Source organism: Pezoporus occidentalis, unplaced genomic scaffold (genome assembly GCF_034315485.1).
Source record: "Pezoporus occidentalis ecotype Australia unplaced genomic scaffold, CSIRO_AGI_Poc_V1 ctg54, whole genome shotgun sequence".
Taxonomy (NCBI): Eukaryota; Metazoa; Chordata; class Aves; order Psittaciformes; family Psittacidae; genus Pezoporus; species Pezoporus occidentalis.
In genome coordinates, this window is record NW_026915877.1 from 6,165,062 (window position 1) to 6,309,240 (window position 144,179).

Genomic DNA, 144,179 nt, shown 5'->3' on the forward strand with positions numbered 1-144,179 from the left:
CCAAAGGGGGAAAAAAAGGTTGATGGGCAGCAAAACTCTGTGACCTTCACCTGAGACCTGCAGACAAGCTCCTCCCTTTCAGTCCTCCCACCTCTGGTTGCAAGATCAAGTTGCGGGATCACTGTCTGTGTCGCTGAAGCACATTCAGATGGCTGAAAGATCTGTGCAGCATGACTGTGGTAACAGAGAATCCCCAGTAAAGTCAACATGCATTTCTTTTGGTGATTTCAGCCAGATTGGGATGTCTCCCAAAACCTTTCCTCCAAGCATGCTAATTTAAGGGGCATTGGTGACAGGTCTTTTGCTCAGGTTAGGAAGAAAATTCTGTGAAGGGGTACTGGGTCTGTTTTGCAAAAGAAGAATGGGAAAAAAGCCACAAATGTACCTGAAACAGTGATAGGAGATGTCATTGCAGAAAAGAAAAACAAGGTAGGGGGCAGTGGAGCAGGGGGCAAGAAGAAAGAACCTGGCTCTGGCTTCCAAAGAGAAAAGGATTCCCCAGAGAGAGGGTGATGCTCCAGGATGGCTGCTTGTGCATTTTGCACTCTGCCATCTTTGTTGGAAAAACACAAGAAGTTGTAGGTTTAACTTACAGGACCATAAAAGAATAGGCAATGAAGCCAGCTTGAGGATGTCTACAGACACAGGGGCCAGGCAATTCTCTACTGAGCTAGTAGAACAGGAGGAAAAAATCACATTCACATCCACCAAGTTAGAGTTTGACTTCCAAGGAGATCCAGGGGGAGAGACCTTTAAGGAAGTTCTTCAGAGCAGCTCTTCTCCCAGCCCTGCAAGGTAAGCATGGGGCAAAAATCCTCTGTCCTGTTTTTCCTGCACACTATCTCAGGCTCCCCCTCCAACAGCTCCTCTGAGTTTTCTCCAAACCTGGGCACATTTCTACCTGTCTACCACCCTTCTCACTAAAGAAGGGCTTCCAAGGATGATGGAGAAGAACAACACAATCTCTGCAGCTCAAACATGTACCCTGATCATGTCTTGAGCAGCGGTCACTAACAAGTACTTATTACTGAAGACCGGCATAAGCACGTGGCTATACATCCCCAGAAAGCTCTACCAGGTTCCAGCAGTTTGGAGCTCAGGTACTTCACCTAATTAGAGGTGATATCAACATAATTAGTGGTTTTCCATGCATGTCTTTTCTTTGATGAGTGTATTCCCAGCAGATATGTCTTCTGTGGTTGCATCCTCTCTCTTTTTTGAGTCTTTTTGTGGCAGCTCCTTCAACATCTGGCAGAGTTCTGTAGATTTACTCCAAGCACCACCTTTGTGGGTAATGTCCAACACTGGACAAAGTATCCAGATATGACCTCCCTGGCACTGAATAGAGGGGATAACAACAGCCTTTGATCTCCTGTCCCTGCTGTGCCTAAGGTAGCCAAGGATGTGATTTGCCTTGTTTGCAGTGACAGCACACCTTGGGTCATATTCAACACAGCATCTGATGCAACTCCTAGGTCCTTTCCAGGAGAGCTGCTCAGCCAGTTGTTTTCCAGCCTGGATCTATTCAATGGGGTTTTCCCACCCCCAATGCAGGACTTTGCAAATCTCACTGCTGAGCTTCAGGAAGTTTCTGTTGGCTGAATCCCCAAGCTTCTCGAGATCCCTCTGGACCTCTGCTCTTCAGCACGTCAGCCACTCCCCCTAGCTCTGCATTGTCTGCAAAGCTGCTGAGGGTGCGCTCTGTCCAAGGGCATGCGTGGGAGATGGGAGGAAAAGGCACAGGAGATGAGGAATGGCCAGGGAATAGTCAACAGCAAAGTTCTACAATATCAAAATGAGAAGTCTGAGTAATGTTCCCCACTGTGGCTGAAAGGGAAGGAAGCAGCAATAGGCATTATGAACTGAACAGATGAAAGCAGTGTGGTGCACAAGACAGGTCCGAAGCACCAAGAGGGCTTGGGCGTCCTGCTGGGCACCCCCATCAGGGGTATATATGTATATATATATATATATATATACACAGCTACCAGCTCTGCACAAATGGCAGCAGGCAAGATACATGCATGGACCCACCCACCCCAGAGCAGGAGGCTTTACATCTTCCAGCTGTTTCTTAAGGGTTTCAAGGGGAGAAATTCTCACAACCAGTCTTTGTACCTGCGTAGCTTACACCCATGGTTCTGCCAGGTGGCATTCAGTGGTGTTTTACTGGAGTGGTGTCTGCTGTACACGATGTACAAGGCTGTCAGCAGCCATAATGAGACACAATGTACTCAAGAAAAGCTTCTGAACATCAGCCAAGCAGGATTTATTCCAAGCTCCTCATGCACAGTTTGTAACCCTTCAATATACGCTACTGATAGGAAAAGTAGCTCGCTCTCTCAGAACCAAAAATTGAAAGGTTTAACACTTTTTTATCCCCAAAGGAAACACACGACCATTTTATCTCTGGAAAATAGGCTGAAGTCACTGGCTGCTCCCTGAGAGATTATACAGCATGCCTTTCCCAGTTTCAGGAAGTCCCTCACAAGTTTGCGTTGTTTGTTATTTTTGTGGGGATCCCCATGTTAGTATCATAAGTTTTAATGGGAATCAAGAGTTCCATACCAAGGTTTCACAGCACATTTTGTACCTATTTTGTTTTAACATGGCCATAAACAAACTGCTCAGGAAGATTTCTCAGAAAATATTGGGCCAAATTAACCATGCGTTGAGACACCTAAGGCTTGTGAGTGTGGGCACCAAAACTCAGGCTTGCCAAATCTCTCTGGAAAGAACTGTGGCCTCACACAAGTATCTGCACCAGCATTTTACACCTCATGTCCACAGTCATAGTGACAGGATCAGATAGGACTTGCAATTCCCATAAGGAGAAAACCCTCAAGAAAGAAGCTGTAACCAACAGTTCTCAAAGATCCCAACAGCTCGGGTATGCTATGAAAAGGAGAGGGCCTGGGGTCTTTTCTGCTTTGAGCTAGGGGTAGGTTGTTTTTTTTTTTTTGTTTTTATGCTTGCTTGTGGATCTTGTGTAATCAAAAATAGAACTGTAAATTCATCAGCTCCTTTGTTCTGTGCGAGTAATTCACTCGGCTCTATTCACAGCTCAACCTCATCCTGCAGTGAAACTCACATGCTTTGATTTGTTACACCAGCATAGTTGAATTCCAGAGATCACAAAAATAAGATTCCAAATTTAATCCCAAAGAAAAGATTACTAAGGATCAAATCCATTATTTCACAATAAATCCCTTTTATGTCTCTTTATTACCCCCCATCAGTGATCAAAGCAAATGGATTTCAGCTCTAAAATGCTGGTGATTTACAGCAGAAGAGATCCTTGCTCAAGACACGGGGCTTAACATTTACTTTCATTTTTTGCACAGTATCAAAGGAGATTTATTTTTTACCACTTGCCAAAAATAAAGTCTGGTCTAGATTCTCAGCTGCAGCTGAGAGCACTGGGAGAGAAAGGAGCTGCAGCTCGTTTTTGTAGCTTCCTAATCTTGTAGGACAATTTCTAATGTTCTCTGTTGTCCGCAGCCTAACACAACTGTTTCTTTATTTGAGAATCTGAACTGAAGAACCAAGCTCTGGCTTCAGCAATGGGAGACTCAGAGATCACCAAAGAGGTTTTTCTCTCTAATTACATGGCCAGACTCAGCTCACCTCCTATTTTCTTCATTGGTATTCCTGTAGTTTGCTGTATGAAGCTAAGCAAACGATATGAGAGTCTTTAACATCCCACTGTCCAGGGGAAGAACACTGCAGCTCTAATCCCTTACAGCATAGGCAGAGTCACCAACCACAGACTCTTAGACCTGCTGGCCTTGCTGGGGGGAACAATGATGCTAATGTGGACAGAGGCAGCCACCTGCTCCCCCATTTTATAGAAGACACAAATGGAAACAAAACTGGTATCAGACTTGACCATGTGCTACATATAAATAGTACAAAATGGACTGGGTAAAACAGATTGTTCATCGTCATTACTGTGAAGTCAGGCTCTTTATGGTTCCTCTGATAAACAGACCGTATTTTTGGTCCTAATCTCAATCTGTTTGAATTAGCTCTGCTAAAGTGAACAGAATGATACAGGTCAGATCAATTATTATGAAAAATTCAATTATGATAGTGCCATATGCAGCACTATAAAAAGAATGCAGCTGTATATACGGCTGACAAAAGCAACAGCAGTTAATGGCACAAATGTCCGCGACACCCTGATGTCCTTTAGTCCTTCAACGCTTTCTATATGGACCATATCGAGAGGAGGAAAATTGCCTACTTGTCCTTTCCAAAAAACTGCACCAGCTTTCAAATGCTCCTCTCCATCATCCTCTAAAAAACCAAGAATCATCTCCTCATGGAGGCTGCATGCATTGATAGAATCTGTTGGGAGGTGGAATTGATATTGTTTGTGTCATGAGTATTTCCACAAAAAATAAAAGAAACCAAAAAAATCAGATTTGCCCAACATTTCTTAAAAACAAAAGAGTTGCCATGCTTTCCTATGGATGTTTGTGACTTTGAGGCTCTAAATCCTCATGTCTGAGAAGTCCTTTAATCATAAGTGACACAGCACCTTCCATGGAGTAAGTCAAATGTGCAGGTTAAGTCAAATATTCATCATCATGTGCAGGGCTGGGTCTTGAACATTCAGGCATACAACCTAAGAAGAATGCTGCATGCACTAAAAATTCATCCTTTTTCCCAGGAACGGTGGCAAATTTCTGCTCATCTCAGAAGCAGCATCAAGGCAAAGCGTGCTGAGCAATTTCATGTGCTTTCCAATTCATGCTTTGGAGTTGGAGGAGTCAGGCCTCTCAAAAAAACTGGGAAGAGGAGGAAGACCTTACTGTGCCCTGGTAAAAAGGAGATCTGGCTAAACTTGTGCCACCAGCCTCCTGGTGCTTTCATCACCTTCAGCAGTGGTCTCCAAAGCTTATTTTTGAGCAGATGTTCAAAAGCTCTGCAGCTAGGGGTGCATGATCAAAGAAGTTGGGAGATCACTGACCCAGAGGAATCCCTACTCCCAGCAGCAGTTGCAGCCAAAAATCTCATGAGAAGCAGCTGCTACAGCAGTGCCCACCGCAACCCCTGCAGGCCTGAGGAAAGAAAAGGCGAGGGTGAGACCATCCATCACTCCATGCATGGGAGAGGAAGTGCAACTGCCACTCATCACAACAGTGAAACCAGCTATGCAAAGCACTGTCCTCATTATGGGAGAAATCAGCCAGGGAAACAACACCAAAATAAAACCCTAGACCCAAGAGAAAATGCATTTTCATCACCCTCCATTCTCTGTGGCGGTGGTTTTGGTGCTAGTCATAGCAGGAAGAGGGAAGCTGCTTCTAGGCAGAAATACTGTGTCCTAGTGTTCCCTTTCAGCCTGTAACAAAATAGGAAGGAAGTGATGAGGACTAGAACATGAAGCAAAAGCCTCTCAGAAGTTGTCATCAACTCAACACACACACACACACACATACAACACACACACACAAAAGCCCTCAGTGGGTTGACCAGTGTTCAAAAATACGTCCAAAAGATGCTCTTCCACGTCAGACTACACTTGCATGCTCCTTCTGCACAGGCTTCCAGATGGCCAGTCTTTTTAGCCCTTCCTTGATTTTAAGCAGACAGCCTGAGGCACAGCAGGACCATATCATTGCTTTATTTTAGAGCAGAGAAAAAAACAAAAAAGTTCTCCTTCCTAGCAAAAAGAAAGTCTCCTGATGGTTGATAGCCCCTTGTATTGCAGTCACTGATTCACAGATTTTAAACCTAAATCATTCACTCCACGATGGACAACTTCAGGCACAACAGAACAGAGCCTATGCCTTATGAATCTTTCTCAAACGGTTTCCACAGTTTTCAAAAAGGAACCTGTAAAAATTATTTCGAACTGTTTTTCAGTAAAAAAATATTAGTTTGTCAGGGTTTGCTATGGAACCAACTGACTTCAGGAGGCAAACCTTGAATTATGTTGGGGCTGGAACTAGGTGATCTTAAGGTCCTTTCCAACCCTAACTATTCTATGATTCTATGCACTGCTGAAGTGTGATGCCAGAGTAGGTCTTAATACCAAAGGAAAAACCTGGCCTTGCAGTTCCAGGGTTTTCAGGACTGTGAGTTGAACAAGTTGCTTTTCCAGACACCATGCTCTCAAAAAGGAGGTGAAAATAATCAAGAAGAGCATGCACATGCAGTAGGAATCAAACACTTCTACTATTTCACTTTTCCTCTTTCAGAAAGTTGCCTGAGGACCTCTGCAGGAAGGGGGGGAAGATCTCCTGATGATGCCATGCTCCAGACCCTGGCTGTGACCATGTTGTGGCTCTCTCATGTGCTAGGGCTCCAAGGTGCATCTCCCACAAAAAATATACAGCTTAAACAGACACACAGGAAGTCTTATGCACACACGATTAAAGAAGCTGTCAGTTTAGGAATGCAGCAGCGGGCCTGTTCACATCTGATCTTTCCTTATGCTTGGCCCTTTGCTGAGAGCTTACCCCTGGAAGATGCTAAAGGGAACAATCTGAGTCAATAAGTAACACAAAGCCACTCAGTTTCAAAAAACCACTTGGATTCAAGTCAAACAATACAAGTTTTGAAAATTACTTTAGACTAAATTCTTCATCAGGACATGATCTCCAAGAGTGAAAGCTTGGCCCCACTGAGGCCAAAAGCAAAACTCCTGCAGACCTCAGCAGGTCCTGGCTTCCATCCAAAGCAAACTTTTCAAGTCTCAGTCAAGCTCTTCAGCTGCAGACGTTCATTTCTCTTATTTTTGTAGCCTTTTTGTCTCACCAAAGGGATCCTTCTGCAGTGGCCGTTCAAAACCGCTGACAAGACGGATAAATTTAATTTGCAATTGAAAAAAGAAGTCTATAAATTTATCTTTTTTATTTTTTCCAATTAAACCCAGTATGTCTGTGACATGGTTTCCAAGTGTGTCACTGTCAATCTGGCCAGTGGAGGAGTCCCACATATCTCAAACACTTCAGGGCCTGGAAGCCTGCTCTGTTCTGTTTCGGCATAGCACTTAACCCTACAGGACTCTGCACTGCAACAGAAGCCTTCAAAGACCCTGGTACAAGCAATTGTAAATAAAGGCATTTTGATTTTAGCCTTGTTGACTTTCCTTTTGCCAGCATTGTTTGTCGTTCCCAGTAGACCAAAGGCATTTTTTCCTCATGGAGAAGAGCATAGTGACAATGATGTTGCAGCACTCTCCAGTTTTACATTTGGAACATGAGTAACAAGTAAAACATGAACCCTCAGTACAACATGTTTTGTACTTCTGATGATTTGTTTTAAAGCTTCTGTTCCTGAAAACCAGTAGTTACACCAGTCTCAATTCTTGCTGTCAGAGGGAAACATCTAGTCCATATGGCCACAGGGTACAGCTGACCACCACGACCCTGAACATGTTGAAAGCTTGGAAGACAAAGAAAGAACAGCCCATGATGGACTAGTTTTGTTCTTTGAGATCACCATGGGCCAGCCAGGTCATCACATGGCTGGCGGTGCTGAACACCCATAGCATACAAGCTCCATGGCACCCAAACACAAGAGCAGAAGTGACCACAGCATCTGACACAAAAGACACTTTCTTCACCCAAGAAATCAGCAACCCAAATAACCACCATCTATTCCTTTTACTCCTACATTAAAAATGTCAAGAAATTTTTCACATGATTTCCCCCCCTTGAATGCCACAGGTTCAGACCTCAACTGCCTACTGATACTCAGAAATTTTCACTATATGTTTGCAATTATGAAATTATTCTTAGTAACAAGAAACACAATACACTTTGAAGGAAAGAAAATAAACTAGGTCTTCCTTCTACCTTCATCTACTCTCCACACACTCTGACATTTTTATGCAACTGGAACAAGGACGCGCCCTTCTTGTTTCTATATGCCAAGTTGGATAGCTGCCACATTATTAGAGCCCACAAATCTCTGGCTTCATCCAAGGAAGGAAGTCAGGCTCCAGCTAAGGCAAGCTGTATTGAACTTGCACAAACATGCATATTTCAAGTGCTGTCTTCTCCCACAGCCCAAAGGATGTTGCAACACCATCCGCATAGAGCCTTAGTGTAACATGCCAAAGCAGTTGCTTACGTTAAGGTTAGGTCCAAGTCACTAAAGGCAGATGTGAACTTCAGACCTTAAGAAATGCATGGCTACTTGAATCTCTGGCATCTCCAAAACTTTTGCCCCAGGACACAGGGGAAACTTGAACCTTTGTGTTATTTTCTTTGCTCACGTTTTTCAAATGGACACACAGATTGGCCAGCAACAGCTTAGTATTGCTGACATTAGGTTAGAGCAATCCCACCAATGTTGTCTTAAGCCTTTGTCTTGACTGCTGCTGCACCCAGGTGATTACAACCACTCTTTTAAGTGTCTGAGCTGGTGCCAAACAGTAAGGGCTGAAAATAGTATTTTATGCATTTACAATATGCAAAAGTGCATAATTTTGTCATTTCTTGAATGCATCTACCCTTTCCAATTGCACCAGGTTAGGAGAACAGGCAAGGTGCACTTCTCAAACAAGATGGAATACTAACAATTACAGGAACTATAGCCAGCTCTTCTGAAGCTGTTCTGGTCCTCCAAAAGAGATACGGGCAACAGAGGACATGGCAAGCTTGAAGGTAGGGCTCCCATAGACCTGAATAAGTTTCTGTAGAAGCAGCTGTAAGATGGCCTGGATGCACAAGCTTAATTCTAGGTTTTGAGGAGTTTTCACAGCAGTTTGTGACATTTAATAAAGTCTTTAGTTGCATTCAAACACACATCAGGAAATTCCCAGATTGCTGGATGTGTCAGTCATCCCAGCTTTCACAAGTTCAGAACTCCTGAGAATATTTAGCTGTAAGGCTAAGCTTTGCCAGAGGGAGAACCTCACAGGCAAATGACTTCTACATCACCCTCAAAGAACTGGTCCAGAGAATCATGTAAGATTTCTCCTTCCTCTTTCTCTTCACCTCTGATCAACCCCTTGTAAGAAGTCTTCAGTACTGCAGTCATCTCATTAAGTCATTCATGGCACCTACGCCACACATGTAGCCACCTGAAAGAGCACCACCAGAGACAAGCTTCATGCCACAGGAAGGACACAGCGTTCCCTCAGCAGCTGCCATAAGGGCTGCTCTTTCTGCTACAGACACCAAGGGAAGTTGAAAAAACCTTCTATCAAACAAAAAAAAAAGGATAGGAAAAATAAAGGAAATAATACATGTACCATATAAATGTGGAGGTTTTACAGAGCTGATTAGCTCAAAGCTGATTTTCCCTAGAATCACAGCCCAGCTTCTAACACCACCCAACCACATCCAGAGAAAAGTCTAAAAATCCCTGTTTTGGACCCAAAAGAAAAAGGGGCAGCCACCCCTGATTTCTAAGTAACACGCTTTCCTTCCTAGTTATATGAAGCCTTTGTATTTTAAACACCTTCCCCAAGTTAGCGGCAGCTCAGAAGCAGGTGATGTCTGTGGTGTACCAAAACCCAGATGCCCTGATGCATGCTTGTGCAGGACCACAAAATGAGCTTGACAAATTATGACAATGTGAAAATGCTAGATAGCATCAGCAAGAGTTGGGATTTCTTTGGAGGGAGCAGTCATTTTCTCCCCCTGCAAAAAAAGTTGTAAGTATGAGAACTGGGAGAACACATGGATTATTTATGAAACCCCCATGGTGAGGAGGACAAGAGGAGTTCATAAAGTTCTGCACTAGCCAGGACACCAGCCTATCTGCAGGAATAAGAGCCCAGAAGACCAGTGTAGTATGAGCATAGCCACAGGTTAACAAACTCGTGCACCAAAACAACTAACTGAATTCTTGTAAGAAGTGCCAACATGCTGGAAATAATACATGCCTTTTCTTAGCAAGCCTACAATTTCAGGTTCTTTTGAGGATTTTTCACAACAAAATGTTGTTCCTGGACAAAAAATTACATTTATTAAACCCAAAGCTTTTCATAGAAGCCTGTAGGAATAAGCAGCAGCCTGGTGCTTAGAAGCCTTCCAGGAGGACATACGGACTTAAATTCCCACTATAATTCAGCTCATGGACTCAAACCGACATTTTCTACTTTTGGCTTACTAACTGATTTGAGTTATAACTCTCTTTTCCCCAGCCTGAGATCCTGCTTCTTGAGGCTTTTGGTAATGTCTAAGTTACTGAGCTTGGCAAGATAATGTAACCTGGTGGTAGACACATTCCCTCTGAGGGATTTATATGTAGTGAGGGCTCTCACCACTGCTACCAACCACAGAGCAGAAGTTCCCAAACCCTTTTCTCTGGTGATCCTACTTTCAGTTTCACTTCCAAGCTTGTGACCCTGCTTCTGCAATCCCTGCTATCATGTGCAAAGTGCCATTGATCTCACCAGGCTCTGAATCTTCAGCTTGGGAAACCACTGGTCATCTTGCTATTCTGGGATGTGTGTTTCCATGGTGATGGAGAAGCTTTACCCACCACCAGTAATTCATCCTCATCTAATGCAGGTTATAAATTTCTGGTTCCACTGCTGAACCTTTGCATTGTTCCTCAATATGGCATAGATTCATGATGCAGCAAACACAGCACTGCGCCATGGACATCCAAAGTGGAGGTCTGAAGAGCTCGTATTTCCACATTCTCAGCCAAGGCACAAATTATTTTCAGAGCTGTTCTGGTTTGTGGTTTCAGGTAAGGTCTTCAGCCTGCTACATATGCAGGCCACACTCAAGCTGTTCTCTAAGCAAACTACCGACACTGAACCATCCATGATTCATTATTGCCAATTTAGGACCACAACTTATCACAGTTCAGTGTTCAGGTCTCATTCCAGAACATCACACAGTTTTCTAAATATGAGGCAATGGCAGTGTGTGTGACTGTGTGGTAGATACAAGCCTGCTTGTAGCATTGCAGGATTTTGTTATAGCAGCTTTGCTTATTGAAAAGGAGGACTCTTGCAAGTCAGCGCTTCTCTCTGAAGAAAGCTGTATCTGTACAACTATTAAATACAGAAGCCAGTTAAGTCCCTGTAACTCTCTCATCACTGCACACATTTCAACACCTCGCTAGATCGCAATCTTAACCCATCTCACCTCATGTCTTTATATGCATCTATTCTTTTGAGATTGCAATTAGCCAGAAAACAGTGAATTGCATGCTCTAAATAACACTTCATATATGTATGTTTAATCTGGAAGTAATTTACTCTTACAGTAAGCAAGAACTGCAACTGTCTCAAAATGAGTTAGCTCCACAGTGGAGCATCTGCTCTACTCCCTGGATTAGAGAGGATTCAGTAGGAAACCACACTGTAAGCCTTGCAGCAGGTGGTGACAGCACCATTAAAACAGCCACTCTCTCCATACACTGCTCAAGACAATGCAACATCAGGTCTCCATAAGAAGAGCAATTGATGTTCCTCATGCTAATTCTGGAGCAGAGATTGTCCTGCCTGGTGGCTCCCTGTAGCTACCCCAGTGTGTTCATACTGGCCTAGACAACAGGGCGTTTTTTCTGTCCTTAAATCCACAGGCAAACAACACCTTCCCCTCAATTTGCCAATCCCTCTTGGACAGGCAACAATGAATTTCAGCCTGGGAACCCTGAGATGGGCCTAAACAACTTCTCCATCAGTGGGAGTCTATTCCTTCCACAGGACTATGGAAGCTGTGGCATTTTCTAGCCAAGCAATGAAGAGGGACATAGATTCCCCTTGGTCTCTGGACGACCTGTACCAGGAGTCTGAGGTCTGAGCCCACCTTTTTCCCTTCTTTGTGGACAACTCTATGTCTCTAGGTGAGCATCGGCAAGTGTGGGTTCTGTGGCTCTGTGGCCGTTCTCCTGCTTCACCAAGAGGTGGAAGCAGAGCCTCCTTACTCTCCAGCATGCAGGAATTGCAATAATTTATTAGCACAAAATTCATTAGCTCAAAATTAGGGTCTCTCCACTTATATGCAATTACAAGTAATATTTGCCTCAAGTCAAAATGCTCAGACAAGACTCTTCATGCCCAGATGTCTGCACAGGCAATGCTGAGGGTTTTCCCTTAAGTGCTGGGGTATGCGATACCTCAACAAGTTAAAAAAAGAAGCAGTTCGGCACATCAGTGTAGTCATCATCTCCCAAGACCCAATAGGTTGGCTGGTTGCACTGGGAAGATGACTTGTGGAAATGCATAACTTGGCCATCCTGCAGAGCCCAGGCTTGAGATCTTGCAGTGTGCAGAGCTGGGAGAGCACAGAGCAATACTGGAAGCAGGGGAACTAGATCCCTGTGTAGGGAGTAGATCCCTGGGGGATTAGGTCTCTGCTCCTGCACAGAGAAGCAAGGGCAGTCATGCCCTGCAAAACGCTAGCTGCAAATTAAGAATCAAAACCAGCAATGCTTTTACATTCATGCGATATACATTCATTCTTTACTTGCACCCTCCAAACAGTGAAACCCTCATACTGAAGTTATGGGTACATGCCAAGATTATTCCCTGAGAATTATTAAAAATATAAAGCTAATAATTATTCTCGAAAATGGCACGCAGAAGTGATCTTGAAATGAGCACTTGGCTACCACAGATATTTATGCATGGTATTTAGACAATGCCGCTAGCCCAAATGAAACAAGTGAATTCAAGAACCAAAACCAGAACAGATCTGGCTCTAATCTGTGCAGCCTGGCTTCTTGTCATTGCTTCATGTTTTCGTTTGAAGCACTTTCTTTGCCCACCTCCCCCTGAACCCCAGCCAATTCCCACGCTGTGCAGGGCTGTTTGTCAGAGCTTTTATAACCTGCTGAAGGAAGAGAGTGGGTCCGTTTTTCTCAGCCTAGGAACTAACAGCGCACTATTACTATAAAGCTGCATGCACAAGGGAGGCTGCAAAGCACGATTTAAGAAAACCCCAAACCCTCGAAGCCGAAGTTACCGCTAAACATTCAAGTTGCAAAGTTTCAGTTATGCAAGCACACATTTCCTGGGTGTGAACATCTGACACACAGTAAATGAGGTGGAGAAGGAAGTTAATAAATGAGCACAACCAGCACAGTTGGAAAGTAAGTGGATTTGAAACTTTCTAAATAAAATCAGTCATTCAAACCTCCATGCTTTGAGTCAGCCTGCACGCAACATCTCGACTTCGCAGCTGTGCGCAAATGCTCGTAATCACCTCTGGAAGACATAACAGAAAAAAACAAAAAGCAAAAAAGCATGTACAGGTTCCCTGGATTCTGTGAAGGGAAATACTTATTGCAGGGAGGATTATCCTTACACCCATTTCAAAATACTGTCCATGTTACCTTAAAAGAAATAAAACCCCCACATTTACTCTTCCCTTTGGAAGAAAACTCTGGGCTACTTTCCCCTCCCCAGCCTCCATGTGGCCCCACAACAGACATGCTTCACTTTGAAGATGCATCTCCTGGGGGCTCCAAACTGTTCCCAGTATCCACAAGCAGATCTCTAGTGCCAAGCAGAGAATTACACTTTCCCCAAGCCTGCTGTATGCACTTCGGCCAGCACAACTTTGGACAGAACTGACCTTCACTGCTGCCTCTGAACCCCCTTGGGATCCCAGGTCCCCTCCAGCATTGCTTTCCTTCCACCAGCTCCCATCCCTTTTTACCATTCAATACCTCCCATGTCGATCATGTGCATCAGATTTGTCATATGAGAATATTCCATCTTTGCTGTCTCTCCTCTGGGCTAGCCAGATCATCATAATGTCTTTATGAAGTGGCATCAGCTTTTCCTCTGAACACAAACTGGGAAGCACCTCAGTCAGGTTTAGACCTGCTAGCCTCCTGGAGAGCAAGTCCACTCTGCACCCTTTGCGCCTAAAACAAGCAAGAGGGCTGAGTCGGTCTAGATTTTAGCAAGCAAGGAAATAATTCTGCAGGCAGCCCATGGTTCAGTACAAATTTTCTGCATATTTGTTTTTTTTTCTGTATGCTTGCTGCTCTTCATTGCCTTTCATCTGTTACCATAACCACATTTGAAAGGCAAACCCTTACCTTGCCCCCCCCCCCCCCAATTTCTTCTGTGAGAAAATTTTTCAGAAGTCTGTTGAATGAAGTAGCCAAAGACACTGATGTTTCGTGTGCCTCAATTTGGTCCCTGTTACCAAATCCAGAAAAAAACCCACAGATCTCCATGGCCACACTTGCTCAAGAAAAACTGAAATTAAACCAAGTAATAGGAACTCCACGTCCAAAAATAACCACATGTCCATCATTAGTGGTTTGGTTGCTCTTAGGGAATCATGGTTCAACAAGGTCATACTCTGTCACTCTATGAGCAGGGTCTGATTTTTCAAAGGGAGACCAGGCTCAAGCAAGACTTTTAAACTCTTCATGGAATATGAACGACAAATTTAAGCATTGACTGTTGTGCTTCTTATTTTATTACCTAGGTGCACAAGCACTGCATAGGAAACACTGATCTTCACTGTGTGAGTGGGACAGGTCCCCAAGTGCTAGTGGGTGCTAGGTCTCCAGGTGCCATCCCTCAGGGATGTCCAAACGCATCTGGACATGGCCTCCAGCAACCTGCTGTAACTGCAGTGTTGGCCTTTGGGGCCTCAAAAGGTGCCTCCCTACACAAGATTTTCCATTACTGAACTTTATCCAGGCTCACATCTTGGCAGACCCTGCTTTTTTTTTCTCAGAACACTCATCAAAGTCTTGGTCCACCCAAAAATGCCTGTTCAGCATACATTTCAAGTGGGACTTTGGTTTAAACAGCCATCATTCTGCAGTTCAGCTGAGGCCATCCATCACACCATATAGGCTTTTTTCTTTTAATTCCCTGTCATCAGTCCTGATTCACAGTCCCAGAAGCAATGCCCAAGCACACTCCTGCTGTCTAGGGCATCCCTCCCTCCATAGGTGGCAGGAGGCCGATGGACACCAGGTTTTGCCATGGACACGAGGGTTTGCCATGCAAGAGGCTTCTCACAGGGTTTTTGTCAACTGAGGTGGCACCTGCAGACGGTGGAGAGCTGCAGCCCCTGCTTTAGCCCCCACCATGCTGCAATCTTGGCCTGCAATGATGAGGCCACTAGCAGATGTTGGATCCTGGCATGCCTGCTTTTTTCTTTGTCTTTTTACTTTAAGAATAGCATCTGGTTGGCTTGCTCCCAGGGCTGTTATTCAGCTCTGCAGCCAGCCTCAGCAGTGGCAGAAGACAAACCAGGCAGCTTCAGCAGGATTTACCCAAATTCTGTGTTGCTTTGTTTTTCCGAGCGCTATCTTAATTTTATTCATGCACAACCTCTTTTTTACATGACCGCTTTCAAAAAGCTTCCTTTTTATTTCTTATTCCTATTTTTTTAGTCCTTCCAAAATAACCGTTTTCTAGAGCGAGGTAAAAAGGAGCAATAACAACCACTAGTGTGAGGACGTGGGAACAAGTTGTGCACTGGGACAAGGAGCCCGAGCAACAGCTGAGGACCCGTGGCTGTTGTGTAACACGGGGCTGGGTGCAACCCGGCCAACCCCAGTGCTGAGACCAAACGGCACTTCTGCTGTGGGAGCGGGGCCAGCACTGGAAAAAGCTCATCAGCACAAAAGTTCATAAAAACATGAAAATGACACCGGCAAGGCTTTCCCCCGCAGCGAAGCACAGAAGTGTAATGCAAATACCAGGCCGGAGCCTCACTGTGGGAATCACATCCTCCGATTATTTTCAATTACAGAGATGTCCAGACTCACCAGCCGGTTTTAAACCTGTAAATAGGTTCCATGTACACGTTTAGATGTCTCCTGCTTAGTGCGCCTTGCAGGACAGTTATAATGCCTTAGGGCCAAATGTATCTCATACACATGAGATTCAATATTTAAACCTTGACAGTCGTGAGCAGAAAAGGCTGGACTAGCTGTTTTCCCATGACTGCCTACCAAGCTGTTTTAATTATGCTATCTCTCCCTTCACTGCAGCCAGTCTTTGCAGTGGCTTGAGTTGTCTTCCTGCAGTCTCCCTGGGAGGTTCCAACCATCTCAATAGTAGGTTTTGGTAGCTTCAGCAGCTCTCAAAGCTCCTCAGACTTCTTCAAAGCTCTCAGGAGCTACTTACTGAAAAAAAAAACCAAAGGCATTATTGTGGCTGGTTTTCATTCAAATAGTGACTGGGAGGGCATTAGCGTTTTCCTGCCATGCCTCTACCTCACTAGCGTGGGGTCCCAAGGGGTATTTTTCTGACTTTAAAAAGCTCTAACACCTTCCTTGTCAATTTATCCCAGTGTAATTTATCTTCTAATGTCTAACCCCACCTATTTAACCTCATCCACTATGAGCCAACTCTACCTACCTGGATTCTTGGTTTTCATGATGGTGACATTGGCAGCAGAAAGGGCAGATGGTGTTGTTTGTCTTCTCCTTTTAAGTCAAGCTGTCTTGACTTCCCCTTTATGCTGACCTGGCTTTTTCACCAGTGCTTTGGAGCATCTGGTAAGACATCTTTGAGCAATCCACCATAAACTGGCATCAAAGAGCAGCTAATTCCTACATCTATGCCCAGTTTCATTTTGTGTCAAGCAGATGTTTAACAGATCTAATTTGCACCAGGAGACTTTCCGAGGTGGAATTACTGTCTATAACATTTAGCAATTCCAAGAATATTTTATAATTCTGACCCTCAAGCCTGCCATAGTAAACACACTCTTCCCTTTCCCTCCATTGCAGATGGCGATTTAGGCAGTCAGGGAGGTTTTGTGTTTGCTCTTTAGAATGAGCCAAATACTATTATTCCTTTTTTTTTTTTTTTTCCCTGGAAGGACATTGACATGCAGGGACTCAAGATGATATCTCCCCTCCCTCTCCACATTTTCAGTGGCTCGGTGGCAGACATTATTTGCAAGAGGAAGGATCCTGGGGGCCAAGTGTTCTTCTAAGCAAGTCTTCAAACTCAGTGGTCTGATATCTCAGGAAAGCCATCCCACCTGATTTCAGTAATGTCATTTGCAAGCAGAAACTGGCAGGACTAGTATGAAGTAACTTCATGGCTGACATAGCATTGGGTAAAGGTTGGACTAGAGAACCCCAAGTGACTCTTCTGACCTAAATTATTCTCTGATACAAAGCCCCATTCTTTCCCCTCCGCCAAACACCTCACCAGATTATTCTTTCATGTTCCCAGGCGCTTTGGTTTGCCTCCACATCATGGTGCTATGCTATAAGAAGGCACGGCTGCTTCTTAGTCTCCTTTTTTGGAGATGGCGTAATGCAGCCATATCCTGCATTAAACCATCTGAATGTGTCCTCTCAACAGGAGAGCAGCTGCTGTCCCACAAGCAGGCTCTCCCAGGTACATCAGTTCTACAGGAGTGGTTCACTTCTTTGAGGGGCTCCATCTTCCCCCATGAGACAGCATATCCTCACCTACTCATTCACCTTATAGCAAATGGACAATATGCCAACTAGGACCAACAGCATCTCTGCTTTAAGGAGAGATGGGAGCTGACAGCCCTGTGCAGGAGAAAGGGGTAATCTTAGCTAAGGCTGCCTGTGGGCAATGTCCATGGACCCCTACTGCTCCTAGCCCTTGCAGGGAGGGTACCAGGTCTCCTTGCTCATTTAAAACGCCCCTCTGGATGGCCTCACACAAAGAGTTGTGGTCAATGGCTCAATGTCCAGCTGGAGACCAGTAACGAGTGGTGCCTGTCAGGGATCGGTGTTGGGACCGGTCTTGTTTAACATCTTTGTCGCTGACACAGACAGTGGGATTGAGTGTGCCCTCAGCCTCTCCCCTGCGGAGAAGGACTTGGGGGTGTTGGTTGATGAGAAAATGAACATGAGCCGGCTTCAGTGTGAGCTTGCAGCCCAGAAAGCCAACCGTATCCTGGGCTGCATCAAAAGCAGCGTGACCAGCAGGTCGAAGGAGGTGATCCTGCCCCTCTACTCTGCTCTTTGTGATACCTCACTTGGAGTATTGTGTGCAGTTCTGGTGTCCTAAACATAAAAAGGACATGGAACTGTTGGAACAAGTCCAGAGAAGGGCCACAAGGATGATCAGGGGACTGGAGCACCTCCCATATGAAGACAGGCTGAGGAAGTTGGGGCTGTTCAGCCTGGAGAAGAGAAGGCTGCGTGGAGACCTCAGAGCAGCCTTCCAGTATCTGAAGGGGGCCTACAAGGATGCTGGGGAGGGACTCTTCATTAGGGACTGTAGTGACAGGACAAGGGGTAATGGGTTAAAACTTAAACAGAGGAATTTTGGATTGGATATAAGGAAAAAGTTCTTTACCGTGAGGGTGGTGAGGCACTGGAAAGGGTTGCCCAGGGAGGCTGTGAATGCTCCATCCCTGGTGGTGTTCAAGGCCAGGTTGGACAGAGCCTTGGGTGAGATGGTTTAGTGTGAGGTGTCCCTGCCCATGGCAGTGAGGTTGGAACTAAATGATCTTGGGGTCCTTTCCAACCCTAACTATTCTATGATTCTATGACTCTATTTGAACACAACTGGTTTTCTGGAGATTCAAAGGGTCACAGACCTGGGATACTGGGTGAAAAAAAAAAATAATTAAAGGTGTAAGAGATCATTTATGTAAAAAGTGAGAGTTATGCTTTATCAACTTCCCTTTCTTTCCAGAAAGACAAGGAAGTGTTTCACGAGCCGTAACAGACATTAGTTTCACATGGGAGGAGAAACCAGTGAAGATCCCTGCAAAATACAAATAGAATTTAAAATTAATGGTAATAAATAACAAGTTCAAAGGTAGCAGAAGCAGCAGTGGTGAATTCTACCAGGTGATTCTTACAAGGTATTTAATCTTCTTGCTCTTTTCCCCTTATACCCTGAAGTCCATTGACTGGAGCTCATCTAGCTGGAGCCATCCACAGCTTGGCTCCATTAACTCTGGCAAGAAAAGCATCAATTTTCAGCCCCAAAAGAAGCATCTCTTCCAAGAGTAGCCCTCTATCAAGACAGCATAGGAAGATGATTTCGAAGATCCTTCTAAATTTGGAAGATCCTTCCAAAAACCTTGCCTAATTATCCACTTGGTCACTGCATCTAACCAAATCGATGGCTTGCAAGCATTTCACTTCCAAAACGTAATTAACACCACCCCATACCCTGTCTTCAGCATGCTTTAAATTAGGTGCAAGTATTTATGGATTCAGGGAAAACTGTGGTCTGCATCCAGCAATCATACGAGGAGATGTTCCAGAGGCTTTGCACAGCAGTGAGAGGGTGACAAGGAAGTTAAAGTCACTGCTAGGTGATTTGTAGTGCTATGGCTGCTGAAGCAAAATAGGAAAGTAGGAGAGAACTGGATTTAAGAGTCGGAGATGGAAAGGCATTAAATTATATCCAAAGGGAAAGCAGCTGAAAGGTAATCACAACTTCTGAGTGAGCAGAAGAGTTCCCAAGGTACCTAAAAGGGCAATGAGCCCCTGCTATTTACATGACTGTGCATGCACACCTACACACCCCCAGATGCTTTGAGATGACAATCCCATTCAGTGTGTGCTTTCAGGTTGGGAAAGGAAATTGCTGTTAATCAATGGCAGCAAAGGTGTGGGCTGGGGGCCAGGAGAGGAGAGTCACTAATGGGCAAAGCAGATGTTCCTTGAGTCATTGCAGAAGGCAGGTGGGCCTGGGGCCAAGGGTTAGCAGAAGCAATGCTGATCCAAGCAGAGAAGGCAGAGATGTGCAATGGGGCTTTGATGGGACTCATCCTCCAGCTTCACCTTGGGACACACCTCCAGGAAAATTGCACCAAGGCTGCTTGTCCTCCCCAGGGAGGGAGGACAAGCTTTGGTCCTGTGCATCACTAATTCTGCAAAGCCAGATGCTCCTCCTGCCATTAACTGGACTAACTTCAGCAGAGCCCCACGGGTTCAAAGCCTCCACTGACTGCCCTTATGTTTACAGCTCAGCCAGGGCCAGACATTTTCCTAAAAGCTCACACAGAGCCAAAGGAGGAGGAGCAAAAAGTAATGAAATGGCCTGCCTACGTCGTCCTTGTGTGCTCCTCCCCTCCCCCTGATTAAGCTAGTCATTACTTTCAGTCCTATTGTGTGGCCAGTATATATGCGTCCCCCCCACTTCAGGTATGCAGGCATTAAGGTATAAGAGGTAGGTTCCATGTATGCAAGCTGGATACCCGCCTCCTTTTCCTTAGTGTTATTTAACTCTCCACGGTCACCAAAACGATTTTAATTTTTAACTCTATACCCAGATGTTGACCGTGCTTAAAATCAACTCAGAGTGGGCAGAATACGACCAAGGAAACCACAGGTAAAAGTGGTGCTGGAGCCGCCACGCGAGTCTGGGCTCCCACAGCAGGGTAAAACACTACCTCCGAGCAATCGCTTTTCTAGGAAAAGGTGCAGCCCTTTCCATTATGTTTATGACAAAGACTGTCACGCTGCCCAGAAGGACGCAGTCATAGTGAGAAGCAGCCTTGTAGGGCAGAAGGGCTGACCTGGGATTTTTTGCCTCAGGCTGGTTCTCCAGCCTTAAGACTGCATTTCTGTATCATCTTAAAACCATGGGAGGGGAAGAAGCGCAACGGATAGGTGAGCTAGGGATTTGGACATGCACATGAAATGATTTACGCGGTTTCTCCACTTCTTTCTGCTTGTGTAATGTGGAGATAGGTTTCAAGAAATAAGACCCAAGGGTAGGATTTCACTCCAAAGCATCACTCATTCAACCCAAATGGTAACAAACATAATGAAAATCAAGTCATAAGTTAAAGATCAGTCAAAAGATTAAAAAAAAAATAAATTAAAAAATTAAGGATAAAAGTTACAGCTGCAGTGAGGGAAAACTTCAGAAGACTTCATTATTTTCCATGACAGTGCATGTTGCCCAAATCCAACCATTAATCATCACAGTGAAAGATTTCAGATTATGCTTGCCAGCAAGCAAACTCCAAGAGAGTGGACCAACAGGGTCAAAACCTTTGCTTTTTCGCTGTATAGAGGTTCTTCACCAAAAGGAGATAGATCAAACTTCTTCACTGCAATGATTTTGTTTTAAAACATTCAGTGAAGTCATTGAAATGCAAACAAGGAAAATGTTCGCGTGCCGGAGAACTTGGGAGGAAGACAACTGAAAACAGAAGTGAGAAACAGGGAAATTTTAGACTGCAGCTGCAACACCACAGCATTGAGGAGGGATTTTTTTATTATTATTACTAAAGCAAAAAAATAAAGTACAAAAGGCGGCAATCCAGTGACGTTTGGCCATTTCATTTTCCCAAGTCCCTGTGCAAGCAAGTTTGAGCTCTTAGAAAAGAAAACAACTAGCTGTGGCCATGACATGGAGAGGCATTTTGGTAGGGACACAGCCTCTCAGCAGCATGCACTAAACCATGCTTGCTCTTACTGGTCGAGCTGCCTCCAAAGCAGCTGTTAAAACACACTGTAAGATATCAAAGCAGCTCTAATTAACTTCCTGCTTTAGTACTACTTCAAAGTATTTCGGAGAGATCTCAAACCAGAGTTTTTGCAGGACATTTTCTAAAGGAAATCAGTTTGGGGCTCATTTATTGCTGACTCCATAGACATTTGAGATTCTCCAGTTGCTGTTCTTGCTTCAAAAGCAGGTAAAAAGGGCTACATCCATAAAACAGTTCTAACACATGGCATTACCTATCACAGGAGAAGGAACCAGCAAAGAGTCAAGTTAGTCAAGGCCTTTTCTAAGTGAAGCGGAAGGGATTCAGTCTGGTCCTGCAAAGGTTAAAGCTGTATAAGTGCATGCTCAATTTGTGGTTTGCAACGTAAATGGGCTTGTTGGGTTTGGGGACACTGAGAGCATCTGCAAGCAGTTCCCAACTGTGGCATACGCAGAGATAGAGGAGATGAATGGGGCCAAATCCTTCCTAGAAGCAACAAGTGATACAATGGGCCACAGCCCCAGATCCCCATCCACAGGTTCAGCCTGAACATGAGGAAACACTTCACCCAGAGAACATCACACACAGGACTGCACACAACTGACCTTTTCATTGACAACCCACAATAAGAACAAGCTGTTAACATTTTAGAAGTGTGCAACACTCATCTTGCCACCTTGGAGCTGGTTGTGTCTCCCAGTGAAACCCCACAGGCTGGGTGGGAGGGCAGAAGGAACCCCACCACCAGCCAACACCACCACCAGCAACCACAATGATGGTTGGAGCCACCTAGAGCCTTGAGCTACCACCCCAAAATAGGCACCATTGCTGGCCCTTTGCTCATTGAGGGCTTCTTCAAGCTCTTGAATGACGCTGGGTTTTGATTCACCAAGTATCTAATTATTTTCAGCCTTGAAACATATGTTTCTATGTTTCTTTACCCCTTTGTTTTGATCTTTTTCTGGTCAAAGAGGCATTTTCCCACATATCCGAGTCTGCCTCCACTCCAACACACCAGGGTCTCCACGATCATGCACTTAATGATGCATTTTCTTAGCCTTAAATCGCAAGTAGAGCATTAATAGCTTCCTGATGTATCTGCCTGACACTTATTTGCGATGCCTTGCTCCATCTCCATTACACACTATTAAGACCTACACACATATGAACTCTTGCCATGCTTTGTTTAAAACTTTTCTTTTTTCCCAGAAAAAAAAAAAAAGTTTTCATGGCCAAAAATAGAACATTTTTCCGCTCTGAAGAACAAGCAGCATTCCTGGGAATTCAGACAAATAGTGTTGGTCAGAAGACGTCTAACAGACACCAGCACAGTCTGCACCATCCCCAAGCTTCTCTGATGTCCTCTCATGCAGGAAAGCATTTGGTATCCCTCTTCCACCCACTCTGCAGAATAGAATCAGAAGCAACAAGCCTGTTTCCGCATCTTGCTCCATGAGAAAGTGTTGCTGCTCTCCAGAGGGACTTTAAACAAAAACAAAAAAAAAACAAATTAAAAGAGGAAACGTCTCCTGAACAAAATCTGATGCCATTTAGAGCACAAGCCTTATCCTGCCATCACTGTGTACAATAATCAACATCGGTATTTTTAGCAAGGTCTACAGTTTTTATTTCCTATTAGAAAATACACAGCATTTCACATGACTGTACGCACGAGAGTTACATATAATAGTGATTTTATCTATAATAGTGAATAAGACTGTATATAATTGTGAAACCATGTTCAATTAAAGAAAAGTTTGTACAGAAGGGAAATTCAGGGAAATATTCATTGAGGTTCATGTCTACTTTGATTATTGTAGGTCCCTTCCAACTGAAAATATTCTATTCTGTACTAATTAGTTACAAATCACTAAATTGGAATTTCACCAGGAGGTGGTGTCTGTTTGATTGAGTCTGTTAGTGACATGGGTTTTGGTTACATCAAGGCAAAGAGGGAGCTCCATTTTCAGAGACATCTGGAGTATTTTCTCATTGCTGAGAGCAAAAGAAGGGCAAAACCCAAGTTTCATTGACCTTCAGCTATGCTTAAATCCCTGAAAGCCTTGAAGCAGACTTGGGTCCTCAGAAATCTTACTGGCTACTTCATTAATCAAATATGGGTCAGAAAACCTGGGCCAGCAGCATGTAGCTCGATGGCAACAAAATGATTTGCATCTGAAGCTAAAACACGTGGATCTTTCGACAGAGCACCGTGGACAAATAGTACAAATAACGTCTTAGAAAGCAAAAGCTTTCTTTACAGCTGGGTAGGTAAATGAACATAACCCTCTAACCCAGGCCACGCAGGGCATACATGAGATGTCCCTGATGCCTACAGCTTTGGTTGCTGTCACATCGGAAAGCAAGCAGGTACGGCAAACCAGCACGCTTTAACATGAGACCTCAATGCTGGTTAAGCAGATATGCAAGGATAAGCCCCTGTGATTTCAAGCAGCATCAGCTCCCTTCTGGCTGCTCTGTTCAATTTAATTCCTGGATAATCTCCTACCGCATCAGCTTTCAGCACTTTGGCCATGGAGACATCTCTCTGCTGGCCTGCACACCCTGGTCCCTCCTCATGTGAACAGAATTTGGAATAAAAAGAGTATAAGTAGCCCCCTACCAATGTCTTACAGAGGTGAAAAACCCTCTTGATCTATTTACAGGAGGAAAAAAAATCCTATTTTATTGAAGAGACTTGTGGGCAGATTTTACAGCACAGCCTGGAAGCTTATTGCCATGAAACTGAGCAGGTGAGAAATTCTTTCAGCCCATGATGGGGTTTTGGTTGAAAAAAAACCATGGACTTGGCAACACTTTTTCACAGGCAAACACCCATTCAAACAGGTGATTCGCTGTGCAACCAGAGAGGCCTGTGACAGCGTGTCATGGGAAGAGGAGGGCAGAAGGAATTGCTGTGCAGCATTCAGAGCACTGCACCAAGCTATGGAGGAAAAAAAATCAGCTTTCAGTCTCAAATAAGCCCAACCAAGAGTTGAACCCAAGGCACCCAGCATCCCCACATCATTGTGCACAGGATGATCCATCCATAGGATCCACAAGAAGATGGCAAAACCTGAAAACATCTCAAGTTTTCTTTGATTGTCCCAACATAGAAAAAGGCTAGGAATTTTTAATACACTAATTTTTTATGGGAGTGGAAAACCATTAGCATCTCAGCACTGCAAGCAACACTGACAAGGTGGAGAAGGAATATACCACCTAGAGGTGGTAACCATCTCCTGCTGTTTTGACCCATACCCAACCCCTGACAGAGCTGCAAGAAAGATATTTCCTTCTGTGGGCTTACAATGGTTAGGTTATTTCCCATTTAATTAAACAGTCAAAAGACTCCTGTGCAACAATGGGCAAAGCCCAAACATGCACAAATCCAGTGCAAAGCTGATAGGTTTTAGACTTTGCCATTCCCTGCACTTCCAGTATGTGTCAAGGGATGCACTGGAAAACACACTTGTCTCTCAGATGAAAAATAAATCAGGTCAGACCCCTTATTTAGGGGGGCCTAGCAGTAAGACAATAATAATTATGTATTACTAGGAATCCATCTATGCCAGAAAAGGAGGAAAAGACACAAAGAGGAAGACAAGAAATTCAAGAGGAAACCACTGCTTAGGAGCATGCACCCTGCAACAGGAGATCGGCACCTTGCAGTAGCAGGAGCTGGAAGTGGTTTCATTATTTGGCCTCTGCTGCCACACCAAGAAGGACAAACTGTACTGAACAGCCATGTCCACGAAGGAGAGACCACAATGTTGGCATTTACTACGTATTTACAATTCACTATGGATCAGCACACGATTTACACTGGTTGAGGTCCCCAGGTACTGGATACAGCTTCAGGCTTTGGTAGAGGCTCCTGCAGTAAGAGCCCTTAGGTGAAAGTCAGATGTCTGCCACCTCCAGGCTCAAACAGTCCCATATCAGCATGTTTTGCACTGGGAAAAAAATCTTTAGTAAGATGCTATAGCTCAGCCTGAGGATATGGCTCTAACTGAGGGGGCCTGGGGAGGCCGGATCACGGGATTATGGTTTTTTCCAGCCCTGCAGAGGTAAGTGCCAACATAAGGAAAGCAGGAGCAGCAGCTAGTGCAAACATCGCACAGAGCGGCTCTACTTTTATTCATTTCTGCAGTGAAGGAGGGAGAAAGGCTAAAGGAAAACAGACTGAGATCACAGCTGTTCTGCAGCAGCCCTGCAATGCGCACTGAGCATGGCGAGTCTGACACCACACAGCACAGAAGAAGTCATGGCACGGACCACATCAGCTTGCAGTAAAAGACCACAGATAAGACAAAAAAGTCAACTTTTGGCAGCAAATGGCACAAAAATTTCAAGGTGCAGCCTTGGCAAGACCGAAGCACCAGGAGGCTGTAGCCCCATGATGCTCATGCACACCATGTCTGCAAAAGCACTGGGTACCTGTATGGACACAGAGCAGCCAAGAAGCTGTAAAATCCCTGCTGGAGCTTTGATTTAGCCCTGACAAGTGAGAGCAGAACACAACCACCACCCGTATTTAAGCATGCATTGAGGAGACACCCCTCCAGAGGACATTAATGCTTTACCAGCTGCTTGCACAGTGCCAAAGTGGCACACTGGTAGGAGGGCAGCAGCATCTGACTGGCCCAAGCAAGCCAGGGCTTACTGGGAATAAAAGCTGGGGTCATCTCACAAATGCATGAAAGTGGGAGAAAAGAGGTGAGAAGATGTGAGTGGCATTCCTCAGGGGACAGTACTGGGACTGGTGCTGTTCAACATCTGTGTCAGTGACATGGACGGTGGGATCAAGCACAGCCTCAGCAAGTTTGCCGATGACACCAAGCTGTGTGGTGTGGCTGACACACTGGAGGAAAGGGATGCCATCCAGGGGGACCCTGATGGGCTCGAGAGGTGGGCCCATGACAAACCTTGTAAAGTTCAACAAGGCCAAGTGCACCTGGGTCAGGCTGGGCAGAGACTGGATTAAAAGCAGCCCTGAGGAGAACTTGGGGGTGCTGGTTGATGAGAAGCTCAACATGAGCTGGCAGTGTGTGTGCTTGCCGCTCAGAAAGCCAACCATGTCCTGGGCTGCATCACCAGCAGCATGGCCAGCAGGTTGAGGGAGGTGATCCTGCCCCTCTACTCTGCTCTCGTGAGACTCCACCTGCAGCGCTGTGTCCAGCTGTGGGGCACCTAACATAAGAAGGACATGGACCTGATGGAGTGAGTCCAGAGGAGGCCACAAGGACGCTTTGAGGGCTGGAGCACCTCTGCTATGGAGACCGGTTGAGACAGCTGGGTTTGTTCAGCCTGGAGAAGGCTCCAGGGAGACCTTACAGCAGCTTCCAGTGCCTAAAGAGGCTAACAAGAAAGCTGGAGAGGGGCTTTTTAAAAGGACTTATACAGAAAGGACAAGGGGGAATGGCTTTAAACTGACAGAGGGGAGATTTAGATTAGATATTAGGAAGAAGCTACTCCCTGTGAGGGTGGTGAGGCCCAGGCACAGGCTGCCCAGAGAAGCTGTGGCTGCCCCATCCCTGGCAGTGTTCAAGGCCAGGTTGAACGGGGCTTTGAGCAACCTGGTCTAGTGGAAGGTGTCCCTGCCCATGGCAGGGGGTTGGAACTGGGTGAACCCTAAGATTCATTCCAACCCAAACCATTCTAGGATTCTATGATATAAAAGCTATTAGGCATAAGCAGTGCTAAACTACCTCATTAATGCAAAACGCTTAATCAAAAGCAACCATCTCCCAATTAAACTATTTAATGGCCTTCATTAAAAAAAAAAAAAAAACAAACAGAAAAGCCAAACCACGTGCTTATGATAGAAACATCTCACTTTAATCTTGGAATTTTGAATTCAACGCAAACACCAGATAGAAAAAGGATTTTAGCAATAACATCACGTTGCCTGTGTTGATAGGCAGCGGAGGCATATGCAACAGCCCATGGACCTACGACAACTGCACACTTGGACTTCTGCCATATAAACCCCCCAGGGAAAACCATTCTCACCTGTCACCCCACCAAACTGTCACTATTTCACCTCTGTCTACACTACCACCCTCCAAATCACAGAGGATGACGCAAAACTGCACGATCTCTTGGGAAATGCAAAGTCTGCACAGGCCCAGTAGTCACAGCTGCATGTGAAGTGACAAGGTAAAACACAGTTGCCATGCAAACTGCTCCTAAAAGGGTGCTTTTGCCACAGCATAAAACTTTGGAGATGTCTTTCTTCTGGAAGTATTGTGTGAAGTCCAGACTAGAAGTCTTCAGCCTGGAGAAGAGCTGTCTTTGCCAGAGAGCTACAAAATGCAAGTGGCACAGAAAGGAGGAGGAAGGACTGGACTTCCACTGTCCCTTCCAACACCAACACAAGGACTAGGAGAGATCAACTGAAGATAAAGAGATGTTTTCCCACTTCACCCAAAAGGTCATAGGACCTGTGAAACTCCTGTCCTGAGATGCAGTGGGTACAAAGAGTTTACACATCAATTTGAGAGAAACTGGACCTGCGCTTTGAAGATGAATGTATCAAAGGTTTCTAAACAGACAAAGCGCTTCAGGCTCAGCAAGTCCCTGGCCACCAATTGTTTTTTGTTACAGGCTGGTCTCATATGTGTATACCCTGTTTTTACTCATCCCAGAACAGTCACTTCCAGCCATATAGGCAGGACAACAATTTCAATAAGCCAAAAACCCAAACAGTTGTATGGTTACACAGATGTACATTCAAAACTGTTATTCCTGTATTTTAAGGCTTTACAGCAAGATGCTCAGCTAAAGAAAAAACAAAACAACAACAAAAAACCTCAACCATCCAAAGCAAATAGTCAGAAATGGGCTACTCACTTCTTGTATTTCAGACTTTTCTTCTGATACTCAGTTATGTGGACATTAGCATCCCTATTTCCCCTCCACCTCCTTGTCCAGACATGCCACCTTGCCTCTCACTCTCCTCTGGTCTTCTCATTCTCCCTCCAGTTAAGCCAAGCTTGCTTTGTCTGAAGGACTTCAGCATTTTTTATAAGTCAGAAGGCATTAATTAAACACACTATTGTGCAACTATTTCCATCACTGAGTTACATCTGGTCCCTAAGGACTCTTAATTCTTCATTAAGAAAGTGCTCCATGTGGAAAGAGGCAAGAGGGGAATTGGACAGCACTTCACAAGCTTTGCTGTACGTGAATATGCACGATTCAAAATAAATCACTCCAGCCCCACAAACAGATGTGCAAACGAGCTAAACACCAATAGTTCTGTTAAAAGGAAGAGACAAGTAGCAGCAGGCCTACTTCTGCCATGAGTCATCTTACTAGCAGCATTATGGAGAGAAATCACCCAAAGCTGCAGGTATCAAGTGATGACGGAGCGTCAAACTGAAAGCGCCAGAGAAATAGCCTACCCGTTGACCCCGTTCTGGGTCTGAAACCATGCAAGACCAAACCAGTTCCTACGCAATTGCTACAGGAAGTGGGCTGATTTATAAAAAGTTAGCTATAGATGTGCACCAGATGAACTGGGCACAGTGTTTCATCCCCCAGAAGTCACAAACCTCGTTAGAAAAATGCGCTCGTCAAAAAGTAGATAAATATCAATGCCAGAACACCAGGTTACAGCCACAAAGACATCAAACCCACACCCTGAACACATCAACACTAACAGGTAACTTGATTTTTGTAAAGTATTTCTTGGACAGCTCATGCGACAGCATCTAAATGAAGGTGCAGTTACTGATACAGGGTCTAGCAACTGCTCTCAGAGGACTATCTTATGCTTAATATATCCCAAACCAATTTCCCTTCCCAGCAATGTTGCTTTACACAGCCCCTATTTGGTCAAATGAAAGTGGCTCTAGGGCACATCCACCTCCTTGTGCTGCATCTTCCCACCTCCTTGGCAAGAATCAGCTGTGAGCACCACACAAAGCAAGCACCACCGGGAGTATGCATGCCTAAGACTGCATCCACCTCCTGGTGTTGTGAGACATGTCAAATCCTTAACAAGTCCTGCCTCCCCAGAAGAGCCTGAAGTCCTGCTCTTCTTGCACTGCTCTGAACCAAAGACCAAAGTCTGAAATTTCCTACTCCAAAGGTGGTTTTTTTTTAGTATAAGGAAAGGGAAGAAGAGGGACGAGGGTGAGTGGGGAGGGAAAAACCTGAGCAAGTGACCCCAGATAACCTCATGGTCACAGGTTGAGAACTTCACCAGACACACACGCACAGGTCCTAACTTCTTACTGTGCTGCAGTCCTGCTGTCATTCACAGGAATAGCAGAGGAGCCAGGCAAATTAACTGCAGAGAAGTTGGTCTTGCTGACAGTGGCTGGCATCCCCCATTTCAGTCCTCTGCAGAAAAGCAGCGAGGATCTGTTTCTTCCTGTGTGGTTAGCGTAGCAATTAGGTTCCATGGGGCACCATTAACAACAGGCTGGCATAAGGTAATTCATACTTTCACCACCAGCATCAGAGTGCTTCACACACTGGTCAAGAGATGATGTGCCAAAGGTAACATTTTTATCAAACAGGTAGGGTTTTATCCTATGTGAACATAAAGGTTTGGCAAGCCTTAACTTATCCCCTACAATAACATCTCCCAACCTCACTCTCCTGGAATGCAAGTTTGACAGACAGACCTGCAGAGATGAAGAAGGCAAAGCCTGTTCCTTGCACCATCTTCTTTGCTTCAGCCTTCAGGGCAAGCAAGGGCATTCCCTGGAGTGATGTAGCACAGACCTAACCAAAAAAGGACGTGTGGACTTCACCCTTGGGTGCCATCCTTTCACCAGCTTCAATGGACAATGAGTCAAAAAGCTGATTGGCAGAGAGACTTCTGGTGGACTCAAAGTGGGAGACTATTCACCAAACTTGGGAAGAAAGCATGAATCAGAGGAACGGTTCACAGCATGTTTTCTCCTAGTCTCAAAGCTTGGTGCCTCCAGCACAAAGAGCAGAAGTGAAGGAGAAGCAGGAGAGTTGCAGGCAAAATCCCCATGACAAAACCAATACAGTGTGTGCCATGCTCAGGACCAAGCCTTCATTATGGAACTTGAGAGTGACCTCAGGGGCCCCAAAACCTGCATTGCTCTGGACGTGTGCCAACTCTAAGAACAGCATATACCCCCCAGGGGACATGTGCACAAAAGGGCATACGGGACACTCAGGGTTGACCTGGCAGCACCAGTCACAGGGTATCTTTTCAGCGCACGCAGGCAGCAAGAGTCAGAGCTTAAGCTCTCATTGAAAGCTTGCGAAATGACCATCATCCTGGGGTGCAGAGGAGCCTCCAGGGCATGAAGGGGTGTTGGAGTGCCACCGGTGAGAGGATGAAACTCTCAGAAGGATCACATGATTCAAAAGGACGCCTTTGAAGAAGACATCAGAAGACAAATGGTGAGAGAAAGCTAGCAGCACATCAAGGGAAGCTACCAGTATGGCACCAGGTGCCATCCCTCTGTGCTCAACAGAAAGAGATGAGGACATCATCCTCAAGACACATTGCAAGAAGTGCCTTTCCAGGCTCTTAAAGCAGGGCGCAAATACACAAGCAATGAGCTTGCGTTCCTGTATAGAGCTTTTCCTTCCTTTCTGCACAAAAGGGGTAACTTAAGAACCAAGACATTTGACCCTCTGTGGTCAGTCAAAATAATACCAACCTGGCAGAAGCACCTCCTTCCTCTCTGCTTTTTATTACTACTACTTCTCAGTTCAGCAGTTTCCCTCTACTTCCAGCCCTCTCCTCTTCCAATGTGGCTGCAGTTTATCCAGGGCGCCATCAGACCCTCAGCCCTCTCCAACTGAGCTGCAAGTTAGTTTACCCCAGTAGCCCATCTGCAAGTCACATCTGAGCAATACTAAACCTTCAGACAGACAAAAATCACAGACCAGAACTACTTTACTGTATATCTACAGTAGATTTTAAGAAGCCTTGTGAAAAAGCCCTTCCCAAGTGCTTATATTCAAAGGGAAGTAACTCTTCTCTGATTCCGAGTGGATGTTATCGGTCTACTTTCACTGCTGAATGATCTTTACACAAGCTCTTCACCGTCCTCCCACATGATGCCAACCTTTTCCTAAGCTGGTTGCAGTCCTATCTACAGTCTGTAGCTGTCAACTATCCTGTTTCCATAGTTTCAAACAACTTTAAAGCAAATGATCCCCAAGCCAACCTCTCAAATTCATCTCCTGCCTAAACTCAGCCCTCAAGATGCCCCTCAGATACCGCTCATCAGCTGTTTTATGCCATCTTTCCAAAACCTCAGCAAATCTCTCCAAACATGAGCCATCACCCCTTTTCTCACAAGTTCCATGCCTCCACCCACAAGGTTTCTCTCCCATTACTAAATCCTGCTTTACATCAAAGAGTTTCCCTTCTTATCCCTGAAACTCATTAATTTCCATTTAAAAAGTTCATTCATGCATATTTCCATTACAGAGCCCTTCCCATTTTCTTCTGCCATTTACCTTCCACTGCAAAAGCATTACGGAAGATGAGGCACCCCGATACCTGTCCAACCCATTCAAATTTCTTAATCCAGCATTTCCCACCTGCTTGCAGCCCCTTCATCTTCCAAACCCCACATAATCCCAATACTATCACTAGCTTGTTAGAGAACTAAAAGTAGAGCCTTAAGCAGCCTGAATTATTTAAAAGTACAAATTTCAGCCTCTAAAATATCATCTTTTATTGAATTAAAACTCCCCCATGAACAAGCTCTGAAGCAGGAAAAGGATGTCTCATGAAGGCAAAGTGCCACCTGTTTTCACCATCTGGAGTTAGCTGTGGGACACAGGGTAAGTTATCAGGCAAGAGTCCTCAAAAAATAAAACCCATTAAAACCCTCTTCTTCTTTGCCATAGTCAGTACAACCCATACAGAAACATCTGCGGCTGGAAAACAGAGCCCAGCCATCAATTAACAGGGTTTGTTTTCTGCACAGGTTGCCCATCACAAATCAAGTACATGCGCTTATCCTTCCCATTAGGTTGAATAAACACATGCAGATTCATACAGCAATCAGCAGTTCACCGAGGCAGACACATTTGCTGAACTTGCACAACCCTGACATTTTTTCAGAGCTATTCTTTCATGAAAAGCAACTTAAAAGCATTTTTCCTTGCTACATACCTTCAAACTCTATATACAAAATCAACAGGAAACAGGCACAAAGGAATTACCTGCCCTACACTGCAACAAAGACCACTGGCTAAAAAGTTTAAAGGCACAGAAGAAAAGCAGAAAGCGAGAAGAAACACACACAAAAAATAATGAAACACCATACAAAACCCAAACAGAAAAAGTCTCAAACCACAGGGAAGGTGAGATACCAAAAAGGGAAAAACCAGGTATGGATTTTTACTCTAGTAGACGTATCAGTTCAAAATAAATGTCTTTTCTCATATGCTTAGCACAAGAGATTTTGAATTGTATGAACAAAAGGACGAAACTTAACAAGAAGGGCAGACGTGGAAAGAGGGGAGGTTAAGAAGATACCAAAGAATAGGATTAAGAAGAAACCAAAGAAGCAGAAATAACAAGCAACTCATATCGTGTTTCTGAGAAGACATCTTCCAAAAATCAAGCCAGCTTGTTATTTGACCTGCCCTCCCTTTGTATCTGTAATCTCAATTTATAGGGCTCGTCTCACCCTGTAGGGCTGGTTTGTTGGGCATTTTTTTGTCCAAAAAGTGGTTTAAGAGTCTGCTACCAACATAATTCCTTCCTGAAAGACTGCGAGTTATAACCCTGGTTGCAGTTTTTTAAGGAAAGATGCAATTAATTACTATCACTCCATGGATGCCTAAAAAGAAACCAAGTTGCTGTTTGTTGCCAACACCAAACGTAGCAAAAGCTCACCAGGGCACCCATGCTGAAGCTTTCAGCAGGAGGTAGGCAGAGAGTACATGGAAACTGCAGGTGCAGGGGTGGAACATAAGGGAGCAACCTCTATACAGCCACCCAGCACCATCCTTGGAAGTGCAATCACCACATTAGTCACTAGAGCACTAATTCATATAGCTATACATGGATAAAATGTTTTTATAGAAGCAGCTTTGAGCTGCTAAGGACTAGAGCATGGGACTTTTAGACAAGACAGCTGTAAGTCAAATACTTTATCCACACTGCAATAGCGCTTTTCACCTGTCTCGAGACTAGAATCCCTTTAGTACAGATCTGTATCTTTATAGTAACTACTCAACATAGTGAACACTGTCTAGACTACTTTCCTTAAAGCTTCCCATCCTTCCCTTCTATACCTTTCCACTCTGCTTTCATTTTCTGGATGAAAGAGCAGCTTAACAAAAGGAACATGTGTTAACAGACTGAGTAGCACTGCTTGCTGTTTTATTAAAAGGGTGTAAATCCCACAACTGTCATACACTTGAAGGAGGCAGACACAGCTGGCAAACTCCACTGCCATAAGGCACCAGAACTACTTTCCATTTCTACACTGAAGAGAAGAACTGGTCACAGCACCAAGCCTCTACTTTATCAGCACATTTTTTGCAAATGCTCAGCCAGATGTGATACAGAGTTGGTGCTATCACCAGCAGGAAGGAAGGAGGAGTAACAAGAGTTACATAAAGTAACCTCATTCATGGGGTGCAGACCACCACCACCCTGGTTCCTCACCATCACTAGAAGCACAAAGGCTATCCACTGAACTATTAGTCTCTCTTTCCTAGAGGCTCAAAGGGTAACGCTAACACAAAAAGGGAACATCACATACATTTTAAGTGCTGTTTGAAAACAGACAGGGAACAAAAATAGAAGAACCCCACACTTCATACTTGATATATATGTTGAGCATCCTTTTCCCACTGGGGAAAAATGCATCTCATTGCCAATTTAAAGCTATTTTAGGGAAAGACTTCTCAGGTTGTATGCACATCTCATTTTTCTGGAGATGCACTGGTCGACATTAAAATTAAGGTAAAGGGCATTTTCAAAAGTTCTTTTACTTGGAGACTAAATATGGTTTAGTTCCACGGGAAAGCAGTCCTGCATCTCACTGTGGCAGCATCACAGTAAAGGGCTTGATCTCCCTGCACACAATCTGCACGTCAAATGCCTACACTTGTTTAAAGCTTCTGAACATAGTTTTAAGCTGTAGCTCCTTTAAAATCCCTTGACACACAAAAGAGCATCCTTTGTTCTAATGATCATGCTCAAAATTTCACTGCTTACAAGCAAAATATTTTAGCTGTTTCCATACTCAAAATACTTGAATAAAACCACCACACAGTGACAAGAATGAGACTTTAATCAGTTTTAAGTGGAGTTTTAACACTAAGAGATAAAGGGTTGTTAAACACAATAACAAACGGACATCTGATTTGTATGAGGCATTATCCTGTACATGTCATACTTGGGTTTTGTGTATTCTCAGTTACACACAGAGCCACTGTTGCACAGCACAATAGTATTTGAAGAGGCTGAATCAGAGTAAGGCTGCTTAACAGACTGATTTTTTTTTTTTTAGTATCTATATATATATATGCTATATGAAAACAGACTGAAAATTTGAACCGGCAGAGAAAGGCAGCTCTGCCAAACACTGCAGTTGGAGCCCCTTTTAGTGCACAGTTCCACCCCATCCATCTGCATGCATGACACTTTCTAACAGTATTTAAAAGGTAAACGAGGCACTTCGTGGCAACCGCAGGCATCGTTAACATATTGCACACATTTGCTATGACTAAACATGGAACTTGCACACTAACATCCTATTTTTTTTTAGTATTTTTCTTTTTTTTTATTTTGAAAGCTGAAACATTTGATGCTGCATGTAAACTCCACTTCAGTTTACGATGTATGCCACAGGAACAAACCCAGAAGCTATTTATACAACTGCCCTTTAATAGCTGTGGCAAATAGTTTGAGTGGGGCTACCAATGACTAGGGGATGCTTCAGGGCCTCACAGCAAGCTCTTACCAAAGTGATGCCTTCAAGTAGTTTCAGAAGTGTAAGCCGTTGCACATCCAAAAAGGTTTAAGCATACAGTCCAGAAACTCAAGGAAAGATTACCTACAGAATGCAGTTCAAGCTAATTATGGATATTGTCATAAATAAAGTTTTAATAAGGACTCAAAAACCTTTCAGTCATAGTAATTCTTGTCAACTTCTATGGGGGTGGTAACTGAAATAAAGTATAGGATAGTATGTATAATATATATATTTATATATATAATATATATATATAATGCCATTTTTCCATTTCCAATGACTACACCATAAAATGTAAGCAAGGCTGCTCAAAGACATCGAAACATTCAAAAAAAAAAATCAAAACCCTCATTCCAACCTTCACATTCCAAAGGAAAAATAACAGTGCAAAAGCCCATTGCGTCATGATTTCCAATCTGGCCCTCAGTGTTACATAGCAGAACCGCACCAACCCAATTTTTACTATCCAAAGTGGGACACGCAGCAGTGTCAATATCTGAATACTTTTAAAGCAAAAACATTTTTGTTTATTAGCCAACACAATTTTCAACTGTTAAAAAACAGACAATGTGAAACATGATTTGAAGGGTAAGAGTTAAATGTCACGTCCCAAAGTAACCACCTCCTGCTGGTTGATAACAGTGGGAATAATGAGCACTGGAACCAGCAATCTTGAACCATTAAGCTACTGAAGTGTAATTAAACCTATAAGAAAAAAATTATCGGCTTTGTTAGAAGTTAGAATCATAAATCTGAGGAGCAAAACTGGCCAATAGATACCAAAAAAAAAAAAAAAAGAGGCATTTCATACCTTTATCAATAATAATTACTGGAAATCCTGCCTTGTCTCATTCAAATTCTTACCATTAATGCTGTTGTACAGGGCCCTTACAGATTCCACACACAGTTATCTAGGTGAGAACACAGCTAATGAACTTCAATGTCAGCACCAATAAGTTAGGGGGGGGTTGTATTATGTCCTAAAAAAAAGTGTTAATTTGGGGACAGCTATTCATGGCATACTTTATGGAGAACAGTTTTGTCAGCTACTTCACATTTGTATGCAACAGTAGTTGTACTCTTAAATCATCTGCAGTCTGGGCATGTCAATTAAACACTGAAAGTGAATCTCAAGCCCTATTCCTGGCTATATCCCTATGAAAAAATAATACAATACTCCCAGTTTAGGAATCTAATTTGCTGGGTGGTTTGTTGTTTTGGTGTTGGGTTGATGGCTTTTTTTAATAGCAAACCATATATTTGGGACAAGGTCTGCTTTTCAAAAGTATGCATCTTCATGTATGCACAGTGTTGAGAATTTATTGCAGCACTGGTTTCCTCTATATTGTGTGTAATGTCTGTTTTTACAACAGGTACTGAGCATTCAAGTAAAATTCCGTAACAGTTAATGACAGGGTTTTTTTAAAAGTGTGCAAAACTGCAAAACTCATTGTAATAGAATGTGTAAGGTCAAAGGGGCAGAACAGCTGACAGAGGTTTGATTGAATAAATGCATCATAAACCTTCAAAACAAACATTAACCTGGAGCATCTCCAATTGAAATTTCCTGTGCACCATTACAAAACATTTTTATATTAATGAGAAAGAAAAGCCTGCAAGGCAGCACATGAAGTATTCACAGCAGGAATATGATTGAAAAACTAATAATATAAATGTACAATGTTGACTGATGTATGCACTAATAGCATCAGACTTTTAGCACTGGCCTTGATTACACAGGAGATGGAGCAGCCATTACAATCCATAAAAAAAAATTAATAAATCATTGTCAAATTTTGTAACAATTTGTTTCAAGCCCATATTTTAGTTGATAGCCTCCACATTTGTATGGTTAAGTCATTGTTGCTGTGTTTCCTTTCTGTGACCCCAATAATTTTTCTCCCTTCATTTGCGGGTCTTTAGGATGTTGCGAAGGTTCATTCCTGTACCCCTATACAGAATCACTCCCTCTAGCTGCCTTTTCTAGCACCATTACACTTAAAAAAATAAAATGCACAAACAACAAGCAGTGACAGCGGCGACTCTTCAATTGTCCAGGATGAATTATGGTAGCATGCTAAAGAAAGATGCATGTAAATAGCCAGATATGGTACACGGGCCAAGCTCCAGCGGACTATATTCCTTTCTGAGCATTACTTTCCAACCCCCATCCAAAATACATACATTAGAAAGCAATAAAACCTTCTAGAAACATTTCTTAGCCAACTGTAGACTTTTCTGTTGCCACACAAGTGCAAAAAAAGGGGCAGGATGTGAACCTGTATATTTTTGAAACTTCGTTTGGTGACAGAACACAAAAGGAAAAATTCCTACGTATACACATTAGGTCTGTCTCCACTTTTATAAAACTGGAATAAAATGGGAAAGTGCCATGTTTATAGTTCCTAATTGAAGTTTTAATGTCCTTTTGACACAAAAAGGTATATACATATAAGAGCTACGTAACCTTTTTTTTCCCCCCAACTGGACAAGTGTCAAACCCTGTAGATTTATAGGGCAAAACAAGATTGGTCAGGAAAGAATTGTTCCTATAATTGGTAATCTGACACTATGTCCTTTTGCCATTTAAAAAGGTCCTTTTTCAGTTTATTCAAGTTTGTCACTCTTCGTGGTTGGGTTTTTTTGTGTTTTTTTATCTCTGATAAAAAAAATATTCAGACTTTTGTAATCTGCGTATGCTGATCTTCATCAAAAGGTTCATTCTCTGGATCAGAGTCAGTGGTGTCAGAGTATCTATAATGATCAGGTTCATTGTCACTAACATCTGGTGTTACAGAAGTTGAACTGCTAGCCTCTGGATTTGATGGCTCTTCTACTGTTTTTGTGAAAAATAGCTTTACCTGGGAAAGAAAAAAACAACATTTAAAAAGGGAATCTGGACTTCAAACAAGCACAGGTAACAATGCAATTTTTAACAGTGTGGCTCCTCTCACTACACTGAATTACACACATGCTCCTCTCTCTACACTGGAACAAAAGAAAGAATGAGCTCTTCTGAGGGTAGCCAGCCTCTTAAACTACCACCCATGACAAAATTAGGAACTAGCAAAGCAGCAGGTTTTTCAAGCCCAGCTGAAGGAGTTCTGCAGATCTGCACCAAACACAGGTACCCTTGAGTTTACAGCTGCAGAACATACCACTGCAGTAGTCCATGCCATACTGACCTTTCTGACCACCCCCGCCTTCTAGACCTCTGCAATCAGAGATTCCAGGAAGTGTACACAGGAATGATCAAAACATTCTTTAACTGGTGACTTGTGTGTGCTTTAGAAGTCTGATCCAAGCAACATTCCAAAAAGAAACTATGACCATCACTGTCAAATGAGCACTGCTGAGCTCAAACTGGTATTTCATGAGCAAGTTAGAAAATGCTAAAATTCTTAAAAATGCCTCTTCAATTTTTAAAAACAGTGCTCGCAATGGCTCATATGCCTCAAAGCTCAACTCATATGTTAAGACATTCCCATGAAGCAAGTACCCCTGCAAATCAACTTGAGAATTACTGTGTAAAGCACAGAGCTCCAATGCAGCTGGTATAGGAAGATACTACCTGGGTCTCCTACTGCTAGTCTCTAATGGCTTGGATAAAAATCTGAAACAACTGGAAAACTTTACTTCCAGTCTCTCAATATCTACTGACTTCCCAAAAACCAGATAAACTTATAAAGTTAGAAGCTTTGCTAAGTGGTGGCCATACTAACATATGAATTCTTGCCTACATAAGGCAAGACAGACATATAACATCATGCAGCGTTTCAGCTTTGTTTACACATACGATATACTGACCTTGAAATTTGGAGAGAAATATCTGTTGGCTTTGTCTTTATTTGCTTTGTCTAGATCATTTTTTGTTAATGTAAGGATTAAATATTCCTTATCATTATCTGAGCGCTCCGTACTGAAAATACCATCAAGTTCCTGATCTGCAACTAGACTTCCATTTTCTACTTTGTCTGAATTTTCATCCAGTCCTATGAAGAATGTATTTACCCAAAAGTGAAACATTTTGTCCTGGGGGAGGAAGAAGACAAAGAACAAGCTTGCTTCAGTATACACTACTGGCACATTAATTAGACTAGCATCATCAACCGGTCAAAACCAAATCTGTAACATCAGACAAAACTTGTTCTGACAACAGTACATCGCTGTTACATTGCATGCAAAGGCATTTTCAACAATTTCCCAAGACAGTACACAAAACTCTGCATTAATCAAATTCAATTTTAACCAATTAAGCTTTCAGAAGTCACTCCTTATAGAAAGTTGGTTTTAAAACAATCTATCGTACCTATAAAAAAACACAGATGACAAATTAAATAAATTTTTAACCATAAGGCATGAAGAGATTTTTTTGCTCATTCCTTGCCAAGCAGTAGCCAAACCCAAGAGAAAACCTGTGCAAACCAGCTCAGGTGAGTAATATTTATCAATAGAGAATATCCTCTCCCATAACTTCCCATGTAACAAAGCACTTTTTCTTTTCATACAGAAATAGCTGTAATTAAGCAAAACCACCCTACAAATACAGGACTCCTACCATAGTGGATTCATTACTGCTTTATAGAGACGGTTTCTACCAGTCATTTGTTTGCTGGCCAGTAGCAAGAGAAAGTCAGACTCAAAGTTCTTTGCTATACTGCTACTCAACAGGAAGTTTTTAATGGGAATATGAGGCATCAGCAGTTTAAATATAGTCAACCTAAGCAGAACATTACAGATGATCATCCACAGCTCGAAAGGTACAAGTTACACTACCCATCATAACACTGAAACAGGCATTCCTTTACAAAGAGGCAAAATACAAATATATCTATGATTTTAAAGAGCCACTGGACTGATAACATCCACTATATTACATATTTATCATCATGACTAGCAGGTTTATTGCGAGTGTCTATCTCTAGATATGCTACTGAACAAGCAGTTATGTTTTACACTTGGCTAGACAATCTCTGAAGATAATATGCCCAGCAACTTTAAGATTTCAGCTAAATAGCTCCATAGGATGCACCGAATACTTTTAGTTCTCCATCACTTGCCGTACTTCCGCAAGTCAAGAGCTGAAGTTTCTAAGATCAACTACCATTAGCAGGTTGGTCCTGACTAGCACATTAATAAGTAATTCTCCATCTGAAACTGAGCTACATTCACTTGCTCTTTACAAATTAACCTATTTTACTCCAATTTGAGTTTTCAGGCAGAAGATCCATAATGTCAATGGCCAGTCTTCCCATAAGAGCTGTATTTCTGCATTTCTGTTAAAGTTGCAGGGGTGAGAAATCTAGCACATAATAGAATTCAACATTCCTTCATATTACTCAGGGCCAGAACACAAACTGACTCCAGAGCTAATTTACATGTTTTGGTTTACCAGAGATCTAATTCCAGTTTCTTGCCCCATCTTCCTAGCTGCTTACCTCTGCTGGCAAGCAGGGAGGGAATCAGATGAGGAATGGAAGTGGGTCTAGTGTGTATCATAAGAGCATGCCTCCCTTCTGAAGGCAATCTGGCACCAGCAGAATATCACAATATTTTCCTTGGCCAATGAGAAGGGGACAGGGAAGACCTGGACTACTCCTTAACTTATATTCTTCTTCCTCACAAATCAGTAAAACCATCTAAGTACACAAATACTGGGAATTCAGAAGGCCTGATGAAGCTTCTATCTGCCTTCTCTACCAAAGGTCAGCAGACCCTTTTTCAGTATTTCAGGTAAAGCATACAAAACCACTTCCAGATTGTGTGCATTTCTGTAGATTTCTTACAAGACCAACAGTTTGTAAGCAAGTGCAACAGCAAAGACAAAAGTTAAATAATTCAGTCAGAAACACTTCTGATAGTTAAGAAGTTACCTGCTTCATCAAACACCTCTCCAGTAGCTTTGGGAATAGAGTTAATTTACCAAATTAACATGCTGTAATTACAGTTGTCTTGGGAGACTAACAGGTGTTTGCCACTGTCACCAAGTGCCTTCAAGCCATCACATCTGTGAAGAAGCCTTTTTGGGCCCCATCCATGCAAGGCAGCATTCAGTAGGTTCTCGCCATGCCCAAACTGCTTATACACTTAGCAACCTCTTTTCCACTAGCAGTTCCTCAGAAACAGTCTTAAGAGAGCCCACCCCAGGATCTGGAAGTAGAGGATGAACACCCACAGCAAGAGTGTTTTCTTCTGTAATGCTCCAATGAGTCATCAGCCAGCCTGCGGATGTCTCATGAAGACCATGGCACCAGGAAAAATCCCCCACAAAGATGTCTTCAATCTAACCTGGTCCAGATTCATCCTATGTCCAGATGACGAGTCCCTCAAAAAATACGTAGCCCTCCAAGGAGATGAGACAAGTACTCCTGCTCAAACCAAAAGACCAGTTCAAATCAAAACAGAAACAACTAATGGTCTCAGTTTTCCAGCTACAGAACAGGAGGGATTTGGAGTCCAGGTGCCATGTACAATAAACAGCAGGAAAATGCAAGTGTAACCTGATGCTTCCAGCACCCAACAGCTCTGTAAGCAGGTGGATGTATCACCTGCAGTCTCACCACTGTTGAAGAGGCATCATCCTTCCAGTGAGGCTTTAGAGAAGAAAGTGCATTTCCATATTAAGACCACAATTAAGAGAGATGCCACCTCTTTGTAGCTGGGGTGATGGTACTACTACGATTGATCCTTCTTCAGGACAATGCAAAAGCAGCAATGCCTTTTAGTGCTGGTTCTTAGTGCCCCCTGACACCTCCAGTGAGGTCAGCAGAGGAGAGGGCAAAGCTGATGAACATGCTGCAGCAGAGGGATGAAAAATGGCTTATACCAATAGTGCTGAAGCAGCTTCAGAGGACAGCAGTGCCAAAGCAAACAAGGCCACTGCATGTAAACCACTGCCAGCAGAAGCAGAAGGCATGGTCTTGTCATGCCTCACCTTAAACTTCACTGGGAGGAACAGAACCAGGAAGGATTTTCTTGGCACTTAAGGGCCTGCCTGAAGAAGCAACTGCAGGGACTCTGCTTTCCTGATAAATTCTGAAGAAGACAAGACAGAAGACTTCTCACTAGACATTTTTTAACTTACTTTCCTTGGGATAAATTTGCAGAGGTCTTCAGGGACTCAAACTAAACAATACAACTTGGCTGAGCTGGTCATTTATCGTTTTATCTCCCTCCAGCTCTTCAAAGCATCAAGTTTTTTTCTTCCTTTCCCACTACATTCACCTAATTAGTTTAATAAACTAAGTTCACGGGTACTGGAACATGGCATGGCCACTCAAGCTGAGGGAAGACTTTTTGACATTAGCTCTTAAGAATAACTGTCACTGCTTTCACTGATTCAAAGTGACGATTCATCCACCTTAAGCTAAAGTGTCAGGGTCCAAGATACTTCATGACAGACAACAACACTGATGTAATAAGGGCCAAAGGAATTTTAAAGATCAAGGCTCAAACTGAATTTTGGCCTTTATATAGCGAATCAGAATACCAGACAAACACTCACAAGGAACACAATTTAATGAACAGGCTTCTGAAAATGACTATTAGCTAGAAGCTTTTTTTGAATGTGTTTTGCTTCAATTCCAGTTACATCACAGGCATCTGCCTTAAAGAAAAAACTGAACAAAAAAACTAAGACGCAGATGTTCTTCTTCCCATAACCAGATCTGTGCCATAAAATCCACAGTGCAGTATCAGACATTTGAGACAAGCTGATTTAATCACAGTAGTTTGATATACAATACTTATGCCCACCCTGTGCAGTTTTTCAGTTCAGACTGACAGAAAAATGTATCTCACTCTAGAGCCAATACCTGCCTTTAACTGCAGACTGAGATCCAAATCCAAGATCATTTAAGCCATCAGCTCGAAGTTCCCATAACCTCCTGAGAGTTTAGTTTTGCAGACAGATCTACAGGCACTTATAATCACTTTGAAGTAATTGCTAAGGGTTTTGGAGATACTGCCCAGCTCCATGCTGGCCTCACAGCCCTCCTGTAGTCACGGCTGATGGAACTTCTTGTACCATTTTCAGATTAACAGTTAAAGCCTTCTGACATTTTCAGAGTTCATTCTTCAGTGTTTGCTAAATAACAATCACCCAAAGTCCTCTTGAACTGCACAGCAGAACTTCTCATCTATACAGACCCAAGAAATAAAATGGCATACCCAACAGCTCAATGTGGTCAGCCCTGCCTATGTTAGTCTGGATACAGTGACTCTTACAAAACAAAAAACAAAAAACAAAAAACAAACCCACACCAACATTTCCCTCTCATCTATACTGGGAGGACTCCTGAAAAAGGTCTCCTTCACCCCCAGGCTCTGCAGGCAGGAAAATTGCAAGATCTGGTTTTAAACAAAGTCTCATTGAACCAAGTGATATAAGGGTATCTGTAAGATTATCATATCAACATCAACAACTGGAAGAAAAAGGCTTCACACAGCTACACTGAAACAAACCTAGAGAGAACACAGCAATAGTCTGAGACGGAAGAACAGCCAAGCTGCAAGTTAGAGAAACAAAAACCCATGGTCAACCTCCCTCAAATTACTAACTTCTATTCATCAGAAATTCACACATAATAAATGTACTCAAGCCTTAAGCCATTTTGTTCTCATAAGAGCATGCATTTCATTCTTGAAAGGAAGTAGCTACATCATACTGAAGAAATGGTCCAAGATAAACTAAGTAACTTTATTAGACAAGAAAAGATCAAAAGTTGTGGACTTACTAAGTGATGCGAGGTGGCTCAAATTATGGAAGAGCTGAACCGGGGTAATATTTTCAAGGCAGTCACCCTGTTACCAACATCACCTCACCAGCACCAATAATCCTTTGGCTGAGACCAGCTCTTGCTAGCCACTGAATTTACTTAATTTAAATTTTGCCATTAAAAACCCAGGACACTTCACTGCTTTAAATTTCACATTGACACTTAACATTAGGTGCCTAAAGCCATTTGGTCATTCAAGTTGGGTTTGTTTCATGCACAATAATTCTCAATAAACAGCTCAAATTTGATGAGGACTCTTCATACTAGAGAGCTCTGCTGCTACTACTACTGTTCTTCAGAAAATTAGAAATTTGAAAGCTAGTAAAGGTGAGCAAACCTGGAGCACTTCAGCTGAGATCACTAGTATCAAACACCAAACCAGACCCAGCAAGAGGACACAGAAGTTTCCTTTATCCCCAGATAGGAGACATTGCTATTCTCCAGCCTGAATGGCCCAGAACGGATTGAGAATTACACTTTTAATTAAATGTTATTAGGGTTATCATCACATTTCTCATGGAAAGTTAAATGTGATGCCTTTAAGTGCATGCAAGAGAACTTGTTTAGCAGCTACCTATAAAACCTGCTAACAGAAAACCTTGACAGAACAAGAACTAGTGATGGGCAACAGACCTGTAACTCCAGCTTTCATAAATACGTGAATCAATCAGAATCTCTGAAAGGTAAGATCCTGTTACTCCTAATTATGCTGCTTCTTATTAACTAGGTGATCAGTGCATAGAGCTGATCTTCTCCAAAATGAGACAAGTCTCAACAGTGGAAGGCCCTTTCTTTTGTGGTTTTGAGAAAAAACTGTGTAGTCAGCTTATCTAATAAAGGAACAGGCAGAGATGCGAGACACTTGTAAAGAGAAATGTGTTCCAACTTTGGGCCAAGATATGTTTTCTGCCACAAATATTTGCCTTTGCCCTATTCCTGTCTCAGTCACTTTACTTAAGTTGTCAAAGGGACCATGGGGAAGAATCTCCTCTAGTGCCAAAGCACACATCAGAGAGTATTTCACTAGTTCTCAACATGAAAACCTCAGCAGTGGCTTACATCTGAGAAGATCCACTGATCTCATCCCAGATGCCCTCAACTTGTGTTTGCATTTACATCAGTGCTAACAGAGGTGGCCTTACCAGAACTGTGCGACACCAAATACCTACTTTTGGTCTCCACTCTTATACAAGGTTAATGGCAATTGACACTAGATTCAAGAGATCTTTGAGGCATATTATGAAGGTGGTTTCTTTACAAACAACTCCTGTCTGGTGAAAGGACAGTTTCTATCTCTCAGAAAAGCTTGCACAGGTAGATAGAAGAACTTTCACCATCTCAGCATTTCTTAGCCCTAGCAGTCCAAAAACACTAGAAGGACCACCTCTGCATTATCTGCAATTCACAGAACCTGAATAGTTAGGGTACTTAGTAAGAGTAGACCAAAAACACACACAAAAAAAGAAAATCAACTATTCAAACTACAAAGAGATTCTTAAGAAATGAAACCACAGCTGATACGACACTCTGAAAGTACATCACAGCTGAACACTTCCTGTGTTTCTGCAGACAGTTTTACACACTCTTGAAGTCTGCATTTATACTACAGAAATTGTATGTGATAACAAGAAGCTCTAATTTCTGCTGGCACTGTATCTCAGTGCTCTATAAAGGTAAAGCAAACACAGAATTCCACTCCTGGTGCTACAGGGCCAAGATCCAGCATCTCAGCTGCACACTGGTATTTTGGGGCTTACTTGGGGAAGGGCAGTGCAGCACAATGCTTCCTGTGAAGTCCATTTGCAATCCACCTGTTACTGAAGATGGTAAAGACTCAACAAATACACAATTAAGATAGGACAGAGACTGGATAAAACTGAACACTGTCAGATGTTTGGGTTCCATTTCCTCTCCTGCCTGCATCCCTTATGTCTTATCTCAGTACTCATTTTGAAATACTTATAAGGGTGCTCATTTTAAACCCTGTTCTTAAAACTGGCTTCTGTATATTGCAGTTCTGTATGTCAATAATTTTCAGCTTGACTTAAAAAATTTCTACTTTTATAACGCTTTGTTTTACAGTTATCTGTTGCATATTGCTGCACTGACCAATTAAAGCATCCAGTTAAACATGCAGAATAAAATATTCCCACTAAAAAACTGTTTAAAAACTTTTGCACACATCAGCATGCAAATAGAACACAACTTTCCCAGCTAGTGAAATTATACCATTAAACTAGTTAACAATACCTTCCAAATGAGCAAGCCTACAAAAAGTGTATGTGTACTTATACATACATCTAGTAGGTACAACCTATGTGCAGAGTTAATAAGAGACTTCTCATCACTTAAGTGTCTTCCAATCCACTCTATTATTTTTATGCTTTGCCTATACACAAGATTAACTCAATGAATACTCTTATAACATCAACTAAATAGTGAACAACTATTCATAAAAAAAATTAAGTAGTAAATACAAAGGTAGCCTTTAATCAACATGGTCTCATCCACACCTTTCACTTTGGGAGATGCAAACTAGTCCCACAAGCATCAGAATTAATGAAACCCTGGAATGAAGCATTCATCTTTAAGAACTTGCCGACTTTGGTGTCAAAGTAAGTTCTAGAAATTCTTTTTCTGCAATTAAGACACTGGTAAAATTCTCAGCTCTGAGTAAATTCTCTAAAAGCCTAGTGTCAAGACACTGCAGCTGGGAATTGAGAAATGTTTGGATAGATTACAGAGATACTTCTACAAAGTGTGGTGGAACTCTATCTCGGAAATTCAACCAAATTTGTCACCTGGGTAGAAACCAGACAGCAGCACACAGACAGGATCTTCTGTGCCTGCTCAAACCTTAGGAAAATTTAGTCAAGAACACAGCTGGAGTTAACTTGCTCAGTATGCAAGCCTATTTTTAGAATGAGAATGTTTCTTCTTCAATTAGATTAGTCACTACTACCCAAATGACTGCAATACATATCCATTATAATTTTTATCCAACCTTTGTACTTAATCTCACAAATTCTCAAAATATCCAGCTTTGATTTTGTAGCAGATTCTCTCCTTGGGAAAACTAGACATCAAAGAATAATACTGTGATTACACATCACCGAAGAATAACCAACATCCCAGCCCTGCATCAGGATTGGCTGAAAAACATTTTCTGGAAAAGAAAGAAAACCAACCTTTTTCAACATCTTGTTCTGTTTGTGGAAAAATTCCACTTTGATGTCACCGCATACCGGCAAAGGTTGAGGGAATTCAAAGTACATAAACTTGTCTTCACGTCTTGAGGGTCCTGAAGGGGAGGTGAATATCTTTACCTTTAGCTGGTACACCACAAACTGAGGATCTGCATGGCAAAATAAGAGTGTCACTATAAGAAACACCTTGAAGTGACAAAAAGCACAATACTTGTATCATAATCACAATCATGAGCTACATTATTCTGAAAGTTCAATAAATATCTATCAAGACTTAAGCATAGCAGGGCATCAAACTTCGCTAGATGTTACTGGAAACTACCTAGCAGATTTCTCTCCTTAGCAGCAATACTCTCAGGCATCCACAGGGTTCCTAGAAAGTTGCCGTTTCTTTTCAGTATAAGGAATGACTAAATGAAGTGACAACTTCTTGTTACTTGCATATTGCTCTCACCTCTATTATGTGAATGTAATTGAGGAGTTTTATTCTCTCTTGCCTCTTCAAATTGCAGAGTGGGCAGTCATGTAAACACAAACTGATTTCTCTTACACAAACCAAACATGTTATACAAACAAGAACAAGGACAAAAATTTAACATTAGTACACAAATCAACCAGCACCTACAGGCTATACAGACACGGACCCTAAGTCTGTCCTCTAAATCACCATCAGGAGTGCCACCCAGGGCATAACTTTCCAAATTAAATCTGTAGGGGTAACAACTGAAATTATGAAGGTTTTTTTGGTACAGCCTAGGCAGATTTTCTAAGGAACCGCCAGACACCAGCACAAAAGCCAGAAATATTAGATGAAAAATTCAGAGACATCTTTCTGCCTTTGCTCCAGATTTCTCTGTTAGTATCAGATGCAGACTGCTCTAGACAATACAAACTGAACCATATCCCAATATAGAGTGTAGCCACCCAGAACCTCCCCAGCCCCCCCCCCCCTCCCCCCGCAGAAGTCCCTACCAAGCATACCCATACTATCTTGCTAAGCAGCCTAACTATAAAACTGCTACTTATCTCCCTCAAATCCTCAGAGCTGCAAAACCCTGTCATCCCTTTGTTTCGTAGGAGAGGCACAACTCTGCTTGGTCAGTGACTTTAAAAAGAAGGAAGATAACAAGGAAGTCAGATTTAAAGTTATCATGGGTTGGTAAACCATGCAGTAGATAACAGCCCTAAAGAAATAACACAGACCATTGGTTTCATTCTGAAAAAATCACTGAACTCCACAGAAATGTAAAATACTGCAGCACACAAGATGCTCAAATTGACAGTGTATCTTCTCAGGTGCTTAGCAAACTTTTTGTTTATCCCAACATTGTACTGTGAAAACAGCATGCTAAAAGCCTGGTACAGACAAACAAGTTTATGCTCATGGGAGCAATTCATACTTGTAGCTTGATTCTGCAAGTACAGCAGTTTATTTAAAGCATTAAATAAGTAGTAATTTCAGAAATCTGTAACCCCCACACATCTACCCTCTAGGAAGAGGTTTTCTGGCAGAGGCTGCTCCCTTCCTCCTCCTGTAAATACAGCTAGCCTGACAAGTTGCTTGATTGCTTCTTGTGTGTTACATGTTCAGACACTGTCTTACAATATTAGTAGTGCAATTTTAATCAAAGCCACAGGAGGCACTGGAATTAATTACACATTGCAGTAATCCCCATAGCAAAAAGCATTAGAAAGACTTTTTCCACTAACAAAAAATGAACATGCAACATGAGGCAGTTACTCTCCTGTAATGCAGCCCGCAGGACAGACATGAAGTTGGTTTTGTACTTCAAAGTTTCAAGGTATCTGCTGCTCCTTACTAACACACTTATGTATCAGCAAACCACATTAATCCTTTACAGGTGTGTTAATACTTTATAAGCCTCCATCTAAAGAAAAGTTTATTCCAGAGCTAATTAGATACTTATCCTGTTAAACTGATTTTTTTTTCAAACATCATGGGAAGAATGACATTGCCACATTTGAAACAAACACATCACTAAGCAAAACATTTTCAGCAATTTATCTTCCCTGTATAACTTGCTATATTAGAAAAAAATACATGCTTTCTATAAAAAGTATGGAGCTAATCTAAATATATACATGGCATCACTTATCTTCAAACTGTTGAATATTTCTCAATTTAAAACCGTAGTCAAACAACCATGAGTCCATCACAGACCTCAACTTACTACACCTGGGAGGATGCTAGCAGATAGACCACACTAACCCAGCGGATTTTGTAACCTGAAGTTCATCTTCTCCCTCAAGACTTGCAGCTCTTCATGTCATGTAACAGAATGGTAACCGTCACATACTCAAACCAAGTTCAAAGGCCAATGTGTTTTCCTTACAAGAGCTAATGGAGGTTAATGGAGTGCTGGGTACTTACTGCAAGTTCCGCTGCTGAACATGGGAATTGTTTCAAACATCATCTTGTGAAACAGCAGTGCCACTGGTCTGTAATCCAGGTGATTCTTTAACAGGTAGCTATAGTAGTACACGTAGCGTCTCTGACTGGGAATTGTCACTCCCTAAATCAAGGGAAAACAAATGCCAAAAACCATCAAGACCATTTATTATCATCACTAATGGAGCTCCTGCTAAAGCTCCTGGAATGTACCATCATTATCTATGCTGAGTATACTTCTGCAGCAGATACACTGGAGACTGGCATATAAGAGTATGCCTAGATACTGTACCTAAGTATCTAGGTGCAGCATCTGGCTGTACCCAGAAAGCAGAGGGATGCTGCACTGCCTTCTGCGCTGCACAGAAACCCAGTCATGCGGGTTTTTAGTACAGTAACACATGATGATTCTCAGCCATTTCTTCACTGTGGACATCCTGGGCAACTTAGGGACTAGCAAAGACATAACCCACCTTCAAACCATTCCCCAAAACCAGCCTCTCCACATTTCCCTTTTCCCTAGACATGTGTCCACATCTTTAGTACTTTTCCTGCAAAGACTTCAAGAAGAAGCTGTTTGCACACATTATCTAACACCAGGCAATTAATTACCAATCAGCGCCCAGCACCAAACAAGCAGGACATTGCTTTTCCCATTACTTGAGTGCAAATCTCCAAATATCCATCATCTCAAGCAATGAGACAAAGAATGCAGATTTCTACCTGTATCTTAAACACCAAATACCTCAGACACCCCGAGGGTCATACAGAAGATGGCTTCATGCAGATGCTCTTTTATGGGGTGGAGGAGTGTCATACATTAAGCAGGAGGTGCCTTAAACAAACTCCATTTTTAAGCACCAATACAAGAATTACATTTCCACAGCAGTTTAAGTCAAAAGATTCTAATTTTATTTGCTAATATCACTGTACCCAAGACTGACGCTACCTTCTATTACAAAATACTCTTCTGTATTTTTATTATGATTACACAAAAGCCAGAAGTGGAAAGTTTCATTAATAAAGGCCTAATTGCCCAAACTGTTAAATGAAGGACTTTTCAGCTGAATCACAACTCTGAAGTAAACACTTTGAGAACATACAACCAAAGATGGCTTTTATTACTGATTTAAACCAATTTAAACTTCAAGGGAATAGTTTTAAAGCTCTTACAGCTAATACCTTCAAGCAAAAAGGGATAAAGATGAAAAATAATTTCCTAGAAAATGCATTATATAGTTTTTAACAACCCATACTATATACTTGCAACAGCATTAGTAAGTAACTTTTGTTATTAAAGCTAAATGTGAAATTGCAATAAAACTGAGATAAAAAAATGTTTTCATGTACAAGTCTATGAGCATTTTGGCCACAAAACCTAGAACACAGTATTTCTATAAAACATTATTCCTAATACCTGCTTCACCTTACAACAGCCGTAAGCTAGGAGTGGCTAGAGTACTTCCAATTTAGTAAGCAGCTATTCTACAAACATGAAAATAGTCGCTTCCTCCCATTATTAAAAAAGTTGATAATTCTGTCTCCTCCCCACTTCAGTTATTACACAAAAGACTTTTCCCTGCCGTACTTGTACAATGATGACCTTCTTAAGTACCTTCTACACTGACCATGTTTTTAGTTCAGGTGTCATCTCAGAAGTTGCCTTCTTAAGGGAGCTTTAGAGATTGCTTTACTGGGATTTCAGCTTCAAGACTCAAAACCCTATCCTCAGAGCAAGCCATCAGTAATTTGCTAATGCTGCCAATCAGAAGAAAACCATGCAGATAAGGAAAATGCATCCTTCCCTGCTTATAGCTTCTTCATGCCATAAAGGATGTACCCCACAGAGAAACGCCAGCATAACCAGGCCTGGGATCACAGAATGAAGGGAATACAGTCACTTTTGCAGCTTGTAAAGGGATAGTCAATCTCAAAACAAAACCAGTTCTCAGCCAAGAGGGCAGTTTTATCTCTCCAGCCAGAGATTTCTGCTCCTTGGAGACACAGCCTTTACCCTGAGATCCTAAGAACCAGGCATACTGAAGCAGAACAGAAAGTTACCCATTTTCTGAAGTTCTGATTTCACAGCAGAATACTTTCATAACAAGCTAATAATCCATGAGGTGAAATCAACACCTGCTTACTTTTACTCAAGAAGAATAAAAGAATAGGGAAGCAGTTTTGCATATTTTACTTCATCCTTGAAAAGCTTATATTTCCCATCTATCACCATCTTAATTTTTTAAATGGACATTAGAAAATTTTCTCTATCCCTATGTCAGTTTTTCACAGGGCGCTGCCAAGCTGTGTAGACTTCACAAAAACCACGAGGTGCAGCTCAAACACTTGAATATGTGTTCCCACCTGACACCTATCCACTGAGTAGCCTATGCCTCCTTCCAAGTCTAACCCTCACCATAAAAACCTTAAAAGCAGAAGCAGGAATAAAAGACCTTCTCCAGCTGTAAGAAGGTAAGTTGTCTGTCATCACAGAGTATTTCAGTAGCCATCTTAAGGAAAAACAGGGGATAAGCTGACCATTTCAAACAGTGGAAGCAGCAGCTTTCTTGGGAGACTTTTTTGAGGGGTTTACTTCTCCCTCAGCTCTGAAAACAGGCTGGACAATTATAGTTCTTTATCCAATTTCAGAAATACTTGTCTCCCTTGGTTCAAAGGGAAAACATATCAGTCCTGTTCAGTCATCACCACCGTGACAAATATTTAGCCAACACTTTCTCACCTTCATCATTTGCTTCTACTGAAAAGCTTCTCCCCACTATGGTGAGTTACATAAGTCAGAAGAGGCAACTTATAGAGAAAAACAAAACCAAACCTCCAACAGTTTTTGGTCAGATATAGTTTTAGGCTCAGTTCCGCAATGTCTTACTCCCCACTGCCTCTTCCAGGACAACAGTACATCAGACTATATTGCAATAATCAGTCTCATCTACAACAACTCTCACTTAATGTTGCAAAGGCCTCCATGAAGTTTCTGCTTCCAATAGACACTTGGGAAAAGCAGCTTGCTACAGAAGTACTCAAGATTGTTCTCTTGACCAGGTAGTCGTACTTCCTCTTGAAATCAGACTCACAATTCCTGCCAGCATGGAATAAACCTTCTCAAGAATCACTTTGCCAAGTGCATTAATGGCAACAGTGATTTTAGCTATATTACTCTGAGCAGCTATATACAAAGTGTATACCTTGTGCTTGCTTGAAAGAAAATTTGGTATCTAATTAAAGCCAATTTTCCTTCATCATACATGTATTTATTCTGGTCCAATAATGACAACACCAAAAAAGGCAGTTTCTTGTCCTTAGGTGCAAGCAGTCCTTTTGATGCTTCATTTACTTTGAAATCAGGAAGTCAGTTATATACAAGTGTGGTGAAGTATCAAATCAGAGAGCAGCACTTGACATGTAACACTGAAATATGGGCCATAAGGGAAGAAAAAGCTTCCAAAACCTGCACTGGAACACCTGTATATAAAAACACTATAAGGACTATACATGAATCATGTGCTGCCCAGTGTCCGCATAAAGATAACCACGCTCAACTGGAGTTGAAGCAAACAAAAAAACCAAAACAACCCCAAAAACAAACAAAAAAACCCCCACAAACAACAACAAAAAAAAAACAACAAACAACAAAAAAAAATTTCTCCCCCCCCAAAGTTACCAAAAAAATCTTCCAGTAGAGACATCAAAACCAAAACAAAGTTGCTGGTTACAGACAATATTTACAGTGAAGCTAAACAAGGCTCTCACTATTCCTGTTTACTAAGTTCTCTGTTACCTCAAACATGCCAGAGTACTGATGAACACCTAACTGACCTTATACTCGATACACTGACATGCAAAAATACAGAAAAGAAATGGAGGTACAGCATGCTTCACCATGTATTTGTTGTGTAGCTTTTATGGTATTTTATCCAGCTCTTTAGATAATCTCTATCAGTAGGAGTAACCTAATCTGTTTATTCATCACACAGCTCATTCCTATTTACTACCATGCACTCTCACCAAAAGCCACAAAGTTTTGATGGGAAACCTTGACAGTGTCTCCGCTCTAGTATTACACTACAACTATCTCCTTAGCCATACATGGCACAGCCCTATCTTGTAAAGAGACCAAACTAAGAAGTTATTTGCTCCTTCCAACAAATTAACAGCAAAGTTCTAGAATTCCGTATGTGACATTTCTGCTCTCAAGAGCCTTCAAACATGAAGCTCTGCTTATTAGAAGTCTACACACTGTGAAATTAGTATTTCATACAAATATTACAGGAACACAGATAGCTCTATACTTGAGTAGGCTGGAACTGGTCTGCAGGGATCATCCCCCTGGGCTGCTCTACTAACATTCAGAAAGGAAACTAGGCAAGATGAGCAGGCAAGCTTGTTGAAGTGACCTTCCAAGTTACACCTTATCATATTTGGATAATATTTCAAATAAGAAGGATAAACTTCTATTAATGAGGCATAACCATGACAGAAAGTTCTAACACAAACCTACTGCTAAAGATCTTAACAGAAATCCCTTGTAGCCATGAACATCCTTTCTTTGAAATGAGATCTTCCCATTTCTCCTTGGGAGAAGTAGAAGAAACAAAACTATAGCACCTCATGAAGCAGGCTCTGAGGCAGCAAATGTCAGGGCTTAACCACCCTTTTATTGAAAAGGGGCATCTAACAGACTTTTCCAGAACGAATAGTCAACTGTAACATGCACTGTAATGACCATGTATCTCCAAATATCACCACAGAAGCTAAGAGAACCTGAGGAGATGAGCAACTCATCTGTTCAGTCAAAACAAGCTAGAATAATCCTCTTATTTGGGCTGAAAATGCTCAACAAGACAGCACACTCATCAACCGCCCATTTGATGCAACACACAGCAGAATGCTATTTTAAAGGCTATTTAAAATAAACTGTCCAAATCTTCTTCAACAGGAGATGAAAAAAACAGACAGGTTTAGTGTTGTGACCAATTCCTACTGCTGCTTAAAAGTTATCTCATTTAGAAGAGCTGCACTGATTAAATAATATTAAAAGTGAATCAAACAAGGTAACACAACTGACGGAAAGTATTTCTTAAATAGCCCTTTAAGACTTTTCAAATTGACCTCAAGAAGGAAAAGCAATTAAGATGCAAGTAGGAGAACAGAAAAACAGAAAATAGCTCACCTTCTTGTCTCTGGTCCTTACTTCCCCATAGAAATCTAGGGCTTCTTGAGCCTTTAAAAACTTGCCTCGATGCAACAAATATGCACATATCATTACACCAGTTCGTCCCTTTCCAGCTTTACAGTGGATTGCTGCAACATGATTGTCATCTTCACTTAGCCACTGGTCGAGATCTTCACAAAAAGGTTTGATAAGCTCTAGCTGTGGTGGGTTATGGTCTTCAAAAGGGTACTGTGCAACTGCAACAAGAAGTAATTCATCAAAATCTCAAAAGGAAATTACAGCAAGCTCGGGTCAACTTTGTGACAAGCAAAATAACTTTTTAAATAAACCCCCATCCTACATACACATATGTATTTTTTTTGTTATTCCAACATAATTCAGCAATGTACTGCATATTACAAACATTACAGACATTTTCCTAGCAATACATAAGCATCCTGCTACATGAAGAGACTCTCACAACGCTACTGAAATGACTGTGACTACGGCACAGACTGTATCTTACAACACAAATTTTCTAGAATTTATGAGTGCATTGGCAAAAAGAACAACCCTATGAAAACCCATTACTCTAGTGATAATTAGACTGACTGCTGAGAGAAAACAGGGCCAGACCTCAGTCACTGATCAGACAATAGGAATTTTGGTGAAAAATTCTGAGCAGTTGGGTCTACACTGGGAACAAGCTGTCAGAATTGCTCAAAGGGTTTTTGAAACAAAAACCTGCAATTTCCATATTAAAAAAAAAAATAAACCCTCATATAAGGCACTTGCAATATGTATGAGTTTTGAAGTCAACCCACTGAATGAAGTTGTCCTTTTTCTCATATGAATACATACATGCATACAAACACTTCTTCCATCTAGACATGGAAAGAATTTCAAATGAGCATGCAGGAAATGAAAGAAAAACTAAGAAGGCAAAACTAAGCAATAAGCAGAGACAAGCACCCAAACCTCTAACACCTTAGGTACGATGACGGCAAAACGCTCTGTTGACTAGCAGAATCACACAGGGCTGTTCTAGTTTTGTCAGAACAGCAGCACTTTATAAAGTGCACCCCAATTCTTGTTTGGCAGACTTGGGATCTTACACATACAACTCTGGTTCACTTAAAAATTCTCAGCTAGAAACACCATTTCCTTTTCTGGTCTAAAAATGAATGCATTTCATTTTTGGCAAGTGTTTGTATTCATTTCATAAGTACTACTCTCGTCATACATGCAAGGCTCCTTTTGATGAATCCCCAAGGATTTAAAGAGCAGAAGTGAGGGATGAAGTTATGGAACTGCCAAATTACTGCAGCACAAGTCTGGAGCCTTTCGGAGGGATCTGCAAAGACAGTTTATTCACTTGCAGTACAGGCCGCCCACTTACTCTCCCAGAAAACCAAATAAGGAAGCCCGATAAAATGAACACTCTTTGCTAAAGAACAGCAAAGGTTAATGAACATACGCTAATAAATTCTTCCACGTGGAAGATCCAAAGATTCCCCAAAAGATCATTTTATGTGAACTTACAGAGATGTCACTTTTTGTAGCAGATACAGATAAAAGGAGAAATTTAGTTTAAAAACCCTAAGAAAAAAAGCTATTAGATGCTGTCAGTTTGTCCATACAACTTTGAGTCTATGCTAACTACATTCAGTCAGGTTCCAGTGAAAAGGAAAGACAAAGTAGTCCTGAAAGAACAGCCTGAAAAATCTGAAGTAGTAGCAGTGTGCTGAATGTGCTCTCCAAGATTTGAGATCAAAGGCAAACCTTGTGGTATTTTCTGCAAAGACGGAACAAGGAACAGATGAGATGGGTATGGGAGACCTGTGACAGTGCAGAGGGATTAGGAGTCAGAAAGCAACCTTAGGAAACATAAAGCTGTATGATCTTGAGCAGGTCCTCCATAAATTTTGGGTCCTAAACACTGGAGCACAGAGCATGGAGATTACTCCACGATTACTCTCTCCAAGCTCCTAGAAGTTGCAAGAAAAATCCCATAGCACAAAAGGGAGCAACAAAACAAACCAAACAAACAAACGAACAAAAAAAAAAAAGAAAAGAAAAAACAAAAGGAAGAAGAGCCTTTGGCAAAGCAGAAGGCAATTTCCAGCATGGAAGTACTTGAGAAACTGCAAAAATCCTAGACAAAAAGCTTGCGTCCAAGGAAGATAAAGAGCTTTCAATGTCTGGTTTTGAATTTAATGCAAGAGCATCCAAGCTGAATAATGAACTACTACAGTGTTTCATGCTAAGTGTAGAACATAAGAAGTTCCCTCTGAAATTAATTCACTTCAGAAAATTTTTAGAGTAGAACTGTTACTCTTCTGCTCCCTTAACAGTCCTGAGTCACCAATTTTGTTATCTAAGCCAACTAATTTGGGGATGAAAAGAAAAACTGCAGCATGTAGCTCCCTACAACAGCACTGTCTTAGGCAGAGGAGCTGTGAAAGGCGCCGTCAACAAACAACATTTTGGGCTGAGAATGACAGTGACAAGATCTCAGCACCCCCGTTAAAACAAACATTTAAACAAACAAACAAAAAAAACCCCAAAACCCTAAAACCCAACCAACCAAAAACCCACAAAAATCAAAGCAAGCATATGTTCTGGACATATTAGAAGCACAACCTTTTCATTTATGCCTTCTCTCCTCTTACCCAAGGTATTGCTCAAGCAGATCTTTAAATACTTTTTTTCTAGCTTGTATGTATTCAGTGAGGTTTCATGACACTGCCATTCAATATTTTAAGAGCAAACTAGCAGCAAAGATGACTTCAAGATGACAATTTTAGTCCTTCTATATTCAGACATTAAAGCAGCCAATTACATTTTGGCCATGTTCTAAACACCCTCTTTACAACTAGAAGGATGGCCTATAACAAATAAAGGATAATAATAAAAAAGAAATTGAGCCTTTGCTAGGATCTAGTATTAGCCAGTTACAGAACTGGCTAGTACTAGCTAAAATTTATTCATCTCCTACAATTACATACACACAAGTACTCCTTATCTGCCATTCTGAGCACTGCATGAAAAGAAACTACAAGCCCTACTACTGCGCACAGAGATATTCCTTTGCACACAGGATAAAGGTCAATCTGAATTTATTTATTTACCTGGGGAGTTAATACTAACAAAACAGGTACACCAGTTTCCACTGATAAGAGATAATGAGAAGAGGTGATCAAAAGAAGCCTCTAAAAGTTTCCCCACTGGCTCTGGAAGTTTTGCAAAGCATCTAAGAACCAACTCATCACAAAGAAGCATCACATGGAATTTTTTTTTTTTTTTTTTTTTTACTATTCTTCTTTATAAGCAACTGAAGGTTTGTTCCAAAACTTAAAAAAGTTGTTTTACATGAATAGTGACAGTGGCTTAAGTGTTCTCCATTTCATTCTAAGTGATGCTTCTGCATAAAACCCAGCCTTCCGCAAGCTTCACCTCTACATTTCATGATGAGTTTACACACTGAATTGAACAGAAACTTCTATATAGCTCATTCTGCAAAAATTCTGCAACAGTAGACTTACGATTTCCTTATCAGATCTAGTTAACTGTCAGGAACATACTTTTTTGAAAGCCCCAAGAATATAGCAAGTTTCTCCAATGACTTCAAGCAATCTGACATCATTCCTTTACCCAAATCTATTCATCAGCTCCTCCTTTATACCTCTGTTCAGAAACACTGAAGTTTAAAGAGAAAAACATACTAGACAGTAAAAAACATACCTCTGCAGTTAAATTTGGCTGTGTCATAATGTCTTTCAGCACATCTAAAAAAGAAAAATAGACAAGAGTTCAAGACAAATCTCAGAGGCACTCCCAACATCTGTCACACCCAGGCACATACACATCAACATATGGGAAAATCATGTATACTCATCACCTTTATGATTTAAAAAAGCAGCTAGAGGTTACATGCAGAAAAACTGTTGTTGTGTTTTTTTTTTTTGCAGATGTATAAAGTTGCTCACTAAAATATCAGTTATTTTACTGAAAAACAATTACTTACCCTATGGTAACTGTAGTCCATCAGTATGACTCAATGGAGACATTCACACAAGTAATGCAATACACTATTACTTTTTAACACTGTAGTATTAACAGTTCCAGCTGCTTGAGCAGCTATATGCTCCCACACAAACACATAAAGAGTAGACAGCTATGACCTTCATCCATTTGACCCTGAACTCAAAACACACATCAATATGCCTTAACAAAAACATGGGTGCTATGGGTGACGGGAATCACAAGGACATTTCAAGGATCCTCAGAGAGAGTAACCTAAGCAAACATTCCTCCTCAAATTACAGGACCACCACCACAAGACAGCACAGGCAACTGAAAGCACCGCTCAATATTATAATAGAGATCACTGCATCAAACGGAGATTATGATACTGCTTTCCAACTTGGCACTTCTTCTCGAAATGAGGTGAACACACACACACACACACACACACAAACACAAACACCAAAAAAACACAACCAAACAAAAAAAACCCAGGCCAGTCAGTCAGTTTTCCCCTCACAGATCCTGGCAAATGGCACATTTCTTAAGACTCTCGATTGCATCAATGTCTACCTCATCGCTCTGCAAGAGACTAACTAGCTAGCAGCGCAGCAAACCACACTGCACTAGTCTTGCAGGATGACTTGCCTAGGGACAAACATCAGGAACTAGATATAAACAATCCACTCAGTAGGGTCTAACACAGCCAATATAGCATCCTGTAAGGGAGCAAGCTGGATCAGATACTATGGGTAAAGGGAAAGAAGGCAAGTGCAAGCTCTACGTAATTTTCCTTGGAGTTGCTCTCTGCAGGCAAAATGAATCATCCCTACAAAATGCAAGTGAAAATGCAGCTCAAAGAAAAAGAACAATCCTGCCTCAAAATAACAGGACTCCACACTGAAACACAATGATTTGAAGTCATTTCAGTAGATGAAATATCTAGATCTTCTCTTCTGATTATATCCTGTACTCTTTATAGGTTTCAAATACCTACACCAGTTTCAGGACTGGTATGAATGTATATTTCCTTAGTAAGTATGACTGCAGCCTTTGGACCTGTGTGGAGCTTACTTGACACTTCTAGACAGAGAGACTTTTAAGCTCCTACTACTCTTACTGCTGTACACAGAACTGGAGCCTTACATGTGCTGCATTGAACTTTGTCCACCAGACTCATACCCCAGGCACAGACACAGGTCTGCTGGGGTTGCATGTGCACTCAGCACTTCCCTTTCTCTGAGTTCCAGAGCCTTCTCAACTGTAGCCTCTGCTAGGGAAAAGTCTGGCAGTTTTCACACTGATCACATTGCTGACACCTTCTCTGGGTCAGAAGTGATACACTGCAGGTTAAGCTGACAGATGGGACTCAAAACTTTATTTATATTTGAGGCTTTGAGAAGGTTAGATGCAGTATGTACATCCAAGATGGAGTCATCATGCCTGAAGCAGCCATCAACAATGCTGGGCAAAGCCTATTACAAGCTAGTCAGCATCTGAACTTTGGAAGTTGAGCCTGCTAGGATGCAAAGCAGTTAACAGAAAGCATCTTATCCTAGAAAGTTTCCTGCTTCCTTCTAAAGAAACACACAAAGGGGTAGTGAAAGATGAAAGTCTCCAAAAACTAAAAAAAAAACAAACAAACCCAAACCAAACAAAAAACAACAAAAAGAAAAAAGAAAAAAAAACCAAACCAAAAACCAAAACCCCACATATGGACAAAAAAGCCTTCAAATTTTGAAGCCTGAATGTCAAGTAGAATATCGAAGGGGATAAAAAGCAGTTTTGTTGATACCAAGGACAGAAACTGAGCACAGAACATAGCCATGTCACACTATAACCTCTCTTATGGGGGCTGTACACAACAAATCCAGAGCTCCAGTCACAGCTGTACAAAATATACTGCAGTTTCATTACATGACATCATGTAGTTCCAACCCCCCTGCAACAGGAAGGGACACCTTCCACTAGAAGTGTATCTGCAGCAGAGAACTCACCAACACACACTTTGGCACATGCGTTCATTGCTTAGCATTTCAAATACATTCTTTTTTATAAACACTATTAGACTTCAAATAAAGTCAGATCTTCAGAATAAACCTGGACATTTTGCTTGTATTTTGGGGGTTGGGAGTGGGTTTGCAGGGTTCTTGTTATCCTCCTTATGATTAAAGCAAGTTTAAAGCAACCCAGATCCTAAGTGCTGTCAGCTAGATACCTTTCTGACCATAACTATGATCCCACTGACAACAGCACTATAGGCTACAGAAAGAGGTGACAGCCTATGCAAAGCCCAACCTCATGTACAGAGAGGTACAGAAAGCATGCAGGTAAAATCCACATAGTTAAAGGAAGGGCCTGTAATGAACAATCTGCCTGTAGGTCAGTTAAACGAAATATTCTTGAGAAGGAAGAGATTATTACAATAGGGAAGACAACAGTTTGGCAGTATGTGAAGTTGGGAGGTGATAAAGAATATTGGAGAAATAGCAGTATTAAGGGAACACACAAGAAAACTAACACAAGCAAGAAACAAAATGAAACTGCTCAAATAGTCACTGGAAATTTGAAAGTCGAGATGCAAGAATGAGCCATTACTGACACCATTTAAGCATCAGTTCAGAAAAATCTCTTTAAATACTTTTAAATAGAACTGCTCAATACACACATTATTATCTACTTCATGTAACAGCTACCTTAAGGGAACTGAAACCCCATGACAGTGTTTGAAATAATTCTGAATATAATCACGTAACTCCTCTGAACTCCCACCTCCTTCTTTTGAACACAGACAATAGGTTGATTACTTACAAAGGATCAGCTTAATCTAAAGAGATGCTGTTCTCCAAAATACCTGAAGGCTGCAATTTCTTCCCATCTCATGACCAAACATTACAATTCAACTAATGGCATTTGTGTACTTAATGTGTATAAATTTTGCCTGCATAGAAGTAACCTGCCCCCTCCAGAGATACACAGTTTAAAAGCTATGCTTTCCAAGCTGTACAGTAATCACTTGAATCTTCATTTGCAACTGATCCATGCTTTAGGGAAGAAGAAAACCTGCACACTTTAAAAGGATGTTCTATCCTGCAGGAATTTTCATTTGAGGGTGAATATAGTAATTTTAGAGAGTTTCACTTGCAATTGTTCTGAAGTTAGCAACAAGTAAAAATCGATGGGTTCCTGCACCAAAACCAGAAAAGTTAAAATTTTTATATGAAGAAGACAAAAACCTGTGGCACACCTGGACAAGTTCTTTACGCAGTGGAAATACAGGTATCAGCAACATAAATGTCAAAAGCATTTGTCTCAATCACAGTTCTTCTCAGTTTAAAGTTGCTCCTGTGTGGGTGATTAGTTTCACTTTTTTTTCTAAAAATGAGGTTGTAAGCATACAGCAAAGCAGAAACGTTTCAAATCACCACCTCCCTGAGGAGCTACTAGCTAAGATACACAGATGTCTTACTGAATTCCTACCTTCTGACTAAGCCTAGAAGTTTACACAGAGCAACCTATTGTTTTTACCTGTCGCCTCTACAGCCAATTCGAAACAAGCATTTCGGTATCACACAGCTCAGCAAACTCTGATCTTGCAAGAGATACCAGAGCCACACTTTGCAGAAGCTGACAGCTGAACTCAGCCCCAAGAAGCAGGAAGAAATTGAGTTGTATCTGTCCTGTTCTGCTTTGCTCCCCAAACCAAGCAGAAGCCGTCAGGAGACTTCTGGGGGGTGGGGTGGGGTGTCTAACAAACCCGCATTCGTTAGATTTTACATGACAGATACCTAGTGCTGAGCTCCAGAAGAACTCAAAGATAGATACCCGGGTATGCAGAAAGTTACCTCTTTAGAGAGCTGCACCTACACAAAGGAGCAGCTATCAGTTATTTTAGGAAGCACTGTCCTTTCCACCCATAAGTGCCACCAAGACAGCATTTATTAAAAGTCTAACATTCTGGAGAGCTTCTGTGCTGGAGAATACAACTATATTCTGTCACTGAACTGTATGAAGAGTCTCTAATGAGGGGGGTTTTAATGCATATTTTTATACATCTTTTTCTGTCCCATCCTACCCCAGGTCCTACAGACAACTTTGATAACCAATATACAATTTCTCAGCTTATGACTTTGTTCCAACATCAGGAAACAGAGTTGTTTAATGTATAGCCCTTCAAATAATTTAGAGGCATATTTAAATACTTATTTTTAATGACTGACAGATTATGATGTAATGCATTGCCTGGATTTTCATACTACAGCATTTTTTCACAAACTGCAGATATTTTGGAACATTTTTTTTTTTAAAAAGTAAAACCATAACAGCTCAAAGAATCAATAAATCTTCAATTTAGATTTCTAGAGGAAAAACGTGGGGTAGAAAATCATAACCTACTTTTCAGTATCAGCTGACACCACCAAATCACTTACACAAATGAAATTAGTCTGAACTAACATGTAAGGACGATCAAGGCACACCACCACCACCAAAAAAAAAAAAAATAAATCCCTTCTGTAAGAAGAACAGCTTTTTGCATAACTAAATCTTGAGAGCAAAATATTGCACTTCCTAAAGTGAGAAACCATCACATTACCAATTGCTGCAATAGCTTTCTCAAACAGGGACAATCAAGGAGACTGAGGAAGCAAACAGAACCTGAGTACCAATACAGTTTGATTTAAAAAAAGAAAAAAGAAACAAGAAAATATTCATTTGGCAATTTCTTCACTGTGGACATCAATACATTGACAGAAAGCCTGCTATGAATTACTTCTCACTTTTTAATCACATGGTATAAGCTCCAGATGGGCTAGATGCCAAGTCATTTAAAAGCGTTCAAGTAATATGAATACACACCAGCATTTCATTTAACCTCACTCAGCTCCACTAAATGAAGTAACAGCGCTCTCAATCAGGCTTAATTGTTTCAAGAAATGTGCAAAACATCTCTAGCTCTGCTTCAGTACAGCAACAAACCACTTTCACGCATTAGCTATTTTTAGAACTCATTATTTTGTAAAATACATCTATAAGAGCATACTTACAGATTGTATATCTTGTAATGGTTTTTATGCTTTGAATCCAGAAACCTTAGGTAGAAAATAAAAAATCATGTATTAATATACATCGAAATAATGTTGACCTCAATTTGCAACATCATTAAAGCACCATCCAGCATGTGCAGTTCAGCATTTCAAGTCCCAGCTGGCCCTGCAGTGCCTCAGTCAAGGAAGCAGCATGTTGCAAACCTCACTCATACAAATAATGCAGTAGTATAAGACAATTTTTGCAACTGAGGAGACTAAAATATGACCTGCAACTGAAATATTTATCATATGGACCAATCTGCACTGATTTCTAAGATACCTACACACCAATAAATATACTTAGCTGAAGAAGGGTTGTTTATTTTTAAAGCACAAAGCATCAAGTACACAATATATTTGTGAACATTTTCAATTTAATTTTCGATGCAAAGTATTCTGCCACAGTGGCATCTCCAATTAAGAAAAAAAAAAGAATACTGGAATATGAATTTTATTCCAGTTAGAACAGCCAGAATCTTTATTTTAATACCAGGCTTTTAAAACAGCCATTACTTGCCACTGAAGTCTGAGAACAGTGGCTGATGATATTCTGAGCTCAGAAACGAGGAAGACCACTACATGTTTTCACACTCATTTCATTTTCATGCTCACTTTGTAACAAAAACTTCCTATACAAGCTTTGAAGAGCCAAACTGCAAACATGATTCATCAAAAATGCCATGATTATATATAATGTGTCACCTGGCAATGTTCATGAAGAAATAACATACAAATGTTTACACTTAACATCATCAACAGTGTGTATCTGCACATCAGCCAGAAGGAATTTAATTAGCCATGACAGAACATGCTGTTCAAATTGAAAAGAAACACAAGCTGCTAAAATCCTGGAAAGCTCAAGCAAAACCAAGCTCTGGTTATCAGTCATAATATTCCAGAAGAACCTAGAACTCCTCTGCGGCTAAACCGATGTGTTAAAATATGAACAGATGTGAATGTTCCTTGCGCAGCACCAAGTATGAGATTTCAATTTAATCTGCAAAAATATTTTCTGACTTCCACTGGCATCCCTGTTGGCAGACTTCAAATGATTAAGGAAGATGTTGGACATGGCAATTTGCTTCAAGAGTTGAACCCACTTGTTCAAAACACACTGGAGAGAGAGCAAGAGAGCTGACTCTACTTCTGCTAGTAATAGCCACAAAACTGAGTGTAAGCTTTCGTGCAAGTATTTTCCTAAGGGCAAAATTCCATCCAAACTGTCTCAAAGTGTCAGTCACAGGAGACAGCCAGCAGTTCTAGTCATACTTCTCATGCAGTATTAGCATTACATTTCGTCAGGATAACAGTGACTCTGAAAAAACCCACTGGCTTATTGCAGCTCAGTATCAATTGCTCCAGAGCTCAAACACATTGAATTTCTGCATAAAAAAGTTCTTGAAAAAAAAATTACACAACAAAAAGATGACAGGAGCAGATGAGGACCTGATGACTGCAACATGCAGAATACATGCTCACATTTTGTGCATTATTCTCATTTAAAAAAAGGGGGCAACAAACACAACACTACTTTAGCATCCAGTTCCCTACAGCCACTTAATTTAAATCTCTACTTTATTTTGGCCGATTATACTTTTAGGTGACCATTATTCCTTTTGATCAGTGTTTATGAACAACTTCACTATGTAGTCATTTCCTTTCAAAAGTCTAACTTACACATATCTACATACTTAACCGATACATTTTTCTCCATACAGAAGCAACTGAAATCAATGCTATGAATGGAAGAGGGCCTTCAAAGACTACTGCCTATTATTATTTATTTAGATTATTCCCATGCCATTTATTCCAAGTCCAGCCTTTACCCCTATCCTGCAATTTCCAAAGGTGGAGTCCATCAGGGACCACATACTACACACAGCAGATGCAGTGCCAGTATCAACTTAAAGATGGCTCTGACTGCTGGTAAAGAAAGATGACTAGATAGTTAAGGGCTGTCCACAGACAAACTATCTGGAAAGCACAGCAAAAGCTTCCTCTTGTATGCAAGCTGTGTGCAATGACAACTGCAAAACTTCACACCTCTTAACAGTCCTAGCAGAAACATACACACTCCGCAACAGCATTTACAGATTGCTATGCTGAACCTCACTGATATGATCAGCTCTGGAAAAGTGACTTCTTACTACCATGTGACAGAACAAGGTTGCTTCTGCAAGCCTGGTCAAATCCAGGCCCTGACATTTTCAGTGCTATTCATGGATAGCGAGCTTTGTCATGATGGTTAAATATGCAAGAACAAACCCCCTCAAACTCACTGGAAGCTAACTGCAGCTGCACTGGGAAGTCACTACCTCGAGATAAATAATTCTCAGTTGAAGGCTATGATTCCTCCCAGTGTGGGAACTGAGGAGCTACCTTGGCTCATTTCTGTACAAACCCTTACTGCATTATTCCCCCATCCCCAAACATCAAGCCTCTGGGAGAGCAACTGAACTTGTGACCTCAAATGCCAAAGATCCTAAAAGTATCACGCATGACTTAAAATCAGACCCTGGGATCCTAAAAACACTAACATTTCACAGCTTCTGACAAATATTTTTAGTTTTCAATGCAACCTCTCACTCTCCAGGTAGCATGTTGACTAAACAAACTGTGATGCTCCTAACACACCAAGTACATCTTCCACAGCTGTAACCAGCAGTTCAGAGCAGGTAACTTTATTTGATGTTAAAAATGACAACCTATAAGTTTATTTTTAAAAAAAAAAAAAAAACATGCTACAAAACATCACCAGCAATAACATTTTTTACCTGATTTTTCTCCTCTTCCACAATTATTGAATACATCCAGATGTAAAAGTCTTTATCTAAAGTCACCTACATTTACTACATTAAATCAAAATTACTTATCAAGCACTTAATTTATCAATTGAAGAAAGGATGTGGAAAACATATTCCGAAATGCCATCAGCTATCTGAGGAACTCTCAACACTATTAACAGAGGCACGGACTAACATCTTTCTAAAAGCAAAGAACCTTGTTTTACTCCAACACAATTCACTGAAATAAATTTTTCACAATAAAGCAGATTACATGCATTTGAGATCAACCTGTAACAGCTGCCTGGCCTACAAGTCTTGAAAATATAATTTTGTTTCTAATATTTTCAGGAAAGCTAGTATGGCAACATCTATGAGATATAAAAATCTTGCCATTTTTACGAGTCAGAGCACACATCCTCCTTTCCTTAGTAGAACATAAATGAGTACAGAAAATGATATTTAACATTTATAAGAGTATGAAAAAAATAATCTTACCTTACTACATCGTCAATGTTGTTCCTGTATACTCCTTCAAGCCTCTCCGCAGGAAAACCCATAGCAATTATGTTTGGATAAATATCTGATATGCAAATTATGGAAACATTTGTAAAGCATGTGAAATTTCTACAGCAGCATTAAATGGACATTAATCAAATGTTTAACTGTATCAAAGTCAGAGCAACAATTCCAACCAACTCCCATATGCAAACAAGTTCATCTTTACATATGCTATGTAAGGGATCTTAAGAAAAAAAAAAAAAGGAAACCTGTGGAAAAGGTTGGGGGACAGAGGGAATAAGAAAAGTAACACAGTACTTTGACCACAGCCATGATAACAGAAATCTCCTCACATCTCAAACCGATAACTTATTAAAAGCCTATGCTATGGTGCAGCTAACAGTTAACATCCATTAGGAAGGCAATCCATTAGACAAGCAGAGTCAAGTAATCCACTTCTATTATATATCATCTCACTAGAATCAAATAGATTCTGCATACTGGTCTTTTTTACAGTTTGAGTGGCATATTAAATCCGATGGGAAACTATTAAAATAGTCTTGTGTGACTAAACTGTAAGATGCTCCAAATTAAAACCCACGTTCACATCCCAGTGTTCCCAAAATAGGTATATCACACAAAACACCAAAACTAACAACAACAAAAAAAAAAGCTAATTTCAGGCATGAAAGCTCTGATGAGGCTATACTGGTTTTGTCACTTTCCATGATTTCTACATAACAGGCCAATATAGCGGCTGCTAAGGTAGCTGTGAATGCCTAAATGCAAGATAATCACAGTAGACGGGAATGTACAGATCTGAAAAGGAATCTGTATCTTGTTTATTTAAAAGACAAACAACTCCCCACTCCTGGAAAAATATTCTGACCTACCTGTCAGAACAGAACTCAAGAAAAGAAAGTACTCTCAAGTTTTAAACATTATTAGAAATTATAATGTAGTGAAGAAGCTTCACTGAAAAGCAAAACAGAAATGAAACCAGCAGCTCTAAAACAGACCATACTCTACCACATTAACATACTCCTCCTCAAACTAATTTTAGAAGGAGCAAGAACAAAGCATGGTATGTTTGAAGTTGGCCCGCTTTAAACAAGGGGGCTGAAACAGTGACTTCCACATGTCCCTTTCAACCTAAATTATTCCACAATTAAAAGAATCATGTTTATGGTTAAAACGTAACAAAGCTCCAAGGGTAATCACTGGAATGGAAAATACTGCAGCAGTTTCCAAGGTATCAATATTCCAATTACTTGCACATAAAGAAAAGCTTGAACTAGGATACAAAGTAATTTACTCCATCCTTGCAGAATTCCCAAAAAGCCTAAGTACTTATAGGGAAGCAGGATGGACCAAGTTCTGTGTTTACACAGTTAACTAGAAGACTTGAGGAAAATGTTAAGAACTGAATACATGGAAATAATGTTTTCTACTCTCAAAAACAGAATTAGCATTTACTATGTTGCAATCCAGGTCTTAATAGATATCGCTCTGCTTGGGCTACTCAAAATACAATTTACGCAGTGAGAAGAAGTGAAAACTTTCGAGAAATCCAAATAAATACCTACAGCTGCCTTAAATACTGACACTGAAAGGGGTTCTCATCTGGTTGCCAGGTTTTTTTGTACTTCCCCAAACCCTAAGAAAAGCTTATCTTGGAGGAAATAAAAAGAACAGCTGTTTGACTTTCAGAGTGTTTGATAACTTCAGATACTATCAAATCACATAAATCTTAAACTTTGAAACTACTCTGAACACACTGTACTCTGCAAACAGTCTGCACCTCTTTGTTAAATTAACAAAGGACACTATATAATTAGCAATACCCTATCAGTTACTACTTGCCATAAGCAGAAGAAACTGGTTATAAATCATGTGCACCTGCTCTATGCCTACTAAAAGTGCATCACCTTTCAGCCAGCACTCCCCATCACTCCCTCTTCATTCCCCAATTTTAAGCTGACTTCCACCTACTGTCAGTTCCAGTGTTTACACTCAAAAGCACCTCCTACTGTGTCCTGCTCCAAGCAGCAAGGCTATATAAACTACCAGAGCAAAATAATCCAGTGTATTAGCCTGCTTTCCACAGCACTTCTGCATAGAAGACAAGCATTCATGCTAGCAACAGGAGTAAAATAAATTCATTTTGACACACTCATCAAATCTCAGTTTCAACTACAGCATCACCCATGAGACAGATGCCCAAACTTCACCAAATTACCATGTAACTTGCTCAAATTTCCATTTGCAATCCTGACCTTTACTACACATTTTTTTCATGCATTTCAGCCTGCAGTTTATGGTCAGATGCTTTTCATCTGCTGTTGACTTTTCCTCTCCAAGAGGTTAAGACACAAGATACCTTCCAGGATTCCCAGCAGGTGCAAGATGGAAGCAAAGCAGACAGATACCCCAAGCAAAGGAAAGAGAACATCTTAGCAGCAGCACTTCAAGTTTGGAGCCTCACAGACTTGTCCAAACACTAAAGCCTCAAAACACGCAAGAAGAGAGAGATTAAAAGTTCCAAGATAACCAGGGCAGTCTCACACTTTTGGAAAAAAAGTGATCCCCTTTTGGCTCCCACATCTCACGTGACCCCTCTCTCCTCCCTCACTCCTCGGGGGCAATGCATGAGCAGTACATGCACAGCCCACATGCATTTCTTCTTTTAAATAGGAAGCTGGCAAGAACTGAATGCTCTAAGCTTAACTGTGCGCTGCTACAGGTGCAATTTTTAAACCCAGAGGAGCTGGTGTTGCAAAAGATGCTCCACAATACACCAGTAAGAAAAGAAAATGGAAAACTAGTCACGGCTGGGGGGGTGGGGGTAGCACGAACCAATTTACTGATGCTGATTCAGTAAGTGTTGTACGTTCTAGGGCTTTGCAATCTGACAGCACAAAAACTGAAGTTCTGCTGAAAAACAAGTATCCAAGGGGGCAAGAGGCTGGATTTAGTAAAACATGATTACTTTTTAAATTAATTTCTCCTCCACCTAAATACGAGCAACCTAAAGTACCTTACTTATTATCGCAAAGTATTAGACTGGAATGTAATTCCCAGGCCACTGCTGACTCACTCTTCTGTCTGCAACAGATCTGGCATTAAAAAGACACTGGCCGCAGTGAGCAAACGGTACCTTTCCATGGCAGGCATGTAAGGCTGCAGGCTTCACCTGCAGTGATCAAAAGCAAGCAACAACTATGACAAATGCATTTGCATTGCTGGTGAAGATCATTTTATGTCTTACTATATGCTCTGGCAAGCATGCTAAAGCAGCATGTTGCTTCAAAACCGTTGCTGGTTCAAGCAACTGAGGAATGCCTTTTGCTTTAAGGAGCAAGATGGAAGAACAGAGTGGAAGTGCTGTTGCTGTTTGCACAGATGATCTAAACCTCTGGGCAGAAATAGCAGTTTCATCACTTAATTGAAGAAGCTGACAAAACCCAAGCTCTTCCACCCTTTCCTCTCCTGCAAAAAGATGTTCCAGGATCTGCAGCAAGTGAAGGGGATGGTTGTTATTGCATCACTACTAGCTTGCTTTATTCCTGATGCTGGGGAATGAAACAGTCCTCCTCAGGGACAGCCAGTGATCACTGCAGGGAAGAGTACAGAGCTGAACCAGTTATGGGAGCAAAGACATCCACTGGGCATCATCTTCATCAAGTTCTTTTGTCTCCAGCCACACTCAGTGGCTCGGAGACGTTGCTTTTCATACCTCAGTTAATTTAATTTCATCTTTGGAAATCAATGTTAAGATATTCACTAACAAGACAAAATTCTTACAAAGGAGTTTCGAAGCTGGGCTTAAATTCAAAGCAAGAATTCTGAGGCATCACTGAACTGGTAATGATACTGATAAACTTCGAAACCTGGAAGAACTGATGATTTAAAACATGTAACAAGTTCATTATCAGTTTGAAGCTGGGGGCGGGAGTGTGTGTTGGGTTTTCTTGTTTGGGTTTTGTTTGTTTGGTTTGGGTGTTTTTTGGTTTGGGTTTGCTTTTTTGTTTGTTTGGTGGGGGGGGGGGATTGTGGGTGGGTTGGTTGGTTTTGGTTGGTTTTTTATTTTTCTTTTTCAAGAAAAGTGAAATAAAAATGGAAAAAGCCTCAGCCATTTATTGAGGCGATTCTACAACACATGCAAAATGAAGTTAACCAAACTGTTGCCAATTCCCAAAATTTGAAGTGTATTTTCTAAAAAACATAAAATACGTCCTGCCACGTTTTGCCAAAATAGCTCTCTCCCAGGAAATCCATTCCTAGAAATGGTTTCAACTGTTTTTAAAGCACTCATTCCTTTGTCAATCTTTTAAACATGGAAGCTGGGACTGTAGCTGGCCGTTGGAAGAAAAAACCCAAGCACATGAAACAGATACAAGCTACATAACAGCCAAATATTAAAATGCCATCCCCAAGCTCATGCTGCTTATTAAGTACAAAACTGCAGCTTTCAAATGAACACAGACGACATTTCATTATACCCAAGTAACCTTAAAATGAAAGCAACACAATAATTTGTTACCAAATGCCAAAACAAAAAAAAAAGTGATGCTTTATCAATATTGAAGACATACTAAAGCAAACAGTCCATACACCACTTCAGAAATGCCTTTGCTCTAATACTGTCTGCAGATTGAATAAAACGCTATTCTTGAGATCTGAAGTAATTCCCACATGCTAAAGATGATAGTCTTCCCAGTTGCTATGAGAAAAATCCTGTACCATTATGCAAATTGGCAGTTATAATCATTTTTAAAAATAGCTGTCTATATATTCCCATTATGACAAGATCAAATTAAAGAATTTGCAGTATACACTTTAAATTTTACATACATATAGATATAAAAGCAAATTACTTGGGTTGGTCCTATAAATGACTGTGATCACAAATTCAGCATTTTTCCTAATATTGGAAGGAGGCCAAAAAAGCATACCAAAATATTTACCAATTCTTAAGTTCTGTAACAGTCACAAGAAAATGCAGAAAATAGACAGTTATAGCCTTTCCTCCAATGATTGACATTATCAAATAGTATCTATAGCATTGTTAGAATTTCTAATTAATTTTATTAAGTCCTATTTCAAACAATGCATTTAATCCCTTATCCTCACTCTGTTCATGAAGGCAGCTATAACGGAAAAACAGCTAGCAAATTACCTAATCTTCCTGTTTTATAAGCATGCTAGAGCATGCAGGGCTTAAGAATTCACATATAGCTTTACTTTTTAAAGCAAACATTGATGAAGGATTATAAATCAAAACAAATAAAAAACAACTTTAAAACTATTAGCTCTTTAGAATCAAAGGCTTCATGAAGACCTACAATGCATTTTGACTTCACCTTTCTTTAGAAAGGAAATTTAAAACAAGCTGAGTGCTCCTGATGCTGTGAATGATGGTCACTGTCCAATGCCCTGAGCTAAAAACTTGCTGTAAAACTCAAACCTGACACTTGCAAATAAAAGGTCCTTTTCTCCCCAACCCTCAATTTCCAAATACGAATCTTATTTAACTGATTTAAATTGGTGAATCTATGGCCTGAAAAAAGTTTCACAATTGCCAGCTATACAAATTTTCACTTCCAGTTCAGGCAAGCAAGACATGTACTTCCTTTAATCTGCTGCTGAGCAGCCCACTCCTCATTCACACAAAAGCTGCTGCCAGTTTTGCTCAGCTATCCATCACCCATCGCCCTCCTGACTCCAGAGAACCACAGTGCAAAGGAAACCAGCCTCTAGCATGAGGTGGCCAACCTGTCAACTATGCAGTCCCATTTGACAGCAACACTGATGAGTATAGGAACAATGCAACTCTGAAGTCTCCGAAAGTTGCTCTGTTTTCTCAATTTGTCTGCAATTCTCTGAACTCTGACTTCAGTAACATGCAACATGGTCTAGCAGTGCATCTGGCCCTACCATCCATAAAACGTTAGTGTGCTAACCTCAAGCCTTTTAACTCCAGCTTAAACAAGCCCATATAGTAACAGCAAGAAGAAGAAAAAAAAAAAGAACTGTTCTTGCTGCTCAACAGCTTGACAGCCCGAAGCTACAGGGGGAGTGTTACAAGAAGTGTCCACACTCCATCCTCAAACAGATTTAGGAGTCCTGACAAATGGCCAAACTCTTATTAGTGCCATTTTCTTGACAGCATCCCTACAAAAGATACAGGAGAATACACCCAGCCAAACCTAAAAACCCTCCCTAGCACATATACTGCTTAACCTGTACATGTGCACACTTTTTTCTTTTTTTTAATAGGCAGAATTTCCATTAGCCAACATGAAACACAAAGTAAGTTTACTATATTTCTATAAGGCTGGATAGTCAGGAAGTATAGAGGAAATGAACAGGAAGAAAGTTCTTCAGAGCAATGGAGGATTCCTTGTAGCCAGTCAGCTGCACTTGCCAACTCTACCATCTGTGCCTTCAGGAATGAGAAAAGAGACCAACTCAGATGCAGCCAAGAGAAATGTTTTATGATTTAGAAGAAAAATGCATTTAACCCCTTAATGCTCAATATTTCAACTACAATTTGTTTTCCTCCCCCACCTTTTTTTTTTCTAAATCTTTCCACTTGTAATTTAAATACAGCAACCTAGACAAGAAACAAAAAAACCTGCAGCTCCTTTGTATCCAGGAGGTAAACCTGTCCAAATGAGCTCATGGGGCTGACAACAGCCCCAAGGTCTGGAGGGGAACTCAGATTCCCACAGTGCCAAGAAGTACACCACAGGTACCTGAAGATGCGGCTGCCAGGTTGTCTCAGAAACCAGCTACATTCATAACTCATTTCCATCACATAGCAAGGCTTTCGGACATGCTTACTATATTCCAGTTACAAAGTATTCCCAGAGCAAAAGTCTCCCTTCTTCTGTGAGGTGTATGAAAAGTGTCCTGGCGCTGTCAGCCATATGGAGGCTTTGGTCAACAGCTAATACAGTCAAAACAACTGGGAAAAAAAACCCCATGCAATCTACATAATAAGCAGGCACCATGTTTTTGTTTTCTTCAAAACACAGTATCAACTTCATAAACCTCACAGCATAAATACAAATACTGGTAAGAGAAAAGCATGAAAGATGTCTACTTGACAATGACTGAGAAAAAGATGCCTTAAGCTTCCATTTTAACATGGTTTGGAATCACAAATAAAGATACAAAAGTATGCAGATAGTAAAGGAAACACAAGCTTGTGAAGAGCTGCAAATCCCTCTGAGACAGTCAACGATATTACGGGACAAAAAAAAGCTACCCTTACCATTAAGAAAAAGCCAAGAGAAACAGGAACACGCAACAGCACACTGCTGTTATTCATCTAAAATACGACAGAACTCTTCAGCTGAGGAGTCAAAGACTTAGCCTCAGTTCCTTACTCAACTTCAAGTCCGAGCACTGAACAAAACACCTCAGCAAGTTTCTAGACATAAAAACTTGCACAGGTCCAGGTAAGAAGTATTTTTGTTTCTGCTCACTCTTTGCAAGAAGCTACATCCCATCTTACCATACCTACCCTGGCATCCCAACTAGCTGCAGCAACACAAAGCAGCCTGAGACCAAAAGCTGCACCAAGAGCGTGCAATCAGCTGCACAGCTGCATGTGAGGCTAAGCAACTGTCTCCAAGGTAACAATTCTACAGAGTGGATCTTCTCAGTAGGAAGCAATATATATGAGAAGCTTGACTGGCACATCTCAGTTTAAGATTTCTGTAGTGACAAGCTGACATATCTGAACCCACAAACCAAATTAATACAATTTTTTTCAAGGCAGAGTACAGGACCTCCCTGGCACACATTCTTAGCACAGCACCACACTTTGCAGAGAAGCTCCTTTTACCAAGCATCGCTGTGTACACAAGTGTATCCTAACTCAGAAACCCATAGAAACATGTAAGAATTTTATTCAGTAAGAAGAAGTCACCACAGAGAGTCACTACTTTGATATTTACTGACAGGAAGTTAAAAATGGCTCAGTCTCAAGTTTTTGCAAGTCTGAAAGGACATCCAAAACTTTCAGAGACACGGGAATTTAAAACAGCTATCGGGTTGGAGGACAAATATGTCACACTAAACAGCTTTATAAAACACAAGCTACAAAACCCATGATTTGTATAAATTTATCAAACAGTAATTTGGGGGTGGTGATCCTAGAAAAGATAAAGGCAAGCAGCAAAACAAAACATAAAACATAAACCGCTTCTCAACCAAGCCTCAAGCACATAATATTAATTTCATTCTAATGAGATCTAATGTTTTCCTGCTCTAAATGTTAAAAAAAAAAAAGACATTACTTCTCTAACTCACTCACTCAAGAAAATAAAGAACAGAATATACACAACTTCTTTAGCTCTAGCCTGATATATACCCAGGCAATGCAATGAATTAAGCAGAGGCCTCTATGAAAATTAATCATGCAATTAAAAGCTATTATACTACAGCTCCACAAAGGCAGAATTGTAAAGACATTTCTTAAGCACTTCACTAGTAAAAAAAATAAATAAATAAATAAATAAAAGAATAGATATTAAGCAGTTTTTAAGCACTGCCGCATGTTGGTGCTGTGAAGTTGGGACTTCATCTTTCAAGGGAACAATGCCAGCTTTTGCAATAGCCATCATGCCAAACACAGAGCAGTTGAGTTTAATTTTTTAGCTGCACAGTCAATTACCATTTGAATCACAGACCCTCTACTTCAGCTATGCTGCCTAAAAATCGTTATTAAGATAACCTAGATTTATGCAGCATGATATGCAGCCTAACTGCACAATTATTTACCTCCATTCCAAAAAACATGCTGGTTTTTTTTTTCTAAGGGCCTCACAGGCAAGACAGTAAATGAGGCAGATGACGACAGAAGCAAAGAGGATGACAGCCTGAATTAGAAACTGGAACAAGGATTTGTTTACATCTGAAATATCCATCTGAGACTAAGATACATTCAAAAACTAACATCAAATCTCTGAACCCAAAGTAGAGTCAAACACTCACAAACCCTTTAATGCTTCACAAGAGATCCTGCTCTACAGGCCACTTACAAATTCTCCCATATTTTCAAATAAATTCCCTTCTTACAGTCTGGAAATCATCAACCCAATAACTCACAAAATGCACAAATGTGTACAGTTTTAATCCCCCAAACCTCCACAGAATAGCCAAATCAAAAGGAGCCCACAACTACCCTACTTTTTAAGACGAAGCATCAGGCAGATCCAGCAATGACTACTCACAACTCCAGGCTATATCCCATTTACCCCCCTGAAAAAAACTATGCAATAATTGGCCTTCAATATCCACCCCACATTAGGCACAGTAAATGACTACAAATCACATGTAACTCTGAATTCCAGATTACTCTCTGGGTACACAAACCAGAAAGGAGGTGGGATTTAAAAGGGAGTTAGTTATGACTAATGACAGCAACTTTTGGACTGTAATATAATTAAGGGATTTGACAGCTCAGCTGCCTATTCCCTCCCTTTTCTTCCAGTTTGTCAGAACGCAACTATTGTCCTTTAAATCATTATACAAGAACCATTTTCTTGTTTAAACATGTCGTGAGGGAAGACTCTAGGCTAAAGTACCAGAGGTATAATTTGCCAACTTATGCTGTATTAATGGGGCAAAAACACTAATCCACTAAAAATATAATTTCATTTTAGAAACTGCTCCAAGATCCACAACTGGCAAAAGCAACTTGGTAGACAGAAACTATACATAAAATTTCAACTTTGTGGATATTGCAATCTGAAATTTAGCTCTGGCATGGTTTTATGTTTTTTTAGCATAGGAGTTTTAACATACTGTGTTAATAAAACACATTCTTTCAGTAATATTATTACCAAACAAATTCTATCAATTGCTTTCATGACAAAGCAGAATTAGGTGTAAAAATCATCCTATGAGGAAGAGAATGGAAAACAGTCACCCCTCTTCTGGAGGAAAATTAGAAAATTCTGTACTCCTCTACACAGTATTTTAACATGTCATTTAGCAAATACAGTAGTCACTGTACTTCAAAACACTTTTTATAATTAAAGTTATTAAATGAGATACAACTGTACCACTGGATATCACAGGAAAAACACATTTTTGTCCTAAAAAAAAATCTGATCACCAGCCCAGCAGCCATCAGGAACCAACTAATCCTTCTACATGTATTATACTGTGGCAATAATAGCCATTTCAAGTGTTGCATAAGCTCCACACTCAAGGCTATATCCCTTCCCTAAATACACTCTAACAGTCTCATGAAGTCAGCGGAAGTCACATGTAATTACCTTGAGGAGAGAAAGGCATTTCTGACTAGCACAAGTTCCTAGAAAGATGCACTTTCAAAATTCATCAACTCATCAAGACTCAAGTTGGACCCAGAGTTGATGCATGGCCAACCAATTACACTGAAAGCTAAAGAGCTAAACAGGTGGGATTTCCAGAAGCCCTCAACACTGACCCAACTGTCCTCACCAAAGTCAGACAAGCCTCAATAAAGGTAACTTTGCAAACAACTCAAGAGTCAACACATTGTCAGTCTTACTGTAAGAGATAATGAAGAGGAGCTTTGATTTTTCCTTAGAAAAGAAATGCCTAAACCCAGTACCAGCCCTAGTAAGGCTTACACTTTATTCAGCTTTGGATGTTATGACTGTCACAGACATTTAACTAAGCTTACAAACAGATTTCAATGAAGATTAGCTTCAGATGTTTTTCTTTCCTAAAAGTCACTGTACAAGATAATTTTGTAAAGTGTCCCCATTAGCTGTACTCACTTCTTTCCCTATCTTGAAAGGAACATATAGCTGTCACTTCAAAAGCAGAGCTATGTGAAACCAAGAATCAGTGTGCAGCTTTTGTCAATTTAAAAGTATGCACAGGCAGTTATTTTTTAACTTTGTGTTCAGCTTGTGCAAACAGTCTCCAGCAATGCTGCACATTGATTAAAAATTTCTGATGATGCAAGATTAAGTAGTTCATTAGGAAGTCTGCACTACATTTAAGCAATCACAAAGAGATGAGCTCTAATTTGTCAAGCATCTTTCAAGTCCTCTTCTGAGCAACTGCAGTCAAAAAGCAAGGCAGAAAGAGGCTGGGGTAATTGAACGGATGCAGCAAGGGCTGCACAACTCAGCACGGGCTCAAATGGTAGGGGTTTTGTGCATAGGCTTCAGCTGTCAAACAACACTATTCACAAGTATGCACATACTAGGACAATATATTAAGAGATATTTTTTTCATTTAGGTTGTAAGGAAATGTAAGCACATCTCTAACCCCGGAAGAGAATAATGCATGAACACAATTGCATCTACTACTACCTTGTCTTCTCCATCTGGACAATTAAAAAAATCTGTATCCTTCCTAAGTGCAGAGAGATGAAGATGAATTTTTCCAGGACCAAAGACATCCTCTGTAAGCAGGTAACTGAATCAAACCCCGAGAAGTCCCCAGCCAGAACCATTTTCCTTCTGTCTATTCAAACAAACTTAGATGAATTCAGAGCAAAACTTGCATGAATCTTCTTGACCAAAACCCAAGATCATTCCAGGCTCCAGAGGCAAAACGAGTCTGTCAGGCCCTTAACACTGCTAAGTAACACGGTTTAGTTTGGAACAAAGAAATACTTTTCCACCAATAAAATGCATTGCTAGTTGGTTTCTTCTAAAACCTTACCAGCCCTTACTGGACTTGTGTGCATGAAAAACTTGTTAAAAAGCATCTAAGAAACTTCAATTTTAAAATGAGATCAAATATTTTAAATGAATAGCATTTCCAACTTGGGCTCTATTTTTAAACACAGTATGTACCTCATGCCACTAATTCATTTTTTTCCTGGAAGCTGAGCCATTTTGAGTGAAGTAACATAGTTTAAAATTTCATTAAAAAAACAAACAGTTTTAGGACTGCAAATAGCATAAAGCAGTATGATATCCTAAGAAGCTCCCACTTGCAATTTTAGCATTCTCTGACTTTTTATTATGAGACAAACTACACCTTGTAAATAAACTACACCCAACATCTAGTCTTTACTGAATACTGCTGCAGTTTACATGACTACGTGGGTCATGAGCTACGTATGCTTCAATTAAGCATCAGGGTTGGCATGCTCCACCCTATGCTCAGGCTAGATGGCCATTTTCACAAGGAAGGCCTGGAAATACAAGACAGTTTAACTATGGGCACAAGAAGCAGTTACACGATTTTTTCCACTTTAGGCTTAAATAGTTAAGGCACTTGCTAAACTCAGTTATGCATGGGCCTCTTAAGTCAGACACAACCAATGCAATGTGCAAGATTTGCATGCAAGCCTTCTCTTTACACTGTTCTCTACAGTAAAACGGTCAAGAAACAAGCCACACAATTTTGGAAATACCAAAGAATATTGTGCGTCGGAAAATATATTGGTCATTGCATCATGAAGAAATGCAAGCATCCTATAAGAAAGCCATTAATCCAAATTTTCCAAAAGGTATCCAGTACTACAGAAATTAAATAGAAACCCAAACAAATCAGGAGTAAATACAATTATCTGCAGTATTATAAAGGCTGATTTTATGTCTCCATCTGTAAAACCCTTTCCTCTCCTAATTTCAAAATACTTTTTCCAACAGGGTCAAAAGATTATACAGGGAGATTAGAACATTTGACTAGATGGAAAGAAATGTCAATGCTTTTTAAACACACTTATTTCGTAATTAGCACATAAGACTATTCTCATACTGTGTACACAAAACTACTGATTTTGAAAAGTTATTATTTTCCTTTCCTAAAAATCCCACATTATCCACACAGGAAAAATTCTTAACCAACTAAACAGGAACTGAGAGTCCTAACCATGGTGTACTGTAGGATATATTCATCAGCACCAGTCCAAATGATTTGGCACAGACACCAGAGGAGAGGGGGAAAAAAAAAAAAAAAAAATAGAAAGAGGTCCTTGAAGGGGGCTTTGGCACTCCAGTGCCTAACCCAGCCCACCTTCTGGTACTTAGGTGTTCCCTGCAATAATCTGCCATTACTGAAATATGCAGATTGCAGCTCTTTGCCTACCAAGGAAACCAAGATACAAACCCTCCCTCAAATATGTGTAAAAGAGCATAGAATACAGGCTGGACATCAGGCACCTCACCTGGACTCACTGTAGATTCATTTTATTCCTCAACTCCTAAAGCTAGGGTAGCAATCCCCACGTATTGAGCATTTTGAAGCCACCACCACTGAACTACTTGTACAGAAACATTTACTGCAGGAGGCATTCACATCTCTATTTCCTATATCCTGGCTAAAAAGCCCAAACACTGGGCTATCCAGCTCATGCGAGGCTTTCTCTTTTAGCTTGACAGAAGCAACTACCCTGAAATAACCAGTAATCTGTAATAGAAGACACTCCTACAGATATGGGTGCACATGGAAGTAAAGCTAACCAGCAGCAGAAATGCAGATGGTAGCTTGCTTGGTCTCAAAATTTTAAACTCCAGCACACATTGAGAAGTACTTTTGAGAACTTCAGACTATCAAACCTCTTACCACACACCACATACCTTCCCAAGCAAGCCCTCTCTTTCTTCATCTAACGTTGCATGGTTGAAGAGATAACTCCCAGCTTGGTCCTCCCTTCTACATGTGCAAAGTAAAGAGATTACTTCCCAGCTACCACGTACGATGAGCAACAACTCCACCAAAGCCCTACAAAAAGAATATCTCTAAAAAGCCCGCACAAAGTGATTAAAAAAAAAAAAGTTATGCTTTCACTTCTGCAGCAACATCAGCCTTTAAGCAAAGCCAGTATACTATGCAGACAGCAGTCTTTATTCATTAATTATGTGTTCAAAACGTGCAGCTACGAGACAAAAAAAAGACTCAGTATAAGCTTCTTCCAGAGATTTTTGCAATCAGAAAAAAACCACACCTCTTACATAAATTTCATGACAAAATTCCAGCTAGCTGCTCCTTCTAAAAAAAAAAAAAAAAAAACAAAAACAAACCTAACTTAAACACAGCGTTCACTGGCCTACTTCTAATGCAAAATTGTAAGAATACCGTTATCAAGTGAAAAAGTAAAAAATAAACAATAAACTCCATTTGGCATATCATTAGCAACCTTGAGCAAGAAAATCAAGGTTCAACATTCACCAATTTTGTTGCTGGCAGCAAATGACTAGTTAAAAAGATCTGGTTCGGTCAAAAAAAAACAAACCAAAACTCTCCCTACCAATGACACATCTGGGCAGAGATAACTGAAACACCAATCTTTGCAACTGTAAAGCCAAAACCTCGTTTTGCCACCACTTAACTCTTCTCATAACCTCAAAGTTCCTGGCAAACCCATCTCTCAGAGAATTAAAAAAAAAAAAAAAAAAAATCTAACTTAAGGCTTCTGCCATTAAGTCAAACAGCAAGTGCTGCGCTGCCCTGTGGCAGTGTTACAGCTGTCCTAGCTGTAGGCCAACAAAATTACCAAGTGCAACCATTTAAAAATGCAAGCCCAAAGTTGTATTTTATCAGTACCATGAACATAACGCAGGCATTACGTACTAGAGCTGCTGCTTTTTAACTAAAAGCTCAGCAGCCACCTGCTAAAGTCAAGAATGTTCCAGGTCAGTTTAAACCCACTAAAATTTTAGGCAAAGGCTCAGTGCAATAGCACAAGTTATGCACTAGTTACAGCTGTTACTGTTTTTGATGCTGCCTAGGATTCAGACTTATTTGTAGCGCTTGATATGACACAAGTGTAATTGCTCCAAAACCCAACAGATTTTATCCTCACCCTGCTGGAGAACAGAAAGCACTCTTCCTATGGGGCAAGTCCAGCTCTGACTACTACTATCAATATTCATTTTTCCTACGACAGTCCCAACTTTTAGGCTGTGGAGTAAGAACCACACTTCTCAGCGATGATCTTTCTCCACCAGATAGACCGTGCCCACAGCACAGCCTCTACATAACTCTGCAAGGCATTCAAAGCTAAACATCTGTCACCACTACAGCACATCTGTTTGAAAGGCCACCAAAGCTATACACTAGCAATGCTTCTCTATGGTTTGACTCATTAGTCGTAATTGCATAGTAATTATGTATTTCAGAATTACACTCCTCAAAAGTCCTCCTCAATGAGACCCAACGTGCTCTCATTTGCAACACATCCTCGTGTTTAGCGTATCTGAGATTATGTCGAAGTGCAGTTCATGCATCGCATTCAGAAAAGAGGTATTTTTTAATTTGGAAGAAGAGATTGCCACCTCTAGTCGTCGAGAAACCTTGCTGCATCATATGGCAACACAGCACAAACTCTGCCTTACTGAAGATAAAGGACAGGCAGCACAAACTCTGCCTTACTGAAAATCAGGACAGAGGACACCAGCTTCATCTCTCCTGCCGCGAAGACTGAAGCAACCCAAGTGACAGACCTGCTATGATATTTGTAAGTCAAGAGCTGTTACTAAATAAAAATAAAAAAATATTTTTAAAAAGTACTCTAGACATGAGTCACGACAGGACACACACATTAGCTATGTATGCCAGAAAAATCAACACAACCAAAGGTAAGCAGCAGACCCGCGTTGCTCCAGAGCAGGCAGGAGCTCCCCAGGCGGGGGTAGGACAGCACCTCCACGACAAGGGGGGTGACAGCAGGCAAGCCAGCAGGCAGCTTGGCCGACTGCAACCGCCAAGGAGCGCTATCGTTAATCCTCGCCACCACGGAGCTCCCGTTAATCTGCCCGGCTGCCGGGCCCCGGCTCGGCGGCCGTCCTGACAAAAGCAGGCCGAGGCGGCACGGTGGCGGGGGAAGGCGCGGCGGCCCGGGCGAACCCCGGCAGCAACCGCCGGCCTCCCGGCGAAGCGGCACCGGGAAGCGCGTTAGGTAACCACCGCGCAGGTCTGATGCAATAGCTGTACGTGCAGCGCCCGGTGCCGTGCACCGTCCCCGGCGGGAGGATACAGGTCAGATCCAGGTCGAAGCCATCCTCCTGGTATCGCCTTTTGTTCCTGCTGACGATCTCTTTGATGATGGCGGTCATGTCTGGCAGCCGGGGGCCGCTCCGGGACTGCGTGCAGGGGCCGAGCGGCGGCGGGGCGCGGGACCGGGAGGCGGCGGTGGGCCGGCGGCCGCCGCGCGGCCCCGGGCGTGGGGCCTGCTGCGCCGGCGGCTCAGCCCCAGGCGGGCCCGCCTCCCTCCGCGGCGGCGGCTCCCGGCGGCTGCCCCCTCCTCCTCCTCCTCCTGCCGCCGCTGCGCCGAGCGGGGCGGGAGCAGCAGCGGCGGCGGCGGCGGGCGAGCAGAGAAGGTCCGGAGCCGGGCCAAGTCCCTGAGAGTGCCGCCGCCGCCGCCGTCTTTGAGGCGAGCGAGGCGGAGGCGGAGAGAGCAGCTCTCCGGCGCTCCGGGCCCCAGCAATGGTGACAGCGGCGCGGGGCGCCCCCCCGGCCCGGCCCCGCTCCGCCCCGCTCCGCTCCCCGCCTGGGGCGGCGGTAGCGGCTGCGGGCCCGGAGCCGCGCGGTGGGGCCGCGCCGCCGGGTGGGCGCTCCGCGGCGGGCCGGCGGCAGCAGCGGCGGCTCCTCAGGGCGTGCGGGCCAGCAGCGCGGCCTGGCTCATCCCCCCGGCCTGCTCCGCGCCCAGCAGCGCCGCGCCAGCGTTAGACTCCCATCATGGCTGCAGCTTCCGAGAGGAGAGGCCGCCCCGCCCCCTCTGCCCCCTCTGCCGCCTCCGCCGTATAGAGAAAGTAGTCCCTCACGAACCGGCCAACCGTCACCTTACCCCGTCACCTTTCTGCCTCCTTCGGTGCCACCCACGGACCCTCCCGCCCCTCACCTCGCCGCACCCCGTGCTCCTTCTTTCCTGCGGGAATGGGGGGCCGGTGGGCGGAGGGATACGGCAGCCGGGAGGAGAAGTCCCGGTCACCGCGCCAAGCGGTAGTGCTGCGACAAGTCACGTGGAGGGTAGGGATCTGAGGTGAGGTGTGGAGCGGAGCGGGAGCGCGCTTGGCCCCGCCTCCGCTCTCTGCCGACACCGGCTCCGCCCGCGGGAGCTGCGCCGCTTCCTGCTCTTTGCGCTCCCGTGGCCTACCGGCGTTCGGGGCCTGCGGCGGGCGGGAGGACGGGGGCTTCTCCCTTCCTACCCTTTCCCCAGTCAGGTGGCCCCGTAAGGCGGGTAGGTGCCACGGCGGCTGCCCCCGCCCTCTGAGGTGCCCAGTCCGGGTGTAGCTGACTTACATAACTGGCTCCTGGAAAGCGGAATGGACACCGTGCGACCCTGAGGCCCGCGGGGATATGGGGAGGGGAAGGTTTGCCCATCGCCAGGGGCCTCGTTCTCTCTCCCTCCCCCCCGGGGCTGCCGTTGTGGGGCTCAGCGTAAAGCTGAGCGACCTCGGCTGGCGCGGAGCCGTTGCCCTCTCTCCGATCGTGAGCACCTACTGCCCCCTGCAGTCGCCCAGGCCCTGGGGCAGGAAGAGGGCCAGGAGAGGGCCGCCTGCTATTCCCGCTGCCTGCACGTTCTGCCGGCATCCGGGCCCGGGGGTAGGTAGATGAAGTGCCCCACTGGATCACAGCGGCTGGCTCACCGGTAGTGGTCATGCTGTTTTCATGGAGCTTTCTGTCCCCCCTTTTAGCCCCATAAGTGACAGTTACCCAGATAGGAAAAAGCACTGTTTCTCAAAATCAACCTTTAAATTCCTTCAGAACTTTAGCAAATCAATCCCGTTGTACAGAGTTCTTTGCACTCTATGCAGAAAACTTCTTTAAGCCTTTGGACATTGCTGGTGTTAATGATTTGCAGGAAAAAGACCATCAGGTAGCCTGTGGCAGCCTGAGCTGACTACGAACACTGGCTGCAGTCTCAGTTGCCAGTTTCCATCTCATTATTTGGTACAACAGATTGTGAGGGTTGTGATTGTTTTCCTTTTGTGTGCAGACAGGTGAAATGTTAGCCTATGGAGGTAACACAAAGAAATACTTTAAGGCAGTTTGATATGTGTGACTTCTGTAAAGCATCAGGAATGAAATCTGCTGGAGATTAGCATCTGCCCCAACTGCTAAGGGATCAGGAAAGAGCTAGCTAGACATTACATTTGAAGAAACAGGGTTACTAGGCAAATACATTTATAAATTTGCCTTCCTCAAAAAAGTATCAATGAAAAATCTTCATGTCTTTTTCATATTGGACAGCAAGTAATGTGAGGTCAAAGATAACATACCTTTGAAAGAAGCCATTTGTTATATGGAGGGATGCTGGGCATCTCCAAAAATTTGCAGGGAACAAAAACAAAAGCTAAATTAAACCATTTCTTATACTCCTAGGAAAGAGACATAATGGAAAGGACCATCTGTCCTTTTTCTCTGTGAAAGTTAGATGATGTAACCAGGCTGGTATCTCCCAAAATAACAGATTCTGGGTTTAATTCATAAGTCCACCTCAAATGTTTTTGAGGCTGGCAGTGAAAGACACCTTGCTGAAGACACTTTTTAACTTCCTAGACCCATTGGACCAAAATGAAGGCGTCCCTTGCAGGAATATGACTAGGATATCTCCCATGGTTTGCTTAGTGATTGCATTACCCAGAGAATTGCTATCAAATACGTTTGAGGAGGGCAACCTGAAGAAAAATAGTGCTTACATACTGGTTGGATGCTGTAGCAAGTTGGTTAATAAGCAGGTCTGGAAGTAAGAAAGTTTGGATGAAACATAGTTCTTTACGTGTATGAGAAGATATATTAAATACAAATTTATGCATATATAAATTAGGCAATGCTTTACTAAACTTTTCCTTTCTGAGGAACAGCAAAACAGAATTCAGAAGTGCAAGATAAGTTTGGTGTCCAATCTTTAAGCAGCTTTTAAGAGAGGTGCTGAAGACCGACTGCAGATGGCTGGAGCAGGAAGAGGAATGGGAGGGTGAAATGCTACTCTTTGCCTGTAAAGGCTCAAAATAAACTGAAGCATAAGGTGGAGGGATTTCCTGGGTTGCTGCAGCCATTCAGCCTTTGCAAATGATATATATATATCCTTTCATAAATGTATCAAGTTTCATCTTCAGCTCTTTTGCCACCATTATTCCCATTGGGAAGCTGTTCCCAGAACCTTCTTCTGATTTTCTTGCTAAATATATATTTATGACTGGTTTAAATCCACGTATTCTTGTGCCAGCATTGGCCTTAAATAGCTCCCACTCCATAGCATTTATCCTTTTTCCTCTTTGTGCACTTACAGGCAAAAATGTCCCCCTTAGGAGTTGTTTGACTATGCTAAGCTAGATGAGCTCCCCTAACTTTGCTCTCTCCCTCATCTTAGCAATTACTTTCTGCTCCAGTTTCATTATTATTTATTTATCTTCAACAGAGATGACTAGAATGGCATACAGTGTTCTGGAGGGTATCTTGCCAGCACCAAGGACAATTTTATTAATCCCTTCCAAACTCTGCTAGGAACATTGCTCCCAAGGCCTCTCAGTGTCTTGTTTTTGTGATTACATTGGCAGGTCATAGTTATTTTGGGATCAACTTGTGTGTGTGCAGTAAGATTGTACCGTTCCTTTCCCAAACTTCAAATGTATAGAATGAACCCATTAAACCTACTTTTGGGTCCTGGACTCGGAGGTTATCCATAGACAAATACAGATATAGCTAGCAAATCAAGACCATCTTTGAAAAAATTTCTGAAAGTCCTCAAGTCCTAAGACTGCCCTCCTCTTTCTAACATCTGACTACATACATGTTACTAGGAAGTTGCTATGGCTGAATTGACAGTCCTTTTGGTAGATTCCCAATTCCAAGTCAGACCAAGGCTAAAAAGCATTCTGAGCAGTAGATAGCTATCAGTGACCATTGTGTCAGCAAGGCCTGGGACAGATACTCCATCACAACATAGAGTGATGATCTTCGTAACAGCACCCACTGGTGAATCTCATGATCCAACCTGTAGGACTTTGCCAGCAACTGGTAAGACAGAGAAAGAGAAAATAATTATGTCACTGTTAATATTTGTGCTGTGCCTCCATCTTCAACTCTGTGTAGAGTTGATGGCCTACTTAAAAAAAGTTAGCTAGAGGTCTATAAAATCTTAAGTTACTGAAGAAGTTTAAGCCACTGTCCATCATACTTGAAAAATCACGGCAGTCAGGTGGGGATCCCAACGACTGGAAAAAGGGAAATATAACCCGCATTTTCAAGAAGGGGAAAATGGATGACCCAGGGAACTGCAGACCAGTCAGTCTCACCTCTGTGCCTGGCAAAATCTTGGAGCAATTGTCCTGGAAGGCATGCTAAGGCACATGAAAAACAACAAGGTGCTTGGTGACAGCCAGCATGGCTTCACTAAGGGGAAATCCTCCCTGACCAATTTGGTGGCTTTCTATGATGGGGCTATGGAACTGATGGACAGGGGTAGAGCTGTTGATGTCATCTACCTGGACTTGTGCAAAGCGTTCGACACTGTCCTTTACAACACCCTTGTCTCTAAATTTTAGGGACATCAATTTGGTGGATGTACCACTCAGTGGATAAAGAACTGGCTGGATGGCCGCACACAGAGTTGTGGTCAATGGCTCAATGTCCAGCTGGAGACCAGTAATGAGTGGTGTCTCTCAGGGATCGGTGTTTGGACCGTCTTGTTTAACATCTTTGTCACTGACATGGACAGTGGGATTGAGTGTGCCCTCAGCAATTTTGCCGATGACACCAAGCTGTGTGGTTTGGTTGATACACTGGAGGGAAGGAATGCCATCCAGAGGGACCTTGACACGCTTGTGAGGTGGGCTGATGCCAACCTTATGAAGTTTAACCATGCTACACGTGGGTCGGAGCAATCCCAGGCACAGCTACAGGTTGAGCAGAGAAGAGATTCAGAGCAGCCCTGCGGAGAAGGACTTGGGGGTGTTGGCTGATGAGAAAATGAACATGAGCCGGCTTCAGTGTGCGCTCGCAGCCCAGAAAGCCAACTGTATCCTGGGCTGCATCAAAAGGAGTGTGGCCTGCAGGTCGAAGGAGGTGATCCTGCCCCTCTACTCTGTTCTTGTGAGACCTCACTTGGAGTATTGTGTGCAGTTCTGGTGTCCTCAACATAAAAAGGATATGGAAAGCATATGGAACAAGTCCAGAGCAGGGCCACGAAGATGATCAGGGGGCTGGAGCACCTCCCGTATGAAGACAGGCTGAGAAAGTTGGGGCTGTTCAGCCTGGAGAAGAGAAGGCTGCGTGGAGACCTCAGAGCAGCCTTCCAGTATCTGAAGGGGGCCTACAAGGATGCTGGGGAGGGACTCTTCATTAGGGACTGTAGTGATAGGACAAGGAGTAACTGGTTAAAACTTAAACAGGGGAAGTTTAGATTTGATATAAGAAGGAAGTTCTTTACTGTAAGGGTGGTGAGGCACTGGAATGGGTTGCGCAGGGAAGTTGTGAATTCTCCATCTCTGACGGTGTTCAAGGCCAGGCTGGACAGAGCCTCGGGTGACACGGTTTAGTGTGATGTGTCCCTGCCCATGGCAGGGGGGTTGGAACTAGATTATCTTAAGGTCCTTTCCAACCCTAACTATTCTATGATTCTATTACAGGAACTGCTTGCTTTGCCATTTCTTCAATATAAAACGTAGGGGTTCCAGATGAACCAATTGGTGACAGGTTCAAAACAATAAAGTAGATAGTGTCATGGTGTAAAGTTAAATTATGGGACTTGGCTACAAAATTCCACAGATGCCAAAAGTTTTTAAGGACAGAGTAGACAAATTTATGAAAAAAATTGGCTATAAAATATAACACATTCTCTGACTTGGGAAGTCTTTGATCTGTAAGCTGCTGAAACTTGGAAGTCTTCTGGGGACAAACAACTACATGCTTTTGCCAAATTATAAAGTTGTTTCTAGGCTTCCCCATTTCTCCAGTTTATTTGCTACTTTCCCCATCTTTCATTTTGTTCTTTCTGCTTTGCCTTGCTTTCTGTTTCTCTCATTTCATCCCTCTCTGTGTTTTCTTCCTTGTGTCTTGCAAATCCCCTTCCTACCTCCAACCACCATAGATCCTTCTGATGTTAACATACCACTCCTTTCCCTTCTTGCTCTTGTTCAAGTCACTGGCAAAGCTCAGGTCATCCTGCACTGACTGGAGAATTAAGTTCACCAAAAACATGTTTCATAGCAAAGAACCCAGCAGTAAAATGCAAAACAGTGCATGCACCATGTGGCCTTCATCCTTCCTTCTCTGATGAGTTTTCTAACTACACTAGATCCTTTCTGTGACCTTGTAAACCTGTATTCAAGAGCTACAGTCTAGAGTCCAACCAAGTCATCCATACATTCGATTTGAAATTTTTCAGTTTGGGGGGAAATGTGCAATCTTTTTTTTCAACACCAATTAAAAACCAAACAAACACAAGGCAAAACAAAAGCTGACCAAGAATGTTCTCTTTTTCCACAGATGCAAAACCAAATTTGATAAAAAATTATGCCGAATGAGTTTCAACTTTTGTTACCACTTTCTAGATCTGTCCTTAAGAAGGAAGCAAAGCAACATCTCACTGCGGCCAGTTCTGTGCGAACAGGGAAAGTGGTGCAAGAGGAATGGAGACTTCATGGAGACCTCTGTAGGATCAGCTTTCAGAAAGAGTTAAGTCCTATGTCGAGCCTTCAGCAGCGTTAAGGTTCTGAGACTCTGTACTTAGGAAAGCAGATGAATTTGGCATTTCTCAGCATTTTTAAGAAATATGTGTTCAAGAAATTGTAATCTCTCAATATCTTGAGAAATTGGGACCCAGTCCAGTTTCCGCATTCTGCATCAACCTCACCTTCAAGACCCTGGTTGGCTTCTGAAAAATCTCTCAAATTTTTTAAAGTATTTTTCAGCAGAGGATTTATTTCAAAGGTTACCGCCACAGCTGTCAAATAGCAGTGACAAAATGTAGTTTTGAGCTTTTATTACTTGTGTATGCATTTGCATTTCTCCTTAATTGCAGCAAAACAGATGTCACTTTTTTTCAGAGTGGGAGAAAAAACAGAAGGGTCCTAAATATTTTCCTACAGTAATGGTGATTTGAACATGATATCATTTTCCTAGCGTATGAAATGCAGACAGTGAGATGATTGATAATCCTTTTTTTATTCAATAGTGGTGATTGCAAAAATGAGTATAAGCCTCAAATTAATAGCAAAGGCTGTCAGTATCACTGGTTATATCCAGTTAATTTTTAAAACATTGAAGGGAAATTGTTCACTTATTCTATGTAGATTGAAAAAAAAAATAATCTGTAGAAGGTTATAATCTTATTTACCATCAAAGACTGGAGGAGGAGCAGTAAAGGAAGGTCTTGTGTAAATCAATACGGACATTGATACATTTGTTTTCTGATTAAATAGACTTTTCATTTGGAAGAGCTATAGTGCACAAAACAAAAGAGAAATACTGATGAAGGTAAAGTTGTTTCAAAACTTTATTATTTGGGGGGGGCATGGTGTATATTAATCTAATAAATGGAACCAAACCAAAACTGCTGGAATGGTACTTTGGTAAAATCACAGTCACTTCAAGAATGTGTGTTTTTGCATTTGTTTCCACCATTTGTTTAATGGTGGAAACACTATGCACCACCGATGTGCTGATGCATGGATACTCATGGGGAGGGTAGATGGCATCCCACCTGGATCACTGGAGGCCATGCATGGGGTTTGGTATTAGCCAGATCAGCTGAAGGAAGGAAATTAGGTGTCACACTCTCTACCTGAGGTGGTGCTGGTGGAGCAGATTCTGTGGAGAAAACACAGAGCAGAAGCAGCAGATCTCCGCAGGTTTTTGTCTGTCATAGCCACCAATACTTTCTGTAGACTCCCTGCTGAGTGAAAGATCTGCATTTGTGTACAAGGGATGACGTTTAAAAATGACCCGTAATAAAATTACTGTTGTAAAAAAAAGCTAACTGCTCTTGACAAAGAAATTATGATCCCCACTGAGCAGGCCGAATTTTGTTAGGAAGCCTCTGGACAATGTATGAATTACAGGTAAGAATAAAACTTGGTGATAAAGCTTGACCCCGGGGCAAAGCTAGGTCTGAAAGGCATTCAAACAAGAGCTGAAGGGTTGAAGACAAGTTGCTAAAACCTTGGATTAATTATAGTTATTACAGAGATCTCCTTATTTTGACCTTTTCCTAGACATTTTTCTGTTCCTATATAGAGAGAGTGAAATTACTGTTTTCATTAAAAGTTGAAATAGGGAAACTATCCCCTCATATCTCTTAGTGTGGTGAAATAAGATTAATTCTTAGATTTTGATGATTTCATTCTGGCAGATCCCTGTAGCATCCCAAATCTGCCAAGTAATGCATTTTCCAAACTTGAGCTATTATTCTACGTCGCCGCTTCTGCGAGGAGCGTGGTTATCAGGAGGCAGGTGACGGGGCATGCTTGAACCCCTGCAGGGCCAGGCCCTCTGCCGGCGGAGAGCGGCCTGGAGAGCCGGGGGCTGAGCTGAACTAGGCTGGGCAAGGCCGGGCTGGGCTGGGCTATGCTATGCTATGTCGGCGGGCGGAACCTTCGTGCGGGGCGGCGGGAGTCGACCGGAGGGGAGAAGCGAGGGACGCGCCGCCGCTGAGGCAGGCCCCGTGCTGTTACCGCCGTTGCCTTCGTCCGTCCGTGCGGCTGCCGCCGCGCCACGACCCGCTGGCTGCGTGTCTGAGAGGCCAGCCCGAGGGGTGAGTGACCCAGCGGGAGAGCGACCCGCCGCCGCTTCCCGCCGCCGTGCCGGCATCTGTCGGGCGGCGGGAAGGTCACAGGCGGCAGGTCTGGCCCGGCTCTCCACCGGTGCCGCCTTCGCCTCTCCGCGCCACGCCGCATGGCAGGGCCCCGGACGGCCGCCACCGCGTCCTCGGCAGGGCTTGAGACTTCTCGAGGCCTGCTTCTGCTCTCGCTCAGGCCCACCGGACGGGCCGGGAGGCCAGGCGGGGCGGCGCTGCCCCGTCCGTCCTGTCAGCTTCGGCCCCGGCGGTGAGGCGGTCGGTCTTGGTGGCCTGGCCGGGAACCGGCCCCTTTCCTGAGCTGCTCCGCCGGTCGGTGTGCTGCGTGGCGGTAAAGCCGAGCCCTGGAAAGGGAAGCGGTCGCCCTCGCCTGAGGGCCTGGGGGAGAAGCAGGGGTTTCCTACAAGGGACTGAAGTTTTCCCCTCGCCGTGTTGTGGGAGCAGAACAGAAACCAGCAGCGCTTCCCCTTTTGGTTTCTTTTTTTTGTATTTGAAACGTTGGCATGCAGATAGCGAGCTAAAGGAAAAGGCGGTGGCAGCCTTACGGACCTAGAGTTTGATGTGCAATTAACTGACCTTCTCGTTATCCCAGCAATTTGTGTAGAAAGTAAATGCTGAAATTCATGCGGGATAAGCAGAACTTCGTTTATGCTGAAATTTCCCTCCTGTTAAAGCTTTCTCTTACAAGGTGTATTCAGGGCAAGGATTGCATAAGAAGTGGGTTGTTTTATCTTTGGGCTTGGGGCTTTTTTGTTTGTTTTTTTTTTCTCGTTCATTGAATATATATAGCCCTTTTATTTTAGTAAATCAGACTTAAGAGAACATGCAGAATATGCTAGTTCAGTATTGCTTGCTTAGATGCCTAAGCAGGCAAATTTTATTTGATTTCCAAGCAAGTATGCACAGCAACAGTCTTGATTTTTTTTTCAGTCTCCTAACAGAGAATGAATAGTTTAAAAAAATGAAACTGTTTTTTAGTGATCTGCACTGGAATATTTTTGTCTTTGTGTTGCAATGCTTCTCCCGTCTGCCCAGTCCTTGTAAACTGAATCTATGGTATGGCATTGCCTTGAGTTGAATACAGGGTCGACATAAAGCAACCGCTAGCCAAGTGAGGGGAATTCAAGGATATCTTGGCTGTAGGTAGTCTAGCTTTTCCCTGGCTGACAGCTTAGTTTGGAGATGAGCCAAGGAGCATTAGAAGCTGCCAGAGGAGTTGCCGCTGATTTTGCCCTTGCAGCAGGAAAATAGGGCGGTGAACAAGGGGAGCTTTGGGGATTCTCAAGTGGAAGCCCCACCAGCTGAGGAGAGAGTGGATTGAGGAGAGAGGACCTCAATTTTATAAGTAATTTTTCAGTGTTTCAGGAAGAGTTTTTTTCCTCTTTACAGCATGCTTCTGTAACTTGAAGGTGCTATACTTTCTGGGTTTGTCTCTTACAGCAGCCAGCCTTTTTCCTTGGTAGCTGTGTGCCACATCCAACATTTTCAGTTTTCCAGGAGTATTAACAACTCAAAATATATTCTGCTAGGTGCAGCAGACTTCAGCTCTTAACCTTATTTTATTTAAATACAAGTTGTTGGTCACTTCTTAATCTGGCCATTGGGTGCCTTTCCTTTAAACTTCTTAGGGGAAAGAACTCCCTGTTTAAATAATGCAGTTATCTTTGTCTCCATGACTTAGCATTCTTGGGTCAATAACAGTCACAAAATGTCAGTCTTAATGGGAATGTAAACTTGGCACTGATATAATCTTTATTAGTTTATCAGGGTTTTGTAAAGCTGAAAGAAAAGCAGATTTCTTGAAGAAAGAGTGTAAAAAGAACCTTTTTGCGTACAGTCAGTCGGGAAGTAAGGCCTCAGATTGTTGCTGCCTCTGAATTCTTCTCTGCTTACTGAAACTGGAAATGAAACCATCATTATACTCAGAACTCTGTGCTTTAGTCTTAAGCAGTTTTGTATGTTGGGATGGTGCTACTGTTAAGATACTTCATTATAACTATGCCCACTCCGTGTGTGGGGGAAAGTTTTTATAGAATGGTGTTTAGCTTTAAATTTTCTTTCTTTCTGTCCCTCCCTGCACTTTTTTACATTTAGTGTTGAGAAGCAAAATGGTCCATGCTGAAGCATTTTCACGTCCCCTGAGCCGGAATGAAGTGGTTGGATTAATTTTTCGTTTAACCATTTTTGGTGCTGTAACGTATTTTACCATTAAGTGGATGGTTGATGCCATTGATCCAACCAGAAAGCAAAAAGTAGAAGCTCAGAAACAGGTAGGATTTTATTCATAAATATTTCTGTGAAATGTTGTCTTGTTCATAACCATTCATACAGAGAAATGTGCAAACTGAAATAACTAGCAAAATAATCAAAGTCTGGAATTATCCTAGTAAACCTCAGCACCTAGGCTGTAGTGTTTTCAGTACTTACATTTCATGACAAATTTTCTAACTTGAGATGGTGGAAAAACTGTTGAACTGGAGTATGATGTTGTCTCTTAATTATCTGCAAGTGTGTGGTCCCAGAGTTGTTTCTGCTTCTGGCAACTTTGCTAAGCAGCAGTTGAGTTAAATAATGCTCTCATCAGTCTTGGTTGCTTTTTAAAACCTTGAGCAGAAATAACTTGGTTCTCTGCTGCTTTTTGGCAACTTAATGGCAAAGGCAAGGACTGTAGTTACTCATGACAAAGAGGAACACTGCTATCCAAATGCCTTTTTAAGTATAGCTTGCACTTTAGCCCTCTCCTTCTTCTCTGCCCCCACCTCCAGTAGCAGTCAAAATGCTCTGGAAAGGGAAGAAGTGAAAAGTCTAATTTCTTACATTGAGCTAGAATGATTTATGGGGTTTAATGCTCTGGAAAAAGATTTAGGTGCAGAGCCAAAAGTTAAATGTTTCGTTTGGAAAGTATTGAATGAAGTGTGGCAACTGGTTTTTGTTTTCTGGCTGACACAGATTTCATAGATTCAAGCAGCAGTTTTGAGCAACCTAATTCTGTTTAGGGTGTTTTTTTTCTTTTTTAATGAAAACATGAGTTAAAAAATTAGGCCTACTTCACAATCTGTGCTAGTGCCAGTTATTATATAAGAGGTTGCAAATATCCCAAAAGCATGTCAAGCTTAACCGCAACTTAGAGTATAAAGAGAAACTGAATTGTGAAAGCATGTTGACACAACAAATTACTTTTCCTTTAAAACTGGGAAAAAGAAATCATTGACTATATATTTAAAAAAAAAAAATACTGGCTTCTGTGAATTTTCTTTTTCTTAAAAACCCACTAATCTCTCCCTGATACAATGCCATGGAGGTTGGGGGCCATGCTTTTCATAATAACATGTGTATCTTCCATTAAAATGTGTGTGTGTTATTTGCAGAGTTCTGAATGAAGATACACATGTGAAAGAACTCCAGAGTTCTATTTAATAAGAAGTTTCAAGCTTTTCTTCTGAATCCCTTACAAAGTTTGTAAAGGCTATGGGGATTTTTTTAAGTGTAACATGCCTGGGTCAGCTTTGGAAACTCCTGGAGTGAGAGATTATGGAAATTATTTTGTACTAAGGTTACCTGTGTTCTGAACAGCAAACTCCATGTCTTAATGTTTATTTTAGTTGCTTTTCAGGCTTGGAAGTGGGAGGGCTGGTGTGACACTTATTTGATGAGAACTGAGACTTATGACTTAGTTTCACTCAAGTGACAAGGCAATATAAAATAGCAGAACCTTCTGCTTCTGAAAGATTTAACCTCTTTTTAGATGTGACTTCCAGAAAAGCTTTTCAGACTTCAAATAGCAGCTCAATTTCTTTCTCTTTCTTGGTTTTTTATTTCCCCCAGGCTGAAAAACTAATGAAGCAAATTGGAGTGAAAAATGTCAAGCTTAGTGAATACGAAATGAGTATTGCTGCACATCTCGTAGACCCACTTAGCATGCATGTAAGAAATTGTTTTTGCCGTTACTCTGCTGAGCACACTTCAGTCAGGGAAGACACTGATTCTGACTTTGGATTACATGATTTGTCACATATGTATTTTTGGAAATGCACAGAAAATTTCTCTAATTTAGAATTAAAATTGCATGATTAAGAACAGAAGGGTTTTTAATCACTTGTCTTTTTTATTTCTGAGGCCTTGTACTACTTTTAAGCTTGTGGGTTGTTTTTTTTTTTGTTGGCAGGGACTATGATGACCATTTCTAAAACTTTTTCTGTATTAGGTAACCTGGAGTGACATTGCTGGCTTAGATGATGTTATTACAGATTTGAAAGACACTGTTATTTTGCCCATCAAGAAGAAATATTTGTTTGAGAATTCCAGGCTCTTACAGCCACCAAAAGGTAGGAAAGAAATGCTATGGATCTGTATGTTGGTGTTTTTGGTGTTGTAAAAAAAAAAAAAAAAAAAAAAGTTAATCGAGAAAGGTGGGAGGAAGTGGGTTGCCAGTCCAAAGTGCAATCATTATGACTGATGCCAAGGGAAAACACACAAGTTCTTCCTCTTCTCTTGCCATGAAATCAAGTTCTAGTGTGTAAGTTTCATTTTAATAATGAAGGGATGATTGCTTTTCAGTTTTTTATGTTACTTTTTGGTGCACTAATCTATGTAGCCTGCATTTTCAACTGCCTAAATTATTGATATTTTTCTTATACCCCATCTTGTCCTTTTGGAGGTGAGCTATAACTCTGTACAGCTGTACACTTGGTTAATATTTCTGTGGTGTCATAAAGTCCTAAGTCACAAACATTAGACATCACTATAAGCTAATCTTGCAGACATCTCTCTCTTCTGGCCGTAGAAATTCCAGTCATTCAAAAAGACAGAGATCCCATTTTTATTCTGGATATGCCTTGATTTTTCTTTGGGGTTGAGTTGCACAGTATTGAGGTAGTAAGGAAACTGGTGGGTGACAAATTATCTTTCCAACAGTAAAATAGAAGTTGGATTCACTCTGCTGGAATGCTTACAGCCATATTTGCTCTATGTGACTGCAAACAAGCAGAATTTGAACATGAAATGTTGGACAAAATGGCAAAGTTTGTATTTACTGCTTTAATGCCTGGAATATTGTCTTCTGAAAATTTTCTGAAAACTATGAATTACTGCCTGTATCTATGACCATCATAGTTTTTTGTCCTAAGTGATGGAAAATGAAGCAGTTTTATAACTGGTTTAGTTTTTCCAGGCTACTTTCTGCTTATGTCACAAATTGAAACTGTCTGGAAAATTACTTTCATGTCATGATCTAATAAGCTGAAGGAAAAAATTAGTTTTTATTTATCTTTTTAAAGGAGACTTTCCGTACAGGGCAGGTTGCCCGGTTCTCTCAGTGGCTTGCCCTGTGTCTTAATGGGAAGTCATTGCTTCAGAGTAATCTGTAGTCATCAGTCACATAAACAGAAAAAAAAAAACCTAGTAATTCTCTGTGTTTCAGGCCTGTTAGGCTTAATTATTTTTTGTCTTTAAAATCGTTTTCTTTACAGCTATATTAGAAAAACACTACTGTGGATTCTTTCACTATGACAAGTTTAAAAAATACGAGATGTCATTTAATTGAGGGTAATCTGTTTTTCTCCCCTCCCTGCTCTGTGCTAAGTTTAGTAGCCAGGCTGAAGCTGGCTATAAGCAGTGGCTGTTAATGTGACCTTTACAGTCACAGTAATAAAACTGTCATCTTTCAGATAGGTAACTCCTTTCAGTTTCACCATATCTGTTTTTAGATATTCTTAACTTTAATTTTATAATACGAATGTCTTTAAATAACTGTATGTGATGGAACACTGCGTAACTTGGTTTCTTATCTTTTAACACTTGGATAAAATGCAAGCCTGGACACTATCAGGTCTGCCATACCAAAGCATGTTTTCTGTACAGTAACCAGAGAGCATTAATACTGTTGCTTTTTCAGGAGTACTTCTCTATGGCCCTCCTGGCTGTGGCAAAACACTGATCGCCAAAGCTACAGCAAAAGAAGCAGGTTGTCGATTTATTAATCTCCAGCCTTCAACACTGACAGACAAATGGTATGGAGAGTCTCAAAAACTGGCTGCTGCTGTCTTCTCCCTTGCTATAAAGCTTCAGCCATCCATCATTTTTATTGACGAAATAGGTAAAAATCTTTCTTTCTTCTGTAAGTAACTGTAGCAGAGTGACATTAAACTACGGGTTCAGGTTGATGAGCATATTGATCTACGGCCATCTTTTCCTTAAAGAGTAATAATGCAACAAGGTTTAATAATATAAAGGGTATTGTAAAGTAATGGTGGCAAATGAGGGAAAAACAACATATTTCTTCTTGTTAGTGGAGGAAAATTGCAAGTAGAACAAGTTGCTGCTTATTTTTGGTTGGGCTAAGGTGGCTGATGAGGAAAGCTTTTCATTTGTCAAGGGAACTACTTATTCAAGAAGCCCATCACCAAATACACTTCAACGCTTCTGTCATGAGGGCACATAATGGAAAATAAGATAGAGGTTTAGGAGAGCTCAGGAATAATAGTGTAATAAGGCTGAAGAAGTAGGAGGGGAAGTTCAGCTAGGAAGACATCAAAGCTGCCAGTTCAGTGCATTTGGACCTGTCACATGAGTGTTTAAGTCCATGTGAACTTAGTTAAAATTGCTTGTTGTTTTGTAGCACTGTCGCTTCTTAGAATAAGTTGTACAGTTTGCAGAAATAGAGCCTGATAAAGGTTTTACCCTTTCCATAGTTCAGGTTTATGGAAGGGCTATGTACTTAAGATGCTTTTTATATTTTTGTATAGGTGTGGAAAACTTGGTGTTTTTCTAGCTGTTGGGAATTATTTAGGCAACTATTAGCAGAATTAAAGCTCCGCATAACAAAGCGTGTAGCCTGCTTGACATCAGTCCTGCAGCTTGCTGTTCTCCCATGCTTTGGTGTCTTCTAGCTGGCCAGACTCTGCTTCCATCTCTGCATGAAGGTGGAAGTTACACTTTCATGAATTAAGGAAAAGGAAAATTTGGAAAACAAGCTTTGGGACAATCTCATATGATAGATAGGTACATACTTACGTAATGTAATTTAAAGATGTGCTTAAAAATGTGGTGAGATTCTGCTTTCCTATTTTTTATTGTAAGAAGTGTTTGTCATTTGTTGACAATGTTTATTAGAAATATTTACAAGATGGAGAATAGCACAAGTCTGCATGAGAAATGGAACAGTTTCTGTGGCAGGACTGAAAATCCTGCAGTAAGATTGAAAAAGCAGTTTCTATGGCAGGATTGAAAATAAACAGTTTTACCGAATCATTTAATACAGATTCCTTCTTGCGAAGTCGATCGAGTTCTGACCATGAAGCTACAGCTATGATGAAAGCTCAGTTCATGAGTCTGTGGGATGGACTGGACACAGATTATAACTGCCAAGTAAGTACAAAGGATAACAAGAAAAGTAATGAGATTCTTCCCTCTCGGACATTGTGCATTGAACCATTTGGGAAGAATAGCAGATTGCATGTAGTAATAATTGCCAAAAGAGTTTCTTTACCTGATAGTGTTAGTGATTACCAGTATATTATGGGAATGAGGTGAGTTATATTACTAGATCGTTTTTTTTATTTAGAAGACTGGTTTTGTAGGTATTTTGGTTTTAATTAAGAGGCGTTATTTTTGAAAGTGTCTTAAGTCTCAATAATATAAAACCTGTATGGTTTGAGCTGCCAAATTGGGACCCGCTAAAACTTTAAACTGTTATGAAGAACATTTTGTCAACAATATTTTCTTCAGGTGAAGTTAATCTTTGATTTCAGGAAAGGTATTGAAAGATCTGAGTATTCATCCGAGTTGCAGGTTTGTTTCCAAAACCAAACCATTAAAAGCATTAGACAAGCACTAGGCTCTGAAGGTAACCTGAAAGGGTAAAGAAGTTGAGCTTATCAAAAGACAAATTCTGTTAAATGGAGCTATGCTTCCATCTTCTTGTCCCTGTATGCTTCCTCCCATGATCTGAACAGAAGTATTGTGCTTTGGAAAGGAAAAAAATCACAAAAGCTGTTGTTATTGATAAAACAAATAAACAAAAAACATTTATGAAATAAAATTACGTAAATGTTGCATAGATGAAAACTTGCTTGGTATGTTTCTGAACTGTCACCTGGAACAGTCTTTCTAAGGCCTTTAGAAAGGATATTTATTCTTCAGTTTTAAAATTTTCAGCCCTTGTAATCTGTTTCTTGGTGCATGGGTTCTGATGCTCTGACGTCCATTAGTTCTTTGTAAAATCTGCTTTTCCTTCTCTCTGAAGGCTGTACTAAAGATTCTTTTGAGTTGATTTAAAAAAAAAAAAATGATTAGAACACAGTGAACGTATATGCTAAGGAGCTTTCAAGTGAAGTGTTTGCTTACTAGTATTAAGAAGCCTATGGTATGAACACCTAACTGGAAGTTAGCATGATCTGGTTAGCACAGTGTTTGTATTATCTTTTCCCTCAATATACTGAGAACATTTTGGATCAGGTCACATTGTTCATTCTTTGCAGTAAGACTAATATGTGGTCTTACCATCTCTGAAGTTCAGCATGCAGAGCCTGAACAAGTCACTCTTGTCCTTTCACTTGTATGCCTCTGCAGGGTAGGGAGCCACCAAGTGAAATGCAGTACGAACAGTTGGCTGGTGACCCTGCAGGCATTGGCTCAGATTGATTTCTGGCGATTTTTTCAGCAGGATGTTTTGTTTCAATACCGTATTCCAGGCTCCTTACTGTGATGTCATTGCAATTCAGGAAGTGTTCTCTAAGTGATAGTTTTGACATTTGCATTGTCTCAGAGTTTGACAGCCAGCTTGCTGGGTTCTTTGGTTGATTACAAATGTTTACTTGGGAGCTTTGGGTTGCTTGTCTGATTCTTGCCAAACAAATTTCTTTTGAATAAGGATTAAATTTGGCATTTGGCATGGTAACAAATTTCCAAATGCTAGGACCAAATTGTAAGTAATTGTTGTCATGGATGTTACTTTGTTCCTCCGTTGATTTCACCTGAAAAGTGTGTTCAGCTTTGGACTAAACCTGCCTAGGATATTCTAGAATCATAAAATACTAGGTTGGAAGGGACCACAAAGATCATCCAGTCCAACCTTTTCTATCTAGACTAAATGACCCAGGAACCTCTCCAGCTGAATTTTCAAAGTGTCAAACATTGAGGAGTCCACCACTTCTGTAGGGAAATAATTTCAGTGGCTGGTTGTTCTCATTGCAAAAAATTTTCCTTGTGTCCAGTTGGAATCTCCTCAGGAGTTACCTGTACCCATTACCCCTTGTCTTTGCCTTGTGACTCCTTGTAAAAGGAGTCTCCATCTTCTTTGTAGCCAGTCTTTAAATACTGAAACATGGTGTTATGGTTGTATAAGGATACAGTCTCCAGTCTGACAGAAACTTGGGGCACAGTGCCTGGAAAACAGAGCTGTGCTGTTTGAAGGGACAGTTCATCTGGCAGCCCTGTACAGCCGCATTTCACATCTGCAGAAGCTGCATACAAAGCTGTTTTTGGGAAGGCTATTCAGCTGTGCTAGCACAGAGGGAGCAACACTTTGGGCCTTGATGCAGACCCCAGGGGAGCACAGTATAGGTGCTTCATACAGTGACACCTTTGTAAGAGGCAGCTCAGCCGTTAGCTGAGCTTGTGTATCGCATGCGAGCAAGCACAAAGCGCTTGCATGTGTAATGCTTTCTAGAAGATTCAGATTTCTGGAGCCCTGGCAAAAAGCCTTTTGGCTTTCTCTGTGTGTAGCAATTTGCCACTGTATAATTAAGCCTCTAGGTGGCAGGGTGACTCTGCTCCGGGACCCACCTTGGCCAGGGGCTGCTGGAGCTGCCAGGGCTGCCTGCCAAATAGTGGCCCTAGAGAAAAGAGGCACGTCAAGAAACTGTACTGATGGGAGATTAATTTCCCTGACATTTTTCACTTTTGTGACTGGGTATTTACATTGTACATAACTTAGAATAGCAAATGAAAAAACAAGGCTGATGTGAATAGGAAGTAAATTTGTTCTTAAACTAATAACTGGAATACAGTCAAGTAAATACTTTCTTTGTGTTGAACTTAGCTTGTACATATCTAATACGCTGCTGTTAATAGCATGTCATTGCATATAGGCTCTTACTCACTTCTGTGGCCTTTTCTTTCTTTTTAAAGCATTAAAAAAAACCCACAACATTTTAGTGCATGTGAAAGCTGCCAGGTTGGTTGTCCTGGTGAACTGATTGCCTCTCTTTTTTTCAGCACAGCACAAAAATGCCACATTTTTTAAACCTTATCAGAGCATCTCCTTTCAAGTTCCTTCCAGACCCACAGGAACTAGAGTCATTGCCAAGACTTACAAGCAGATGTTTTGGGTTATTGCTTAGAGTTTGAACTTTCAAATTGGTCTCGGAAGGATTCAGATTAATGTAAAAATCTCCACCCAGATGATACGCTGTGGTACCAATGTTCTCTCAAGCTGACTGTTTAATCCAGTTGCTGAAATCTGTACCAAGAAACCTTATGTAACTTCTTTAAATGTTGATGTTCTTGATAAAGTGTGGAAGAGTCACACGTTTGGTTTTGAAACTCCAGTATGGCAATGTTTTCAAAAGCTGGTTTCAGGCTGACTATTTTTTTCCTGTTGGTGTGTACAGGTAATAGTGATGGGAGCCACCAACCGTCCTCAGGATCTTGACTCTGCAATCATGAGAAGAATGCCGACCCGGTTTCACATCAACCAACCTGTAAGTCATGCCGTGTTTGCCTGAACAGTGTGCCTAGTGGCTGAGCTACAGGAAGAAGTCCTAGGTTTTGTTGTTGATCTTGGTGGTGGTGGGTTTTGTTTCTTTCCTTGGTGTTTTTTGTTCGGTATTTTTTTGTTGCTGGGGTTTTGGGGTTGGTTTTGTTTGCTTTTGTTTGGTTGGGGTTTTTTTCTCTTTCGAGGAAATACTGTATTCTTTTGATCTGGTTTTAGTTTTTTAGAAGCATATATATAACTTGTCTTTTTAAAGGTGAGGTTTCTCACAGAACTCTTGATTATTTAGGGGTTTTATCTGAAGCAATGCCATGTACTTTTAAGAGCTTCCCACCCATTTTCTTCATCTGTAAGAATGGAGTGGCTTAGGTGCTGCACTTGGGGAAGAGCTTAGTTTTAATTTGAAAAGCACAGAAGTGACTGCGCACAATTGTTTCTGGGGGTGAGTGGCACCCAGGCCAGATAGTGTCATGAAGGAGGAGGTACATGTTAACTCCTATTTATACCTTCTGGATATACAATACTTAGTTCTGGAGAAGAGAAAAGGAAACAAATTCCGCATATCAAAGTCTTCATCCCATGGAAGCCTTTCCAGTCAGGCAATCTGGAAAACTGGTTTAATTGTGCTTATGAATTATGCCAAATAGGTAGTGATTAAGTAAGCTATCAGTTAGGCCAGCCATCACAAGGTTACCCTTACTGTCAATTCTGCTATTGCCATCCTTTTCAAGGAATTTTAATCTCCTTCCAACACTTAGCAATATCACAAGACATTTTTGTATCAGTGTTATAAAAAGCTCAGTCATCTTTGTCGGTATTCCCTTCTGGCTACAGAAATAACCTTCATTATTCATTTTTTGGAGAAAGAGACAAAATTGGAGGAGTAAAACTCTTACTGATTGTGCAAGAAAGTAGTCATGTTGCCAATTCCATCTTGTTTGAACTGGCTTTCACTCCTTGTGGGCAGATACTTTCTGAAACAAAGCATTTATAGTCTTGTAACTCATTCTCTGTGGTGGCTGCTCATAGGGTTTCATATGCCTTACTCATCTTCAAGTTTTCCTTGAATTAGTAAAGGACAAGAATGTATGTTTTAGTACTGTGTCATGTCTTTCTGTCAAGCACTGTTGTTAGCAGGATGACTTATCTGCAGTTAACAGTGCTTCAGGATGCTACAGGGGTTGGCTCCCTCTCCCAGGATTAGAATTTAAACAGGAAGTATAATGTAGGGCACAGGCATGTAATTTTCTGTACCCCACTACAGCCATATTATGAACGTACTGTTTGTCTCTTGTTCTTGTCTATGGTAATTTGTGATGCAACTAAGATTGGTTACAACTGTTTTATTGAGGGCCAAGATAATTTATATGCTGTGAATTTGAAGTGTGCAAAAGTAGTATCGCTGCAGAGTAGCCTAAAGCCTTGCAGATCTTATAACTAAGGTTGAGATGAAAAGGCCCAGAACTACTCGTAAGAAGTTACCTGCAAGGCAGAGGGAAATAGAAGAAGTATTTTTTGAGGTAGAATATCAACTGTTCAGCTGCTAAAGTAGTTATGGTGTAGTTTTTTCCCCTTTTTTAACAATGTGAGTGAATTTAAGACAAGTGTGGTTTGGGGAAACACAAAACCCAGTCTCTTCGCTGCCTGTTGCTAGCAAGGATATACTTGGGACTTAGCTGTTTCTTTCAGTAACCTCATAACCTCATTACAGTATGTGTTTATATTGCTTAAATTTTCCCAAGCATTATCTGTATTTATTATTTTTATCAAAGTGGAACAGTTTGTCCTCTTCATTTGACTTAGCAAAGTATTGAAAGTGTTCACTAGGTCTAGAGAGTCATAGAATCATAGAACAGTTTCGGTTGGAAAGGACCTTCAAAGGTCATCCAGTCCAACCCCCCTGCAGTGGGTAGGGACATCTTCAGCTATATCAGGTTGCCCAGAACCACATCCAGCCTGGCCTTGAATGTCTCCAGGGATGGCACAGCTACCACCTCTCTGGGCAGCCTGTGCCAGTATTTTACCACCCTCATTGTAAATAATTTTTTCCTCACATTCAGCCTGAAAATGGAGTCTGCATTCCATTAAGGATGGTATGAAATCTTTTGGAGACAGCTGCTTTCACTTAGGGCAAAGTAAGACTAAATGTTAGTGCATTTTGCTTTCCCTGTAGTTAGCGTAAATGTACATGCTCAAACGTTTAGTTTCATGTGCTCCTGGAGTCAGAGTACCTTAGATCTCATTTTGCTGAGTGATTTGCCATTAGATAGGTTTCCTTAGTGTGTATTGCATCTCCTGTTTGAGAGATCAGCTTGTGTCACTGAACTGTGATGGAAAGCCCACATGGTGCAAAATTGACATGGATGTTACACGTTTATTTTTGTACTCTAGTAATGTTAGTCTCTTTTGTTTAAGGCTCTGAAACAACGAGAAGCAATCTTGAAGTTAATTTTAAAGAATGAAAATGTAAGTAGACTTCTTTTAAAGGTTAATTTGCTTTATTACTGTTGTCATGAGTGCAAGCTCTTTTGTTTTGTATTTGGCTATTTTGGGGTAAGTTAGATATTATCTACCAGAGTATTTCTGATTAGAACCTATGAATCTTTTGTGGTTTTAGGTGTGGTGTTAAATTAAAGCAGTAAGGTTGCCTACTGGTTTAAGCATTAGCCTCAGTCAGAGAAGCAGTCTTTGATTTGTGGTGATTAACCAGCTCTGACGAAGAAGACTTAATTTCTCTGTCTCCATTTTCATGTTACATAGCAAGATAATATGTTTATCTCTCAAAGATGCTGAAGGTGAATCATGTTTGGAAATCACTTTGATCAGTGAAAGAAATTTCAAGATGTCATGAGGCAGGGAGAAGAGATACTGAATATTTCTAACTATGTTTAACTATTGGCTAAAGTCAAGAAAGGAGGATTGATATTTTTTGACAGTGCTGCTTTTTTCACTTTGATCCATACTTCATATTTCCTTTAGAGGAAAACTACTATGGTTGTTGTTACTAATATTGTATGGTGTTCATGTTGCCATCTATATTCCAAGATGAGAGGAAGGGGTAGGTGTGAGCGCATCTGGTGGTGTCTGTTGGCAGGATATGGGACCTGCGTTACTGGAGGTTACCGCTGAATTTAGTCTGCAGCAGTAGCTGTCTTGAAGTTAATGTTGCAAAGTGTCTCTTGGCTGAGCTATATCCTAATAAATATCATTTGTTAGTAAAACCAACTTACATTTTTTGAGAAGCCTAAAAATTACAGCGCATCATTGCAGATGGCTGAGATACTGCTGGAGAGGTTATTTTGCAAGTAGTCATTTTGGATTGTTTGTATAGGATTAGAATGTGGTGGGGTTTTGTGCAAAATACTAGACATAGATGTGAAAACAGAAGAACAGAACTGCTACGAAATGCTAAAGGAATTGTGGAGGAAGAGCTGACCTATTTGCAGAAAATCGCAAACAAACTAAAGAGTCCCTTGCAAACGGTGATTTCAGACTCAAATTTCTATTCAAGAACCGTTAGGGAGGTATGCCAAATAGTAGACCATTATACAGGCTCCCTGACTACCTGCAGCCACCCAGCCCTCACACACAAGAGGACTCTGTGGCTCCTTTGCCTTGGCAGCTGGGCCTGGGAGCTGAGCACCTTGGCCTTAAGGCCTTCAACAAAACCCTAAATTGGTTCCTGAATATGGACCTGAAAGAATGCAAGGTATGTCAAGCACCTGGCAGTGAATTACAGCCACACAAATACATTTTTCAGGGGAGGGAAAAAAAAAACCATCGGCCTATATTGGTTATCCCATATGAGGAAGAATTGGATCTCTCAAGCCCAGCTTATTTTAAATGAGGATGACAAACTTCCTTGCAGTCCTTCACATGACAGTTGTAGTCATGCCCTCCATTTTCCTTGACTGTCTTAAAGTCCTGTTTCTTCTTTCTCTCTCAAAGGGAAACACTTGTTAATGCCTGCTACACAACATGCCCATTTTCTATTTATTCTTAGCCAGCTGTGCTGTTCCATTCAATTCTTGAGGGCCTTCAGCCCCACACTGAGCAAATACATTGCAAATCTGCAGCTAACTGTTACTGGCTTAAGTATTTGTGTGCAGTATCATGCTTTAAAGCAAAGCACTTCAAGACAGCTGGGCCATAGTGTCCATAGGAGGCACGTTGGTGTAAGCCAGCTATTGCTTTTACCTTTATTTCCATGCCTGGGGAGCCAGATGTCTCACTCAAGGCCCAAACCAAAGCACTGCATGCTGAGTCCTAGGTCAGGGAGCTGGGTTCAAGTACAAGCTCAGGATCTGAGCCAAGAGGACAGTATCACTGTAACCCTTGTTCTTTAAGAAAAGCAGGAGGAGCGGTGGAGAATTGGAAGGGTGCTCAGTGAATGTTAGCATGTTCTTGGGTTATCCTGGGGAGTGCAGGGGTTGAAGGGGTAGCTGGAGGTAGCAAAGATTATACCTGGGGCTTTGCCTTCATCACCACTGAATAGTTTCGCTCTTAGAAGAAGGCATCCCATAATTTCAGCCTTTTACTAGACCGGTTTGGCTTTAATTGTTTGAAAAGGAAATACTGATGCATTGGAAAATGTGCTGGAAGAGGCTGTTATTGAAGATTCTGTAAACAGACTGAATAAATATAGGGTCTTGGCTTAAAAGAGATTGGTCTGATCCAGTGCATGGGGTTAGACACATTATTTTGCCTCCAGTTTCCCCATTTCGTGGTTGTATAAAGTAGCAGTTGTTCAGTAAGTCAGCAGACAACTGAATTGCTGAGATAGTGAACAGCTGCTTTTGAAGTTCTTTTTCTGCACTAAAAGGTGGCAGCAAGAAAACATAAATGGGACAGGAACTTTGTCCAGCCTTCTTGTATTACTGGTCAAAAGATGTGCGTATGAAAACAAACTGTAGTCTTTCAAATAATGTAAAAAATGGGCTGGGGCTGTGAAAGGAGACCCATTGGATAGTGTTCATTGCCTATAGATACAAGGATGTGTGCCTGGTCTGATTGAGCCCTTTACCAAAAAAGGGAGTGTTATTGCAGGAAACTGGAAACTGGCGTGGGCATTTGTGAAAATGGGTCATTATTCCTGTGATCCAGTTTTTGCCATCTAGTGGGCTTCCAAAACAATACAAGAGCTTTGTCAGTAACAGAATATACCATTATGATGCTTCACTTTCAGTTGCCTGTTTTTGTTAATCAATCAGCTGCAGAGTTTCATGAGATGAAGCATCAGTTTCATTTAGTGAAATGAACTACTTGGAGGATTCAGAGCAGAAGTTAACAAAATAATTTTCTTTTAGCTGTCAAAGTCAAGACTGGAGGTGACTTTCTTGTCCTTGGAACAACGTAAATGACTTCAGAGTTTTCATGCTCTGACCTTCTGTTTTTTTTGACAGGTGGACAGGCATGTAGATCTTCTGGAAGTTGCTAAAGAGACCGATGGCTTCTCCGGAAGTGATCTGAAAGAAATGTGCCGGGATGCAGCACTCCTCTGTGTCAGGGAATATGTTAATTCTGCCTGTGAAGAAGAGACGTATGTGTCTTTTTTTCTGCCTGTTATGGTAGCCTGGCAGCAGCTATGAATGCTCTTGTCCAATTATCAGTTTGTATTTTCTGGTTTGAATTGCAAATTTAGAGAGGTTTGAAAAACTTGGCTATGATTCACAGAAAGCAGGAGGTTCTCTCTTGCTTGACAGATTGCCACTATACAGCAAAAAAAAAACCCACCCCAAGTAAGTAACCTTTATTCATTTTGACAATGAAAATAAGAGTGTTTGCCCTGAAGTGTCAAGCCTGAGGTAGCATGAACCAGCAAGTGATACTATTGTGCTATATTACCAGGCTTAAATGCTGGTAATGCTCTTGCATGTGCATAACTCCACATAATTGTCTCCCATACCTGGAGGTAATACATGCATGGACAGGGGCATGTTTTCAGTGTAATACTGGCTCCATGTCAGAGCTGCCATTTTCAGTGATTACTTCTCATTGTTTGAATAGCTGTTACATAGCACCTGAATCATTATCTTGCTTTTTTGCTTTCTCTCTTTCTTTTAAAGCCATGATGAAGATGAAATCCGGCCTGTGCAGCAGCAGGATCTCCACAGGGCAATTGAGAAGATGAGAAAATCCAAGGATGCCACACTGCAGAATGTTTTAATGCACGTTAGTTTAGATTAAGACAAAAGAGCGTGTTTGCGGTTTCTGATATGATTTAGGTTGACTTCTGTAATTGGTTAGCAAAAATAATGTCAGGGGGTGGGAGCAGGGATGTTCCTTGAATAAGGGAGTTCTGTTTCTGGAATTGTTTTTATACAACAAATTCTAAGTTATTGAAATTTTGTCATGCACAACTAGAAGTGTAACAATATATCATAAGTGGAACAATTATAGTCCAGACCAAGAGCAACTTGCCCGTGTCTTGTCCCATAATTGATACACTGTATAGCCTTAAAGCAGGTTCTGATGTGGTGCATGGGTTTGGCAGGTCACCAGCATGGAGGGCAAACAATCTATTACCAGTTTGTGTATATATGTACGAGCGTGTGTGTATGTATTAAATGTATATATCCACACCTTTTTTTTTATACAGACATAATCTGTAGATAACTTGAGTATGGGAGATCTTTTCTACTTACTGAATCAAATCGAATCAGAAGATGTATAGATTAAAGATTTGTCGATACTCAGTGCACATTTACTTCTTCCTTTTAGCAGCAAGTATGAAGATAGGAATTCTGCTTCTAGAATAACTTGCAGGCAAAATCTGAAATGTTACTGATTTTCCTTGCACATGACCACTTGAAATCTGGTGCCATTCAGTAAAGATAGTAAACTTCTGTAAAAATGTTTGAATACTTTTCATTTTATATGAATTCTGCTTTCTGAGGCTTTTTAAATGAATGCTGGTTTTATTTTTCCCTTGATGTGAGTAATTAGAGTAGAATCTTAACTGGTCTTTCATAAAGTCCGAGATATTATAAGCTCTCTGAAACTGTGGCTTTCTGATCTATTATGCATTGTAACGAGGACTTGCTGCTATTTTAATCTCCTCTGGAAGCCCCGCTGCTGCGCTGTGGCATTGTACCATGAAGTGTCATACATGTAGCTCTGAGGCATGGGGGGACATTTTGTGGTGTTTTGCTCTGTCACATGCTCTGATTCACAAAACTCAAGAGAATGGGTTTTAGGTTTATAAATGTGATTTAGCAATGTTCTGCTGTACTTGCTGGTAACAGTTTTAGTAAATTCATGTAATGTTATGTAGTGATAAAGGCAAAGAGCTGGAAATGTAAGTGGCAAAAGTGTTTTGCTACAGTTATTGTCACTAGGTTTTCAGTAACTTGATTTTTCTTCTAATATGATGAATTGTGCACTAATTCAACACAGATATATAATCAGAATTGTTCAAACCCCCAGGCTAGCAGCAGAGCTCTGCTAGCTGTTTGAGGGAAGGTAAGCATCGAAAGCATGGTAAGGACGTAACGAAAAACGCACTGCAAAGTAAAATAAAAACAGCTGGAGCCAGCCATGGTGCAGTATCAGGTGCTGATGACAATTTACATTAAGCACAGCTTTCTCACTGTGTCCTTTTCTCTGGCACACTGGTTGTGTAAGGCACCAGGTGCAGTAGGTCCCAGTGTGACCCAATTTAGTCTCGTTGGGTACAGAACATGGTGGGGTTAAAAATAATTTGGTAATTGCTTTGGTTTTTTTTTTATATGGGGAGAGAAGTCTTTGGTAAATGCATATTGCTTTAATACAAGGACGTAGGAAACTGGGCACACAGAAATACTGGGCTATGGAAATCTAAGAGATGTGAGCTATGGAATGCTAATCCCACAACTCAGTTAGTGACAGGGTATAAGGCAGTGATGTGAGCCAGTGCTAGCTCTGTGAGAGACCGAGTTCAAGAACCAGCCTTAAAATTAAATGGGCAAATAGTGTTACTGGAAGCTGGTTTCTCAAAAGGTTTAAATTATGCATGTGTCAGATGAAGTTCTCCAGCTATTCAGTCTGTTCTCAGTGCCTGCTCTGGCTCTGGACTACCCCCAGCCCTCTCAGTAGTTGTTAACACCTGAGAAATTCCAAGCTGGTGCAATAATGTAATTGGTCCTGTGCCTCCTTCCTTTGTTCGGGGTGCTCCTACTTGGTAAGCACCTAGTGCAGGCAGCTAGAAAATGCTGTCTTAATTGGTTTTAATTGAGTGTAAAGTGTGTCCTCAAGGGAGTTTAAATGTCAAACAGTGCACAAACCCATGACTGTTTGCAGGTGCTGAGGGCATCCTCTCTCACCAGCTGAGCTTTCATCTCCTTTTGCATGTTTCTCCAAAAACCTGGCTGTTCACATGCTGGCTGGATCTTGCCTTTGCTTTGTGCCTGTAATGCATTGTCACAGGCTGAAGGGGATGGTCTGAAGAGTCTCAAGGAGTTATTGCAGCTGGAGTGTGAGTTCCACTTTTCCAGGGATTTTTCAGTACTTGCCTACTTTTTCTGTCATTTTGGGAGTCCTTGGCAAAGCACAGACTGTTCTATGATTCTTACACCTTGCTGGAAAGGCTGGGGGAGTGGCATAGTTTACCATGCAGGAACATGGCCGCTCTAATTCCATGTCTCCAGTGGTGTGGTCCATGTTACTTTCCTTAGAGCAGGGACATGCCTAACCCCTCTCCTGTGGCTCTAGGGCCAGTTGTCAAACCGAGTGTTGTTTCACAGGTGTGGGCTGAGGCCAGTCCAGCTGCCAGTACTGAGATCTGAGCTGTAATGCAATGTCTTGTGTGAAATAGGTCTATCTTGGGGTTTAAAGGTTGAATCCTCTGCAGGAAGAGGCATAGGCATTCTTAGCAGGCAAGTAATTTGTTTATGACCTCTTCATCCATAGCAGTCACCAGTAGACTGTACAGCACAGACCATACCTAAATTGTCCTTGGGCTGTAAAGCAGCTAATCTTGCCTGTTCAATACTACAGCACAAACACAAACCGTTGGAGTAGTCTTAGGTGAATAAATAATGTTGGTTGTTTGCTCTGTGTTTTTGTTGATCTGTTTTCTGTAACCTTCACCAGTATGTCCATGTTTGCATTCTGTAAATTACAGCTTGCTTTTTTTTTTTTTTGAGAGTGGCTTGGGCAAGGGCATCTTTTCCCTGTCTACTGTTTGGAAACCCAGGGATGCATTGGCCAGACAACAGAGGGTGAACCCTGGGGTGCTGCAGGACCACACTGGTTGAGTGGAGTACTGGGAGCCCAGCAGGGTGAGCAGAGCACAGCCCAAGCTCCTGCAGCCACCATCCAACCCTGCATAGGGGCAGGCACAGGGCAGCGGCAAAGGACCTCCATCCCCATCAAACAGCAGCTGCCAGTGCTTGCAAGATCTCTGTTTGTTTCTCTGCTAGCTGGGAAGCATGGGCAACAGCACCCTCCAGGCCCACAGCCCATTTACAGCAGGTCTATTAGGAAAAGACCAAGAGATGCAGTATCATCCTCTTTTTCTTCAGGGTTTTGGCAGCTAGAAGATGTTTAATTTCTGGTTAAACACCACAGAAATGCAGGGCAATGCCAATTTTTACTCTTGTTAAATGTGACGTCAACAATACATGGCCCAGACAGGGAAAAGGTAAATTACATGAGGTTTCCAAAAGGAAATGGATTCCAGTCAGCTTCTCTGCTGGCTGATCCAGCCATTACCCTACCCGAGGCACTGAGCATGCAAGGCTGGAATGTGAAAGGGGGGCTCCTGCCACTACAAGCTGGTCACAGCCCCAGATAAACTGCATGGTTATGATTTCCCTTGGAAAAAAAAAATCCACAAGGTGAGAGTTAGTATATAAATATTTATTTGTACTAAAAGTGAGTGTTTCGTAGCAGAGTATCAAGTTCAGAATATATTAAATCATGAGAGGCATCACTTGATGCAAATTCCAGTCTCATGCCTTTAATAAATACACTATAAAAAAACTAGTCCACATACTCTATTTGGATCAGAGGTAATCAGTACACTACACTGTTTTAAAAGGATAATACAAGATTTGTGTTTTGCTGTAACCATTCGGATTTATGGGAGGGAGGTTTAACCATTTATTATATGATGAGTGGCAACAGCACTATGTCACTACTTAAAAATGACAAATATTGCAAACATAAATGGGAGTATTGCTTTTGTCTTCCAGGTCCCTGCCAGAGGGCCTGAGCGTAAAAGGCACTGGTGCTAGTGTGTGCTTTCAGCTACCAACATGAGCGTTGCAGCATTTTTCTTGAGGTATAATACAGCTTTGGGCCTTTGCTTTACTTTAAAAAATTATAAAAAAATAACTCCCAAAGAGCTGACATATGATAGAAGGCTTTTTGCAGAAGTATTCCCAATTACATACATAGTCTTGGACACTGTACTATGGCCACAGCAAAACAGGTTTCAGCTTGCGATGTAGCTCACTATTCTAAGTTACAAGCAGAAGCGTCATTGCTCTTACTGAGTGTAGCTCCATTTGTAATTAAAACTGAAGTACAAGAAGAGGAGAGCGCTATTTCCGTGTCACTTGAAACACATCTGACTGGTCCTGGGGCATCTACTAAGAAAAGACGAGTACAGAAAGTACCAATTCAGTTTGCTGCAGTGACCGACAAGTGCATGGCTGTCTTCCCCTCAGTAAAAACCTCACACCTCAGTATGGTGGCCGGGAAGGCAGCACGCTCCTTGCTGCCAGCACAGCAGGGCTGCAGGATCAGCCCTTTCCCTGGGGAAGCCAGCACAGGCAGGGGCAGGAGGTGGCTGAGGGGCTCCCAGCCATGTGAGGCAGTGTGCTCAAACCTCAGCCACCACAGAGACATGCACCAGTCCCAGCAGCATGTGCCTGCAGTGAGACACGAGCGGGGCCAGGTAAAGCTCCGGTGCTGAGTCACACTGCTCTGCCCAGTCAGAGTTCACTGCAAGTGCTGCGGGTCAGTAAAAAAGCCAACACAGCAGCAAAATCAGTGTCAGAGAGGGTGGGTTGAGAAAGGTTAGGGCTGCTGTAACTTTCCACCAGCCATAGCTGGGTGCAGCACCAGCCACTGGCTACCTCTCTGTGTGAGGGATGATGGCTCAGCACCAACACCCCTCACACAGCAGCACCCCATGCAGGTGGAGGTGGACGGCAAGGACTTCTCTCCATCCTCTGCCATCTCCCACCAGAGCCAGCATCCGCAGCACGCAGGTACTAAGTAAAATCAGGCCACCTGTACCCATGTGGGATTACGGGTACAGATGAAGGCAAGTGCTTGAGCCATCTCTCCACTCTTTTAACAGGTACAGCCTCTTGGACCCACCTCACACTGTGATTTTGCTGGTTTGCCTTTAATTTGCCTTTCAGATGGGAGAAGCACAGGCAAAGGAAAGGGGGGATGCAGTCCTGCTAGGTGTGAGGATACCCATGAAAACATGTAAAAACCATCCCCAGTTTTTGACTGCTGCCCTGAACTTTCTCAAAGATCTCCCGGTCTTTACGGTGCCTCCCAAGAACATCTTCCCGCATCCATGGGTCCCCTAGGCTGTGAGCACAGGGATTGCCATGGAAAGCTGAACTCAGAGCATCAGTAATGTTCAGCCCAGGTTTTGTTTTGACCAGAGAGTTCAAACAGGAGAAAGCAAAGAAGGACAGTGAACAGCTGTCTCAGCCACAAGGAACGAGTGGTGGTCAAGGCTGATTTTAAAAACTCCTTTTTAAAAAAGGGCATTAAAAAAACCCCACTGTTTGTTGGCAAAAATGGTCTATGGGACAACCTGGAGGACAGCGAATGGATCCAAGCACTGTGTGCCTGTTTCCCTCTTCCAGCCTGGCAGCAGCAGCTGCTCCTCACTTCAGTGGCTCCTTCCTCTTCAGGCAGAGCTGGCTGCGGGTAGAGAAAAGGCACTTCTTCATTTCTGCTCCACACAGGGGACAGGCGTGGTTTTCATCCTGGTGCTGAGGTCCCAGCTCTGCATCGGGGGCTGGTGCCTGGCTCTGGTGGCATTGGAACAATCCAGCTGGCCCACCCAGGGGCTGTGCTGGGCTTCCTGCAGCTGCACTCAGCTGGGAATGCAGGGCTCGCTGCCCTTCCCTTCCAGTTCCATGGGGATACTCCTGGCAGCTTCCAGGGGAGAAGGACGAGGCTCAAATTATTTCTGATTAGTAAAAACCACTCTGACCTAGGTAGAAAAATCCTACAGGCAGAGCATTGGAAATGCCAAGTAACTGATCTGTGTCATAGGGAATCAATCAATCATTGCTCACTCTTAATACAAGCATTTCTAGGGAGGAGGAGTGTTAATTCTGTTTTCCCAGTGACTGGTAGTACTCAGTTAGGACTTTCCAAGCTTTGGGGGCCATGAAGCCGTCTGGTGGGTTTTCACCTTCACGAGCAAGCTTCCTCATGCGTGTCCCCGAGATGAAGTCAAAATCGTTGTGCCTGCACAGAACAAAGGTGAGAAATCAGCACAGCGCAACTCTTCTGCCATGCAGGTGCATGGTTGGAAACCTCCTCGCACTGGTGAAGACCATCTGCGGCTTCATGCCTGGGTTTACTATCTGCTTTTGCCTTTCCCCTTGCAGCCAGACACGATCCCAAAGCACTCGCACTGTGCGGGCTGAAGCAGCAGTGACACTGCTGCCTGCTTTACCTTTTCGGGTCATAGAAATCCATGGCCCTTTTCACTTTATTGTAAGCAGCCACCCGGAAGGGGATGATCTCCACTGAGGTCAGGCCTGGTGCCATGCTGAGGACCTTCCCTCCTTGTGTGGGCTCGTAGAGGTCCTTCTTGGTCTCGGGGTGAGGCATGCCTGCAGGATCACGCCCCACAATATAGAAATTGGCCCCAGCAATCATGCGAGCTCGGCAGTGCCACTGCACCTGCAAAGGAGAGACACCAGCAGCACTGGATGAGGGCTGAGCAGCAACTGAGATGCCCATCCGGGGCTGCAAAAGAGATCCTAGTAATCGCCATGCAGGCAGGCAGGAGAGGTTCAGCAGCCTTGCTGCAGTTTCTCATAGTGATCAGGCCACCCAGACACACCTTCCACTGCTTAGACCTGATGCAACATCACAGTTCTCCTAAGGACGTATGCTCCGAGAGAAACACTGGGGATGGGAACTGGCCTTGTTACAGCTAATGGAGGCAGTGGTTTGCTTTTTGAACATGCAAAGACAGTGCTCACCATCCCTTGGGCCCCACACAGCCACACATCCCTCTCCTTCCTCCTTCAGGGAAGGTTCAGCACTTTTATCCCACTGATTTAGGGGCAGAAGGGAAACCACTGGGAGAACTCAAATGAATGTTACTGCCTGACAGAGAAGAAGGTTACAGCAGCAAAGTCTGTTTCTAGTCCCCTTCTCCCCAGCTCCCCACACAGCCTGTGAAAACATGGGAGCCCACAGAGTTGAGCTCTGCTGGTAAACAGCTGCTGCAGTAAGCTGCAGGTGAACCAGCTAATACCAACTCCTTTCCCTGTGACCTTCTTGGGGCTGCACAGGCAGGCGGGCAGCAGGTGCACTCATGGACAGGCTTTACACCTTGTCTCAGTCAGCAGCTGATGGCTACATTACCTCTGTGGGGCCCGCATAGAGCATGGGAGAAGGGAAGATGGCAACGATGGTTGACTTGGGGTCCAGGACTTGCTCCTCCAGCACTGCTGCATGCTGCTTCATCCGCCACTCCAGCGGGACATCGTCATCTTTGGTCCATCCCCCCAGGGGGTGCAGGAGAAGCACGGGGTTTTTGTATCCCTTCTCCAGAAGCTGGCGCCGCGTGTCCTGCATGAGCAGGGCATGCCCATTGTGAACAGGGTTGCGCAGCTGAAATGCAAAGACAGCATCTAAAAGGGAAAGATTCAGATGATCACAGGCTTGTGCTGATCATCAGACCCTGCGGCTTCATTTACACACGACACATCTCAACAGTCATAAGATACGTACATCATAAGCTGTATGTCCTATCTTCACATGTGTGAAGCCCTAAATACCTTAGATGATCGTTTCATGCATCTACGATGCCTCTTCATCACTCTGTGAAGTTTATTTTCATTGCATATCCTTCCTTTGGTGCCGATTTCAGTCCTATCAGCTCTCCTACAAATGTTCTTACATGCCACTGACACCTCCACTGAGGTCCCCGACTCCTCAAGTGGCTGGCCACCTCTCCAAGCTTAACGGCACCTTCAGGAAGGCTGACACTCTTTCCCCAGAGTGAGGGTAGATGTCTCATGCCTGCCAGCCTGCTGGGATAGATACCTGGTAGAAGACATCTAAGCTGTCCCCCAAGTGTGAATGCCAGGCACATCAGCACAGGTCTTTAAATGCCCAGGGTACAGAAAGAGAGGCTCTGACTTGCCAGGGAAGACACAATGCTCAATGCTTTCCAGTGCCATGCTCGGAAAGGCCCACTGAGGATGCAACTAATGGCAAACACTGCCCTTAACCAAGAAGACCCCACACCACTTTATGTGCCATATCCTGTGTCCCTCTTACTGCTCACCCCACCTGCATAGTTCCATTTTGGGAAATACAGAAGCAATTTGCAAGTACCGTGAGCTTGAGAGCAAGTAATGCCAGATCACACAGGTCTCCCAGTGCCAGGTAGGGCAGAGAAGGGCCATGTCACCAGTGGAAACCCAGGGCACTCACCAGCATTCATTTCCATGAACTTCTGCTTGAGAGCAAGTGGTGTCAGGCGGTACTGGTCCAGCCCATCATTCCATTTGATCTTCTCCAGCACAAGCAGGTCTCCACCAACCAGCCAGTCTCCACTTTCCATCACCATCTGTGAATTACACACACATGCATTATGGAGGGGACAGCAAAATACCTCCTTTTTCCATTCCCATTCTCCTTTGAAAACTGTTAGGCTTGACTCTGTTTGCAGGGTGATGTTTCCTTTCAGCACATTATAGGTGGGAAACATTCTTACAGTTATCATCACATGAATTGAATGTCATGATCAGCGTAACCCTGCAAATGAGGCATCAGCCACTGAGCCCTTAACACTATATTGGGTGCTGGCAGACTGAGGTCTACTAGTTACGGCACAAGACCCTCCTCCACCTCACTCTTTGCTTTTTCCTCCTGGGAATATGCAAGGTGAGCAACTGCTGCTGAATAATTAAAAGATGTATTTTAAGGTAGGAAAACAGAATTAACTCAGCTTTAGTCTTTTTAAGCAGACAGCTCAAGTCACTCAGCCTAACCTGGAGCTCTTCCTTTCTACAGGATGATGTTCTTTGTACTGCCAGAGAGTAAGTGGGAAGAGACAAGCTGTAAAAATATAACAACACCCTTGTTGGCTGCCTGCACGAAGCAGCCAAATCAAGGAGTAAAAAGTAGCTAAAAGAAGCATGAGTCAGCAGTCTGCAGCATTAGTACTGTGTGCGCTGGCAGCCCAGAAAGCCAACATTATCCTGGGCTGCAACAAAAGAAGCGTGATCAGCAGGTTAAGGGAGGGGATTCTACCCCTCTATCCGCTCTGGTGAGACACCCCCCCCCGCAGTGCTGTGTCCAGCTCTGGGGCCCCCAGCAAAGGAAGAACATGGACTTGTTGGAGTGAGTCCAGAGGACATGAAGATGCCCTGAGGGCTGGAACACCTCTGCTATGGAGGCAGGCTGGGAGAGCTGGGCTTGTTCAGCCTGGAGAAGAGAAGGCTCCAGGGAAACCTTTAGAGCAGCTTCCAGTGTCTGAAGTGGGGAGTACAAGAAAGCTGGAGAGGGGCTTCTTACAAGAACGTGTAGTGATAGGACAAGGGGGAACGGCTTTAAACTGACAGAGGGGAAATTTACATTAGACATTAGGAAGAAGCTCTTCCCTGTGAGGGTGGTGAGACATTGGCACAGGTTGCCCAGAGAAACTGTGGCTGCCCCATCCCTGGCAGTGTTCAAGGCCAGGTTGGACGGGGCTTTGAGCAACCTCATCTAGGTTGAGAGGTGAGAGCAACCCCGTGTCCCTGCCCGTGGCACAGGGGGTGGAACTGGATGAGCTTTAAGGTCCCTTCCAAACCAAACCAAACCATTCTGTGATTCTATGATTAGTGTTTGGCAGCATCACTGTGATTGTCACACCGCAAATGCAAGAAAATGTTGGAGCCTAAGTTGGCAGTCATACTAAAAATGTTTGAATGTAGGCACGCTGGTGAAGATGAGTGGATTAAAGGAGCAGCTCCTCAGCAGCATGCTCATTCTTCCTCTCACTTTGTGCTTGTTATCAGATTGCTCTTCTTGAACAGCAAGCCCAACGTCAACTCACAAGCCCAAAAATTCAATCCTGTCTGCTTGGGACACGGTGGTTCCCACTGAGGAGCTGGCCTTGGAAAGCAGACAGGACACCCACATCCCTCAGAACCTTAGAAACGGCCAGGTTTCCAAGAGCAGCGCAGGGACAAACCTACTTTGACATGCGGGTGCTTTGCACAGGTGGTGCCCCAGACACGGGCGCAGCGCTCCTCCTTCCTGTGCTCGAAGTACTCAGGGTTCTTCAGGACCGCCACCCTTCGCCCCAGGTAGCTTAGTGCCAGTGCCTCGCAGCCCTCCAGCCGCTCCTTGTCCTCCACAGAGATTGGCAGCACGATGGGGATGCTCAAGTTGACAATGCCGTCTGGCAAGAGACAGGGAGGATTTTCATGTACTCCAGCCTTGGGCATTGAATAAACAGAGGCTTTCAGAGGCACACAGTCTCCCTTTGGAGAGCAAAGTTTTCCAGGACCAGCTCAGAGATTCACCATTAGTCTTGCAAATGTATTCATTGCCCCACTTTTTTCTGCACTGCTAACAAATAATGATGTTAGTGGAATATGAAAACTCCTTATCTTTGGGCCAGAGATGTCTCAAAGATACCTGAAGCATTTAATTGTTTTCTGCACTATCTCAGTGGAAAGACTGGTTCTTCTCCAGCTAGTTTGTTGCAAAGTCTCTTCGCAAAATTTAAGTGTACTGGGAAAATGCAACCCTGGATATTACCTCCTCCACCACGAGAACAATCTCTATTAAGATGGCTCCAACTCAGTGTTCCCTAAGGCATCTCATTCCTTGCCCACCTCCTCTTGAACTGCCTCTTCCAACTGGAAAAACACTGTCATACTTCACTTTGTTTCTCTGTTGTATTATTTTCCTGGATATCTCTATACTATTATTCCTCCTCCTTTGTATCTCTGCAGAGACCATTTTTAATCTATTTTCTGTGTGTATACAGTGAGTCTACACTTGCATGTGTATTTTCCAATTTCACTGCTGTCCCTGACAAATTGAAGTCATGTTGGTTTTATCCCCACTCTCCCAGTTTCACAGTCCTCCACTAAGGTCCTCCCATTTCTTCTATGAGTATTAATAAAGGAGAATCAGTCTCTCCTGTGGATTTCCATTTACAAACAAGAACAAACAAATCATTGATTCAATTTGTTCTGATCTGACTGAAATCACTTTGGACCCTTGAGAGTCCTAATTTGAGAATTTTGTCTATGATGTAGATTTTTAAAATATCTTTATTAAAATGTTTGCGTTTACTTTTAATTCACACTTAGGTGTCATTTGTCTGCCAGGCAGCAATTTTCAAGCACCTTCATGAATAATCGCACCTATAGTTGCATGGGATCCAATCAATGTCAACTTCATACATTTAAATTATGTTACTCAGTGATTAGTCAATAAAGCCAGCATGGAAAAAGCTGTATTATGAAACCAACAAATGATGCTGTAGCTGAGACTCTCCATGCTCCATTTCCAAATGCAAGATGCAGAGTTTAAAACAATAAATCACTGCAGCAAAGGTAATTATAAAATTAATTAAAAGGACATGGGATGTGTCATGCCACTTCGTAACCAGCTGAATCACAAACAGGCTGTGGCAGTTTATAAGAGTCTTAATAGTTGTTCCTTTTTTAAAAAAAATCTCAGAAAATTACTTTATAGCAAAGAAATGTAAATTGAAGTCATTTCTGTACAACCTAAGAATAGTTATATACATACCAGCTACAGAGGGATTCCTTCCTGGGAGAATACAAACACAACACAATTAACACCCCCATGCACCAATTGCAGCAATCATTGCAAGAACCAAAGCACCTCTGGCAAGCAGCACCTAACCACAGGCAGGGTGCCTGCTGGTGTGGCTGCCATCCTCCATGGTGCTGCCCCAGCCTCTCCAGCGCTCACCTATCCAACACGGTTTGCACTGGCTGGGAGCGATGTACAACACCTATGCTTTTTTGCTGTCACCCAGTCCCAGCAGAGGCACCCATCACTGGTGTGGAGGAAAAAGTGCTGGACACTCTGTGGCACTCCTGCTGCCATACAATGCACAGATCCACCTTTCTTCCTGGTGGCCATCATGCCCCTACACAAAGCACCTCAATCCACCCAACTGTTGGTGGTCTCAAGGTGGAATTTACTGCTCAAAGTCTGAGCAAAAGGAGCATTAACTTGCACAAATCCACCAAAACTATCGCAGCCCTTTCAGGCACAGCTAGAGCTGCCAAAACCATCACCCGCACCCCAGGGCAAGAGGGCTGGAACAATGACTCTTGACAGACCAGCCTCAAATCTCTCTTTGGCAATGCTGCCGCACCCAAGCCTGAGCACCATGAGATGGAAACTCTCCACTGTTCCCTAAAGCTCATCCAAGCAAACCAGGAATGTTCTCCCTCCTGCCCAGATGTCACCCTGTGGGTCTGACCATGCAGATGTTGAGTTTAGAGACCTCTGCGGAGACAAGGTGGACTGGGGACTGATGCTACTACAAAGACCTTGCTCTGGAGTGTTCATCCCCCCAGCAAAAGCCAGTGTTCTGGGCTTTGTCTCTGACCCCACAGAGCCCTGCAAATCCTGAATGCATGCCCAAAGACCCCAGAGGACCTGAGCCCAGTGAAGCTGACAGGTTTGGAGCGGGCACCCCAAAACCAGTGCTGAGATGAGCCTCCGGTGCAAAGTACGGAGCTCTGGAGCAGCACAGTCATTACAGGGTGCCTCTGTACCTTGTCAGGCACAACAGGTAGCTCAAAGACCACAGACTAGGGTCTGATAACAAGGACATGTGCTTCTGAACACTGTTTGCACACTAGGTGGAAGGTAAAAGGCTATAACATGTGTGAAGGCAGAAGCCTGCATACAGACACTCTTCTGGTCCAAAGCAAGCAGTCCTGAGCTTTGCATATGCTGCATGGTGCCCAAATCCTAATATCAACAAGTTACTGCATGACTATGAGATCCTCTAGGAGGGCAAGACTCAAAGGGAGTCACTTGCCAAGATCTCAAATACCCAAGACCAGAGATCACTATCAGGTCTACAAAACCCAAAGTGAGTGCCCTGTGCATGTGAAGTCAAGCAACAGCATCCACAGCTGAGAAATGGGACAGAAATATCTACCACCCTGGTCTCAGCTGTAGACGATCACCGCCTGAGTACTTTCTGTCATTTCCAGGCATGAAGCACCTCAAACATGTTGCTAATGAATAGATAAATCTGATTTCTTCCAAGTCACAGTAATGAATAATCACAAAAATAGGGGAAAAAAGTGAAATCAGGCTCTGCTCCTGTTTCCAAGGAACAGCCGCCTTGTCCTCCTACCTCAGATTCAGCCTGGCAGCCTCCCTGCTTACTTGGCTTTGGCTTTGCATCTTTATTTACCCTAGTACAACCAAGCATGAAAAGAGCTACACAATGGCTTCCGAAATGTTTGACTGGCACCATGCAAGATGTCAAAGCTGTGTGCCTGAGCACCAGGCCTAGCGCAGTGAAAGCTGTCACATTCCGTGACCTTTGGTGTGTTTTGGAGCACAGCTTACTGGCCCCCACAGTCATTTACAGGCCTTCACATTTAACACGAGAGAGTAAAGAAGGAGAAAAACACTGCTGAGCATTAAGCTTTTCTATGTGGCTGCCTGCTGAGACACCACCGGGTAAGCATCCCGTCGCGCAGCTGCTTGCTGGCCAGAGTTAATGCAAAGCGTGGGGGTTCGTACCATTCAGCAGGGTGCCAAAATGGATCACTTGCAAGTACTCTGCCTCGCGCATGAAGCCGGTCAGCGGAGTGGCCCAGCCTTCGCTCAGCACCTGCACCCACTGCAGATCCAGCTGCAAAACAAACCCAAATGGTACTCTGTCACCAGGGCACACTGAGAGGTTGCTTGTCCTTCTCTTCTGCTTCTTCAGTGCTCTCATTTGTTTCGCTTCAAATAGAGGACATTCATAAAGGGGGAGAAAGCTGTGAGGGGGTTAGACTGGGGTTGTTTTTCAAGCCAGACTCACACACTTTCATAGCACAATTGCCTGCAGGTCTGTAGTAACACAACAAAGGGGTCTGACACCCCTGGCTTGCTACAGCACAGGGTGGAGACACAGCAGAAAATGGCTGAGGATTAGGACCACACTTCAGCTCACCATAAACCTCAGCCACAAAAGGACATATCAGAGGAACAGAGCCCCTTCTAGCAACATCCCCATCAAAGCTTCTACCCTTCAAACAGCTAAATAATGACTGAATCACAGCACATTATCCATGCATGATGATACCTTAGTGATCTCTACAGATGGTAGCATCTCTGCTTCAGCTTGTACAGTACTGAGTTTATTTTCAGGCACAAAGAGCTCAAGAATGTCCTTAACTGAGCTGTGGGGCACAATGTTCTGAAAGAGAGAGACAGACAGCCATTGTAAGCAACATGCTGGCTTTCAAGTGCGCACCAAAAAGTCTGTATCCGAAAGCAGCTTTACAAAGCTGCTAGCGGCGGTGGCATAAAAATGACCTACTTGTATTTGGAGGAGCTCCACAACCTGCTGAATACATTCAGACACTGACGCAACGTTCGTTTTCAGCACTAGTTCAGGAGACTCAGGCTTCTCATACTCTGAGTCAATTCCCGTGAATCCTATGGACAATTAAACCCAAACTAAATTTATTTAATATAATACTCTGTGCCCTATAGCCAACAACACTGTACAAACAATCATGAGTATGCAACTGTGCTGGGTACTGCGAGTGACACTTGTGACAGAAAGATTAGGGAAACAGGATACTCTCACCCACTGCAAAGGGCCTTTAGTAACCCACCTCTATGTGCAGAGCTGCAGTGACAAGATATTCAACGCTTTGGAAAGCAAAAGGCAAAATAAAAGCCCACTCTTCCATACCTTTGATCTCTCCAGCTCTTGCCTTTTTGTACAGACCCTTCACATCTCTGCTTTCACAAATACTTAGAGGAGCATCTACAAAGATTTCAAAGAAAGGAAGTCCAGCTGCTTCATGAATTTTCCGTGCATTTTTACGATCCTGTTAGAAGAAAGAAGGGAAAATTGTATGTGCCTGAATTGCAGCAAGCATCTTCCTACCATACGACGTGCCCTGGAATTCAACACATATAGATACATCTCTGATACAGATTTAATAAATTAACACTAATTCTAATGAGGATTTTTCATCTCCCTTCCCCCTTTTTCTTCAAAGATACTTAAGAAAAAAAGAGTTCTACAACTTTCATCTGTTTTCAGTGTTTTCCATCTGAAAGATCAAGAAGCTCCCTTCATTAAGGAGATCAGCAGAACTTTAGAATGTGAATAGTTATCTGTCCTGTATCGAACAAAAAGGAACTGCTTGCATCAGCCTGATAACAGCAGCTACTTGGTATTCTCAGGAAGCATAAAAACGCAATCAGTAGTTCTTCAAACAGAGCAGTGATAGATCTATGACAGACTACTGCTTCTATGCTTCTTTTCTGCCTCCTAATGAGTAAACAGAAGGAGCCTCTATAGGGAGATTTTAAACTTCTCTCAGCTTTTAATTGATTTTTAATCAGCTTTTAATTGATTTGTAACACTGAATATACTCAAAAAAGTCATGTCAAACTGACCTCCAGAAATTTGTACTGCTTGCATGTCGCTCTGTTATTGGTGTATTTTAGTTAAAAGGAGCATCTGACAGCATACGTAAGAAGTCCTCTATGTAACTTTCTCTTCCCTAAGAACAATCATGAGATCTAGGTTGCCCAGAAAAGAGCAGAATATGATGCAGTGAGATTACCTTTGCAAATGGAGAAATGAAACTAGTTATGCAGACAAGCCCAGCGTCAGCAAACAGCCTGGCCACCTCTGCAATGCGGCGGATGTTCTCCTCACGGTCCCCAGGTGAGAAACCCAGGTTTTTATTCAAGCCATGCCGAACATTATCACCATCCAGGGAATAGCAAGGGATGCCATGTGAGACCAAGTACTCTTCCAGAGCAAAGCCAATGGTTGTCTTGCCAGCTCCAGAAAGGCCTGTTGAAGACAGAAAAGTGAGGGTCAGGTTTGAGGTCAAAAGAGCAAAAATGACAGTGTATTGCAATACCTCCTAGGACACTGGCAACAAAACTCCTTCTGTCTTACATTGCTTTAGGAAGGAATGACATGGCGAAGTTGGAGACACATTTTAGCACACAGTTACCACCAGAGAGTTCTGGTCAACCTTTCTTATTGAAGGGGTGGCATTAATGTCATAAGAAAAGCTGCTACATCCCAAAATCTGGAGGGCTTCACTCCAGTAGTCTTACAAAAATACCTCTTGCCATGGTGGGACAAATAAGTATCAGTAAAAAGGGGAAGCTTGAATGGATGCTGTTGCCTGAAAGTCTCTCAGCATCTTTCTCCTCCTGTTTTCCCTATGAACAGCCAAATGTTCTCCCAGATTGAACCCAAGGAGAGGCTCTTCCTGCAAACAGTGGGACAGGCTCCAGCAGCAATTGCCGGTCTGTATCCACAGACACCACAAAGCAGCACCCACAGATCTGTGTGAGCACAGAGCAGGATGGCTGGGCAGACAAGCAGCGCATCTTCAGCTGTCTGCGCCTCCTGGATTCATCAACCAGAAAGACAACAATGCAAAAGGAGGTGGCTTCTTCCCATCCCAGCTCCATTCACTTGAAGAAAAAACACTTGCTACTGGCTGTGTCAGAAAGCAGCAAGTGCACCTGGAGCATGAACCTCCTCCTTTCCCTTGGGTGTTGAAAAAAATTCTTGAGATGGAAGAGGACCTTGACTTAGGAGAGATTACAACTCCAAACACCACACTTGTCTCAGGAAATAGCTTCAGGAGAATCTCCTATGGAGACAGCATCATCTGCTCACCTGTTTCTATACCCTTTGCGTGACACCTACTAGTGTGGAGACAAGACCCTGGGTGAGGTGGACTTTTGGTCTGATGCAGAACAGCTGTGTTTGTGCTGGAGAGGAAACCTGGCTGGGAAGAGATGAACCCTGCTGGCTGTGCCTTTGTTTTTTTGTAGTACAATAGACTAACTGATAGCTGTCCTGAGCTGGCAACGTAGGGCATTCAAGTGCCCTTCCATTTAATCCACATAATCCATGTAGTAAAATGTCTTTCTATATAGTCTCTTAAAATTAAATTGATAGAAAGTTAGGAGACCACTGTCTATTGCAAAGAATAATCATTAGCCAGAGAAACACAAACCTACCTTTCAGACACAAGATTTCTGAGTGATAATTAAAAAAAGAAGGAAATTGCCCTGGATAGGTTTTTTGGCTTCAGAAATTATATTAAAGCAGATTAGGTGTTGATCATCTTTTCAAAATTGAAAAGGAGAACAAAACAGAAATGTGTTTTAATCCAACATCTAGCACATAAGATGATATAAAGGCAAACCAGAATGGCTTTACAAACCCTTCCAAATACATCTTTCAACATCTGGCAGTCAAAGAAAATACCAATATTTAACAAGCAAAGAAATAACTGGACAACCTGCAGAAGATAGAGTTGTGTATATATTAGTGGAGCAAAAGAAATGCAATTGCCATTTCTAGCAGGCCCTAATCCTCAAACAATGTGTTTATCTTTCAAAGCAGAAGAGAAGGGCAACACACCTGAAGGCATATGAAATGAGAAATAACATAAGAAACCTGCACCGGCTGTGCAAGTAATTGCTTCCAGTGCAACTCATTGTCCAGAGAATAAATTCGTGGGAGTATTTATTCTTCAGACAAGACAACCAACTTGCTGTGCTGCTCACGAGGTCACTTTAAACACAGTAAACCTAGGTGTCCCAATAAACTTCCCACCGACCCAGAATGAAACCATCTGCATGCTCTCTTGGACAACCCTGGGCATGCCTCATTGGATCTGAGCCAAGGCTTTCTAAGCCACACGCTTAGGAACAACAAGTGTGACCCTAAAGGTCTTCTGACATGTTCAAAGGAGGCTGATAACAGCTGTGAAATTCATAAAAACATTAGTTATGGGCAGAAGCTGCCAGAGAGAATATCTTGCTGTGCCAGCACTGTGTGTCGGTGTTTCCCTCATGTAAACGTTTTGCAATTCCCAGTTCACACGGAGCTCTGATGTTTCCTGCAGATCTCAAATCCCCACCTCTGAGCCATACTCACTTATGCAAGTGGGTTTCACACATGAAGCCATGCTTTTGTGCGCAGACAAAAATACCTGTTAGCCAAACCGTGCAGCCTCGAAATCCACCCCTGGTACCGACGACCTGACCTCTCTTACTCCTGCTGACATGATGGGCTTGGTAAACCACATTGGTTGATCCCTGATGAAAACAAAGCAAAACAAACCAATTTTGTTACCTTGTTGTTCTCTGTACCAAAGAAAATTTCATTTGGGACTAACATAAGGGAGAGAAATGCAAATCTACTAAAAATCTGCATGAGCCATTCCAGTAAGCCTCAGCAAATTGTCAGTTTGCTGTAAGTTGGATTTCTGTCTGAACAGCGCAGACTTGTTGTTTGAAGACAGTATTTCCCTCTGCTCAGAGTGCTCTGGTAGCAGTACCTTCACGTCTGCCACTGCCGGCAGTGGCAGAAGGTGATTTGCTTGGTTGCAGGAGCGCTGCCAGGTGACTGATACACCCGCAGGCAAGGCATGGGAGAACAGAGAGTGTGCAGAGGTACAGGCAGCACACTCCCTGCCTCTTCGGCATTTTAAAATACAGGCAGACTCGCCTATTATTTTAATTACGTTTGCAAAACAAAAGCAACTTCGTAGCTGCTGATGTACTTGGTGTGTTCAACATGACACGGCTGCTAATAAATGCAGCTGGGGCACGAAACGGCAACACAGCAGGGCTGAGCTGAGCAAAACCAGGACCCAGATGGAAACACGGTGGGATAGGCAGACGAAACAATACCTAACACATATGTGTGCGCTTCCAAGGGCAAACAAGAGATCAGCACAGTGCTGAGCCAAAGGCCTGAATTTTGGTGCTTCCTAATGTTGACCTGCTGTGGGCAGAGCAGCCTCAGCTTCTTTACTGGGATGCAATCTAAACCAGGCTCTTTGTGTCCTGCAGTGCTAGCAACAGTACTTAGACAATGATTTTTTGCACATATAATATCTACAAGATCTTATTAATAGTGAGAACTTCCAACTGAGGCATCCAAAGGAAAATTCTCAGGAAGGAACAAGGATATAAATATTTTCTCCACAGCCAGATTCTGCACAACCACAGGTTTATCCTCAGTTTCATACCATCAGTTCAAGAGCAGGTCTGGCCTTTCCCATGGTTCACATCTTGCTATATAAATATTTCCACATCTGAGGTCATAGCAGAGAAGTGATCATCTTTCATTTGTCCAAGCATAAAATTTTTACAAGAAAAAGAAAAAAAAAGAAAAAAGGAATGGGAGAAAAATAAAGTTCAAGTTCCCTTTTAAACATGTTAGCAGAACAGCCTGATTGGGTTTTTTTTTCCCTCTGCTTGCTGTGTCATTAACACTTCAGCATGATTTTCAGGACTTTAGTCTCAATACCCTCCAGCAACGCATCTTCTCATTCCAGGGACTCTCGCTTCCCATTTTCATTGCCACATCAACCAGAGCGTGTGTGTCCCTGACATCACTTCCCCCATCTGCAGTTGTTTCAAAGGATAAAATCAATTATTTGGGGGTTGGAGTGTAGTGGATGGACAAGATGCTATCTGAAACACAGAGCCTGGGTACCGCAGCAAAACAAAACCAAAGAAACAAAACCTCTCTAGATCTGACCCTGGAAAAGTGAGTGAGCTCAATGCATCCTGGTGAGTCAGAAAATAAAAGATCTGGTTTCTGTGTTTCTTGCCATTTTGTCTGGGGTTCCTTGCAGAGGGGTCTCAAAAGTCTGTTTGAACGTTTTGAGCCTGCAAAGGTGAGCCAGCACCACAGCGGTTTAATTTCCACCCGTCCCCAGGGGCTCCGACTTGGGCACAGACTAAATGAGCATACGCTGAAGATCCAGCTAACAAAAATAACTCTTTCTCCCAGGATGCACAGGTGTGCTCCTGCTGTGTTTACTCCTGGTTGAGCTCTAGCACTGCTCTGAAATTATGCATCACCTAGCCAAGGACCCTCAGCACAGCACACACGCCCAAACGCACCTTCCCAACAGCCTGCCACCACTCAGCCCTGCAGCAAAACCTCCCCTGCTGCAGCCTAACACCTGCCCCGTGACCACACACTCCTCAACTGCAGCACTCCAGAAACCACAAAGCATCTATTTTGCAATTTGTTTGCAAACCACAACAGATGAGACTGATATTTCTGGATGGAGAAATGAATGTGCATGCTTCGAATCTGTCACAGCCTCTGCATCAGTAGGAACTCCAGCTACACACCTGCCCTTGCAGAATGTTGATCTGCTGGATCCGTCCTGCAGGAGATGAATTACGATAACATCCGTGCCTTGGGAAGATGCAGGAACTAACACATTCCTACATGGCTGATGTAACGAGATTGTTACAAGTACACATTGCTGTGCCATAAATCTTCCCAGTGCATGCATCTCAGAGCTTTTCTTTTGCATGCTGGCATCTTTTGGAGCTTGGGAAAACATCACTGAGGGCATTTTTGCAATTTGGCAATGCTGGCAACGCTGTCAAACCTCTTTGATCTGCTACCAAATCCCTCTGATTTTTCTGCTGTGTCAATAATCTTGCTGGTAAACTCTTCCTCACCCTGAGCAGCCGCCTGCCACACACCAACTCAAATTCTCGGCGTCAGCTACACCAAAGATAAAGCAAGAGAGAGAAACACAAGCAAGCAGCAGATGTCTGGGATGGCAGCTTGCTTGGCTGGAAACACCAACTTCCTACCCAGTCATCCCCCAGCTGGGACATGGCTTGGGAAGCCAGAACCATAGCATGATCAGAACAGAGTGAAGGCACCACACAAAATAAGCATCAATGGCCTGAGAGCAAACCCTGGAGAGATTTCATCTGAACAAGCATACACTGCAAGACAGCTGGGAGGCAGAGATAACTGGTGGACAGGGTTTAATCAGATCCGGGGCTCTCCTATTGATTTTATTCCCACAGTTTAACCTCATCATTGTAACCCAAACATATTTAAAAGAGATAATCCAATTCTCAACACAACACACTCACTCCTGGATATCGGGCCCCTGGCAGGGAAAATTTAGGGACACTGGAAAGCATTTCTTGCAATAGTCTAGATCAAAGATGTGATGTTTGGGGGAGGAATTTCTTACCTAAAATTCAGCCCCAAGCAAGGCTCTAAGAAGCCAAGAAATGACCCGGCAGTGTCTCCAAAGAAGAGCCATGGAACCTCTGCAGCCAGATGGTTAAGGGCACTGGTACACCCTCTCCTTTCCTTGGAAATTTACTGTTTGGCCACATGTGCATGACCTCAGCACTCAGCCCACCCTGCCTTACCTCATCCAGGCAATGAGACAAAAAATAAAGACATGGCTCCAAACCTTCTACCACGGAGAGAGCAGACCAAGAAGCCAAATCCTAACTCTGCTTTTGGCCCTCCCTTCTCGTGAACCTTTCCAGGAGCCTGACAAACTGGGAGACACCAAGACCTCAGATGTCTTTAAGATCAGGCTTGAGTGAGCTATTTCCAAATGCCTCCTGGCCTGGCTTCCTAAACAAAAAGTTTTTCCCCACTGGTGGTAGACGATGCTCCTCTGCTTTGTGAAAGCAGGTTGCAGGAAGAGGCAGGAGGCTTTTTCTTGATGCTCCTCCCAGATAAAGAGATGGACCCCTGAGACAAGAGTACACCACAACATAGACCTGTTGGAAATGAGGAAACATCAGTGTCCTCTGCTCTGAGGGCTACCACTGCTCAGTTCATGGTGTCTGAGAAAGTAACCTCAGGTTTTTGTTAAGTATTTGGCCCTGAAAGGGAGCAACTGTGTTTGCCCGCATAAATAGAAGGTTGCATGTGACTACCCACACAAGAGGTGTTGCCAGGGAGCATCTTTTCCTCTCATCTGATAGCTAAATGCCTGGTGGACTGTTCCCAACCATTGCTGACATTTGTTAGGAGCAGAACCACTGCATGATTAATAGAAAGCACACTAGAAGAATATTTAGGCTTGTCCCAACAAATTACATGCATGATTTGCCACCTTCCACTTGAAATTTAAGTATGTATAAACTCTGGTTCTTATGACACAAGGCAGCACCTCCTCCTTACCCCACCTACCCATTTCTTTAGTCAGCATCTCCATGGCTCCATAACAAATGGGGTCAGGGCAAGAAACAAGTGCAAGTGCCACATGCTATGCTGAGGGGTGGAAACAAAGAAGAAGAGCCAGAAGCTGCACGGGACATTCAAAAGATCCCCAAACTGCATACAGCCCCCTCAGGCCAGCTCTTGCTCAGCCATCCGTAGAAGGCAGAGCTCTCCAATGTTGCAGGAGGAAAGATTTGTCATTAATAAGCAGTGCTGGTCATCACAAAGACTGATGAGGTCTAAAACAATGTCCTTATTGCGCCCTTACTTTCCCTCCGCTGCTGAGGTAGTACCTCTGCCTGCTGTAGCTGGCACAGGCAGGGTGTGAAGCTGTCCAAGTGCACAGCTCGTGGCAGGCTGCAGCAGCATCCCATTCCAGAGAGGAACTCCCTCCTGAAAACACAGCACGGATCAGCCCAAGAATGAAGCCAGTGGAGAAACACTCTTGCAGTGCGGTGCTATGAAGCACATGTTAGTCACACGTCTGGCTCACTTAACAGGAGGGCCATCTTCATAGGAACATGATTAGAAACCAACTGACAGCTGGCAGGACTCTCAGCCCTGGGAAAACCCAGACACAATGGTGAGGGTAGGGTCAGGACTCCCCCAGCTGCATTTTTATTCATAGAACTATCTCATGTAATCAGGAATACAATCCCTTTTTTTTCTAGACAAGCACCTAGCCCTATTTTGGTACTGCAGCCTGGACATCTCTCCAGGAGAGGGGAAAAAAAGGCTTTCAAAATGTTATCAATGTTTTCAGCTAATAATATTTGCAAATGGTAAAACAAGCTTTTAAAATTATGAAATGATCAAGAAGATTTCAAGTTTGAAGTCAAACACTTGCCTCTGGAGGTTGATCTAACTTACTGCTTAAAATCCCCTCCCAAATCCTGCCATCTTACCAAAAAAAAAAAAAAAGAAACCAAAAAACCCTAACTTTTGTCCTAATAATTGAATTTGATGCATAAAAATTAAGTTCACGAGGCTTTTCCTTAAATAACAATTTTCTTTTACCAGGGCAAGTCCATTGACTGCTCTTGCAAATGGGCAAGCTGACCTAAAGAAGACAAAGTAACCATCACTGATAAGGGGAAAAACCTTCTGTGAAAGGATTTTCTGTGCTGCAGAAAAGCAAAACTATTATACTCAGAAGAAAAGGAGGAAGAAAGGAAAGAGGGGGCTTTTGCCTGTGGAACCAAAGATTTGACTATGATCACACTGAAAAATGATGGAGAAACCTCAGACTCTCTGAAGTCCCAATTTAGCTCTCTTAACCCTAAACCTATAGACTTGTGTTTGATTCATTGAATGGACTAAGGCAGTAAATACTTCAAAATCAGCTTAATTCTTTCCCAGGGGAAATCCTCATCAAGATGGTGTTCCCCTGGAAATTTTGCCCATTTCACTACCAGGAATTCTACCATTGTGGTGCAGAGCTTGGCTGGCAGGTCCAGAGGGGAAGTGGGACTTCTCAAGCACCTGATGATGCATTACTGGCAAAACAAAAGCAACCAACCCAAACCCACAACTAAACTAGGACTATGTTCCAGTCATCTTGTAAATCAGACTGAGTTTTAGGCTGTGTGACTTCACATCAGCAAGTTGGGTGTTAAAATCTGCCTTTCTGAAGGCACCCAGATCAGGCATTTCTTTATCTCTGAATTAGATGATGTCAGTACTCTAATTTCCTTGACACGCGAAAGCTAGTAAGTCATCCTGCACTCCTACATTTTTGGGATGAATTTGCAAGGCCAGTACAGATGTTCTAAAGACAATCTTCCTATCTTCATTCCAGAAATCACAAGGGACACCCACATGGGCAACAAATATTTGACAAACAAAGCCTCTCGCCAGCTGCTAACAAAAATAACAATTTAAACAATAAATCCTTCCGTGATTGCCCTATTTTTAATATTCGTGCAGCTCTGCTAAATTACTTCCTCTAAATGAACCCATTTAAGCCGTTCAGCTCGAGTTCATTTTGCAAACAATGGGTTTGACACTGCAAAAGGAGAACTGCTTTGCTTTGATGTATGGCATTTGTTTCAAGGCTGCTCTGGATCATGCCAAGACTGCTGGACCACACTCAATGCAAAACTGGTTATCTTGCCAAAGGAGGGAACATAAACTATGTTCTTACTGCAGTACAGATAAGTTTTGGGATTAAACACCCACAGAAAGTGATCAAGAACGTCTAACCTCAGAGAATACCAAAAAGAAGGGAAATACATGACCAGAAGATAGGTGACCAGTTAAAAAACACAGAGATGGTGTAGCTCCATGACCTCCACTGGCAAATCCAGTGCCCAGTGGTGCACAGAGCTGTGACCAACAGCCAGCTGAGCTGCTATGCACAGTGCAAGGGCATCTGCATGAGAAATGCTGTACCAAAACAGAGCAGCACACCACCATTCCCATACCAGCAAGAACTACCAAGTACACATGACCATGCTTCTTTATCTTCTTTTGGAGCAAACTATCAGGTTACAGAAATGGTAAACTGAGAATGACTCCCTCAGATTCAGGGACAAGAGGGACGGAGGACAAGGGTACATATTGTGACTACACATTAACTTCAGTATAAGAAAATACCAATCAGGTAGGAATTGTATCTACATGTAATTTTACTTTTTTTTTCCCTGAATATGAGATTTAGGAATTTAATTAATGGGTTGTGGTTCCCTATGGTAAATAAACCAGTGTAAATGTCCCACCTCTTACCATGCCAAGGGAGGCACCCTATCCCTTAAACCAGAACAGAGAGACAGACAGGACTAATACACCAAATACCACGGAAGTTAAAACTTGACGTGCAGTGTAGAGATTGTCAGCTGAACTAAATTTTGTTCAGTTGTAAGATGCAATCAAAACCACAAGCCCTGCTGTTCAGAGATGCCACAGGGGACTGGCTTACTCAGAGGGTCCTCCAGTGGGCGCTAGGAGCCAACACGTCAGCGCAATATCCCGTTTCATCAAAACCATTCCCTTTGATCGCTCCACAAATCAGTTCAACAAACCAGGACCACTGTTAACCTTCCTTTAAAAAAGCTGAACTAGCACTGCTTTAACACATAACACAGTGAGTCACATTCAAGCGTTTTGTGTCCCCATTAACTCAGTTTGCAACAGGCTTTCAAACTTGGAAGCCAACATCTAACCATCTAACCATAGCAGGTGGGACTCCAGCTCCATCTTCTGCTAAGTGTGAAAGCAGGATTTCCTCCAAGCTAGCACAGATTGACCTGAGCCCATGTTGTCTCTACAACAATAAGGGGACAAGATACCTGTTTTTAACATCCTCATCATATCCCTCTCAGGAAAGAAATCCTGTATCTGCTGAAAAGCTCTAGTGGGAACCACAAAGGATCTGCATTTCAAGCAGCTTAATCAGGTTTTAAAATACATATTTCTGTAAAAGAACTAATCCTCTTGCATCACATCCCCACAGGACACGGTGGCAGCCTGCTGAAAGAATAAAGCTGGACACTAGCTCAGGCTGGTGGGGGCTTAGCGTCACAGCCACATGGTGCCTCTCCCTGCCCCATAAAGCATCCAGGATGGACATGCAGTCTTGAACCTGGTATCCTGAACCACATGCATTTGACTTTGCAATGGTCAATGGCTGCTAGCAAGCGACACAAGATCTCTCTCCACCTCAGTGATCCTTTTGAGGTTTGCAAAGTGCAAAAGCAGCAGTAGGAAGGACTGTGGGAAAGCTCAGCCAGAAACACCACGCAGGACATGGTTAAACAGGGGAACTTCGCTGAGCAGGCCAAAAGTTCACTTGGCTGAAAAATATCATAAACATGAATTCATGGAAGGAGAGTTCATCAAGGACTATCAGGAAGAAAGGCAGGGCCTCTGGTATCTTGAGTTGTAAATCAGTAGGAGTTCGGACAATGCACTGTAGTGTCCCAGCCATAAACTCTTCCCTGGCCCCCACTCTTGACTGCTGCTGAAGACTGCAGACAGGGCCAAGCAAACTCAGTCTCCTTGGTCTTTCTCTTGGCTGAAGGCAGAGTTGCTTTCACAGTCATATGATTAAGCATGCCATCCAATGCAACAAGCTGCATGAGACAAGCCCAGTTGAGGATTCAAGGTCAGAGACACAAGGATGATCCACAGACACCATCATGCCCTGAGGGTGGCACCATCCCCAATTTTACAGGCACAGAATAGCACAAAGTAAAGCAAACAGCAGATCAAGACTTGAGCTCCCACAATACTTAAGCCCTATAAAAATGACATGCTTGAAAAGCAGCTCCCCTAGACTTCAGGCTGCACCTCCAAGAGCTCAATGCTCCTCATATCCATCCTCATGGTCTCAGACCAGCTTTGCAAAGGTGGGGGCAGATGCAATGAGTTGCGCCGGCCATGGCTGAGGTGACTTGTTCAGCATCATGCTCAAGGGCCAGGGCAGAGGCAAGCACACAATGGAGTCTCCTGCAGCAGCAGAAACCTCCTCTAAAATGAGGGAGTTTTCCCTCTTCCACACCCACTGGCAACAAACAACGGATCTCCCCAATCAGAAGGGCTGGGCAGGCCTGAAAAATGACCTCCCACTGACACACTTTTTTGCACTACAATGGAAAGCTGAAAACATTTTGATACTGAAGAAAACATTTTGTTCTGCCAGAGGCTGTGAAGACCTCAAGGTTAGAAAGTCCTGGAAATGCAGGTACAAATGCTTGTTTTCCAAAGAATCATGAGAAAAGCCCATCTCAACAAACCCTGAAAAGCTGCATCTACAGGGAAGCCACGTTCAAAAAGAGAAAAAAAAAAAAAGCCAACTGGCTCCCTTCTCAAGCTCTGCTCTCCAAACAGGCCAACACATTTTGGCACCCACTCAGTAGATAAAGCTTTCGACACATATAGTTGTAACTGAGCCAAGCTATAAGTAAACGAAAAAGGACTGCTCTGAGAGTGACAGGAGGCAGTGCTCACAGCAAGCTGATTTTGTCTTACGGGCAAAATCCTAACTTCCAGTGTGCCATTTTGTGACGCACATCCATGCCAAATGCCTTGACCAAGCTTTGTTGCATCTCTCCTTCTGTTAATGATACACTCCAAGTCAATTTTCACTTAGAAATTATTAAGCTGCCAGACCATTAAGGAACTATTTCGCACTTCCTACAGCTCTGATTCAGAGTTAAATCAGAGATAACCATTAGTCACCCTGCTCACAATAATAGTAAATTAATAAACAGCAACCTGAATTACATGGCATTTCTCTTAATGGACTTTAAAGATACTGAAGTGTACAAGCACTGTGATCAAAGTACAAGTTCAAGACAGGGCATACTTTTAGGACCATTAATACAGGCCCTGCACACCACTTGCCTTTTGTGGGCATGTAAAACTGCAAGTTTATCTAAAACACCTGGTTTCAGATAGGCAAGGTCCTTTCATTTTTAAAGGCTATTCAAATACACCCTCCAGGATCAACATCAGAGCAATAAAAAAAACAAATGCAAGTATGCCACTGCTTATCTTGAAAACTCTCCAGAAAAACAAAATCCCTGTGGCCTCAATCTAAGTTTCAGCTGCAGTGCACATGTCTGGGTAGCATTGGGTCTTCAAAATCATTTGCTGTCTTGCCTAAAACCACCTGTTGATGCTGCCCAAAGACAGCATAGATAGAAACCTATGCCTGAGTTACGGGTTTTGGCACAGATTTGTAACTGGCTGTGACTTCATCAGTGCAACCTGAAAACCAGGCGAGGCTGGAGTCTGTATTTATCCAGGAGTCCAGCGGCAGGACAGGAAACAACATGCTGACTCAAAGCGCTTTGACTCAAGAGCTGGAAAAATCACAGTTGGGTTTAGGTGCCCTGGCCACTACCCCAGATGGCACCCACCCTGCCGACCACCGTCTCCAGCAGTGCTCAGCTGCACTTCTCCAAACCAGGCCCTGGGAGAGGAAGAAATACTGTGAAGAACCGCTAGTCCTGTTGGGAAAGCAGAAGATTAACCTCCGAGCGCATGAGCAGGTATCAGGCCTGACCTACCTGCCCGTCTCCCACAAAGACAAGGAGAAAAACCCTTCAAAGTTCCCTTCCACTTTTCCATGTACACACCCTCGTACAGCCCCAGGAGATGCTCTGACCATGCAGCTTCCTGGGAAACTTGCCCTATTTCTCCTGCTGCCATGGCAGTACCAGGGGACACCAGAACAAGCCTCCCTGCACTTGGGGAAGGTCCACCAAGGTCCTCAGCTTGCAGCTTCTGGGGCTGGACCACACCAAATTGATTATTTTGTTCCACATCCTCTGGAGGGCTCAGTCTCTCTGAACCATAGAAATAAAGAGGCATTAATATTTAGGAGCCTGCAACTTTTTCTGGCTTTTTTTTTTCACTGAAATTCCCCAAATGGAACACCCTGATTCTTACAGAGTACGTTTAATAAACATGGGTCTGGCAACTGGCAGCCTCGCAAAACAGTGCGAGTGAAGGAAACAGCAAGGTGGGGCAACAGACTGGAAAGGTAACTTTTTAATAGCAAAGGACTTCAAAAGAAACAGGGAGAAGAAGGGAGAGAGCTATAGGAAACAACAGAAGTTGAAATAACTGTGTATCAAGATAGTTAATCTGCTGACCTTTCTGTGATCTTCAAAAAAGAGAGATATAAAGCAAAAAAAGCGACAGAAAATATACCAAATATACCAATATACTAAGTATGAAATGAGCAACTAGAAACCAATCATCTTTTACTGTCACAGTGCAATGAGTTAGGTACTGTGTTTCACAAAATAAATCACAGCTGTAAATGCAAGACTTTTGAATCACTGGATAAAACATCAAAAACGCTGTACTGAGTAATTCAACCCAGACCAAGCCACACTAACTCCCTGAAATCACAGCTCTGCTGCCTGGTGTAGTTGCCTGTGCAAGTGTCACAGTGATGAACTACACTGAAGTACTTTGAACACAAACATCCTTAAAAATGTTTTGGTCTTTATGTTCAAAACATAAGTAAAGAATAAGTGTGAGAGGAGATGAACGCATGTTTGTTTAGGGTTTTTTTTAAGTGAACTTTTTATTTTACATTGCTTTGAAATTTAATTTATGAAGCTATACATATGTTACTGCACAGCCTGTGCTATCACTTGGCCCACCCTGTGCCTGCAGTTTTTCAACATGAAAATAGCTTTTAGGCAAAGAAACTAAGCCTTTTCCTATTTTCTCAGAGTAGTCATCTGTTTTGTAGGGTTTTTTTCTCTTTAATTAAAAAAAAAAAATCTAAATTATTTGTACATTTTAATTTATCTTTAAATCAGACCACATAATTTGTGACTGTGCACATAAACCCTACACAAGCAAAACTGAACTATCAGAAGTTACCACTTTGTGATCCACTGAGCTACGGAAACAACATCCCAGTGAAAGCAAGGGATGCCACATGCCATGTGGTTCAGAGTCCTGGAAATACTTTCACAAGGCCAGACAGATGACAAACCTGTAACACCCCCAGAAAGGCAGCTTCAGTACTGGGCTTTCTTTCTCCCCTAAGCACCCCTTCTCTCCACTAAGAGAAGCTCCCTGGAAGCAGTCAGTGAGGATGATGTTCGCCCACTGCCAGGGGCAGGACTCTGGCAGCCAGCTCTGAACACCTCCACCTCAACATGCATTGAGCTGCATTTTCTGCGCACCCACAGGGACATGCAAGCCACGCAGCCAGTGGCTCTGGCGAGGGGCCAGCCCTTCCAGGGCAGGGCCATGCCCATGGGCTTGTGCTCCGTGGCAAGGCGCTTTCACGGAGCACACTGCTCCTTCTGTACGCTCCTGCTTGGTATGAAAACGCTGCTCAGTGGGGAGAAGTAACGAGCTACGGAAATACCAGTGACACCTCAGACGCAGAGAGAACAAGCGGCTGTTTCGAGAGGGCTAAAAGGACTGCTCAGCCCTGAATGCGGCGCTGTGCAGGAGCCCACACAATAAACAAGGGCAGTCCCACAGCTCCATGCTACTCACTGCAATTACTTTACCGTGTACTTACTCCTGAGAGCAGGATTTCACGACTGGGGCACACAGGGGGCTTGTGTAAGGAACATTAAGTCTTTAAGGTCATCCTTACAGACTGTTCTTGTCCCCCAGAAGTCAGCCCTGAAACTGGTCAGAAATGAATGCTGTTAGTGAGGTCTGAGAACTGAAGGACACTTCCCAACAGTTAGAGGACTTCATGCTTCTTGCAACACCATGAGCAGAAATGAAGGGAGCATTTCCATACTAACCAGCCAAAGATTCCTGCACACCGAGTCTTGGGTCTTCAGCAGAATTAAGGTGCCTTGTTCATTTTCAAGGACAACACATGCAGAAGTAAAAAAAAATTCACTTTTCTTCTTTGTACCCTACCATAAGCTTCTATTAATAAATGGGTGTGCAGTTAGAATATCCTCAAATTACCCACAAACTCCAGAGAACATTCAGACTGAATTCATGTACAATTACTCAATATCCAAAACGAGGAGCACAGTCAAATAACACAACCAGTCCATCTTGTAACAGCTACCACTACTGCACCTTTGAAAAGCTGACAGCTAGCAAACATCACCAGCGAAACCCATTTTGGACATATTCTAGGACAGAGAACAATGCTGGAAACAACCATCCCCACAAAACCTTCTCTGTGGGAGAAAAATTAACACATCACCCACATTATGGAGAAGTGGTAAGCCCTGACATTTCATTAGTAATAAGGATTTTTATGAGTCATAACAATTCATGTTACTGGGAGAATGAAAAATGAGGATTAAGTAGGGAGCATCAGAAGGACGAGCTGTGGTACTAACAGGGCTCTCAGGAGGGCAAATTATTCCGTGTGTCCCATCTTCATTTTCTAATGGTACCATCTTGGCTGTTGCAGGTACAAAACGTGTCATGAAAAATTCACCACCATATTAAAACTCCTTTAAGCTACAACATTCATCCTGCTACTTGCAGGAGCATATTGTGTTGTTGCCTGCTCCTTCATTAGGCAGAATCTCTGATGCACTGCCAATGCCTCAACCCTCCTGAACCACACTGTGTAATTGCACTGAGACCAAATGCAATTGTCTGTTTGTGTATGCTAATAACTGAGCTGATCAAGGGACCCCTATCAAAGTGAAATGCCTTATCCCAGTCCTTTGGTATCAACTTGAGATGGCTAAAACTGAGACACTGGGACTGCGTTAGGAGCAAGAACTTCACCTATGCTCTGCAACACATGTCCCTGGCCATAGACCAGGAGGATCATTAACGGAGTATCACTGCCATTTCATCATAATTATCAAAACCTCTTGTCATTAGTGAAGTCATACCTTTTCCCATTCTATCAGCTACCTAGCAGATAAGCACATGAAAATAAGCCTACAACTGTCAACCAGATAGCATCTGTTTTGACAGTCTCAGTACAAAGGTCAGCCACGATCCTGCTTATAAAGGTCATTTTTTCAGCCCAGGGCAGAGGCAAAGGAGAGGGATTATTCTGGAAGTTCACTAATGCCTCTCTCCTATCACAGCAATAAATAAAATTCCCCTACACAGCTCACGTCTTGCATCCCCTTCCAGAAATAATCCCTAAACCACAGGTTTTCATGTTTCCAAGAACATCCTGCCACACAGGCGTGCTTTGTTAAGCATGGCTTTGGTTGCATTTCTACCCAGACAGATTACCAGTGTGCTCAAACTGCATTAGATCCATCTGAAAAGTTTACGACAAAGTAAATAAATAAATGGACCAGCAAAGCAGCCCAAAAGACTTACATCAAGATTTCTTACAGTTCTGATCTAAAACCTGGGAAGTGTACGTGCAGCCAGAAGGACCCAGACCTCACATCCCAAATCCAAGAAGTGGGAGAGGGCAGCTAGGAAGAGGAAAAAGGTTTCTGGCTGTAACTGCGATTTGCAATTTTCATTTCCAACTGAACTACGCTCCGGATATTACTATTTGTCTTTGCTGTGCAGCTTTTCTGTGAAACACGATGGCTCTTGCTGCAGCGCTGGCAGCCGCTGGGTGCTGGTGGCGGCTGTCTCACCAGCGTCTCCCCCCGGGTGGGACCTGGGCAGAAACCCGACAAGCCGTGAGCGCGGTAGTGGCTCAGCTTCTCGCTGACTCAGCCTTCGGCCTCGCCCGGGAGGACCGGCTGCGCTGGGCACCGCTACCGCGCTTGCCGGGTGCGGCGGGGCGGTGCGCGGCTCACCCGCGGGCAGCCGAGCTGTGCCCGGGGCACGCACCGCTCGCACATCTACACCAGCGCGGACCGACGCCTGGCGACAGCATTCACCCTCAGCGCCCTGCACCGCAACGCGGCGGATTTAACGTCCTCCTGCGAGGGGATCGGGGTACCCCGGGAGGAGGACGATGGGTCCGGCCCCAGCGCCGAGCACAAGGCGCTCGCCAGCCGCAGACGGGACCCGCGGGGGTCCATCCCCCTGGGGAGTCCACGTCTGCCCAGCACCGCCCGCCTCGGCGCGAGCCCCCAGCCCTGCAGGAAAAGCGGCAATGTCAGGAGCATGAGGAAAGGGTTTGTCTTAGCAGGGAGCTGGAAGCGCCCCACAGCAGCCGCAGCCCCCCGCCCGCCAGCCCCGTCCTACCGCCGGCGGTCGGCTCGACATGGTGACGGGCGGCGGGGCCGGGGTGCGCCGGGCCTATAAGGGCTCCCGCGACACGTAGCGAGTCCCTGGGCCGGCCCCTTTCGCCCTACGCCCGCCCCTGCCACCTCCTTCTCTGCCCCAGTCAGCAGCGAAGGGAGGCCGGCAACCCCCGGACGGGGAGGGAGGCCTGGCTCCGAGTAATGGGCGCAAGGCCCGGGGAGCATCGTGACAGTGCGGGGCTCGGCCCCCTCAAAGGACGAGTCACCCCACGACAGAGGGGATAACAGGCAATGACAAAAGCTCCCAGCCCCATGGCTTAACGATGCTAATCTAAACGTCCCTTGAAATTCACTATCTGGGGCTTGCCTGTCGAGTTTGGGCTCAGCTATGGCATGGTGCCTACAGACACAGAGGTGACAGGCAAGCTGGCTTCTCCCCTGCCAAGGCACAGGAGGGGGAAAGATTGAAATAGGGGCATTTGGCCAAGCTGCAGGCACCTAGGGTAAAAGGACCCATCCTTGTCTGGATCATGCATGTTCTCAGGCAGGAGCCACATGTGAATTTAAGCAGAGGGAGAGAAGGAAGGGGTTTCCACAAAAAACAAGTTGAAAAATCACCTCTGGAAGATAATAATGCCTTAAAAAAGCAATGCTGTATGCTGGCCCCCAACTGGGTGGTCGAAATGCCAGAAAGGTTAGAAAGAAACTCAGTCTACTGCTAGATAAAGCTCAGCAGGTGATGGGAACAGAAGCCCATGCCTTACAGCAGTGCCCCATATCCTCTAATTTTTCACCACTGGAAAAGCCCACATCCTAGGATATTGCTGAAGCAGAGGACAGGCAACATCCTGGAAAGGTAGAAGGAAATCACAGTACATCCTTGGCATGGCCTGTCAGCTAGTGGCAAAGGAAGAAATGTTACCCATGGACGTGTAAATCTGCACCTGGGGATCCATGGCCTGATGGAGCATGACACTTGTCCTCTGACCACTTTCTCCTGATCCCTACCCATATATCTATGAATCCAGCCCAGGGCTACAAGGACAGATATGAAAACAGTGCTGCCTCTTTTCTAGAAAGAGAGAACTCATTTCTCTTCATGCCTAGAAGAGCAAGCACTCTCTCTAGGTCCAATGTGCAGAGCCTGCTTTGAGCTGTGGGCATCCTTTCGCATCTGTTCATCACATGATCACCAGCAACCATGCATTTCCTTCACCATAAAAATACTCCCATTTCATCTCTATCTTTCATTCCATTGAAGTTTAAAATGCTGGTGCCCTGAAAGATGCTCCTTGATGGAAAAAGGAAAAAAGATGGCAGGAGTTTGCAAAGCTCCCTGAGATAACTAGGAGAGGGACTCTTAAAATAAACCATGGGAAACCTCAAAAGAGAGGTGAAAGGAAATACAGTGGAATAAATGGGGTTCATCAAATGAAATCTTGCTGGAGGAAGAACAGGGCACAGCTAGGGGAAGGAGGAACAGGTACAGTGTGAAGGAATGGGGCTGGAAGGAGGCAAGCAGCACCTGTTCACCCAACTCCTCAAGCCAGGCAGCTGTTACAGTGCTATCAAATCAACTAATCCTCAGCATTAATTCCAGTTAAACCCATGCTATTACATTTGAGCTAAATAATACCACAGTCACTTTTTAGCATCTTTCATTTCGTGCTTTCCTTAGATTGGTTATTTGATTATCCAGCTGCAGATTATAGTTCCTGCTGTAAAGCCAATATAGCATGCTTCGAAAAACAGGCACACAAGCCCGAACACACTATCCCGTGTAAAAGAGCATCCTGGTGCAGGGAACCCTCCCACAACCGTTGCGTAGCCACGACGCAGGCTACGCCGCGTCCCCTGGAGGGCGTCAGGAGAAGGACACGTTAAATGACAAGTTAAACGACAAAGTCTGCCGGTGCACAGCAAAATGACATGGAGGGGCTCGGCCTTTCCGCAAGCATGGTGGCAGCCAAGCATTATCCAAGGCTGCCGCTCAGGAGAGACTTTGCGCCGTGCTCAAATCAGAGCACCCAGATTCAGCATGTCATCTTTTCTTTGCACACAGATTTGGGTAAATTTGTTAACGTGAGAGCTTCAGAACTGATCCAGTCAGTGTTGACCTGGCAGAAGAAGTATATACAATCTCAGGGAAAATACAGGTGATTACAGGTTAACCTTAGCTCTCACTGTATTTGTGTCTCTGCTCTACTGCAGCATAGGAGAGACCGTTATTATCTCTGATGAGTTAATTGCACATAATTTCTAGAAGTATTTTTATGTGCGTTTTGTTGAGTTGGATAAAAACATTTAATATTCTCCTTCTGCAGGATGATTTTTAAATTCCCATCTTTCCACCCTTACCATGTTACCTTTCCGTTGTGCATCTTTAGTAAAAAAAAAGGAGGTGAAAACATGCCCAAAAAAACAAAGCAAGTGGGGAAATACATTTAATGAAGAAAGAGTAGCAGCAAGAAGGGGTCTGCATAAAAGAAAAGGCAGAAAGAGGAGCTCCTGTAA

The 144,179-nt window shown here is 42.8% G+C and overlaps 3 protein-coding genes and 1 long non-coding RNA gene across 9 annotated transcripts; 2 read left to right on the plus strand and 2 right to left on the minus strand.

The window, feature by feature from the left end:
* Positions 1-34,558: 34,558 nt before the first annotated feature.
* PTEN (phosphatase and tensin homolog) lies at positions 34,559-83,716 on the minus strand. The gene is given in 11 exon segments (XM_062637897.1): positions 34,559-38,121; positions 39,068-39,292; positions 47,226-47,392; positions 49,636-49,777; positions 54,842-55,072; positions 57,263-57,295; positions 57,297-57,348; positions 58,570-58,611; positions 63,895-63,939; positions 67,218-67,302; positions 83,171-83,716. Coding segments are annotated over 11 exon segments (1,287 nt in total). The 5' UTR covers positions 83,250-83,716; the 3' UTR covers positions 34,559-37,935.
* Positions 82,939-90,691, plus strand: LOC134173649 (uncharacterized). 5 transcript variants are annotated; one of them, XR_009968335.1, is made up of 3 exons: positions 82,939-83,092; positions 86,001-86,134; positions 89,691-90,691. It is a non-coding gene; the product is annotated as an uncharacterized LOC134173649 (long non-coding RNA). The 5 variants fall into 5 exon arrangements; XR_009968339.1 differs by having other exon boundaries at positions 82,941-83,092; positions 85,995-86,134; XR_009968336.1 differs by having other exon boundaries at positions 83,035-83,172.
* A 1,072-nt stretch (positions 90,692-91,763) lies between these two features.
* On the plus strand, positions 91,764-110,191 carry ATAD1 (ATPase family AAA domain containing 1). Its single transcript, XM_062637902.1, has 10 exons — positions 91,764-91,891; positions 94,028-94,203; positions 95,759-95,857; positions 96,138-96,258; positions 97,827-98,027; positions 99,192-99,298; positions 102,544-102,633; positions 105,060-105,110; positions 108,047-108,183; positions 108,710-110,191. The coding sequence occupies exons 2-10, from the start codon at positions 94,042-94,044 to the stop codon at positions 108,828-108,830; spliced, it is 1,089 nt and encodes a 362-aa protein (XP_062493886.1). The 5' UTR covers positions 91,764-91,891; positions 94,028-94,041; the 3' UTR covers positions 108,831-110,191.
* Positions 110,192-113,398: 3,207 nt separating this feature from the next.
* On the minus strand, positions 113,399-141,784 carry PAPSS2 (3'-phosphoadenosine 5'-phosphosulfate synthase 2). Of its 2 annotated transcripts, none has more exons than XM_062637899.1 (12): positions 141,667-141,784; positions 127,061-127,166; positions 124,652-124,887; positions 123,766-123,904; positions 123,385-123,503; positions 123,148-123,261; positions 122,598-122,709; positions 119,033-119,238; positions 117,282-117,417; positions 116,205-116,473; positions 115,282-115,511; positions 113,399-115,070 (listed from the first exon to the last, which is right to left on the minus strand). In XM_062637899.1, exons 1-12 carry the CDS (start codon positions 141,685-141,687, stop codon positions 114,929-114,931), a joined length of 1,830 nt encoding a protein of 609 aa, XP_062493883.1. In that variant the 5' UTR covers positions 141,688-141,784; the 3' UTR covers positions 113,399-114,928. The 2 variants fall into 2 exon arrangements, with proteins under 2 accessions (XP_062493883.1, XP_062493882.1); XM_062637898.1 differs by lacking the exon at positions 141,667-141,784 and adding an exon at positions 141,273-141,332.
* Between the last annotated feature and the right edge of the window lie 2,395 nt (positions 141,785-144,179).

Coding starts and splice junctions, on each gene's coding strand:
- ATAD1 (XM_062637902.1), top strand. CDS start 94,042: ATGGTCCATGCTGAAGCATTTTCACGTCCCCTGAGCCGGAATGAAGTG. Junction 95,858..96,137: donor TAGACCCACTTAGCATGCAT/GTAAGAAATTGT, acceptor TTTCTGTATTAG/GTAACCTGGAGTGACATTGC. Junction 108,184..108,709: donor TCTGCCTGTGAAGAAGAGAC/GTATGTGTCTTT, acceptor TTTCTTTTAAAG/CCATGATGAAGATGAAATCC.
- PAPSS2 (XM_062637898.1), bottom strand. CDS start 141,317: ATGTGCGAGCGGTGCGTGCCCCGGGCACAGCTCGGCTGCCCGCGG. Junction 123,262..123,384: donor TGGAGCTCCTCCAAATACAA/GTAGGTCATTTT, acceptor TCTCTCTTTCAG/AACATTGTGCCCCACAGCTC. Junction 115,071..115,281: donor GATTTCTATGACCCGAAAAG/GTAAAGCAGGCA, acceptor TGTTCTGTGCAG/GCACAACGATTTTGACTTCA.